This window comes from Aythya marila, assembly GCF_965140915.1.
Source record: "Aythya marila genome assembly, chromosome: 1".
In the NCBI taxonomy this organism is placed as follows: Eukaryota; Metazoa; Chordata; class Aves; order Anseriformes; family Anatidae; genus Aythya; species Aythya marila.
Genome location: NC_139042.1, coordinates 91,497,917 through 91,642,095, shown reverse-complemented (window position 1 = coordinate 91,642,095; position 144,179 = coordinate 91,497,917). Strand labels below are relative to the sequence as shown.

Below are 144,179 nucleotides of genomic sequence, written 5' to 3'. Positions count from 1 at the left end.
CTTTCTCCAGACACCAATATCACCTCCAGAGCTATTTTATGGCTAGCCACAGCTGCAGCATGCAGGGAACTCTGAGGGTGTTGAGGCACTGGCACAGGCTGCTCAGAGAAGCTGTGGGTGCCCCATCCCTGGAGGTGCTCAAGGCCAGGCTGGATGGGGCTTTGGGCAGCCTGGGCTGGTGGGAGGTGTCCCTGCCCATGGCAGGGGGGTTGGAGCCAGGTGGTCCTTAAGGTCCCTTCCAACCCAAACCATTTTGTGGTACTGTGACTCTGTGAACCCAGCAGGACCAAGCCGAGCACATGTTGTCTGCCTGCTGTGGGACAGAGGCTCCAGGCCGGTCCTTGCTGTTTGGATTTGGCACTGGGGTGGCTGTGCAGAGGTACCACAAGTGTTCAAATCTACCTCACCTGAACAGCAAACTGAAGGAAGATGGGCTGGCATGGGGCTGAGGCTAGGCTGGACCAACCTGCTGGCAATGATTTCTCTGTGCTGCTGTGCCCAGCTGGTTGTCATTAATATGAGCGGTGTGTGTGTTTTAACCACCTCTTGCTCTCCTTTAACAACTCTGCGGCCTCCAATTTTCCATGGAATGAGTATATTTTGTCTCTCATAGCTGTACAAATGATTCTGGGATGCTCATGTACCTCAGTGATGTGTGTGTATAGGTACGCATTTGTCTCCTCATGGAATCAACGTGCAGCAAATCTCCCTAAGGCTCCAGAGGCCCCCGTACCTCAGAAGAAAAAGGGTTTGGCTATGGACCAAGCTGAGTGATTTTATTGCAGTTTGGTTACTGCTTAACTTTCGTTAATCTGTGGTGAATGCACATTTTAAGTGAACAAGCACAAGTGATAATCTAAATGCTTTAAAAATTAGCGTGACTGGGCCCAGGGTTTACTCTCGAGTTATCATTAGAGCAGCATAGTCACGTTGAGCTGATACTGATAAACCCTTCTCATCCTTTGGTCTTCTGTCAGCCCTGGAGAGCAGGAGAAAAACAAACTGAAAGGGCTCTAGCTACCTGACTGCCCAAGACTACACAAAATTCATCTAAAAATAGCAAGTTGTTATAATAGACATTCAGAAAAACTGGACAGATTATGATAAAGTAAAAGGCTCCCCCTTCTGTCCTTTGCAAAAAATTCACTTGAGTGAGCTCTCTATAAAATAAAACCTTGACAAGTAGAGCATGTGTTTAATTGTTGGAAGATCCCACATGGGAAACCCCAAAACTCATGTGGTGCCTGCCGTGGCAGTCCAGGAACACAGGTCTCGAGGGTGCTGTGCAGTCAAGAAATTCAGATTGTAGTTCAGCAGTTCATGAACCTTGTCCTGAAGTGCTGACCTTCAGGGCACCGTGTGGCCCCACATGCTGTGCTCAATGCTGGAGCTGAAGTGTAGCATGGAAGGAAGAAGGATCTTGGCTTTTGGAGGGTCTTTTTACCCTTTTTTCATCTTAGAGTGTGGTTTTAATTATCTGACACTCCGTGTGGGCTTGCTAAGAGCCAAGGCAAGGCTGAAAGAGAGGAACTGTATGGTGGTTTCCATTTCAAAATGAAGTGACTCATAATCCAAGGCATTAACCCATGACCTTCATGATTATAAATTGATTTTGGTCTTAATTCACTTTTAAAGGACTGGGGTTTTCTTTGCCTTTTTCTTGAAGGCTCTTATTCCACCTCAGGACTATGGAATCAGCCTGGGGAAATCTTTTATAAGGCCTGGAGAGGGGGGATAGAGCAGGCAGGAGCTGCAGGGCTGCAATGCCTGTACATGCATGTGCAGAGTACCTCCAGCACTGCCCCTTGAAAGTGTTGCAGCTATAGCCAGCAATTCTGCTAAGGTGTTTTCCAAGTGATGCCCAGTGGGTAGAAATCTCTGTTATTCCATCCCCCGAGGGCTATCAGGTCTGGAAAGCTCTTCACCCCCTCCAGACTAACCTACTGACACGGTGCCCTGTTTAAGTAAACTTTCAGAGACATGGAAGTGGTTCAGGAGCAGTTTTGTGCTGACCTTGGGACTGGAGCAAAACCTTGCTGAACTCTTGTGGTGTGCGTTGAGGTGAAGGGTGCTTTTTGTCCTGTGCTTGGTCCAGGAGCCAGGGACAAGCTAAACAATAACTTGGGAATTGAAGCCCAGCGGTTTTAAAGAAATGCAAAGCAGAGTTGTTCATGGTGCAGGTTGTTTTTTGTAGCTTAGGGTCAAATTCCTCCTTCCAAAAACCACCTGGCACTGGCCACATAGGGTCACTGAAAAGACAGAGAAGGAATATGGAGTATTCCTCTGCAAGGTTATTTAGCAATACCACTTGAAGGTATTAGTGCTCTGCAGCCTTGCCCCCTCACACTCACGCAACAGACACTTCTATTGATGTCACACTGATGAACCTCCCTGGTTCTCCAAGATGCTTTCATAGTAATAACTCTGTCCCCACCAGCTCTCTTCCTTGTTGCTCAGTCTTAACATTTGCTTTTCTAAACAAAAAAAAAGGTGATGTTTTGTATGTAGTTCATGTCATGAGTTTAACATATTTTTTAATTATTTTATTTTATTGAAAGAGAGGTGAACATTGACCAAGGGGGGCTGAGGTCTATCTATTTTCACCTCAGCCTGCTCCCCCAGTGTTTGGCACTGGTTTCTGTCTCTCTTGGAAAAGTCATAAGTTAAACTGGCCTCCACAAGAGCCTCCTCCCCTCATGATTTGACCCACCCTCTCACTGTTTGAGGCCCCACCAAACTGCCAGACATTCCTGTCAACCTGTTCCTGGCTCTGGCCATCTCACACCCCAGCCACCCACAGCAGAAAATATGATGAGGAGCCCCAAGACCTGTGTTTACCTCCTTTTGCCAGGCTGAAATCACATCCTTTATGGGAAACTCGATGGGGAACCTTTGCCTCTGCTGCTCAGCCCAGCACTGCCCAGGTCTCCCACCCTCTGGGCTCCTTGCCCTGTGCCACCAAGCTTTGTCTTTGGAGGATGTATTTCTTTCCATCCGCTGGTAATTCCCATTAGGAGCAGTCAGATCTTGCTCTCCATGAGTCACCACCACCCTACCTACTGTAATTTTGTAATACTTTGATAAGTTTCCTGCAGTGTCTTATTTGATCTGTTCCACATACCTTCATCTGTGTCTAGTCACCCCTCATTCTGCTTCAAATCTTGCAATGCTTGCTTGTCGTCTCTCCTCGCTTCCCTGCTTTGCATTCATGCTGAAAACTGAGACGTGCAAAGGTGTTGTGATCTGCTTTCATTATTTTTTTCCCCTCTTGTGACTTTGAGTTAAAGAACAGAGAAAAGCAATGGGAAATTCTAATTTAGTAACAGTTTATTAAAGAAATAAATTGGTTACTGGTGCTCTTCAATATTAAACTTGTTATCTGTTCAATAACTGTTAGCTGGACTTCTCGAAAACCTCATTAACCAAGCATCTGGTTTTATAGATGCGTTTCTTAAGGTCTTAGATGCTTCCTGCAACTATCTAGCCATGGCAGGGAACTTATAAACATATCCAGATAATTAGTGCAAGGCAAGTAAATCCCTGCTGTTCTGTAAGATTGGAAGGACCGATGGGTTACCTGGGCAAGGAACTGCAGGATAAGGGTGGATCCTTTGAGGCAAGAGGACAGACACGTTACTGCTTTCTCATTCCTCAACACAATGCTCTGCTAAGCATTCAGGCAGGCTCCCAGACCCACTGTAACCCAGGGCTATCTCACGATATACAGCTACCCACCTCCTTCAGATCTGTCAAAATCTATGCATTTTAATCACACTGCCCTCAGACCTCAAACATACATGGTGCACGAGGAGCTTTTCTGGAGTCCAGACCAACTCAGAGCACCAGACCAGCATGGCAAAGGTGGGACTGTGTTGGCCATCCTGAGGAAGGAAGGGTCAGTTTCAGCCCCTGTTTTTCTGCTTTCTCTCCCTTGCATGCCTATGGAGCTCATTAGAATCAGTCAAAGAATCGCATTTATGTTGGAAAAGACCTCTAAGATCTTTAGGTCCGGACATTAAACACCTCCTTTACCTGGCTCTCTTGCAGGCAGAAGGTTCCCTCACTCACGCCAGTGCTGCGGGCAGTGTTGGGGACAGTCTGTGGGGTGAGCTACAACTCCACCATGAAGGGCTCATCCTGGGCAGCCAGGGGCAGGTGGTGCTCCTCTCCTGCAGCTCTCCACCATTTCCTTGGTGGTTTCCAGCTCACTGGAGATACCTCCCACGCCGACTGCTTTCTAAAGCTTTGAATTTGTTTTGCACGACTCCCCGCTACTGCTGTCCATGCTCCTTAGATCTACGCTGTGCCTACAGATACAAGGTGTGCAGCTCGTTATTGCTTTATGTCTCTTGTTTCATACTGCTCTTACCACTGCAAGGGGCTGGTAAGTGGTCCAAGCCCCATCCAGCCCCTGGGAGGTGTTTGGCACTCTGAATGTTACTCATGCGCTTTGAACCTCAGAGCCTGTGGTGGCCTGAGCAGAGGCAGCCCATCTGTCACTGCCTGTACACCTCCTGCCCTCATGTGAACGTGCATGATGCTCTCCGCTGCCTCTTCAGATTTGGGGCAGCTAATTACCTCCTGCCGTTTGCTATCTGATCAGTCCTGATGCCGCTCTTGCCCTTTTCTTGGATGCATAATTTGGGGGAGATAGTGACAGATCACTTCCACATCCCAGGGACTATTTGACCCTAAATTAATTAAAAGCACTTTCAACTCTACCCCTATTATAGCAGCTTTCAAACAGACTCTAATGACTTACACACTCTAATGATCATTTCACTAACAACCTAATTTACTACAGGATCTTCCTTAAGAGTACTGCTATGGACAGAAACAAACAGCTTTTAATCAGGGATGCTCATTAGCAGCAGCAATCAGTTTGGCAGGTAGCACAGGCCACCACTCTGCCTCTTGATGCATGTGCTCATTAACAGAGAAGGACGGAGGAGAGCTGAGACCTTTCGTCTTCAAAGCATTGCTACAGATTGAACACCTTCCTGACTCAATTCAAATGCTGCTCTTCAGAGCTTACTGTGCAAAACTGGTTTTGGTCAGCATTATGGGCTTACCAAAGACAAATGCTCAGGAATCCAGTGCTTTGGATATTTTTTTTATTTTTTTAAAGCTGAATATTACTTGGGGCATTGGATGTGTAAGCATGCTCACATGAGTATGTGAAAGAGTTTGATGGAGGCTGGCTAGAAGGGATTTAGCTTGGGATTTCTCTGGGAGAGCAGGGCTTTGTGTGGTCTTGTTAACGAATAAGCTGACAGCAAATTCCTGGGATGCTGTTCTGTTTCTTCTCACAACTGGAGTAACTTGAGTGCCTCAGTCAAAACACATAATGATATAAAAAAAAAGACTAGGAAGACAGATCAATCCAAAAGCCTAGTAGTGCTCTGCTTTACTCGGTGATGAAAAACCAAGCCTTTTCTCTTAGGTCCATTAAATAAATGATTTAGAGACAATGATGTATCCCTCTTACGGGGAAAAGAGGGTCTTGAAGCTTTCAGTAGGGGCTCTTCAGCTGAGGATGGGGGCTGCCATTAACTGGTTGTGGGTTCAACTGGAGCAAAGGCTAACATTTAAAATATATATCAATCAAAGGCTGCCCCCTCCCTCACAGTTTTGCAGGTTGTGTTTCAACCTGCTCTGAACTTTTATTGTGAGAACATAGACTGAGCTTGGTGTGTGCGACTGCAGGAAGAAAAAGGGAGCCCAGACATTACTGGAAATTTTCTCACATTATAAGGAATTAACCGGACCTAAATACCCAGTGGAGCTGCCATAAAATTGGTTTAAACTGAAGCTTTACTTGGGTGAGACTGTTTTTTACCCCAGGCGCTTTGAAACAAGAGGATTAAAGTAAAAGCTTTTGTTGCAGAGCTGTATATAAAATGAAAAGTACTCCCATAGCATGTTTCACATCACATCACCTACTTCAGAAGACTCACACAGGCTTTCTGCTTTTCTGGTAGTAGCCCTCAGTTACCTTCTTCTGGATCCATGGAGGCAGCAGAGCAATGAATGAGGGACCTCAACCAGCTTCTGCCTGCGTCCCTCCTGCACTGTGCAGTGACGAGCTGCGTGCCCACTAGTGTGGCCCCGTCTCTCTGGTTGATCTGAAAACAGTGTTCTTTTTATATCCTCTACTTCCACAGTCTTGAGAGAGGCCTGCCAACCACAAGGGTTTTGTTCACCTGCCAGAAACCACAAGTTACTGCCAAGCTGCTCACAATGAGCTCCGCAGACGCCGCTCTCCAGCGGTATCTCGGTCACAGTTTCAGAGGCAGCGCTACAAAACCCGAAACCTTTTGCAACAGGACAGTCTGCTTAGCTTTGAAACTGCTTTTCCTGTGACCTCTGGTGATATTTTAATAACACGTCTTCTGTTCAGCATGCTCAAACTTTTTTTTTCTTTTTTTAAAAGCCCAGCACATGCATTGGCAAACCATAATGATGCAGAAAACCACAGATGACTGCTAACTAGGAAATGAGCCTCATCCAGGCTGCTTCTGTCTCTGCCCCTTTTCTCCCCTCTGCCAGATACACCCCTCTCCCTTTCTCTTCCCCAGCAGCCATTGAAATTGCCAAAGCCGTGGTGCTGAGTGCCATGCCTAGACCTGCTTTGCTTAACTCCTGAGGAAGGGTATTTCCAAAAAACCTCCCTAGACTTCCCATTGACAGCTCACCTCGGGCTGCCCAGGCTTCCTGAGGTGGATCTCACCACTCATGCTGAGACCCTGGTCTCCTACGGGACCCCTCTGCAGACCCCCGTGTGCTGTCAGTCCAGCCAGGCAGGGTGAGCAAGCATCATTTGCTCTGCTTCGAGCCTGGCTGTGCACGCAGCCTGGAGCTTGCAGGCTGTGCTCATCGCTTTGCCACACAGCATAAACCTGATTCACTGCTGCTCTTCTTTCTAAGGACTCTTTTTATCTTCTAGGTCCCCATGAATGCCAGAGACAAAGCAGGGGTGCTTTATAGCTTGCTGAAGGCTGAATGGATTTCGTTTTCCATCTGTAAATGAAATATTGGTCCTGTTATGATCTGGCTCGGAAATCTGCCATTGCATTTAACAAGGCCAGCCTGATGATTTATATTTTAATACTGTTGAAGTATTTCAAAGTACAAAATGATTTCTTCTTAGGAGGAAAGCTAACTAAACAAAATAAAACAATATCCACCATACAAAGCAAAGTTCCCTACCACCAAAAATACCTTCTGACATATACTGATCACTTACAGCATCCTTGCTCTTTTAGGCTGGCTAAGGAGATGTGCAAAAGCTGTATTCCAGATGAACTTCTGTAAGTTTTAAAGTCACTTTTGTAGCTGCCTCTCATACTCCCTAAAAAACTACAACAGTGCCCATGTGCAGGTCTCTAGATGTTTCCTGATTCTTGCTGTAATAACATTAACAGTAGTATAATTTTAATGCATTTATCTTCCTTATGTGACAGTTCTATGAAATGAAACTTGTAACTCTACATATTTGACAGAAAACATTATTATTTTCATAAAGAAAATTGTTCTGTGGAAAAAGCAAATATTCTCACTACAAAGTAGAGAATGGGTCAGTATGTTTACTGGAAAATACTATCTAAATATTATATATTTAGATACTATATATATATAATTTAAATATTGAACAAGATGCCTTTTGTCAAGTCAGGCATGACAAACCAAGTGCTGTGAAAATAATACAAAGCACATGAATGTTCTATGCAATGTGCAAAATAATTAAGAAATATATACCCTAACTTCCACATGTGCTGTAAAACATGAACTGATCAAATCAGGTGAGTGTATGTTGCCCATTTGTACAGCTGATCTTTCAAATACCCTGTAAGCTGATATCAAATGTAGTATTCTCATCAGCTGGAATTCAGCCCTGGTAAGTGATAACCAATACAGAAGGTAACTGTACTTCTCTGATTAAAAAAAAAAAATGTATCAGGAGAGAGGACTTTCCTTTAAGGATGGAAAAAATGGAAAATCAAATTACCCTTTCAAAAGTATTTCCTAACTTCTGAGTCAACAGCAGCACGTTCTTGTTTTCTAGAGGAGAGAATTCCTCCAAGGACTTGATCACAAACCTCTGCATAAGTGTCAACAGCCACAGCTGCAGGCAAAGGCAGAGCTGTGGAGGTGTTCCCATATAACTGGCTGGGTCCAGTGGGCGCTGGTCAAAACTGATCAATACTAAATGACCAGGTACTGGGATGTTTATACACATAACTGGGAAAACTCTACGAAGTATGAGAACGGGTTATTTTCTGATACCCTTTCCCATCACTAGAATGTACAGCAAGGTGAAATGGAAGCCATATACATCTCAAATGGCTCCCAGAAATTTCCCACACTGTCATCTGAAATATAAAAATTAGAAAATTGGACTTCCCTGATAGCAAAAAGCAAACCAAGGGCCTGCTTTACTGGAACTGAAGCTCCAGGAGCTGAGCTTCTTGCATTTTGCTGTCAGCAAATAAGGCAGCATGAAAACCACATTTATCAGAGTTGCTGTGCAATCCTTTTTAATCTCAGGAAAGAAGTCAAGAAGTGTGTGAGCAGAGGGAGTGAGCCACCTTCATTAGCTCTGCTGGCTCTCATCTGTCTTTGGGGAAGCTCATTGATCTTGCTCTGCAAGGAAGACTGCACAGGTACTGCTCACCAGACATATCAAAGAGGTCATCCTCTAGAGTTGTTCCAACACCTCTTCCCAGTATTAAAATCCATGGAGTAGCTGCAGATGAAGATGCTTGGAGAGATTTAAAAGGCAGGAATAAGCACGAGGGTTACATTATCATTTTAGTGTTGCCACTTTTTGACATGAAACACTGAGCTCAAGGAAACAATTATTTGGTCTCAGAGGTTCCCCTGCTGTGCCCCATGGTGGGCAGAAGGCAGCAGGCATAAGGTCATTCTCATCAGCGTGCTGCTCATCAACTGGGGAACCAACCATTAAGTTTAAAATAGCCACAAGTTATTTTCTACACATCCTTTCCCCAGTCTTGGACCCCGCAATGGCTTTCTATAAATGAATGAATTATTCTTTCTGTTCTGAGCCAGCACGCCACGGTTGAGTGCAGGGAGCTGGATAATGCACCCCTTTTATTCACCATATCTCTGACTGCCGGCTTTTGGCTGGCTTCCTGAATATGCTTCCTTGGTCAATAACGTCTTGTTATAATAAGCGTATGCCACCTATATGTTTCCAGAGATTCCATAACTCTTGCTTACCATGACTCTTGTGGCCAGTAAGTCAGAAACAACTGAAGGTGTCCTTGCCTCTTATTGCCCAGGGGCAGTGCATTTGGAAAGCACTGCTGTCTAACGGCCTTATGGCATAACACACGCTCCTTTTTAAATTATAGGCTACTGAATTTGACATTTAAAAATAGAGAGGAAAGCTACAGCTTTTTGTGACTTTTTTTTTTTTTTTTTTTTTTTTTTTTTTTTTTTTTTGTCCTCACAATGGCTAGTAATTGCTGCCCTTGTAGTGTCTTCCTTCCAGTGCCCCTACATCTACTCCACTTCTGTAGGCATTTAGAGTCACAGAATCACAGAACCACAAAATGGTTTGGGTTGGAAAGGACCTTAAAGACCACCTGGTTCCACCCCCCTGCCGTGGGCAGGGACACCTCCCACCAGCCCAGGCTGCCCAAAGCCCCATCCAGCCTGGCCTTGAGCACCTCCAGGGATGGGGCACCCACAGCTTCTCTGGGCAGCCTGTGCCAGCACCTCACTGCCCTCTGAGTAAAGGGTTTCTTCCTTATATCTATTCTAAACCTACTCTCTTTTAGTTTAAAACTGTTCCCTCTTGTCCTATGATTATCTGCCCAAGTAAAAAGTCACTCTTCATCTTTTTTATAAGCTCCCTTTAAGTACTGAAAGGCTGCAATGAGCTCTCCCCAGAGCCTTCTCTGTTTCCGTTTGAGAAGACCATGCTCATCCTGCAGTGTGCTTAAGAAATACTCTTCTGAAGAGCCAGACACTTTTCTGTATTTCCCTGTGCTCCCTCAGGTGATGATCATTGATAACTTCTGATTTTCTGCCTTTTCTTTCTTTCCTTTCTGTCCTTACTTCTACCCCTGGTGCACCTCCAGCATGGCAGATAGGGCCCAGTGATATGCAATAGCTTTTCTTTGCTGTTCATTCTGTGGTTTTGTGGCAATGTGTTCATGACAGACCAGACATGGGGAAAGAAAAGGAAGCCAGCCTGTTGGGGAGAACCAGGGAACAAAGAAAAGAACAAAAGCAAAGGCTGGGGTCTTGGCTATCCTTGGTTCGTGGGGGCAACTAGGAACCTCCTTCCAGAGCAAGCATATTTCTGAAGGGAGAAACTGCACAGAGGTGTGGGAGTACCTACCTGCAAGAGGGTGTTACAGCATTCATTTCACTTTAAGAACCTTTTATTTTTAGTGTTTTGGGGGGTCTGGAATGTAGGAGGAGAAGGTTGCTGGTGGCAATCACAGAGCCCCTGCAGAGCGTATTGTGTAAGCTGATAGGATTGTTTTCAGTATCTACGCAGTATGATTTTAATAGCTAAGGACAGCATTATGATCATATCATGCAAGCCAGATGGTCCAAACCCAGCCTGCAGTCAGATCTGGTCAACCACTACAAGGGGCAAATAATTGATCACCACTGAAGTAACATCTGGGAGGCTTCTGGGGCTCAGTTTGATGCCTGTGGCCAGCCTGTGGGACTCCTCCTCAGGGAGATGGAGAAACAGATGACATTCAAGGCATGGAGAAGAGACCGAGACACTGGAAGGGCACTGCACGGGCACTGACTGGGCAGTCAGGCTGCTCGGATGAAAGATTGGCCATGGAAGATGCCCAGTGTAGATGATGGGCATTGCTTGTGTTCATTAGAAGGTCAAACAAGCATGGCATGTTGCAGTCCCTTAGTGAGGACACTCAAAAGTAGAGCTCCTGAACAGCTGTAACACCACTAAAAATCTCACATGTTCAAATAAAAGGTGTTTTCTTGGCTCCTTGTTCTTCTGGGACATCCTTTCCCTCTTCCCCACTTACTTGCTTTTATTTTTTTCTAGATGTGTTGATTTGTCATGGCTTCTCTCTGTAACAAAAGGTGAAAGCAAAAGCTGTTATTTTCAGAGTCAGCTAACTGGAGAAAAAAAATAAAAATTGTCCCTAATAACTCTTTAGGAAATTTGAAGACAATATTCACCTCAGTGAACTGAGCGAGAAGGTCATTATGTGAAGTATGTTGAGGTGATGGGAAAATGTTTTCTCACTTTTTTGTGTGTTTTTTTTTTTTTTTTTTTTAATTTTAAAATGTGCATGAAATACAGGCATTCAAAAGGAATGTCTGAGGAAATGGGCTTGGGAAATCTGAGGCGGGTAAAGGTATATTCAATAATATGTATGTGTGAGATATTTTGTCACTCTAAAAATGTGGTCAGGAGACAGTTGCCAGAAGGAAATTTATAGAAATAAGGTGTGTGTGTGTATGGGAGTGGAGGGATGGGGTGAGGGGAATAGCTGAAGAAAATACTATTTCTCTGATCCATAAACTGCTGGACTAGCTGCTAAGCTGTGATAATTTAGGCTTTTTTCACTGAGTCCATTAGAGATATGTACCTTTGCAAGAGATGAGAAGCTGGATCCTAATGCAAAAGGAGGAAGTTAAAGCCATTGTCACTGCAGTGAAAATGAATCTCCAGAAATGTGTCTGTGGAAATAGCTGGAATACAGAAAGCACTGGTGATTTGTTGAACCAAATTAATGTAGATGCATTAGAAAGCATCGGCTTTCACATTTTTATAGTTGAATACATTACTTCATTTCATATGCTTTGTATCCCCTGAGTCGCTCTTATTTTTCAAACACACTGTGAAATTAAAAACCCTCCAAATCTATGCAAAGCCAGCTTCAGTTTGGAGGAGAGGTAGGAGAGAAGAGGAACGAGAAAGGGAGAAAAAAGTCCTGGGATAACATCCAGAAGTATTCGACTACAGGATTCTCCATCTGCCAAGAACAGAAAAGTGTCATTCTAAAATGAATAGCACACAAAATGCTGAATGAAGTGAGCATAAGAAGCTCTATCAAATCAACAGTTATTTGGTGAAAGAAAGATGTGATTTTCTGGGCTGAAAGTGAGCTGAAATGTAGTGGGGAAAAAAAAAAAGTCTGTTGCGAAATATTATATCTGAGGAACTGCTTCTGCATACTTCATGGTTACCTCCTCAGGTTCCCATCCTACTAGGCATTCCCTGGGAGAGCTCTCTCCTGATGGAGGTGCTCACAGTCAGGTTTTGGGGGTGCTCTGGTCACTGTAAGTAGGAGAGAGACAGTGCTTGTCCTCATAGTCAAGATACTGCTCTTACAATCTTATTTATCCTCCAATGCATGGCACGATAAGCAACTTTTCACAAGCTGTGTTCATGTGCATGTTTTCCACCCTTTAGAATACACCTAAAAAAAAAAAAAAAGAGTGAATGTACCCTAAATTAAATGGTCCTACAGCAAAACTCATTGCCTTTTGTGGTACATTAGCCTCAGTTAGTAGTCAAAACCCCCTGCTAGCAAACCTTCACCACCTATACCCAACACACTTGAAAGTCACTCTTCTAAACATGCAGTAGTTAGGAAAAGCAAAAAGTATGTTTCTTATTGGAAACTGTTACTGCCCCTCACCAGTTTCTGCTGCTTTTTCTCAGAGGAATAGGAATCAGAAAGAAATTTCCACCTTTCTCAGAGCTCCCTTCAGTTTTATCTGAATGACAGAGCTTCTACAGCCAGTGTGCAGTGGCTGGCCATTGCTCTGAGCCCCAGCCTCTATAAAAGTGGGGAATATGCAAGGAACTGAAAAAAGAAACAGGGAGGCAAGATTTCTAGAGCAGCTGCTTTGGCATTGCTTACTGTCGGCTGTGCTTGGCAGCCTTCAAGTAGGCTTAGCTATGGGCAGCAAGAATTGGAGGATGGGGACTGAGCCAAAATGAAGTGGACAGGTTTTCTTCCCTTTTGCATTGCACATCTTGGACCAAACATCCTTTATCTCTGAAAAGTACCGATATGAAATACACTCATCACTAATAAGGCTGAACAGAGCAAAAGATGCAGGATTTGTCATGCTCCCTTTTGGCCAGCTTCTCTTCTCCAGGACTTCACTGGAATATGAAGGCTGTGGCAGAACTGCTGTAATTGGTGCACTCTTGAAAATATGATGATATAAATAACCAAAATGAGCCTGAAGTGGAGGGGACGTCAGAGATTTTTTGGTCTGCTCCTTGAGGTGAGCAGAATACTAATTAGGCTGGGAAAAACAACATTATTTGGTCAAATAGTTTAATTATTGCAGCATGCTTACTTATTTATTTGCCTCCCTCTAAAAGTGTCTTCTGCTTTTTCTTTCCTGATTCTGGCTTTGTCAGTAAGTCTATTTTAATTGCCCAAATTTATTTCTTTTGTCCCAAATGGGATGTCCCCTTGCTTTTCCCTTTGTGTTCTGCATGGAGCAAGAGCTATGTGGAGTTTGGGGTTCTTTCAACAACAACAAAATAAACTAAAATTGTGAATTAGTTTACAGATTAACTCTGTGTTCTGTGCAAGGGCTGTATGGGAAAGGACTTCCCTAAGTATCAGGAGGTGGGTATATTGGTGTTTCAGAGATAAAGAAACAACCCAGTAGCCCTCCTCTCCCCAGGCAAAAGGTGAATGTGAAGTTACTTTGTTCCTTGGTATCAGCAGTGTTGCCTCACACAACTGTTGAGAAACTTTTTATTTGCCCGCCCTCCACAACAGGTATAATATGAAACTCGGAGATTTAACAAAATCTTCTCTCCCACCCATCACTGATGGAGCCTCAGAAGTAACTGTTAATAGCTGGAACAGTGCCTCAGCCAGCCCCTTTGGTGGCTCCAGATGGCTTTCCCTTGGTCTAGCCTGCCTTCTCTTATCTCTGCCAGCATGGTAATTGCATTAGCCACTTGATCGCAGTTAATCTTTTTACTATTGTATGAGAATAATATAACAAAATGGCAAAGAAAAATCAATAAGTCTTCACAACCCATCAGTGCATCAGATGAGACCCAGCAAGGCAGTAAGTAAAGCCATTTAAGAGGCTGTAAGCTGATTCTCCCAAATTAAAAACTAATGAGAAATAGTAACTGGAAGACTCCAAATAAGGTGTACTCACCACTGGCCAAGATATCCTGCCAATAATAAGGGAGATGCAAAGAAGCCTCCCAAGACAGCCAGCACAAGGCACCTGGGAGGATGATGGTTAGGGAAGTGAAGATAAATACTTCCCTAACATTAATCCCCCCAGCTCTGGACCTCAGGAAGTCCCTCTCTGGTGTTGGTGTTTCACCACTGAAGAGAGGACAGCCCAAAAGCCTGGAGAAAGTGCTGCTTCTCCTGATCCACCAGGGGTCCCTGAGCATATTCCTTCTGTACTGACGGAAGGGTCCATCCCTTCCCTCCCTACCTAAAGCCATGACTCTGCTGGGGGCAAAACATCTCCAGAAGAGCTCTGTGAGGAGACCCTACTGGGGAGGGTTTCTGGCGTGATTGGAGTAGAAGAAGAACTCATCTCAATTACTTTGTTTTAAAACATCTTCCTCCTCAGCCTGATTTTACTCTTAAAAGTAATTTTACAAGCTGTGGAGCTCACACATGTCTGAACCTGAAGGAGGAATTGCTTCATCACTGGAGTTGAAGGAAAAGGCATCAAGGTGCAAGGTCAGCAATTTACTCTCTGTAGCAATCTGTACTGTTGGTACATTTTGAATTTTTGAGTGGATATTTTGAGTCATAACATTTTACTTGCCAGTAAGCTTTATCTGATCTTGGCTGTTTATAACGTCATGCCCTTTCATGCATTTTTCCCCTTACCTCTCCTCAAAATTGTTCCCACCAAATATATGCAAATCCATTTCACGTTTTGTAAAGTCTCTTTTGTCAAAAATGAACTTGACCACAAGTATACCATTGGTCTGCCAGAACAAAAGTCAAATGTGTTTTCTGAGCATTTCTCAACTTTTCTCACGTTCCTCCTGTATGTCCGTCGAGTGTGCCTTACCTGGAGAGCAAGCTTGCACTTTGTCATGTTAGAGGGGATTTACCAGAGTCTGATGTTTGCCTGTTTCAGAGTCCTGCCAAGGACTTTCACTGAGAAAGTTTCACAAAGGTGAACTTATTTCATAAGGCAACAGACATAACAGATTTGGAATTGCCATTGATAAATACACTTATTGTGATAGCACTAATATAGGATAACAGTGCTAGCAAAATGCTGTCCTGGGGATTCCTCACCAAAGGGTGAAGCTGCAGAGCTTACCAGGAAGGCGTCCTTGCCTTGATGGAGGAGAAAGAGCACAGTCCATCCACTGCCTCCTTGAGGTTTCCAATTTCTTCTTCTCCCCACCCCCAGCTCTTCTTTTTCCCTCATTCAGACTTTTTTTTTTTTTTTTTGTAACACTAACTTTTTTTTTCTTTTTTTTTTTTCTTTCTCTCTCTTCTATCTCCTACCACTCTTTTATATCCTAACCTTATCTGTTCCCTCCCTGGGGTGATGTTTAGCATGATTTGGGTGAAGAGTTGATTACTGTAGTCATATATGCTTAACATGTACCTCATTAAGCTCAGTATCATATTCAGGGGTGTCACCTTTAATATTCATTTACACATTTTGAAGCAAAAGGCTTCACTTGGGCACTGTGGCCCTCTAGACTCTGTTCTGCTGTCAAAACAGGGCAGTTCCACCAACACAAGACTCCCTCCTTTGGCAACCTCTCATACCAAACCTGCAGCCCTTCACCCACAGAGTTTGCATAAGAGAGAAGCAAGAATAAGATGCTCAGCTCCCCTGTGCCCCAGGCTGGTGCCTATCAGTGATGGTAAGGAGTCTGACTGTTCTCCCCACACGTCAGCTGGATGCAATGCAACCACACCTAGGCTAGCTGTCAACGAGCTGTCTTTGCTTCTCCAGCACTGAAAAACCACAGCGGTGCCCACGTGGTCCAACCACTCTGAGCATTTGCTGAGTTTCTCAGGGCTCTTTGCATCCCACACTGCATTTGGTGGAGGCTAGCTAGCGAGCTAGGTAATTTAGAGCAGGTTATATATGTGTGGCTGACCCATAAAAAGGTTTGCTTTCTCCATGGTATGCGAAATCTGTGGGGCTGGCATTATAATTCTGTACAATGCCCCATCAGCGTGGGTTTCTGGCCAGGGGGAGGCTGCTTGCTGCTGCTGTTACACAAGAGGTGAGTAATGGCCATGCTTTCACCACGGCTTGCAGCAGGCTGAGACACGACAGATGGTGCTCAACACTATTTCCTGCTGCTGTAGTGAAAATAATCTGTTAAAATCTGTAGGTTTGGTCCGGTAATGGGAAATAATCGTTTTTTTTTTGTTTGTTTGTTTGTTTGTTTTTCCCTGGGGTAATGGGATCTGACAGCATAGCAAGTGTGCTGTGATGACGTCTCTGGTGTCAAACACGGTGTCTTGGAAGTTTGTTCTTTTTGTTTTCCAGTGACACAGCTGCAGGGGGATTTTCTAGTGGAGCAGGCCCTGTGACCCCTGCTCAGGACAAGCAGGACCCCTGCCCACGTCCACATTGCAGTCATGGGTTTTCTCGGGCCCTGCAGCTGGGAGCACAGGCACCTTGGCATGTGTCTGTGCTTTGTTAGTTGGTTTCCATTACAGGTGCCCTCTGAGGATTCAGCATGAACATTTTAGAAACTATCCTGTTTAGTTTGCTTCTTGACAGGACTGATTTTGCCCAACTCTGTTCTGTTAATTAGTAAACAGCACAACAGAGTAACAGATCTGCTCTCTAGCATTTTTTTTTTTTTTAAGACGTCACTGAACAAATATCCTGTAGCTCTCTTAATTTACATGAAGATCTTTCCTGACCATGTACAGTACTCAATCACATCCATATTGGGGAATAAATAATAACAACATGAAAAAGATAGGACTGAAGCTGATTAATTTCCTCAATTAATTCATTTAATGAGGCAGACAACAAGGAGCAGTCATGAATAAAACCCCCAAACCTTTACCATCAAAGTGAGGAACAGATATGTGATGGCTTTTCTAAGATGGAAGTCCAAAAATGAAATGGGTAGGGGCTAAAAATTAAAACGGGAGGACTTTTAAATGATGGTACTGTTGTAATGAACATAGCAGCAGCGTGGAAAATAAGCTGAGCCAGGGGACAGAGCAGCTCTAGGCTGCAGCTGATGAGGCAACTGCAGGTGACGTTGTGCTGCGTCGTGTTGAAAAAGAGCTTGGAGTCAAACCGGGTGAATCAGTCGTCTGTGGCACACAGGTAACAGAGAGCCCCTGTGGCCTGAAACACCGTGCCTGAAGGAAGAATATTGAACAGCATGACCAGGCTGGTGACCTTGGTTGAGAAGTGGGGAGAAACTAAATGGAGTTAGAGAGCATGAAAGGGCTGAGAACAAAGGGAATCGGAGGTCTCGGTGATATCCCGCAGCCTGGTAAATGTTATGAGGAAGTATGAGGCAGAGATTATATTTGTAGATGCCACAAATAACTGCTTGTTACAGCAGAGAGGCAGAGAGCACGGCTGAGAAAAAGCAGCTCCTGGTGTCACCCTGAGCTGTGAGCAGAGGTTCGCTGCGGACACAAATATCACCAGTGTGTTTAAGCATAGAGACCACAATGCACCCAAATTCAGCAAGTCCACGGGAAATAAATTACCCAAAGATCTCTTTGTAGAGCTTCAAAAAGGACAAAAATGTACAAATGAGAAAAATGTTTAGAAATAAACCTTAAGTATCTTTTTTTTTTTTTTTTTTTAAAATAAAATTAGTTTTCTTTAGCTAAAAGGCACATGGACACATTAAAAAATATATTGAAAATTCAGAGTCGGAATACACTATGTGTTGAAAAAAAGACTCCAAGTTGTCACAGATAAAGAGCAAAGTAAATTAAAGCAGAATTAAAAAAGATCTTTCAGAATAGAGGCGAATGAGAAAATTAGAAGAGAATACATGTTCTGTAAAAGGAAATGTAAAAAAATGTAAAAAAAAAAAAAGAAAAGAAGGCAATAAGAAAGTTCTTGGTAGCAGCACACTAAAGGCATGGAGCTAATAATAAGAAAATTTTCCATCGTGTCAGAAACAGAAGGTCTCTGGCAGAAACTCACTATAGCTGATGAATGACCAGAGTAAAAGGGACTCGGAGTGGTGGCAGGAAAGCTAAATGGATCCTCATGTTGGTGTTTGCCCCAATTCCACAGTCCAGTGGCATCGCCATCCCAAAAACTTCACTTGGGCAAGTCTGAGGTAAGGTCTCATACTGAACTGACATGAAAAGCCTTTTTAAAACAAACCAATCAAATGGACAACAGCAGATCAACAGGACCAGATGGCACTCGCACAGGAGCTCCAGAGCAGCTCTGATACGAAACTGCCAAACTATTAACTGTGGTGAAGAACTTATTGCTTCAATTGGCTTTTCTTAAATTAAGCTCAAGGTTAGAAGGAGTGGGACACGTGATGCCCACTTCAAGGCAGGCTCCTGTGAGGACCCAAGGAACTGCATACTCATAAATCTGATTTTGATTTGAGGGGTATTTTTGAGAGGCATTATAAAAAAGAGAATTAGTAGACATATGGACAAATTTAAAATAATGGGGATGAGCTGGCACAGCTTGGAAACTATGCCTCATAAGTCTGTTGTTAGTTGTTTTTTTTTTCTGAGAATAGAATCAGTGTGCATGCAGATAAAGTTAATCCAGTAGACACGGTGTACTTTGATTTCTCAAAGCTCCTGATGAGGTCTCTTCCTTAAAGAAACTGAGTTGTCCCAAGGGTGTTTCATAGATTAACAATTAGTTTAAAGACAAAAACGTAGGGACAATATACTTGTGGCTATTGAATCAGTGGGACGCAGTGTCCTGCAGCCAGTCCTTCAGGTGTGACCTCGTTAGTTGGCCCTTTGCTCCAAACATGGGGGCATCCCAAACACATCCCTGCCAAATGGACCTTGCCCCCTTGCTCCTAATATGATCACAAAGAAAACGAGGCTGCTTTCTACCCTTCTTGTAGCTCAGTGGTGCTTTAGCTGGGATTGTCGAGCTGTGCAGAGCACTGTGGCTGCCATGAATTCATGATGCACAGGGTCAACGATGCTGTGGCTTCCAGCTGCCACTGCTGCTTCTGCCCAAGTGTTTTCACTGCAGTTGCTGCACAGTAGGGAGAGAACACATTTTTGAAGGAAGGAGCTATAAATTGCAAGAGTATTTCTAAGTAAACATTTGTTGATTATTGTCCCCAGAATTAGAGATCGTCTTGATTTCTTCTGTTAAAGTTCAGTGGCTCATGACTCTTATTAAGCAAGAATACTAACCTGTGATCATACGTGAAGTACAGCATCTGATGGCATGTGTGGTCATTAGATGTTATTTTCTGTATTGATTAACTTTATGCTCTTTTTTTTTTTTTTTTTTCTTCTCTTTTCTTTTCTGGGAAAGGTTTTTAAACTGAAAGAGAGAAGATTTATATTAAATGTCAGGAAGAAATTCTCTACTCAAAGGGCAGTGAGGCGCTGGCACAGGCTGCCCAGAGAAGCTGTGGATGCCCCATCCCTGGAGGTGCTCAAGGCCAGGCTGGATGGGGCTTTGGGCAGCCCGGGCTGGTGGGAGGTGTCCCTGCCCATGGCAGTAGGGTGGAAACAGACAGTCTTTAAGGCCCCTTCCAACCCAAACAAGTCTGTGGTTCTGTGATCCTATCCCATCAGAGAGCCAAACCCCACCACCTGGGCAGTTGTGCAGGTGAGGCAGGTACCACCCTGTGGTACTGATGAGTCACTAGGGGTTCTCCCTGGGTGGCTGGCAAGTTTATAATCTGCAGTGGGTTTTACAACAGAAACAACCAAATATGCTGTGTTTTGTTGTTGTTGTTTTATTTTTTTTTTTCTGGAAAAAAAGTCTAGCGGGAAAAAAATGTGATTTTTTTTTTGGTTTGTATTCAACAAGCATACTAGCTCGAGGTTTGTTTATTGCAGCAAATCTTGTGTTTCCACTCAGAAGGGAGGAATTCTTGCCTGCAGGGAGAGGGATGTAATCAAGGTATGTGGGTTACCATTTTACTGCATGCACAATAGTGATAGGGGGCTATCTCCAGTATTGAGGCATCAACCCCACCCTGAGTGGTCAAACAGTGCTCTGTGTGTGTGTGTGTGTTGGGGGCAGTGGCATCCATCCCTTATCCCTTCCCTGTTCTCATTTCTTTTATTGTAAGAAGTGCCTCACTCGTCCCCGTCCTCATCTCAGCACGGCTCAGTGAGGAATAAGACACTATTCAGCATGTGGAAAGGCAGGTTTGAGGCTCCAGAAGGTCCGTACCAGAAGCCATTCCTGTGGCATATCCAAATCCAAACATAATTTTTCAGGCTTTGACTGGAACTCATGCCTTCTAATGAGGCTAATATTAGCCACGTAACACTGCTGCATGATTAAGGGAGTAAAGAGAAGTCAGAAACAGCTGTATTCCCAAGCCACACTGCAGGCTATCATTTAAATTAAGTTTGGCTCTAATTCTTGAATGTCAGTTCTGGTCTGCCTCTTAAGAAGAACCCTGTGACTCCAGTTGTACCCAGGGTGAAAACTGTGGGATGCCCAGAAACAGAAGTAACTCTGAAAAGGAGGCTTTCCTCCCATAACTCTGGGACTGCCTGCAGCCCAGCGATTTTATTTTACATTTCCAGAGCAGTTATGGAACTGACGTAGTTGTTTTAACATGGTAAGAAGTCAGCAAAGCTTGTATGCAAGGGAGACTAGAGGAACCTAAACGTAACATACAAAGCCATAATGAACTCTTGATGAAAAATAGTTGTAAAGTGAAGAGGAAAATTAATTGTTTTCAGATGAAGTTTAGAGTGATTATTCAGAGCTGTTTTACTTATTTTATTATTATCCTGAAACATCTTCACAATTGTAACAGTATAGAAAGTTTCTTTATTATGCTTATGGGCAACAAGAATCTTTCCAGGTCAGCCTTGCAAAATTCACAGAGAGTGAACCACTTCTATTCCCTCTACAAAAGGGAAAAATTATGAAAGGATTAGAGATCAAAAGTGGAATTGTTTCTGCTCCTTCCATCCTAAAGGAACCTTTCTATCCCTCTGTTACACCTTCAGAAGTTGACAAAAAATGAATCCTAGTCTTGAGCAAGCAGGTCTGTTTCCAGTTTCTTCAACCCTCAGAGGATGCCCTCATAGGCTTGGCAAGAGTCTGACCTGGATTTTAAAAAATCTCCCTATGTGAGACAGGAATTAGGGATGCTTGGAAAAAGAACTATTGGGATGATGCTCTCAGTGTAGGTGTTGCCACTTTCTGAGGTGAGCACAAGAAAAAAAATTGCATTCTGCAACTGGTCAGAAAGTACAGAAACAAGAAATGGTGCTACGCATGAAGCCAAGTCACCCTAGGGAAACAGGAATGCATCCAAATAACTTTTGAAGCTTCACTAGAGAAGACTCAAGGGACTGTTATCCTCAGGTTTAGTCCTGGATGCAGCTAATGGGTTTCCTAACACTGTCTGGATCAATCCTTCTGAGAACTGTGGCTACCCTTCCAGGTTAAAGCACATGCTGGTTGCTAGAGTAGGATTCAGGTTTTCTGGGAAATGAACACCCACCTCTTCTTTTCCACATGGCTTCTGAACAAGTTAGATGTGCTGATCTATCGAAGCTTTGAATTGGTAAAAAAAAAAAAATAAGAATATTATAAAGTACTTGTTTTAGAAATCAACTTTGGCTCAAGTGATTTCTTCAAATTGAAGGAATAGATAATGTTAAGGGACATGTAAACAATACTTTTGATTTTAAAGGGTCAACCTTTGCAAAGCTGGCTGTTTGGCATGCATAAAAGCTGAATTGCAGAGTAGGCCTTGCATCTTTGATTTAATGACAATGTGGAGTTTAGAACGGAGTGCACAGATAAAAATATTAAAGAAAAGGTTAAGGTCATACGAGGGGAATAAGAGCTGCAGGACAGGTATTAAGAGTAAACATCCAGCCTCTGGCAAGACTGATGTCCTGAGGTTAACAGAGTGCAACAAGAAAGTAAAAATTACCAAGAATTGAGCCGAGATGGCAATGATTTTGAAAATGATATTAGTAGAAATAGTAATAGAGCAAAAAAAAAAAAAAAACACAGCAGAAACAATACAAAAACAAAAACAAAACAAAAAAAAAACACACAAAACTTTCAGCCACTGGGAAAATGAAGAAGCATCAGGAAAATGAAGAAGTGGGGCTGTCATTTAGTGAGGGTAGGATGGAAATAAATACAGCCAGTTTGTCACCAAAGTGAAACGAATATTTTGCTTTTGTTCCCAGCAGAAGCAGTGATGAATGCAAAAAGGGAAAAAGCAGGGTGACTAGCAGAAATGAGAGTAGAAAACTATTGTTTCTCAGATGAAAGTAAATTAGAAGTTGCTCAGCATGCTTATTGCCAGGAAGCGTTGGGGAAATGTCAGGTAGAAAACTGCGACCTTGGAGCTGCACAGGAACTGCCAGGGCAACCAGCGACCAGCTGGGAGGAGTTAATGGGCAAGGCTGAGGGGAAACTAGAACATTTTCCTAATTCCTAATAAATTTTACAGGTCCATCTTAAGAATATTGAATGCCTGCTCTCACTGTGACACCAGCACGGAAAGAAAGGAGAGAAGTGCCATGCCCTGCAGGTGAGGAAAAGCAAGGTGGGACTGAAGAAGGCAGGTCCTACAGTCACAGGTGACCCCACATTTAGGCACCTAAGCCTCACAAGTATCTCAAAACCAGAGTTTTGTTCTTGGGCACAAGCTGTGGGTTGGCACAATTTCAATCAAAGGATATTTTCAAACTGTCTGTCTTTTTTTTTCTTCCCCCTCTCCCATAGAAGTGACTTTAAAAGACTAGAAGGATTTCTTCTGAGAGCCGCAGGTTTTGAGGGCATCATGCTTCAGGAACCCTTTATGGAAGAGTCTTAAAACTTTGCAGAGAAGTAGCATCATCGTTCCAATTCACTTCTTTTCATCAGTTTTGAAACAACTCTGGAGAGTAAACAGCTGTCAGAACAGCTATATGCCATAGGGGCCATCATCAATCTGCATGACCACTGCAAGTGCAGAGTTATATGGTTTGCGTTCACATGTTGGCAAATGTGATCACACAGATTTTTTTTTTTTTTTTTCCCTTTTCCAGAAGCAGGGGAAATAGTCATTTATTTCCTCCCACCTGACTCACAGGACAGCAGAGCAGCTGATCCTGCTGGGTTTGAAGGTTCCTGCCTGGTGTCTCTGGTGCTTGGCACTCAGCAGGATTTTGAGGCTTGCAGAAAATGACTTTGGTTTTGTTTTTGTAATAGGCAGCAATGCCACATATGTTTTGCCTCTGCTGTGTCTTCTGCTTTTGCTTTTTGTTTATTTGTTTAGGTTTTTGATCTATATGAAAAAACTAGCCCCTCCCATGCTTATTTTATAGGTTTAGTGAATTTTTGATGCGTTTAAAAGTAGATAAAATTCTCTTTAATGGAGAAAACACTCTGAGATAATATATTGTCTCTCTCTTAATTTTTCTTACCTGGAAACACACTTATCTTCTCTACAGAGAATGTAATTATACAAAGAGTAATGATTTTTCTGTGTTAAAACAAGACCCAGATGCCAGTTCAATTGATCACAGATGAAATCCAGATGGTTTAAGTGAAAGTTTCCTGCGATGCTGATGATAGCTGGGGCAGCCAAGTATTTGTTATCTTCAGAAAAGTGCAAGAAGGTTGCAGAGATTCTTTCCAAACAGCATTCTAATAGTCTTAATGCTCGAACTGTAAAACAGATGAATTGTATAAATCAGTGGTTTGAGACCTCTGGTGCACAAGCCACTGGTTGGTACTGAAATGTGTCAAGGTGATACAAAAAAAAAAAAAGATGACTGAAAGGGTTGGGTTTATTTTAAGTAAGATAAAATGTGCACATAGCTATGTGTTCAAGTAACTGGAGTATTGGAGGAAGGGGAAACATGCATTGTAGCTTAGCTGGCAACGGAAGTCCTCATGGCAATCCTCCCCAGGTGTTTGGGGTATTTTTTTCTTCGCAAAGAGTAAAGAAGCCTTTAATTAAAAAATATTGATAAAAGCCAGTGCAAGTGTCCAATGAGTGTCCAAAAATCTCATTTGGGTTGCAAAGTTACATGCGATAGCTCGTTGCTCTTTGTAGCACATGAAGAGAAATGAGGCAGAGCATGTACGTGTTCTGGCTGCTCTAAGTCACAGACTTCTGCTGTGTAGATTTTCTGTAGATGAACTGTGTTTTCTGTAATAGTGGTGCTATCAACTCAGCTGCAGATATGCTCTTTCCAGACCTCTCCACGTAGCATCCAAATGTTACTTGGCATCTAAAACAAGCAAACAAACAAAAACAGCCCTCACACGTAGAAGACAGGCCTCATTATATTAGCAAACCTATGTCAACTCTCTGATATTTTGGATAAGCAACTTCCTTTTGTGTGGGTTTGCTAACACATGGTGTAAAACAGTTGTAAGAAGTATATCCATCTTATTATTCCAGAAATGTGAGCGTCAGTTCTGTCTCTTGTGGCTCAGAGGAGTTCTAATCTTCTGAAAACTACTGAAGTACAAATTGTTGTTTTTTTTCCTTCCATACAGCATGGATTACAGGGGAGGGAAAAAGATCTTTGTTTAGTTGGAAGTACTGTAGTTACCACAGATGGCTAATGATCTGCAGGGTTAATATGTATTATGAGAACTCAGCAACACTATCATACAGATGAACTATTCCATAATTTATACAGGTTCAGATAAGAGTAGGCAGAACCACCTTCAGCTTGTGGAGGTGTTCGCTTTAATGTCTTGGCCAAGCTGAGCCCTGGCTGTACCCTTGTTTAATAATATGTATCAACACTTTCCACTGAAATGATGTGCTATCGTAGATACATAAATATTTAAGATGAAATGTGAAAGTTGCCATTCTTTCTGGAAGGCCTATCATTGTTGTGATAGAAATACTCCACTATGGTGAGCAGATACAGCAATTTTTAAAGCCAGAATTTGTCTCTCTAAAGCAACTGGCAAGCAATGCCATAAAACAATTCTTCTTGGTTAGTAGTGTGAGCCATACGTTTGCATCTAGACAGCCTTTTTGTTAACGAGAGTGCTCCCATTTCTGTAAGCTTATGCTGGTTGCAACCAAAATATCACCCATTATTTGTCCCTTCTACCAGTACAGGGGAGCATTGATGGCTCCAGTTACGTGCAGTCACAAAAAGGTGGGGTAAAATAAGCAGTTTTTCTTTTCCTGCTCCTCCAATTTATATTTACAAGAAGTTGCAGCATAGATATAAAGCTTAACCCTCCCCCAAACTGGGCCTACAAATAAGAATTCACATAGGGAATTTTCTGCCTGGATGTCAACTCAGATCCTCACTATCATACTCCACTGGGCAGCAAGGAAAAAACTTAGCTTAGGTGTACAGATAAGTGTTTCTCAAAAAAGGACCACAGACTGTGCATGGTACAAAGCCCTTCAAGTGGAAGGGGAGGAATGGAGAGACAGCTCAATTCTCCCAAAAAGAGGAAAAAGGTGCTTAGTTTTGGATGACCCTAAGGCATGAGTGGAAAGGGGAAGAGCAGCGAAGACCTCAGGGAGCTGTGGGTCACTCTTGTGAGCAGCTGGGCAGAGTGCAGTGGGTCCTAGGAGGGGAGATCTCCAACTTCTGAACCAGCCTGACCCCTGCTAAAGCCGTCATCCCCTCCACCTGTGCCATGTCTCTGCTTTACCTTACCCACTTTGCAGTAAAAGCCTTTTCACACCTGGCATTATCAGATTGTAAGATGCTCAATGAGATGGTAGCTGTTCTCTAATGACCCCTACAAAGCATCTCAAATTCCTGAAAAATAAGGAAGAGACATTGAATTTAGGATTACTCTGTACCTGTTAAATGGAGAAAAATGACCCATAATCCAAGAAATGGGGTTAGCTTTGTGTATATAACTGTCATGGGATATTGGAGATTTCATTAAGCATTAGGCAGACTCAGGGCAAAAAGGAGCACTGAACATAAGAAGGGACTCTGTAGGAAGCACTTATTTTGAAGAGCAATTAAAAGAAGGTTTCAGAGGGATTTGACAGGTCACAGCCTGATGCTTCAGTCATCTTGATGGAAATCTGGTTTCTTGCAGATCCATTTTTTGCTGTTGTCACTAGATGAAGGCAGAAATTGGAAATGCTTACAAGAAAAGGATCATTTACCTCGTTGCTCTGACATTTCCCAGATAATGGTCTATAGTGGAAGTTAGGGAGGAGAATTACGAATGGGGGATACGGTCCTCTCCTTCCAGTAAAGCAGCAGAAGGAAGTGGAAGAAGAGACCTGGCAGATAAAGGAGATGAACTTGGAAAGATGCTGATTTTTAAAAATTTTCTACCTGTTCAAATACCTCCAAATATAGACAAACATAAGTGCTAACACTAAAAATTAGCTGGTACGTGTAATTATTTAGGAGAACATAGCACTCCAAGTGAGGGGGTTGCCTGGTCAATAGATTGTGTTTCCATTTGGTGTCAGAATTAGGAACTCCCTTAATTTGTTTGCCTTTGTGCTTTCAGATGCAGGAAATCAATGCAGCAGCGCTCCAAGTGAGATTTCAGTGAAATGTAAAGGTTTTTACACTAAACACAACTGATTTCACCCACTGACACTCACACTATGTTCCAGCCATGCTCAGTGAGATGCTTGAGCTCAAGTGTTCTGGCCAAGGGGTGGTCATGTGTTATGTAGAGAAAAAGAGACAAAGGCCAGCAGCTCCTTCACATTGGTGATGACAAATTGTTTTTGGGATGATTAGAGGCCAACAGTTATCGTACGGCCCTTTGGCCTCATAGAATGGATCACGTAGGCTGGAAAAGACACATTTTTGCTTACTTCATCCTCCATAAAGTTTTCTAAAATCTGCTGTGCTTTGTTTGTGTTTTCACATTCGGGGTATCTCAGAGGTGCCACCGAGAGGAATGGCACAGGCAGGGCACTGTAATGTCACTTTCCTCCAGTGGGATCTTCTGTTGACGAATCGTCAGAGCTGTGGGTTTATCCGAGCGCAGGCCTTCTGGTCTTGGCATAAACAACATCTTCATTAGCATATCATTGCTGTCAGTGGGTCCTTGGGTACTGGCAGAGGCTGCTTCATTAACCCTGGTGATGCTGTTTTTTTTTTCCGGCGCTTTGCGCACGCATTTCCCAAATTTTTCCTGTTATAAACCTCCACAAAAGAGTAACTTTTGCTTGGTGATAGACATACTGTGTTCATTTGGTTTCCTCACCGCTTCCCAGAAGATGTTTTCTCAAATCCCTGGGCTTTTTGTGTCTTGTTTCTTTAGTTACTTCACTGGTTGAATTTTTTCACCTGGTTGAGGACAATCGCTGCTGTTTTCAGCAGTGGCAGCAGCTGCTCTGTGAATCCAGCTCTCAAGTGAGTGTGTCCACACAGGCTTTTTGCAGACTGGAGTGAGCTGAGTTTGCTCATGCTCTGAGCAGCAGCAATGCTCCTGAAGTCATAAGTCTCCCAGACAAGCTTATAAGCCCTCAGAGCCAGGGGACTTGAAGCAGGACAGGGATGCTTCCAGCTTCAGCATCCCTCATTTTTATCTGGGGCAAATGACCAACGTTGGTATTAGCCCAGCTTTTACCTCAATGAGCTCTGAAAACTGGGCCCCTACATTCAACTTTAAAGTAGGCAGGCAGAGAGATTGGCTGGATAACACCATGCAGGTGTTGGGCCTAGTCTGGGCCTTGCCATCACCCAGTTGCATGTCCAGAAACTGCCTTTGGCTTAGGTGGTCCTTGGGCACAGGGGAGGAGGTCGGATGTAGGATCTACACATCCATGGGTGGCAGAGATCAGCAGATGTGAGGGGGGCTGGAGAAATGAGGCTGAAAGCATGAACCACAGGTGATGTATGGAAGGAAGGAGGAGATCTTCTGTGAAGAGGAGAGAGTAGGGCTGTAGCATGCAAGCCCATAGAAAATTGGGCTTTCTCAGCTCTGCTTCTGGCAGAGCAGTGTTTATTTTCCTTAATGTCAGCTCAGGGAGCTGTAGCTACACAGCTTGTACCTCATTAAGGATTATGACTCAGAGGCCCAGCAAAATTGAGGTGTTTGGTCTCTAATGTTGCAGATTTTTGTCTGTGCGTGCGGAGGCACCGTTCTAGCTCTTGCAGAGTAGCGCTTGCTTGCAGCAGGAGAGCAGGCCTGGAGCTGGATACACATTACTGCATTTTCATCTTTCTTAGGACATTTGGTATATTAGAAAAAAAAAAAAAGAGACTGACTTTCAGGGGCTTTTACATGACAGTGTGGCTATAAATCTACCACTTACGCCTAACACACAAAAAGAGGTGAATAGAAGCTGGCTTTTTTTTTTTTTTTTTTTTTTGAAAAAGCACAAATAATACCCTTTTTTCTTGCTCTTTTCTCCATAGCCTTCCTAGCTATTCAGCTCACATAGCCGTTTTCAACTGACGAGTGGACAAAGCGTATATGCTGTGATTTTTTTCCCTCAGTGTGAGAGGATAGCTTTCACTCATTTTGGCTCATCACAGGAGATGTGACTACACACTGCCCATGCCCTGGTGCCTGTGGACAGGGCACTCCTTGGCTCTTTTCTCAGGAACACCCCTCTTCTCTGCTGCTCTTCTTGCCGGGACCAAGAAGAGCAGAGTTGCCTCCTCTGTGCTGAAGGTACTTCTGCCTTCACCAAGGGCTGTTGGAAGCCAAAATTTCCGTTTGCATACATTAATTAATTTAAGCGACATGCTCTGGGGAGAAACACTCCTCTGTCTCAGTGGTTGAAGGGAAGGACAAGATAAGTGGAGAAGCTGTGTTCCTTGATGTGGAATAGGAATATGACATGCACAGACCCTCTGGATCACTGTTCCTGACCTCTCACCTGCCTTGAGTCTCATCAAGGTCCTCAACACCCTGCTTATTGACTTCAGCCTCATTTGTTTTTCTCATTACTGGTTTTGGTTGACCATAAGCTCCTGGCCCCCTTCCTGGTTGGGAAGACCTGATGAAAGACAACTTTCTAATAGCAGTTAACTCTGTCAAACACGTGTACTTGGGGGGGAGTGAGGGCTAGTCCACGTGAGAGTTTGTAAACAGGGTGGGAAGGGAGCAAGTGGTATGCAAACTGGAAGCAGAGGGGAATGATTTGTGTATGCTTGGTGTTTATGTCCAAGCACACATACCTGAGTCAGACCAAAGGTCTGTCTAGCTAAATATCCTGTCTCCAGCTCTGGGTAACAACAGATACTTAAGGAAAGAGCATAAGAAATGAGGCATTCACATATTTTTAACGTGTTAAACAGGCAGTTTCTTTGCATAGACTGTGAGTCTTGCTGTGGGTTGCTACCTGACCTCCACCAAAACATATATCTATTGTTAATAACTATTTTTTTCAATTAGTTATTTACTTTTAGCATTATAAATTAACTCTGCAGTTCTGAGAGGGAGCGACCTGCTGAGTTAGAGTCAAGTTTTCTGTAGTCTCACGTTTTCTGCAGCCAAATTGAGTCATATGTAGAGAAATATTACAGATGTATAGAACGCAATACAGTGCTTGCACACACTAGCTGGTGTCCAGCTATCAATAAATACTTTCATTTATTATTGCCACTGTTGTGTTTTTATGACACCTTGTTCAATCTTTACAACCTTTCAGCAATCACTGTCACAGCTTTTGAGTCGAGGCTAATAAAGGACAACTTGGGGTGGCCTCCATAATTCACTGCCAAATTAAGCTAGACACTTATGGAGTTGTCCATTCATTGCTGTAAATAAGTAGAATTGGAATGTGCATATAATTTACCTAGCTGTTTGAAGTAACTTGTTAGAAAAAGAAAAAAAAAAGTAATTAACCTACTGCCACAGAAACGGCTCTAATGGAAAATGACTTTAATGTGAAACAGGCGAAGTGTGGAAATTGAATCTTACTAATTATTGCTGCAGCCCTTGCAGTTCATTGTGAATTTCTTGTTTGTTACTCAGATTTGGGAATACCTGCATCACCGTGATAGGCAACACAGAAAGTCATCATAATATGCAAACAAAAGGTCAAAAGCTGAATGTACACTATCCTGACATCCATCAGTTTTACAGTATGACAGTTTAGGTGTCTTCTGTAGTCCTCTGATTAGCCCTCCAGTATTTCTTGGTATGAGGATGACCTATGCTAGCTTCTTTATTTTATTTTATTTTTTTTCAGGCACAATATCGGATCAGTTTTTTAATTTACAAAGTCATGTATGGTTTTCACTCTCTTGGTATTTTACAAAATCTGCTTCTTCACATAGCAATATGACAACAGTGGGGAAGCTCATTTCCTAGATATCTGAGACAAGACGCCCGATGAGCTTGTGGGAAGAGTCCACAGCTTTTAGAAGCAGGTCAAGCTAAGGTTTGCTTAGGTTTTTGCTCAGTGTGGATTCTGTAGAAATAGCATCTCTGGAAAAGAGGATACACTGACAATATCACACCGTCAGCTTGCTTTTGCTCCATTCTTCCACACACCACTGTTTTACATCTTTATTAACTAGCTGAGAAATCACCAAAGAAACCCCAAACCCAATCTCCACGGGAATAGACAGAGCACAGGACCTGGCACCAAGACTTCCATCCCACAGTGCAGCAACAGATGCAGACTGCCAAGCTGACGCTGTCCATAAGGCCCTGAAAGCACAATCTCTCTCCAAAGTCAGTGGAGCATTATTACTGACTGCTGTGAGGTCAGGGTCTCACCTGAAAGATTCATCCAGATCATGAGCTCTCTACAGTAGCTAGTAATACTTAATGTGAACGCACACTTTGTGCCCTTTTCCATCTGTGTATCTTAAAACTGCTTTACAAAGGAGGAAAATACAGTGCGTCTACAGTGAAATGAAAGAAAAAAACACTCCTACAAGTGATGACAGTGAAATTTTTCAGTCACAGTTTTCCTTCCCTTGCGTCCATATTTAAAAAGCGAAATTTCTGAAGAGCCTTGAATAATGTCCAATTTCAGTGCAGAATCCTCCACGTAGTTCCGTTGGGCTGCAGACAGCGCAAACCATATTATCCTTGCAGGAAATGGCCATAGTGACCCCTCCATAGCCACCTAGCCCTCCCAATTAAACCTGCTGCAATACTGTGCATGAGCAACTTGACTCCAAGAGTACTAACAGTAATGTGTGACTCTGCAATCTAACAACACGCTTACATTAATATTATGAAATTACTGTTTGCACTGCAGTAATTCCCAGATACTCCAGTCAAGAGCAGAGCCCCTATAGTGCTGCTCTATTGTAGATTAAAGCTCAATTTATGCCCCAGGGAGCAAGCTTTCTAAAGAGAAAAAGAGAGTCCCTGCTGGTATACAGAAGGAAGTTTAATTGATTCTTGCCTGGGTGTGCTGCATTACCCCAGCTGAGGATACAGCCCAAAGGAGCTGTGACAGAGGGGGATAAGGGCCAAGTGCTTGTGCTGATGGTATGCACAAGCCAAAAGTAGGGTGGGTGTTTCCCACCCTACTTTTATGTCATGGCTACAGCAACTCACCTCATCTGCCCATTCCTCTTTGCTTACCTTTAACCTCATTCTTTCCAGCCACCACACACATGTCCATTGATTAACCTTTCTTTTTCCTCATACGTATGGATGTTTAATTCCCAAAGCCACACTTCCCTACCTAGACCTCCAAACAAGTCTCAGTCCCTTGTCTCCCCTGAGGACACCCTCCAGCTGATCCCCTCCACACCAGAGCTCCTTCCAGCCTGCCAGTGAGTGGTTTGTGGGTGTTCCCATATCCCCGGGGAAGCACTGCTCTGACCCCAACACCATTACACTGAGGGCTCAGGACCCAGAGACAGGGTTGGTGCCTGGGCTAAGATTTTGGGCAAGGGGCAGGGAGGAACACTTCAGCTCCCCCACCCGTGTGTATTGCTGCAAATCATCTATTAATTGTGCTGAATGAAAGGCAACTGCCACCATGGTATTTCTCATCAGCATCTCACCCTGGGAATTGCAGCCTCTCTAATTGAGACAGAATAAGGGCATTTGACTTCACATTTTTGTTGTCCCAAATCACGGAGAGCTCAGACATGACTGCTTACACAAGCAGTAACCCCACTGTTTAAATGACGAGTTAAAGCTCCAGGGTTCAGCAGCCATGGCTGCTTAAAAGTAACCACAGTGCTTGATTTTGATTAATAAGAGTTTTGCAAATGGAGCTGGTAGAAATGTCTTATTCCCTGATCTCCTCTTGGATGCTGATCTGTAACGCTCTAAGCAGGCTGGTTTATTATATTCCTAGGAGAGGTGAAAAGAGATTGGTAAGGAAATATCCCCAAATATATCAAACTGTACTAGGGTAGAAAATGAGCATCAGTTTGATACAATGGGGAAAGATTTTCCCTCTCAAAATTGGACTGGTATCATTTTTTTTTTTTTGAAAGTACATAATTTTATCTTCCTAGGTGATACAAAATCACCTTCATTACGATCCCAGCAACCTGGCAAAATCCTAGCTATGTTTTTAGTGTTGCTGCTTATCTACTGTGACTCACACAAGAGCTGTTCCACTAGTATTATTCTTCACAATCAAAGCTAAAAATAATTGATGTCCCTGTAAAGGGACAAAGACTCCATCAGATAGGAAGAGTTTTTATTAAGCAATGGGAGTTTGTTTTGTTTTGTTTTGATTTTTAATTTTAAGAGACTTGCTTGCAGAAGCAGCTTCTTCTGTTGTACAAGATTTTCTTAGGAGCAAATCAATGCATTTAATTTGATTTTGAACCTTGCTGCACAATCAATAATGCCTCAAGTCTGGAAGCAAACCTCATGGAAAGTGACTTCAATCTGAGATTGCCAATTAGTATCCCTAAAATTCAGATATAAAATCCCTTTCCCAAAAACAAGGAGTGGTTTGCTTTTCACTGAATACATATTAAGAAGAGAGCTATACATGCTAGTTATAAGAAGAGGCCAAACTCTGGTACTGTTCTGAAAAGGGGCAAAAATAAGGTGTAGAAATACCCAAAAGACTGCACTCAATGTCTTTATAGCCTACAGGGTAGTCTGTTCTCATATGTGGATAAGTATATTTGCTACTTCATATGCCAGTGGTGGCCATGCACACTTGCCCAAACCTTCGGGCTCTTGCCTCTGCAGTGACGTGCTCATGCATGCATTGGATGGGAAGACAGAATAAGGGCAGGCAGCATCTCCTCTTTTTTGGCTCTCTGCCTTGATTTTTTGCAAACTAAGACACATCCCAGGCACGTTCACACTTTGCATGACTGGGCAGTCCATCTTACGGTGCAACTACATCATCCACATTACTCACTGCAGGAGGCTGGAGAGGTAAGCATTTAACTGGGGCTGGATTAAGCAATTGGCCAATCTTTGCCAAAACTTTTCTCCTTTTTATGAAACATCAGCTATCTAGCTTTTAGGCCTTCCCTTCACCCTTTACCCAATTTCATCTGTTCTCTTGATACTCACATTATGGTCTGTTTAGCCCAGCCCCCATTAGTCATATCAGAGAAAAACATGCATTTCCAGAGGAAAAATAATTGAGCTCTTTATTGCTTTATGGCACATGCTTGTATAAAGAAGCCTGACTGCAAACTATGAGCATTCTGGGGAGGAGACAAGAGACAATGTAAGAATGACCTTTATCTTTTTGTGACAGATGGGAATTTGGAAGCAATTCTTGATTAGTGTAAGCTGTCCTCAGATTTATGTCCATAGATTCGATGGATGTGACAGTTAATTTTGACTGCAGACCTTCTTTTTCTTTTGAATTATTTCATTTTTTTCCCAGTTTATATGTACTTACAAAAATTCTCTGCAGAGCATTGAAATTTAACCAGTGATGATCTACATAGCTCTGACTCTTTCTCACACGTATTCGTGATTTCAAAGGGAGCTTTATTTAACAGGGATGCCACAGTGAAGGGCTGCCAATATTTTGACAAGCAGTTCCCACAGAAATTTGCCCCCTTTAGCCTGTGGCCTGTGACAGACCCTACTAAGCACCTTGAATGGATGAGTTCACACAGAAGAGGGATTTGCAGATTATAAACCACATGGAGTTGTGATTATATAGGGCGAGCATTTCTACAATACAAGCCACCTTCCCAAAAATTGTATTAGAGCCTTTTCTTCTGGGGGAAAACTCCCTCAAAAAAAATAATTTTTTTTTTCAACTTTAAAGTTGCCAGAAGTAGGAAATCCACCATAACCATTGATACAGCTTTCTAATGAATAGCCAGAAATGGGAAATCTAATGTTAGTACAGCTTGGTAGTGGTTACCTGGCCTCCCATTCTGGATTTTGCACGATATTTTTAGTTTGGGTTTATAGCTTCAGTGAGTCAATTGGAGTTTTTGTTTGGTAGATGGAAGAGCCCTCACTTACCAGATTTCTGTTCTCATGTAGGTATTTACACCATATGATCTAATTATCATTCTCTTCTTATTAAGCTAAATGGTCTGAACTACCTGAGAAATCCCAAATCTAATTTATTACCCAGTCATCAAGAGCTGATGTGTAGGGAATTAAGGACATTCTTCTTGTCATGACTTTGTTGTCTTGAATAAGTTTGTCTTCAGGCATGATTTTGGGCTAGACCAATGCTTATTAATTTCTTCTTCTTTTCCATTTGTTGCTAACATGTTGCCCTCCTGAATGACTCCATCAGGACTATTTCCTTCAAAGACAGGTCCTCCTGAAGCTGTGGTGAGGCCACACTGATTGCCCAGCTTTCTATCTACATACAAGTTGGAGCATCAAAATTGAATCCCTTGGTCCACATCACACTTCCTAGGTACACCTCACTTCCAGAGCCATTGGCTGTCCGTGTGTGCTCCCTTTCCTAATTCAGAAATTCGTTTCTCTCAGTAGCCCCCTGATTCCTCAAATGGACTACCATTTATTGTGTGTCACATGAGGCTGTGATGCTGATGCTGGAGTGCTCCCTTACAAATGAATGGCCTGTGAATCACTTTGGTAGGCCATATGATATGGGTTACACTGGGAGGCTCAGCCCCAGGAGAGGCTGAGTAATGGTCTCCAGGCTTGTCATGAGCAGGATGTTGGTCTCTTTGTTTTAGAGTGAACTTCCCAACACATATCACCTGTATTTCTTGGGCAGCTGGCTTTGCATGTTGGGAGCACACTTGGCTATTTCATAGTTTCTGTTGAGCAATCATCCACAGTGTTATCCCATACAGCTCTCCTCTGCAATCAGGCATCTCATCAGTTATTATTTGTTTCCTAATAACAACTTCTGGCTGTGCAGGATTCCACAGATCCTCTCCCCACAGCTTGTGGAGCTCTGCGCACCCCTTGCTACACAAAATCCCACTTGTCTCCCCAGCTGCCAAGAACTCCTCCCTGCCCTCCTCCCTCTGTGATTAATTCCTTTCTGCCTTGAGTTTGGGAGGAACGTGGCATTCAGAAAGCATTTTCCCCTTCCATTTGTTATGGACTTTATCTTAATGTTAATTAATGAATGAATTCAGGCGAATAACAAACAGAACTGCCATATACTATTTACTACTAATCTTTGTACATATTTTCTGGTGCACTATAGAATACAATGCTTCCATGTAAAATGTTCATTATGTAAAAATCAGAGAAAAAAAAAGAAAGGGGCAAGTTGACAAAATGGAAAATGAAGATATTTTCTTTGGAGAACGGGAGGAAAAAGAATGAACTGATTTTGGCTCCTCAACGGGTGCATGAAAAATATAGTCATATTATAGTCACGATCAAGAGCTTTTAAAAAGAAAAAAAAAATCATTGTAAGGACTGTAAAGGTCCTAGTTTCTGGTAGGTAGATTTCAGAACAGTAGCTTTGATTTTAAGACAAAATCTTTAGGGAAATCCTATCAAACTTCCCTTCTGTTTCTTGCTAGAGTTGTAATGAAGGGCTCCCTGGAACCGCTGCCAGCGCTCACTGTGCCATGCCATGACTGGAGACTATAGCTTCACTGTTTGGCCCAGCCATAAAATTACTGCCAAATCAGAGCTGTGATTGCATCAGATCCGCTTAATTCCATTTCTTGATTTAGGGGAAGAGAAAACAATGTGAACATGACATTCTCTTCCTCTTTCAGACAAGGCAATTATGCTGAATGAATCTTTCTTAAGACTTATCTTAATTGTCTCTGGTTTTCTGCAGTACATTTTCTGTGTTGCTGGGAGGTTGTGTGTGCGTGTGTTATTTTTATTTATTTATTTTTGTTCTCTGACAGAAGCTGCCCTTAAACTCCTAACTTAATAATTTCAGACTACTTTGCACGGCAGGTAAAACAACCGCTATAAAATTTAATTCTGCTAAAGGAATTGTTGTCTATAACTATGTATTAGAACCATAAATGTGTATGATCTGCAGGCAGTGAGCCTAGAAAATCTTTAATTCAAGATTGCAGATACTTCCTCTTATCTCGGTGACATTGCAAAGCATAATTTAATCAAAACTCCTCTCTTCTGTGTCATCCCTTGCTGATGGCAAGAAGCTCCCTACACAGGTTCATCAGTCGATAGTAAGACATTGCTAGTGAAGCTCTGAAAATTGTTAGCAAACCCAAACGGCCCAAGCCGGCTTCGCCTCCTGATTACAGTTGATGCAAAAGGTCCTATTGCTTTAATAGGTGTTGAATCAGGCTCACAAGGAGCAAGACTGGGTAAAAAACACCTCCACGCAGCAAGTCCCTGGGCAGTCATGAAAGGCTAGTGATGGGGCCAAGGCTGTGGAGCACTACTCAGTGAGACAAGCCTGATGCCAGCATTTAGGAACACAGCAGGGAAGAGAGTTTACTTCGGGAGAGTTTGCTTAAAGTCAGTGAGCTGGCACAGGAGGCATCTTTCAGGTACAGGTCCCACTTTACAGTCAAATTATTAATGCCCACTAAAAACTAGGACCATCCCCAAGTTTAGAGGTAGGTAGATAAATGTTGAGATGTTGGTGTGCTTCATCCACTGTTGTAATGACCGCTATTACAGGAGAAGCCACGAGTCCTTGGCAATTAAACCCATGGAAAAAAATATAAAAAGCAAAGAGCAGACTTCTTCTTAAAGTCTCCAAAGAGTTAACTTATAGCATCCTCTTTGTTAAATATGTCTTAAATTTCAAGCAAGGCAAATATTCCATACCAGTACCACACTACCTTGGGATCTTTTTCCTTTCTTTTTTCTCCCTCTTGGCAGAATTTGAGCTGATTTCATGCCTTTTAATGAGCTGCCTCCCAGCTGGAAATTACAACTTCTACTGCTTCCCAAACATCCCTGTTCAGACTGTTTTATCAAACACACTAATAATCAGAATCTGTTCTGTATGCTCTTGGTGGACTATGTTGTAAGGAAGCAATGTCTTGTTGATTTGAAGAAAGAAAATCAGGCTATTAACTTTTACTCTCTACCTTCTCAGTACTCCCAGCAGTTACTACTAAGGCTGGAAAGCTGGTCTGCACACATGGGGAATGAAAGCAGGTTAATATACCAATTTAGGACAATGAATTTTGTTTCAGGATCCAAATGAGAAGAAATTGTTTCTCACTTGTGCTTTATGACCAGTTTATTTCAATCTGGGAAAAGCTGAAGGCGTCACAGCAATGGACCTCTCACCTGTCCTTTCCACATGGCAGGAGAGACAGCACTTAGCTCAGTCCTCAGCCATTATCTGGAATTTCTCAGCCAGGCTGAAGGCACAACAGGTTGTGATGGATAGCTCATTTGGACTAGTTTCTCTCCTGCTTCATCACGCCTCTTTTCCCTAGATGTGAGATGCAAACACAGCCAGAGCGTGTTTGAGACCGTGGCTCCCTGCAGCCCATTCATCTTCATTACCTGCCTCAGCTGCCAGCAGCGACAGCAAAATAGCTCTCCAGACCAGCGCCACTGGTGGTTTCCCCTGTGGGGGGTGTTCCTGGGAGAACAATTTGGTTTCTCCTCAGCCCCACCTAATGCCCAGGTGGCATCAGCCTGCCTGCCTCTGTGGGCTTCTGAGATAGAAGTGATCTCCTGGCCTGCCTTCCTCGATCACCTGCACAGCAGTAACATGGGCTGTCGTGCTACCCACGTCTCTGCACCCACACTGCTGCGCCCCAGCGGGCTTCCTGGGCTGTATTTAGTCAAGATGCTGGGCTGCAGTTTGCTCATTCCCCCTCTACAGGGCTGCTTTGTCCACAAAAGCAACTGGGGAGCTGCAGCCACGCCAAATGTACCTGCATCTATTCGTGCGTGCTGTATCCCACCTGCAGTACTTCAACACCTAGTGCTCTAACAGTTCTGTTGCAACAAATATTCCAATGTCAAATTCTGTATGAGCACAAAAAAAAAAACCTTTTTTATATGCAAAGGTTTTTCATGGATCGGAAATTATTGCACCCAATAGTTCTATTTTGAATCCATAGTAATTTCAGTCATGATTTGAGGCATAGATGATGTTCGCTCATTTATAGAATCGGTCTTAGGCTTCCTTGTCCTTCATTTTTTAGCTCTTTTCATTTAGAAAATCTGATTATTATTGCATTAAAACCATTAAAATAGGTCATTTAAAAATTATATATGGTTTTACACTACCTCATACTTCTTTTTCCCAAACAGAACCTGTATATGTTCTTACTAAAATAATTACCTAATTTAACATACATTTATTCCAATGCTTAATTTTTGCATTCTTAATGTACTGAGTAATATAATGTCAGTAAAAAAAAAAAAAAAAAGAAAATTAATTGGATGCTAATTTGTGCCAAGCACTACTAATGAAGAATGGAACTCATTTAAAAATGTGGGGAGTCAGTATTTCACATTTGAGATTTATTTGCAATAGAAGATTCACTGGCTACCCATCGGCATTTAAATCTTTAAACAAAGGAAAGACTACCTGCTCCTATTGTCGAACTTAAACGTATCTCTCAGATGTTCTAATTGCTCAAGTGGTTGGGCTTCTTCACATTTTATGAATTTAACAAGACTTGGAGAGAAAATCTTTCAACAATGCTTCTTTCCAGCAATGAACAGCTGCTGATTTTAATATCTTGCCACGTATTCCTTTTTTTTTTTTTTAATATATTTTATTTTTTTTCTGTTTCATGCTTTGTGGATAGTGTAGATTTTAAAAAGGGCAAAAATGTCCTTTTATTAAATTCTTTGAAGATGATAATACAACAGCAAAACCAGAGCATACTGCTTCTTTTAGTCTTTAAGGGTCATACGATCAAAGAGGCTAATGTGGAAACTTCAGCTCTTGGTACCACTAAAGGTAGAAAATTGTAAAGATGCTTTTTAGGGAAACATCTATGTTTTTAGGCTTGGTTTAGATATGATAATAATCTCTTGGTAGTAGTTTATCAATAATTAATCAGTAATCAATAGTTGCTGGATGGCCATGAGAGACTGGTGTTAATTCCTGTCTCCTGGCTCTCTTCACACCCACACGTGGCACAGGGGAGTGTGTGGCATGTGAATCCCACAGTTTCTGTTGGGAGCCCCTGTGATTATCCGAGTCAGCAAAAAGCCTGTAAACTGGGGGGCTCCAAGCTCTGTGTTGCCTGCAGAAACACTAATAAGCTCTGTCTCATCCCAAAAGGCAGTCCTCAGGGAATACGCATTATTATTGTCAGTGAATCTTGCCCCAGGACAGTTTCTGGAAAACAAAACCAGTGAGAACAAACAAATAAACAACAGCTACAAACAGAAAGAAGCAGCAGCTTTCTGATACTTCAACATAGCACAGCACTGCAGAATTCAAGGCATGTTATGAAGCTTCTGCGCCTTTAGTGATGACTGATATGGTCCCACCATCCAGCAGAATACTAAGTCTGTGTGTATCACCCTGTGATGATTTAGGAAGCTCTGTTTCCCCATTGTGGTCTTCAGTTAGACCAAAGCAGAATTCGTGTTTGGGACAAAGAACTTTGTAATGCAGCATCATGTGATAATTTGATGATTCCGCGTTTATAGATAGGGCTATACAAAACAAAAACAAACAAAAACAAACAAACAAAACAAAACCAAAACAAAACAAAACAAAAAAAAACAAACAAACAAAAAAAAAAAACCCTCACATCTTAGACTGTGCCAATGCCAATAGACTTTTGCAGCCCCAATCTCACAACTGAAACTCATGAAGCACCTGTTGTCCATTTTCTTTGCAGCCATTTTTCTTACTTGGGGGCTTGAAGTGCATTACACTTATCCAGCACTTCAGGAATCCCTGTGGTTTTTTTTCAAAGATTTTTTTTTTTGTTCATGACAGCAGAGACAGTCTGCTTCTTATGACGATCTACTTTGATCTGCCTCAGAGGCTTCCTATCAGTAATTGCTGCTTTTTTCTTCTGACACAAATGGATCCAAACATTTCTTCCCAACTGCAGATATGCTAAAGCACTTTTGAATCTGCTGTACCTTACTCTCACTTCCATTTCTGGCAAATCCAGGCTGTAACATGACTGCAGAACTGGCATTTCTCACCCGTGTTTCCTGAATTTGAAGCAATTCAACGTCAGCCATGGGATTTCTAAAGCTGTCTGAATTATCAGTGACTTCCATGCTCACTTGTGGGGTGACAGTGTTCACCAGCTCTTTTCTCTTCTCTACAAAGCTCCAGAAATGTCACAGATACATTGAAATCTGCTGTAAAAATAGTATGTGCAATAAACTGCAAACAATTCACCAGCATTTTGTAAACCAGAGCATCAGTAACAGATGTACAGACCAAACAGATACTATGATAGTCAATTTTCATTTTGGTGATGTCTTGGGAAAATTACTCATGTGGAAAGATTAACGTATACAGAAAGACTACAAAACCATGCAGACAAGTCTGTCTGAATGAAACGTTGCCACAACCTTGCATACTAGTCCCCACCTGGATCTGGGGGCTAATCTAATCTAATACCCTTAGCCTACTGCATTTATTGATGGCACAAACAGGGTCTGGGTTTTGTCTTGCATGTATTGTTGTAGCACCAGTCTGACTCTGCTAGTGTCACCAAAGCCACACCTGAGGAACCTAGAAAGGAGCCAGGTCCATGGATCGGGGGTTGTATATGATGTCAACAGGTAATGTTGGACAATCCTCTTGGGCTTCATTCACACCTTAGGCAACCAAAAGTGATTTATTTTGTGATGCATACAGCAATATCTCTAAATCTTTGTCATTTTAAAATAATGTTTACTGAGTTTCAGGCTGGCAATGCCACAGATTGCTAACGAAAAGCATTTTGAAGTATATCAAAACTGTAGTAGGAAAGCAAATTCCCTTCCACATAGCAGCACTTTGCTGCGCTACACAAACCATCCTTCCCAAACCCAAAGAGAACAACTCCTTCCACACAGCCGTAGGAAATCAGTTGTCATCTATATCAGGGATCTGGCACACTGCAGTCTTTTATCTTGTCATGTTTTACATGTTTATACATAACGGGGCAGCCTGCCAGCAGCCCAGGCCAATAACAGCAGCAATGGCTGAGCTACGAGTGGGCAGGTTTTTGCTGGAGCAGCACACGAAATAGGTATGGTGGTTTGTCAACATTCAGTTCTGAGTACTGGGGCACTTCCCACAGTGCTGATTGCCATTAAAAACACGACAAAACGGAAACGTATACTAGTGCTGTTTGAGCTAGGATGCAAGGTGCTGCAGCCGACAGAAAAGCTCTCCTTATGCAGGACAGAAGCTGAGGAATCTGATTTGCATTCGCATTTTGGCCCCCATCCACCATTCTTGATGGGCAAAGGAGAATCAATTCAATAAGCTCCCAAAATTCCTTTAAAGACTCAGAAAACAAAAACACATTTTCTATGTCTATGGCAAGTATCAGAAAATTCAGAATTAAGAAACACCAGTAATTCCAGCTCTTTCTCCTTGATCCTGTGTGTTAAGCAGGGTTTTCGTTTTTGTTAGGTCATCCTACTTTGTATAGATGTTTCCTATGGATGGCCTGGACCAGTTTTTCTCACAGTGGTCTGGGAACCAGGCATGATTCATAACTTGTTGGCACATGGCCGATGGAAGAGGCTACCAAAACTCATTGTCAAACATACCAGGGTCCTTTCCAGAGCCAGACTTCTGCAGCCCCACAGCACACCATGTGTTGGATTTGTTCCACCCAACGCAGGTGTTTACACTCATCTGGGCTCCCCCTTTTGTCACGGGGAGCCAGGCCTTGCTGGGAGAGTGAGCCTTGCTTGGCATATACTGCTGAGAGGAGTCAAACCAAGGTAGCTTTTACCCACCATTTCCTCAGATCTGATTACATATATGACTGTGATCCTGCTTTCCATGTACAGAAAAACTCCCACTAATGTTAATGGGTATTTTTTCCCTGAGATGTACCAGATATGGCCCTTAGATTACATGGAAAAATATATAATTTCGATATAAGTCAACAGCGTTTGCTTCAGCTCAGAACGCCTTGTAAGAAGAACAGGACTAAAACTCACCTCAGGGCATCCAACAATAAAGAATGCAATTTGAGGAAAAAGTATAGGGAGCTGTAGTTACAGGAAAAATGTGTATTGTGTATTTGTATTGTGCAAGGTTTTGTTATTTGCCTAGCAGCATGACCTATTTCTCAGCGTCATGTGATTTTTATATTGGAAGACTTCTGTAAAGAAGTAGAATTAATTTTCCAGTGGGAAAGATACAAACATAGTTTTCCTTAATTCTGCCTGATAAAATATTACAATGTATTTTTTTCTTTTTTGTATTTAAAGTTCACAAGCCTTTTGAAAGCTACATATGTGTAAAGCATATGCACCTATGTATCAGTTGTTGGCAGCATGGAGCTTCATTAAGTTTTTATTCATCAAATGTACAACACGGAGAGAAAATCCAAATTAAATTACACTTGGATTTAATATGATTTAAAGACCATCTCCCACCACAATAGTGGTTAAGCACTTATCTAAAATGCATGCAGGGAATCTAAGCCACCTTCCATGCCTCCTGACTAATGCTGGTGCCTAAGTTTTCTGCTTAAATTTTGCTTACCTGCCTGAATTTTTTTCAATTATGCACACAGACATGAAAATCTGTGTATGTCACCACTGGCTAAAATGAGTTGGCATTCCTAAAACACTAGCACTGAGAGAAGAGAGAAAAAAAATCACAACATAACTGAGACATTGAGAAAGGAGCTAGCTATACAAACTCAACAGTTTTTGAAAAGCAGGTCCCTTGAAGTATGTGCAGTTTGACACTCAAAGTCGGCAGTCCCTTCTGAGATGGTCGATATATCTATTTTAAGCTTGTGACTTCTTTGTTTTTAGTTATATTTCTTCTAACACTCTGGAAGCATTGTAATTCCAGTGGTAGGGATTTTTAAAGTCTTGCATAACTCAAAAGTGACCAAATGAAAGCTGACTACACTTTCCCAATGGAAAAAAAAATGCTCTGTGAGTTGAGAAATTTCATCTCTAACAGTAATTATTTTTCAGGCAATTGCTAGAAAGTATGCATTTGTCAAAATCATCAGTGTCACAATACTGAGAACACAACAAAGTAGAAAAAAAAAACTCGAAATGATTATAAAGGCAATGTTGAACATTTGGTAAGCTAAGAGGATATTCGGTTAGGTTGGATTTAAAATATTAACCTCTTAGATGAATTCTGTCTTTATATCATTCGTATTGCAAGCATATCAGTGTGTTGTATCTGCATGGCTTTATTCTATTTATTTATTTATTTTTCGATTAAGACCTCCAATTAATTAGGAAATTGGGCTTAAATTTAAGATAGGAAGATAGGATATAGTAGCACGAGCAAAGAGCAGTGTTGCTGCTAGGTCGTGCTTCTACTTGCATGACCAATGCTGTGTATTGGCATTTGCTGGAGTGCCCCAGGATTTTCCAGACCCCATCCAGCAACCAATTCAAGCCTCCTTGACCTTTCGGCAGCTGATGCATCACGGCTCAGGCAGTGAGCATGTGGAGAACTACAAATGGTTGCCTGGCTTCTGCTCACTCCCGAAGTTAATCAGCACTTCGTGGCAGTTGACGGGAAGTAATGAGGAGCTGTCTTTGGAACGAGGTGTTGAACATGACTCAGATACAGCTCAGTATTGAAAACGAACATGGAAACATCCTCCAGTGATTTCTAACTGTCTGAGAAACCAGAGTGAGATTTTTGGGGGCTATACTGGGTGTGATGGGTACAAAAGGGATACGTTTCAAAAACAAAGAGAACTAACCCCCAGTAATGTTGAAGAGAAAGTCTCTTCAGATGGAGAATAAATCCGTATCTCATAATCATATTCATATTATCAGAAAAAAAATGACAAGACAATTGAAGATCAATGTAAGGCACTTCCCTTCCAGCAGACCCTGTAGACCAGTTTGGGTGACATGAAACAGCTGCTTTCCCGATACTCTTAGATAGGTTTCAGCCACTTTGATGTTTTAAGTGGCTTTTGCTCAATAGAAAAGACCAGTACTGCTTTATTTGAAATCTTGCTTCATGCACACAGTGAGCATTGCTTCTGTGGAATAGCTCATTTTAAGCCTGGGGATGATAATGGATGAACATCAGGACATTTGCTCTCGGTTTCACTCCATGGTAATGGTCAGCAATTTACAGAGCTGTCAGTAACTCAGAAAGAGAAGATGCTGCTTGCCAGTAAGATGTCAGAGTGCAGTTGAGTAGGAAGGTGGAAATAAATTTCTTGGCAAACTTTATAGATGCAACTTTATTTATTTATTATTATTTTTTTTAATGCTGTTTCTTTATTCACCATTTCTATTCTCAAACTTTAAATATATTTTATTTTCTTTCTCTTCCTTTTCTGTATCTCTCAGGCTAAAATATCCCCTCCATTCAGATCTCAGTTCTGATAATTTGATTGTTACATACATGATACTCATATAGACTTCAAAGGACTTTACAAGCACATAGGGACTGCAAAGTGGGATTGCCAAAGTATGATAAAAGTAGGGTGTTTTCACTTTTCTGTAGTTAAAATTCGGGTGGAGCAGAAACAAGGTCAGGCAAGCTTAACTGTCTTCCTGTTAGTGATACCATCTGAAAAGTCTTCTGACTGAAGAAATTAGGTTTTTACAATTAAACTGTCACAAGCTACTTCTCTTAGATCATTTCCTTGAAGGAGCTTTTGTTATCTGGAAACAAACTCGCGAGGTACACTAAAAGTTCACGCAAGGAAAAAACGGAAGCTGTGCAACACCCCCATTTTCTCCATCCTCGTGCAAAACCAGATGTAGCACAATGCCAAGCTGCAGTCACCTGTGTAGTACTACCATGGAAAATGAAGGCAAACAGGAGGCTTGGCGCTGTAACCCTCAGAGGAATGGTAGATTACCTCTGTCCTGAGCTACACAGGAGACTGCAATCATCTGCGATGCTCTTCAGGAGTCACGGAGGCTGCTTTAATTGATGGCAGCCTACTGTAAAAATACAGCAGGACAGGAGAGCAGCCAAAGATTTTGTGATTGGACAAGCCGGCATGGGCTGAGCAGCACTAGATAAGGCTGGTCAGAGCTGCCAGCAAGAGGCTGAGCTGGGGGAGGAGATATCAAAAGAAGAGGGAGAGGAGAGCAAGCTACGTACGCACCTGACCTAGGGCAGAATCTCTGCCTCGTACTAGAAGCCACGCTCAACTGGAAACCGGTAGCAAGTCCTGCAGTGGTAAAAGCACAGCCATTAAAGGGTTTAATGGCACCTCGAGTAAACACAGGACATGAATATTTAGATATCACTTGCGTGTACTTTTCTAAAGCAGATCCTGCTATTATGTTCTGAATGTCACAGACCGCAAGTGAAAGAGGGGAACATTCAGGACCTAAGTAAACAATAAAAATGCTTCTTTCTTTTTTATTTTTTTTCTTCCCCAAGATCTCCTATGACTGCTGAGGGCAGCATGTTTTATTCCGATGATCCAGAGCGTGCTATGACCACTGTTTTTCAGCGTTACTGCCTCACGCCAGCCTCCTCCAAATCCCTGTTCTGGAACCAAATGAACTGATTTCAGGGGTAACGAACGTTCCCAATTTCAATTAAAAGGCTCTCAGAGTTGCAAGCCATCGTTACCTTGAAAACTAAAACCAGTTTAATAGAGGCATTGGGAAGGCTTTGGCAGGATGCCCTCAGGCACGGGTATTTCAAGCCGGCGTCCCAGCTGCAGAGGTTTTAGGGCAGGTTCGTGACTTCCACTGCACTGGGAGGAGGAGGAGGAGGAAGGGAGGAGGAAGAGCTCGGGGTTGCTTGTGGGGGGCCTCATGGACCTCTATATTTTGGCCCATGGAGCTGTCGTGGCCCTGTACCGCTGCATCCTGAGAGTGGGCGAGGGTCTGAACAACAACAACAAAAAAGCTCCTTTGTGCGATTTTATTTGTTTTTCTTCTGAAAAGCGGTCCCCACCTGTCTTCCTCTTAGTACACCTTGTGGTGTACACCTTGTGGTGTACTAAGTGGCGGGCCCGGGACACACAGACATTACCGCTCTACAGCGTTCCCCCTCCTCAATTTCTGTGTGATTTCGGTGTGCGGAGACCACCCCCAATTCCTCCCTTTTTCCCCTCAATTCGCAGCCGGGGCCGTTAGCGGGCCCCGCGCTCCTCTCCCCTCCCCTCAGGGCTGCCGGCGCGGGGGGCGCTCCCCCTGGCGGCCGCCCCCGCTGCCTGCCCCGACCTTCCTCCACCTCCTCCTCCTCCTCCTCCTCCTCCTCCTCCTCCTCCTCCTCCTCCTCCTCCTGCTGCCCCCAGCGGCCCGGGAGGAACTGAACGGGCGCCGCACAGGAAGTAGCGGCTGCGGGGAGCGGTGGTGGTGGCGGTGGAGGAGGAGGAGGAGGAGGCAGCAGCAGCAGCAGCAGCATCAGCATCAGGGGCTGCGGCGCTCCATGAGCCCAGGCTCCCGCAGCCGCCCGGCTCCGCTCGTCCCCGGCACTCAGCGCCCAAGCCCGGGGGCTGGAGCTTCCCGAGGAGCAGGAGCAGGAGGAGGAGGAGGAGGAGGAGGAGGAGGGAGGCAGGTTGGTGTTGGTGCTGTGCTGGGCTGGGGAAGGGGGTGCGGAGCCGGGCTGAGCCGTCCCAGCGCCCCCACCCCGCTGCCCGTGCTGCCGGCTCCCCCCCCCGCCAGGCCCCGCCGCCGCTGCTGCTGCTGCGGTGGAGACAGCGGGAGCCGGGCCCGGCTCAGTGCGGGGGGGTGGGGGGAAAAAAGGAGGCACCCTTGGGTGAAACGGGGCACCCTCGGGTGTAGAAGGGGCACCCTTGGGTGTGTGGGGGCACCCTGAGGTGGAGGGGGGCAGGTTTTGTGCGGGGGTGGCCGCTTTGCGGTGTGCCCCCCCCCCCCCCCCCCCCACCTCCCCTCCTCTGGGTGTGCGGAGTGAGGGAGCGGCCGTGGAGATGTTGTTGGGTTGGGAATTGGGAAGGAAAGGGGGAGACCGGCTGGCGAGGGTGAGATGGGGAAGAGCAGACCCTGTATGGCAGGGAAGGGGAGCCCGGCGGGGTGTTGCTGTGCCTGGGTGCTGCCCTGGTGATGCTGATGGGTTTAGCCAGCCACTGATCTAAGGTGCAGGCATCGGGATCGATAAATGCGTTGGTTATCCCCTTGTGGCTTTGAATGCCCTGTGTTTTAAGGCAACTTCAGTGTTGAGGTAGAGCACTACCTGCTTGACACCTCGCCTGTGTGTTCACCGCTGGTGTGCCCTCCTCATTCAGGTGGAGAGCAACACGCGCGGGGCAGCTTTTGTGGTGATCTTGGGGCTCTTTCTTCCAGGCAATAATGACCTCGTTAGCTCAGCCCCTGCCTCATGTCATCAAACTCACCGATTCCAAGTCCAGTATAAACTTAACGGCCTTTCCCCTCCGCTTCTGCGCTGAGGGGAAGAGGCAAGGGTCCAAGATCAGGAGTTTGCCATGGTGTTGCTGATACCGTGAGCTGTATGATAGGCACTTTCAGAATTGCTGATAGGTGCTGAGCGTGGTTGGAGGTGAAGTGGCAAGCTCTCCGCTCGTCCTGGCGGTGTTTCTGGTGCTGGACTCGCTGCTACCTCCCCCCCTCTGCACTTGAGGCTCTTTGTTTGAACTACAGGTCAGTGGGTGAAGTTCAATGTAATCACAGATAGGTATGTGTGTTTTAGGTTTTCTTAAGTTTGGTTCTATCAGCAGTAACGCCCGTACAGTCATTTGTTTGAAGACTGCGGTTGGATACGAGGTGATGGAGTATAACGGAGCTGTAGGCTGCAGTGAACTTGCTTTGCTGCTGAGTGCTGGGCTGCTACAAAGCTCCTTGCAGGGTGAACAATTCCAGGCCCTTGGCTTTTAAACGTGAACGTCCTGGTCTTTCCTGTCACTTCCACAAGAGCCTTGGCTTTTGGTTCCCTTCTTTGTGCTCTAGTCTCCTTCCCCTTCTTGTCTGTAGTTACTGAACCTTCAGTACTAAAGTTAGGTGCATTAAATTCAGTACCTTTATTCAACCTTTTTTTAAGACAACCTTAGGTACTATAAGGAACTTTTATTATCCCTTTCAGTCTTGCACTTCCACCTTCACCTCTCCACCCTTAATTGGAGGAAGCAGGGCAGAGAGCAGTGGGTCTCCAAACGTAGCTTGAATTCAACAAGCACCGGGAGAACGCCTGACCAGGCTGCCTGCGCACGGCTGAAGCAGCAGCACCACTCACCAGAACTTTGCTCTGTGGTTTAACAGCACCTTGCACATAGCTCAGGCACGGCCTTGCTATGTTGTACCTGGCAAGTGCTGAAAGCAGACCTGGCTGTAGTGGAGGTGGTGCTGAGCAGAAGTAAGGATGCTATTTACTCTTCCCAGTTTAATTTCTTTAACCTCCAAAGAGATGTGTTAACAAACAGCACAAATTTCTGTTTACAGTTACGTGGAGCTCTGCTAGTGCCAAGTGTGCATCCTTTTTCCAGCAGGAACGCTTTCTGCCCCATATTAATCTTCTTATGAAATGAAACTATTGCATAGTCCCGTGCTAGCTTAAGTGTTTTATTTTTTTCTTTCTTTCTGCTTCTGTTTGTAGAAAGATGCATTGTTTTCAAATCCTAAATGGTGTTTTGCATACTTGAGAAACTATTCCGGAATGATTGGATTTGAGGCTTACTTTTTATGGGGAATTTGTGTGAATAAAGTATTGCTGTTAACTGGAATGAGTTCACCTATACTAAATCTATGATAGCTATAAATTACTGTGGGCTGCTTCTGTGCTTTATAGAAATACAAAAACCCCAACAGAGGTTGCATTCAGTCTCGCTCCTTTGGCTTATGAGAACATAAATCTTGTTAGCAATGGCCAAGGTGCTGACAAATGTAATTGGCATCTGCGATGGCTAATAATGCCTTGTTCTTTCAGGGCCTTTTGGGTGTTAATGCTGATTATTGGTGGCTGCGTGATAGTCTGCTTATAGTCGGTGCTTGAACAAAGAAGAGGTAATTGGTGCCTTGAATATTACTAGAAATGGCAAAAAGTGAGTGGAACCAAAAATCTCCTTGCATCCTGGACTGTTCCCCTACCTTCTAGCGCCGAGCTCCTGGTGTAGGGGTTCTCTGTCTACACTTGCATTTCAGGCTAGTGTCAGGATACTTTTGCTTGTGGTTAGTCCTTAATAAGCAATCAATACCACCTTTTGAGGTAAAACTAAAAGGGAGGGAACGTGGAGGCATTAGAAAGTGTTATTCAATTTTCTTGCTTAACTATGAGCAGAAGAAACACAAATTCCCAGGTCTCTGCAGTGTACATGATGAAGACATTCTTAAAAGCGTTGCATTAAAATCAGTTTGCCATCCGATAGGTGCTCTGTGGGGATTCTGGATGTGTCAGCACCCGAGCTGGGGACCGATTGGAGCTGGGGCACAGGTGAGATCCAGATGATCTCTGAGGTGCTTTGGTTCATTTGCTGGTGCCCCAATCTCTGCTTCCTGTTTTGGTGTGTTAATTGCAGAAGTCCAAATTGGCTCAAAAGGAAGCAAGCCCTTGGTTTACATAGTTCTGATGCTCCTGAAATCAGCATATACCTACGATTTACTAGTAAAATGTTCTTGTGCCTTTGATCTGGATGTGTTCAGGAGCGTGCAAGACGTGACAGTGGTGAGAAGCTGGGCGGTCACAGCTGCTACGTGCAAGTCATAGCAAAAATGAAAGAAATGCGTGTCTCGTTTGTAAAGACCAATCTGTGAGCATTGCTTTGGGACCCAGTCCTTCACCACAGCACCTTCTGCTGTGTCTTTACGTGTTGCTATCTCAGCCTGCAGGAGGTGGACAGCACGACCGCGTGGGTTAGGAGGTAGGAGGCAGGAGGTTTGGGTTCGTATGTGCCCAGGTGAGGTTTCTGTGTTGTAAAAAGGAACCGAGAGCCAGGGTGACTCTTTTTCCACTCCAGCCAGGTCTGTCAAGCTGAACTTTTTCAATAACAGCCAGGCTGGGATAGTTATGGTACCTTCTGGAGAAGAGGGAAGGAAGGCCATATCGGTGCCATGTAAAGCTCAAGCCATGTGAGAATACAGGCTGCTGGACAGAAGAGCATTGTTCTCACTCTTCTGTTTCATGCCTCTGTTTTATGAAGGAGTTGACGCAGTTCTGGCACCCTGACCTTTCCCTGAAGTTGTTGACCTCTACCTGAAATAAACCTGGGGGGAAAGCTTGGACCTGTTACATCTCCTTGCTGCGTGCTACTGGTGCTTGTGTTGCTTTTTGTCTCTTACTTCCTCTCTGCAGTTCTCAGGCATGCAACTTCTAACGTGTATTTTATAGGAAGAGAGCATAATTTTGGGTTACTGATTGCCCTGGGACCCGGGCTTGGTGAGACTTAGTGCAATTCTGCCTTTTTTTGTGCATCTGTAGGTGCCAATTCCTTGATAGGGAGCTAAGATGAAATGGGAATAAACCTGCTGCTGTGTCTTGGATGGGGAATGAAAGCCAGTGTACTGACTAGTCCTAGTACTATTATTTGCCTTGCAGTAGCATCAATAATGCCTTGTTTGCTTTCCAAACAAAAGACGTGGTCTGTGTCCCACCGATCCTTTGAAACTTTTTGTGTTGGAAGCGGTAGTTCTCATGGGCAGCCTTGGTGCAATCTCGTTGTCTAATTGTGGCTACTGCTGTTGTTTGAGACTACTTGAAAAAAAATGCTTGTCCTTGAAGGAGGTGTTGAGCTCCCAGTGCTTCACGAGAATGGACACACAGATTCCCTCTACATTTGGAGTGCAATGGTAAAAAATAAAAAAAAAAAAAAAAAAAAAATGTATCCGAGGAAGGATTGCTGAAAACCTTCAAAATGTGTTCTGCCTTGGTGTTTGGAGCTCTGCAGCGGTCAGGTTTCGGTAGTAACACCCCTGGCCCCTCTCCATGTGTAGCGCCTCTTCTCTCTGCTGACAGGCTCTCTAGCTTGCTGTAAAGGAAATGGGATTTCAGCACAATTTTTAGTATTTTGTTTTTTTTCTTTCTGCTATTGTTCGTGTGTGTTAGCGTTACTTAGGTAATTATAGTGTGTTTGGTAGGAGTCCTGACAGCCTAAACTGAGTTCTTTGTCAAAAATGTAATGTTTCCCTTTTAATTAAGAAAGACTAGAACCAGCACCTGAATCTATTAATTAACTAGTCAGAGTTGATACCTATTTAGGATACATTAGCGAGCAAAACAAAATGCATTTCTCACGAAAACATTGCTCAGAGTAAATGAGCTTCTGTGGGGCTTTGCTGGGGTGGAAAAAAAAAAAATAATAAAAATCTGTTGGTACTGCATCTGCCACAGATGCGTGGTCGTGCAAAATTCATGTGAAATCTTTCCAGATTCTATGGGACTCCAAACAATAGGCACTATTTCTTCCTCAGAGCTCTTCAGAAATGTTAACTAATCCTTGTGACAGCCCTGTGAAGTGGGCATTGTGGTAATTTTTTTTAATGGACGGCACCGCAATTAATCGGCATTGTCTCCATCTGTACGGTGGCAGGGGGATTTTTCACAGCGCCCGAGGCCCGGCCTGCTGCTGAAAGTCACAGCCCTGTTAGCGAGGGGAGGCTCAGTGCCTCTTGCTGCTTTTCCCCCTGCTGTGGCAGTGCTGGTGAGGACTTCGTGCAGGTTTCGGGTCGTGCCAGCATCTCAGCCTTTCTTTGCAGCCTGGCTTTGGTTGCTGAGATGTCTCTCTCTCTCTTCTCCTCCACCACTGCTGCACCATGTAACCCTTCCAGGAGTTGGAAATGCCACAGCAGATGGCTTGGGGAGGCAGTATCTGTAATTACTGTTGCAAGATTTGCCTAAGCTTGACTCTGTACAAAGAATGCTTTATTTATTTATTTATTTATTTATTTTTTCCTCCTAGAGAGTCAAAGTGGTCGGTGCTGCAACTGCAAATTTGGGCTTTTCAGGGGAACACGATAGTCGAAATGTACGTGGTATGTGCTGATGCCAAAATGTTCCGCCTTCCCTCGTAACGTAACTCGTATGATGGTTTAGGGTTAGCAGTTTGCAGTCTTCCCCTCCTGGCTCGGGTTTCAGGCTCCTGGTGCTGGTGTAGGCTGGACTGCTTATGGACCCAAATTGTGATGACGGCTGGCACACCGTTAAATAACACAGCCAGAAGCAGTTTATGAGATCAAGGTGGGTTGCAGTGGTAATGTTGTTCCTTCTCCCTGCTGACCAGAGACACGTGGCTGTACGGTTGACCCGTGCATCTTTAATGCCTAATGCGAGTCTTTTTGTCTCCCAGTTGCAGCTGTGATTGATTGATCCCATGCCTTGCATGCACGGGGGGCTCCCTTGCTCCAGGCACCTTCCTGCAGTCCTGGGCTCCCTACCAGGGTGTCTGAGCGCAGCTACTCTTCTCTCACCAGTCCGATGCCCAGGGGGTTTTTTAAATTTTCAGAGGTTTTTAAGATTCACCTTGCCTGTAAAATACTTCTGGCTAAAATTTTAAGCAGCAGTTAGAATTTGGACCAGATTCCAGATCCTTGCTGATTTTATCATTTTCCTTATCACTGGAATCATGGAGCCAAGGTGTTTTCAGGTATTCTGTTTTTATTATTATTATTATTTCTTTAGCTTTTCTGGCAAGCTTTCCTTGAAGGAACAGAGTCCCATGTTTTCAGTAGTCTTTGTTCATACCCAACCCTTTTGAAACTTGTAAATGTTTTTCTCGTTGAATTTGTGTGGCGTCCCTCTGTGGAGAGGGCAGCTCTTTGAAAATAGATGTGTTTCTGTAGTGGGTTTACGTGGCAAGGTTTTGGTAGCAGGGAGCCATAGGGGTGGCTTCTGTGAGAAAGATCTAGAAGCTGCCCCATGTTTGGGAAGGGCCCCATTGTTTTCCAGATCCGAGCCAATAAGCGATGTTGTTTTGCGCCTCTGTGAGAGCATATTTAAGACAGGGAAAAAACGCTGCGCCACACAGCAGCCGGGAGAGTCAAGGGAGTGGGAGAACAGCCTTGCACCAAGGTCAGTGTAGAAGGAGGGGGAGAGGTGCTCCAGGCGCCGGAGCAGAAGTCCCCTGCGGCCTGTGGTGAGGACCATGGTGCAGCAGGATGTCCCCCTGCAGCCCATGGAGTACCACGGTGGAGCAGGGTTCCACGCTGCAGCCCGTGGAGGAGACCACGGTGGAGCAGGTGGCCCTGCACCGACGGAGGCTGCCGCCTGTGGAAGGCCCCTGCCGGAGCAGATTCCGGGCCGGACCTGTAGCCCGTGGAGAGGAGACCACGCAGGAGCAGGTGACCTGGCAGGAGCTGCTGCCCGTAGGGGAGCCAGGTTGGAGCAGTTTTCTCCTGAGGGATGGACCCCATGGTACGGACCCATATCTGGAGCAGTTCTGGAAGAGCTGCTGCCTGTGGGAAGCCCACGCCGGATCAGTTCATCAAGGACTGCATCCCGTGGGTGGGACCCCACAGCACAGGGGACGAGAGTGACCGAGAAGGAGCGGCAGAGAAGAAGTGCTGTAGACTGACCATAACCCCCATTCCCCGTTCCCCTGCGCCGCTCGGGGGGAGGAGGTGGAAGAGGGTGGATGGGGGGGGAAGGTGCTTTTGGTTTTTTTTTCCTTTGTTTTCTCACTTCTCTCGCTTGTTAGTTGTAGGCAATAAATCTTACTATCTCCTTATGCCGAGTCTGTTTTGCCCGTTACAATAATTATTGCATGATTTTCTCGTCCTTATCTCAATCCTTGAGCCCTTTTCACATATTTTCTCCCCATTCCTCTTTGAGGAGGGGGAGTGAGAGAGCGGCTGTGGTGGAGCTCGGCTGCCCACTCGAGCGGAACCACGACAGCTAACACTGTGACGAGAAGGTTTTTTATGAGCTTTCTTAAGAATTGAGATCGCTTAAGCTGCAACGTAATGTACCTTAAGTAATGTAGTTTGATTTTTGTCTCCTCAGGTTCAGTTGTTTTTGACGGTGGAAACTGAGCTGGCTAGCTTAACTTTCCACTTGCATTTTCCCCCAAAGTCTGTGATGATGTTTCAAGACCTATCACCACCAAATGCTGCTGGATCCCTTCCAAGCCTTCCTACCCAAACACTCGACCAGAAAACAATCGATGAGCTCCCTGCTTCTGCACACCCAGAAAGTACTGAGTTTGCGTTTATTTCCTTGAAGCCAGGCAGCAGTCTGTCTTGAGCTGAGCTCCAAAGGCAGGAGCACTCCTTCTGCCCTACACATCTCCTGGATGCTGGAAGTTGTGCGGCTGCAGGGTCACAGGATAGGATCACACAACATCCTGGGTTGGAAGGGACCCATAAGGATCATTGGGTCCAGCTCCTGGCTCGATGTGGTACCAGCCACGAATCAAATTGTGTGCTTGCCATGTTCCTCTGCTCTTTCCTGGCTTTTATTTGCTGTCCTCTGCAAGGGATGTATTCAGTCTGGGTGGATCTTGGCTGTGACCTGGTGTAGCTATGCCTGTTTTCTACCTGGATCGTGCTCAGCCCAAGCAAGCACATTCAGCCTTGCATTTGAAATTAACATTTTGATCAAAATGGCATTTCTTCAACTTGCTTCTTGCAGCTGAGGCGATGGCTGTGAGCTGAGCACTGTAACTTTATTCATGAGAGAGGTTTTGGAGCGTGGTCTTAGAATGAAGATGTCAGCTAAACGTGTGCATGCTTATGCTATTAGAAGGGTACAGTTAACAAGCAAGCTTTCCTGTGCATGTAGAGAAGCCCTCTTGATAGTAGTTTTCTTTTTCTTTAATCTATAAACTTTTGCTGGCAACTACCTACCTGAAAGGAAGGTGTGGGGAGCTGGGGGTCAGCCTCTTCTCCCAGGTAACTAGGGATAGGACTAGAGGGAACGGCCTCAGGTTGTGCCAGGGGTGGTTCAGGTTAGAAATGAGGAGACATTTCTTCTCAGAAAGAGCAGTCAGGCACTGGGATGGGTTGCCCATGGAGGTGGTGGAGTCCCCGTCCCTGGGGGTGTTGAAGGAAAGGTTGGACGTGGCACTTAGGGACAGGATTTAGAGGGTGACATTGGTGGCAGGGGGATGGTTGGACCAGGTGATCTTGTAGGTCTCTTCCAACCCTAATGGTTCTGTGATTCTAAGGAATTAAGCTGAAGAGTTTCACTTTAGTCTGTGTATTATAGTTTTTTTTGGATTATCAGTAGCAATATTATGCTGGCCAACGAGGTGGTGCTGATATTAAATGGAATTTCTTGTAGCAGCTTGGAAAGTAGGCTTTGTAGCTTTCCAAGATTCAAAGGTATTAATAGCTGTACTGGGGAAAAAAAAAAAAGGCAGGTTTCCTTGGTTTGCTGTACAGGGGCGCTCACAGCATCATCTTTGTTATATTTCACAGTAAAAGCCAGGTAGACGGTGTTCATCATCACCGAAATAATAGGACCTGCTGTATGAAACCTGTTTTGAGCTTTAACTCTTTAAAATAACGTGCCTGTATTTTTCTCAAAGCCATGTAATCTCTTCCTTTTTTCTCTTGTACCATTTTTAAAATATGCTAAACCTTAAACGTTTTCCACAAATGCAGGGATCTCGGTTTCTTCAGGCTCCCTGGCTCTCAGTAAGCACCCATCTGGTGGGTCGATGTTTGAAGGTTGAACCTTTTGCTTTTCTTTGAAGGCACCGCGAGTGGGCAGGCAGCGCTTCACATTTGTCTGCGCTACTTCTTCTTCAGACACCGATTTAAAGGCTGCCTTGATGGATCCCCAAGGAAGACATGAACCTCCAGGAAGAGTTACCCGTGGATAGCTTGGCTTGCTGTGCCTGAGAAAGGAAGAGGAGGAGTTTTTGTTTCAGGGAAACAGTCAAAAGCTTTACAGCTCTTGGCATTGCATTGGAAACTAATGCTGGTTGCTCTTCACACCCACTACTGCTGCAAACGAGGGAACATCCGTTGAGGACGTGGTGGGGTTTATAGCATCGGAGTGAAGGAACATCCACAGAGAACGTGGGTTTAGGATTGGCCTCACACGTGTTTCCTTCGTTGATTTTATTTTGAATTAAAATCTTTGCGTAGATGGCTTTTTTAGCTGAATATGTAAGCAAGTTGAAAGCAGACGTTTTACTGTCTCTGATTTGTGCTTGTGCTTGGTTTAGCATTTTTTTCCTTTTTTTTTTTTTTTGAAAAGATGGTGCTCTCATCCTCCTTCAAGAAAACGTGGCTTTAAGTTGTTTGGAAAGAAACGCCTACTATATTGTAGCTCTGACAAGGAGGCATGGGGGTTAGGCAAAGGCATTGCTGGCTTCTAAAGGGATGAGTTCAGGCCAAAAGGCTTTGAGAAGGGCCTAAATCCTGCTGTGCACTTTGTAAGCTCCCTTTATGACCCTCACACATTCTGTTCTACATGTGAGCCGAGCGGTGTTATGCAGATGCTTTCGCTGGCTGACCTGAAATAACCAACTGAAGATTTCCTTTTGTTTTTTGTCTTTCCCCCTCCTGCAGCAGGCCTGTCCTGCTTGAGTTGGTCGGTGTTCCCTTTCCTGAGCTCTGGCTGCACAAAGAGGGCACAGAGCCGTGTTCCCCTGTGTTCAGGTTTCTGCCTGACCCGGCAGCACGATGTGGGGCCGAGGAGGAGCAGGGGAGAGCTCCTGGGTGGGAGCATTTTGTCGCAGGGCAGATGGGGCTGGCTGGGTACCACACGTGTGCTTGGCTCCGTGCTCCTCCCCAGCGCATGGGGACGTCAGCACTGAGGAAAAGTTGGCAGCGTCTTTTCCAGTGGGATTGCAATTCAGTCTGGAAGGGGAGGAGCCCATTTGCTGGCACTCGTAATCCCGCTGCCTGAACAAGATCGGCCACAGCAGCCTCACTTTTTGGTGATATCACTGCCAGTGTTCGTTTGTGCCTCGATGCCTCTTCTTTAATTCTGTTCATTAACGCTGCTAGGTTGGCAGAACGTCTAAACATAAAGAGAGCCCTAGGCTTGCCTGTGTGTGTACCAAATACCCCAAATACCTGTTTTGATAATAACCCGCACCCTAGTGCTTCCACTTAGCAGTTCACAAACCTGAACATGAGTCGGTCTTACCAAAAACCCAACCAAGCAACCCACAAAGGCTCCTGAAAAGAAAGGAGGAGGAAACAGATGCGGTAGGTTGGGATGCATGCATGCTGCTGTGGTGTGGGTCTGCACAGCGTGTTTTAGGCATCACCTTGTTAGGATCCCCTCTTCCCAAGGTCAGATCTGTGAGAAGAAATGGAAAAAAAGTCACTGGGAAGTCTGGAGAAGGTTACCAAAGGGAAGGCTTGCAGAAGGATGGAAGTTCTGGCAGCCCTCCCATGTCCTTTAAGCTGCTGTGCAGAAATGAGCGGGTGGAGGATGAGAAGTTGGTGTTCGTGATGAAGCGAAAGGTGATGGAGAAGCTTGGCTGTGAAAGGTTGAGGACAGCAGGGTGAGGTGACCTGCCGAAATCCCCTCCAGCTGTGCATGCTGTGCTTTTGTTTAGACAGAAGCTCGTGCTCTGAGCTTGCTCTCTAGGAGCCTGGCGTGCTGTAAATCCCAGCACAGGGCAGCGCAGACCAGTCTGTGCATCAGGCCGAGCGACCCTGGAAGGGTTTTGGGATTTTTTGCTCTTCTGGCAAGGGGTCCTTTCAGACAGCGGCTGCCTCACCTCTGATTTTCCAAGCATGTGGGAACAATCCAGTTGTGGCCCGCGTGTGCTCCGTGCAGAAGGTGGAGCGAGGGAGGCTGTGCCGACCTTACAGATCAGCCTGAATCCGGGTACCGCAAGGGCCGTGCTGTCTGCTTCCTTTGTTTTTGCTGTTTTTCAGCCACTGAGCTCTCGGTGAATTTCTGTGGCACTGAATTAATTCCTGACGACCAGCCAAAGTACCTCAGAGTTGCTCCGGCCAGAAGCTGCAGCTACCAGCGATGTGTGGAGGGCACTAAGCAGCAGCTGAAAGGCTGGGTTAACCTCACGGAGAAGTAGCCAGCATGTGCCCTCGGAATTTCAATGCAAGCTCTGGTTTGCTTTACAGGAGAGCACTGCTTGCCTTTTTGTCATTACAGCCACTGCGAAGAGCTGGTGGGTGCTGGGGTAGTGTTGCAAGAATGACAAGTGATGAATTAAAATCTTGAGTCAAGTTTCTGGCTCCCTGTACCGGCGAATGAGTATTAGGAGATGAAGGAGCAGAAAATGATGGGCTGCGATGGTCTGTCACTCCGAACCAACAGCAGAGAAATACCATCCAGCTTCCTGAAATGCCTCCTTTTATGCGTGGTATGCCTAAAATTGTTTGGCAGGACATATGGTCTTTGCATGTTGGTAAAACACAGGCGATCTAGGATGCTCCACACAAGGAACTTCTTGTTCTTTGTGTTCTCTCCTCGGCGGTGGCCAATGCCTAACCTTGGCAGTGCTGCACCGCCGTCAGCTGCATCTGAGAAACTCATTGAAAGTGTGGGTATCTCTCATGGAAATGAGACCCAGCTTGCCTTCTTATGCCTGCGAGGAGCCTCGGTCTTCCTGCCGCTGACTGTGGAGCATGTGCATAGGTAGGAGAGACAGAAGAGATAAATTAAGCCTCTATTGAATGACTCAATAGCTTTTGTGTGAGTTCGTAACACGCTGCTTTTTAAAATGCCATATGCTCATATGAGAGGGGAGCCCTGCTGCGTTTCTGCCTTAATTCCAGAGTGCCCTTAAAAAGTGATCCGATGAGATGGAAGCGTTGCGGATGCTAGCATCTAGTACACAGATCCCATATCTTGGAAAACCCTGATTTATTTATTATTTTTTTTATTTTTTTACAAATACCGCAATATCTAGGGTTCACAGATCTGATGTAATCCAGTGGAATTACACCTGTGAGAGGATAGCAGCAGCAGAAAGCTAATGCCCGTGCTTCGCCCTGCTTGCTCTGACAGACCAGCGAGTCCTCATTAGCTGTGTGCTTCTCGACTGGAGAATAATTGTTGTACAAATTAAAAGCCTGCTGCACTCACGCAGATCCTCCCTGCAGCTGCAACTGTCCTACGGCAGCGGTGTCTAACAAGTCCTAACAGCATCACCTGCACGCCGGTGATGGTGAAGGGATTTTTTTTTTTCTGCCCCCCAGCTGAATTGCTGCAGGAAACTTTAGCGAAGAAAGAGGGTGGGTCTTCCCAGGCAGGTGAATTTATGCATATCCGCCTCATCCTGAAATCTCGGTGTAATTTTCCCTTGTTCACCTCTCCCTCCTCTTCCTCATTTGGTCCCACTTACTGTGGGTTTTGTCAGGGCTCTTTTTAAGCATTTAATTCAGTTGCCAAATTGCAGTAATGAGCAGATAAGCCTTACGCTGTGCTGCATGATAGATGAAGTGATTGTGCTAGCGCTGCTTAATCTTATTCTCTGCATTTGATTTCTGTATTTCCAGCGTAATTGGATCAGCTTTTCTTTATTTTACCTCTAACCATTTCTTTTCCATACTGGCCGTGCGAGGAGGAGGGAGAGGAAGGAGGAGCACGGAGGGAATGAAAAGGACTTCTCGCTACTCCTGTGTTTTCCTGGATTTGGGTTTGTGTGTGCATGCCCACTGATGGAGAGCGGTGCTGGCAAGAGGACCACGGACCAGGCCTGAGGCGTGAGGTCTCCAGGGCAGGTGGGACCTGGGCTGCTGAGGGGTGAGGACCCTCTCTGCTCCGTCTGGGGCTGGGTGACCTCGGCCTGGGGCTGCGGTGCTTCTCCCTGAGGCTACAGCCTGTGTAGGTAGTGCCAGTATTTCGGCTATAAATGAAGCCAGAGGGGTTTGGGGAAGGGTCTTTGCTGAAACAGAGGAGGGTGTGGGGGGACACACTGAAGGGAGAGGCTGTGCAGAGTCATCCGCTCTGCCTGTCGCATCCTTGCACTCCTTTGCACTGAATTCCTGGAGCAGATACCTCCCAGCCTCTCCTTACGTCTTCTCCCACCTCCCTTTCTCCACCCCCTCACCCACAGCTCTCTCCCTTTTGCCGGGTGGAAGTGAGTTCAGATCTTGAATCTGCTCGTCGCCAGGCTCCTTTCTTTCCTCCAGCACGTCCCCGTCGCGTTGCTTCCTCTTCTGGTAGAGGACGGGAGGGCAGAGCTGTCCTCCAGAGCACTCGTCTGAGAGGCGCTTCCCATTTTGAGGGTGGCAGCGTCTCTGCTTTTTCCAGGGAGTCCTAGTTTGCTGCTTTGGGTCTGGATGCAATCCTAATTTATGTAGAGATCCTATCTTAAGACTCGTTCAGATGTTAGCTGTGCACAGACAGCTTTGCAGATCCTGTGATGGAAGTGCTAGTTTCTGCATGCCGAGGGAGTTGTGTAAGCTTGCTGAAGACCCTGGTTATATTGGCCAGTTCTCTGCGGCAGCTTTTTTAGTTATTTGATGAGGAGATATTTTGGGAAGGAGCATGGAATCGGGTCAAAAATCAAACTTCAGCAAAGGCTGACTTCTTGTGTACGGGTATGTTTCGGTTGCTGGGTATTACGATGGAAGAATTAAGGTGCTCTAACTCATTTTTGCTGGTGGTCTTTCCTCTGGATGATGTGTGGCTTTCCTGACATGATTTCATTATGGACTACCACGCACTGATTTCTGCTCTGTGTTAAATGTGCACTGACTGTGTATCGGAAATGTTTCGCTGAAAATAATAAAGCCCAAAGGGGAGCAAAGCCATTTCCTTTTGCCTTAGTGTTTTTTGGTACATCAGCTGTGCTTATGCTTTGTCATGACCTATAACATTCCTAATATGAGTTTGAAATTTGGAGTCCTGTCAGTAAACAAAGCAAAGCTGTTGTAAGATGAGGTGGAGTACCTCATCTTACATAGGAAGGATGGACTTTCATTTTAGGGACTTCAGGATGTTTCTTCTGGCCTGGAACCACTACTCTCAAAGAGCATTGGTTTCCCAGGGGTCTGGTGTCACATCAGTTGGCCCCTCATGGATGTCATAGATATACATTGGACATATAGGTCTTTGGACATCGAGGTGCTTGAGCAGGTCCAGAGAAGGGCGACGAAGCTGGTGAGGGGCCTGGAGAACAAGTCCTACGAGGAGCGGCTGAGGGAGCTGGGCTTGTTCAGCCTGGAGAAGAGGAGGCTCAGGGGCGACCTTATCGCTCTCTATAGGTACCTCAAGGGAGGCTGTGGCGAGGTGGGGGTTGGCCTGTTCTCCCACGTGCCTGGTGACAGGACGAGGGGGAATGGGCTAAAGTTGCGCCAGGGGAGGTTTAGGTTGGATGTTAGGAAGAACTTCTTTACCGAAAGGGTTGAGGCATTGGAACAGGCTGCCCAGGGAAGTGGTGGAGTCACCATCCCTGGAAGTCTTTAAAAGACGTTTAGATGTAGAGCTTAGGGAAATGGTTTAGTGGGGACTGCTAGCGTTAGGTCAGAGGTTGGACTCGATGATCTTGAGGTCTCTTCCACCCTAGAAATTCTGTGATATATGAAATGGCATTTGGTGCCTGTGTTTAAAAGCAGAGAGCTCCTCCATAAGCATTGGTAAGAACTTCAAAGGAACAGCTTTTTTTTTCTCACTGGTAGCCCAGAAATGCTCCTAATGAATAGGCATTTCCTCAGACCTCAGTTGCCTTCACCTCCCTGCCTCAGTATTTGTCTGCATTTAAAGCCAAAGCTCAAAGTGCCAATAAGCAAATACACCTGTGGGTCAGCGCGTGAGCTCTGTTTAAAGTTCCTTGACTCTCACAAAGATGTAATTTAATTGCTATGTAACTTGTTTAAGTCTCAATGAAATGAAAATCTGAGTAATCTGTAATAAAAGAGCGTTGCATGGATTCAACACTGCAAATATGAAAGCGTGTAGGCATATGAAGTGTGGCTTCAAAGATGTAGGCTTTGGTTTATGGGACTGGAAGTGCTGTAAGCCCTAATATTCTCACTGTTGGCAGGATCAAAGTTTTTACTATGCGTTAAATAGTTTCTAGGCAGCTGAGTAACACAGTGTCTGATTGTTTGCTTTCTTCCCTATTCCTGGCTGACGGTGTCACGGCTGTTTTAATGAAATAATCTTCATCATACCAGAGGCATGCTGTCAGACGAAATGAGCAAGGTAGTGAAGGGATTGCTGCAGTGAGATTTTGCTTCTAGTTTCCCACCGTCCCTCAGCACTGTACTTCCAAACTAATAAATAAATAGGAATACTAAGTGATAGCTTTGTAATACATCTGATGTTTTAAAGAAACAGAGGAAAACATCTCCAGTGGTTTCTGGCTTTGGAAGAATATTTGTCATGTGAAGAGCAAAGGCATTCCCTAAAAAATTACAATTAAAAATTGTAGTTGTTATAATCATCATCAAAATCTGAAATACTGCTTATGGATAAAAGAAGCGTAGATACAAAAACACCTTAGAATAGAAAGTGTGATATCCGTTTTGAGCTGTGGAAGGAACGATTAGTGTGGACGTGAAGACAAAGCCTCTGAAAAGTGGCCACATCAGTGATGCCAACTCAGGTAAGACTCCTGGAGTCTCTCAGCGTTGTTGGTCTTGGTATCTGAATGCCTACCAGAAATTTAATTGATGCAAGCTATTTGGTCATTAAGCATTTTGAATTTAAAAGCAAGACAGAACCACAAAAGCAGCAACAACAACAAGAACAACAACAACAACAACAAAAAAACAAACACGGAACCAAACAACCTCCCTATATGCAGATGCATGTAAAGAAATCTAAGTAGATTCAGTTGTTTAGGGTTTTCAGTAAGCATTTCATGTTTCAAATACCTTTCCAGGAGGGAAGATGTACAGTGGAAGGAAAGAAGTGTTATTGTTATTTAAGTATTTATTTCTTTTCTAATTTTTTTCATGTCCAGGGAAAAGGTGGAGTATAGTTGGCGGAGTATAGATGGTGTATAGATTTAAGAACCAAGCAATAGGCAGAACTTTTAAGCATAGAAATGAATAATTAGAAACCTTCCCCCAGTTCAGCAACATACGCACATCTCTTTAGTAACCAGCACTTCTTCAAAGGATGTTTAATCCAGGTGGTTGTACTGCTGAAAAGCAAACATCCTTTCCTTTAGAGCACATCAAATGCTGCTTACAGTTACAGTTAATGTTTGATTGCAGAAGAAAGTGTTAACTGCGTGTTTATTTTTACTATTCCTTTATCTAAAATCAGCCAGGACTTTGCGTATGGGTCAAAATATATTCTGTTCAGGAGCGTGTACATTGTAAAGCAAACAGTCTTGATTACAACTGTGTTATAACATTATAATGAAGCGGATAAAGAATACTGTAATTTGTGATTTCGAAGTAGTTCAAAGTGCGTTTGGGGATTGTAATCAACTGCTGCTTTGTGGTGTGGCGAGTGGCTGGCCGTGGGGCTGAGCAGGTCTCCGTGGGGCGAGCAGAGCTCGGGCAGGAGGCGGCGCTGGAGCCTGGAGCACTTGGGTAGGTAGTGGCCGGGCAGGGTGGCAGCTTCCAAAACCAAGCGTGTGTCCTGGAGAAAAGCAGTGCTGAGAGCTCTGCTGTTGCTTGTGTCCACGTTACTGCATGAAGTGTGCTTGGAGAGAAACCTGCTCACGTTGACTTTTGCCCAGCGGTAAAACTTGTTGAAGGTTACGACAGTATTTCTCAGATCGATCCTTCTTTCTATCAGCAGCGCCAGGGTCGACCCAGGAGATAAAAGAGGGCAGTTGTGTGTTTGCTTTACCTGTGCACTTTACCCTGGTTATGCGGCTTTTCCAACTGGTATTTATATTTTAAGCAATGTGAGATTGCGGCTGCATCTCTGAAGGATGTCCTGTATCGAATTCCGCAGAGAGTGGTGTTATGTAAATAGTGTTGGTAAATAATTGCTGTTCCTCCCTGGACGTGGTTGGGACCAACACGGGCTGGGTCCAGCCAGTTTAGCAATGCCTTCCTAATCGCTTGGCACGGCAGCGGCACGTGCAGTTGGACACGTCTGGCAGTAGCAGGGTGTGCAAGCATCTCACCAGCTGGTGAGACCCTGGGGAGCACAGCATCATCTGGGTCTTCCAGAGATGAAGAACAACATGTAAACTTGGAGCCAGCAGTCCCTCTGGCTGCTAGGCTGGGTCACTGGTGTTCCCTCAGGTTCAAGCGTAGGTAAAGATGGGAGGATGATCCTGGAGGAGGCTGTGAGCTGGTCTTTAAGGCGAGTGCTTCCTCGAGTCACTGTTGCAAGTGGTGCAACCTTATTTCTGTTTGTTCAAAGGGGATGGTGATTGGAGATTTCCATGTGATTATTAGGCTTGGGGGTAAGGAGAAGCTGGGAACTTGCAGGAAAGCTGTAGTTCACCAGCTTAATGCTTCTAAATATCTTCTACAAGTCCACTTGTACAACCGTCAGAGAGCTTAATCCATTTACTGCTGAATGCACCACGCTTACGAGGATGCTTTATCAACGTGGAATTTTATTTTCCATGTGCCAGCAGTTGTTTTACCCTTTGTGTACATTGGTTTGTCATTTTATGGATTCCATACTCCTGGAACAGCAAACATATCTTTTAATCTTTCCAACACTTAGGAAATGTTGTCTTCATGTATAAATTTGTTTCCAGTGATGATAATAAGGAGACAGATTTCTCCTTCCATAGTTTATAGAAATAAATAGGTGCTGTGGGTGTAGAGAGGCATCTCACATCAGTAGGATACTGATTTTCATTAGTAGGATACAAGTGGCTCTGTTGTTCCATTTTAGCCACTCTTGGTATCTGGGAAATGAGGCTGAAAGGAAACCTGGCCCTGTGCTGAGAATGACAGCTAGGTGTGTGTGAAAACAGTTTGCTGACATTTTTATACCATGACTGTTTTGCATCGAGCATGAGGGGAGGCTGCCTTACTGTGGTCCCCCCATCAGTCAAGTTCAAAAAAAAAAAAGTGTCTGGTTCCTCAAGGTTACGCTGTTCATTTTTCTCATTTCCCTTTATCCTTTGTGCTTTTGTATGGAGAAAGATTATTTTTTTTAATGGCTTATTTGGACAGTGTTAGTTCTGTACAGTCAAATGTTGTTGTCTTTTTTTTTCTTTGATTTTAAAATTAAAAAACAAAAAAAGGCATGCTGTGAAATTAATCTGAAAAACAGTAGGTAGATTAAAAAAAAAAAAAAAAGGACTACTCTTTTTAACCTGAATAATAGAGCTCCAAAGAGCAGGATGATTGGAAGCAGAGGAAAGCGCACACATGAGAAAAAAAAAACCCACAGTTTATATTTTTTTATGAATATGCTGTTTAACAGATAAAAGCCTTTCTGCATGGGGCATGAGTAAACTACGTTAGTGTTTACTTTCATTGAGTCATTCTGGAGTCATTTGACTGTATCTGTACGTTAAGGCCATTTTTGTCTCTCCTGATATCTCTGGAGTGAGCACTGCTTGGGGTGTCTTGGTGCTGGTCCCTGAACTGATCCGGGGCAGTATTGCAGCAGCTGTAGAGAGATTATGGGGGCCTGAAGGAGGAAAGGTTGAGGGGGGATAAACTTGCCTTCAAATGTGTGGTGGTTTTGTTGTTGTTGCTTCAGAGTGGAAGGAACTGTACGGATAAAACAGGAATGTAGGTGAAAAGCAAAAGGAGGTTTACAAAACAAAAACAAAACACGTTTTTTACTTTCCTAAGACTTCCAGAAATCTGATTTTCCCTCAAACTTTGGGCTTTTGCCCATGACTTCTTGTTTACATGTATGATGCTGTGTGTGCATTCTACCTCTTTTTCCCCTAATGACAGTGCTCAGTTACAGTGTAAGCTTTCTTGTAGTGTTTACCCACTTAATTTTTTTTTTCTGGATGTGATTTTTAGAGCAAAGGTAGGAGTACACTGAGATCTGATGAGAGAAGTGATCTCTTAGGCCTCCCCCAGCGCGTTACCTACCGCGCAGCGCCTGGCAAAGGTGAGAGGAGCTCCGTCTGCTGCAGTAAATCACCTTTCTTCCCGTGTTCAGAGGCTGATTGCTTTCACTGATTGAGCTGGAAGCAAGACAAAACAACTTGCCTTAAAGCTTCCACGGCTAATGAATCGGTCAGTACGTTTTGATTTGCTTTATACGCTTTGCCTGCTTAGCTGCCCCTGCCTCTGAGGTTCAGGTCTTTATGCCATGACGCCGCAAGCCTGTTTAATGTGGTTATTGTCACTTGACCCCATGGCTCTCGCTGGGAGAAGCCAAGAGAGAGCCTTCAGGTGGGTAGTCCCGTGCTTCCTCTGCTTTTGTACACCGATCCCTCGTGTGCTGGTGTCCCCTTTCCTTGTGCATAGATCACGCCGCCTGCACGCATCCGATCCCCCCCCGGAGCCGATGCCCAGGTAGGGTTTCGCTGCTGTGCCTCGTCACGGAGCTCAGAAGAGCAGAGGAAATAAACAAGGGCTGTATTGATCAAGGCAGCGTGCGGAGGAACATAGGGGCTTTCAAAGGGCACCTGCTCGCACGTTTCCTTTGGCCAGGGGATCGCTGGTTAGAAGGGTTTGTCATCTGCAGGAATAGGCTGTGAGTGAGTGTGACTGGGGGTATTTTAGGCTGGGCATTTTCCTGGCTCGCTGTCAGCTGGCAGCGTGCGCCACCTGGGTCGTGTCAGGGCAGTCGGTGTGCCACATGGGTGCCACCCAGCTGGACCTGGATTCCTTGCTGCTGGGGGCTGCACGCTTGAAAAAAAAATTCGCCCTTGGAAGAATGATCTGAAACAAACGTCACCTTGACTCCTCCTTGCTCTGTCTGCAGCCCAGTCTCCTGCCCAGAGCTGGTTTCTCTTGTCCAGTTCTTCCTTTCTCCCATGCCTGTTCAACTAAAAGAAATAAGATGATTACGTATGTCCTCTTGATTTCTCCTTTTATTCTGGTCTTCCTCATTCTAGTTCATTATCAATATGCTTTCTTTGTTTCCCCCTGTATCTTCTGTGCTTTCTCCTTTTCCTATCCCACCTCCTTCACTCACCTGGAGTCACAAGCCAAAGGCAGAGGCTCTAAGAACCATCCCAAGGTTATCCCCATGTTTCATAAATCTGTCCTTCAGCTACGACTCGCCTCCATGAGAAGCATCCAGACTTGATTTCAAAATGGTGAGTCGTGAAGACTGTCCCGGCCATTCTGGGTTGTTCCAGCAGCTGGTGATCTCTGGTGCACGTGGCGTGTAACCCAAATTTTTTACTTTCATCCAGAAACTGCTGGCTCTCATCTACCAAGCTTTAGGCACGGCAGCTGTATTTTATCTGCCATAAAACTTGTTTCTCTGTGGGGACTCAAACTGTGATCAAGTTTGCTTCGTTTTTCCTTTTTTCCCTCCCCCCCCCTCCTTGAAACAGCTGTTATTGTTGGGCCTTCTGCTGAAGGCTTGTTTTCTGATGGCTGCTGTTGTTTGTGAAGCTCTGTTTGCACCTTTCAGCCTGTGAACGTTATCCTTGAACTCCTGAAGGCAGAACTGAGCGTGGCAATGCAGCTGCATGATAGTCCCCTCTCCAGTTTATATCAGCCCCTTTTTTACACCCAGGCCCCGTTTCTTTTCCTCATTCCTCCCCATGCTTCCTGACCATCCTCCTGCATCTTCTCCATCTTTTGTTGCTCCCATTTCTTTTTCTGCCTCTTACAGAATTCCCTTACCTGCTTTGCTTCCCTTTGCTCAAGGACTGTCCCAGCTTCTGATGATGTGGATATTATCCTCTTCACCATTTCCCCTGGACCTAATTTTTATACTTTCTGGGTGAAGGGACCGACCAGTTCGAAAGCCACTGAGCAAGTACTGAGAGGCTATAAAGATGGTCCTGCTCTTAAGACTAGCTTTGGAGGAAATAATGATCCCAAATCACAAGGTTTTTCCAGCCTAGGGAATTTAACACAGACGTAGTACCCTCCCTTTGTTTTCATCCCCTTGGTATTCAGAAATAAAAAACCTGCCTTTTTGCTCGTCCAGGTGGCTGTCGAAACAAAGCATTTGTGGGGAAAGTAATCCTTTCAGTCACCTGGGAGAAAAACAGTGGGGAAAAAAATCACCAGCATTGATTCATGAAGCCTGGTGTTATTAAAATCCTTGATGGGCAGGCTGAGTGCATGAGGTTTATTCAGACTCCAACAGTAAGGACCCACTTGCTTGAAGTCTTTTATAACTTGCAGGGCGTGAAATAAGTCGTGAAAGCTGTTGATTTTTCAATTCACAAAGGAATGCTGGAAGATGCTTGAGGAGAGCGAGGCGAGCGCTTTCTTCCTGCCTTCACTTTAACAGTCTGCCTGTTGTGGGGGAAAAATGCCACTTCTCTTTGAGAGGTCATTCCCATATTCAAATAACCGTATGCAGAAACAGAAAACTCTCTCAGAGCAGGTGTCCAGAGATGCAATAAAAGATATCTGCTTGTATCTCATTATACCTGTCATTACAGAAACCTAGGGAGCAAGTCTCTGGTTGCCAGTAGGAGAAAGCAGTGCCGGCCCAATAAATACAATATCTGTAACAATATCAGATAAATACTGTTACGGATACAATGATATCGTTACAGCTACAGTGATAGAGCTGAACAATAAAGAAGAGGCCCACTGGGAGCACCTAAAGCATCATCTTTCTCGCAAACTGAAAGCCTCTTTTCTGCCGTGTGGAGAAAAAGAACAAATAACTAGAACTTTAGGATGGGACGCATGTGAAGCATTCGGGAAAATTAAAAGGTCAGGTTATGTACCGTTCGCATTGAGGTTAAAGCCTCGTGTCTCAGCTGACAGAAATGAGGTCAGTTGTGTTGTTTTATGTTTTCTTTCCTTTTTCAAGGAAAGGAAAGGATCTGCCAGTCTGGCATAGGAATAAAAACCCACTCTTGTTCCTTGAAGCCTCGAATTGTTTGGAACAGACTGTATTTTGTGACAAGCTCCCGGAGCATATGTACGTTCACGATTTATAATTTTTCCTTATCTAGTTTTTTGCTTTGATGCTTGAAGAATACATCAATCCTAGAGGTGGGATGTTATTGCCATTGAAAATGTCACAGGTGAGGAGAGGAGTGGCAAACTCGTGTTTGGCTGAACAAAGGTGTGCAATGTCTTTTTGCCCCACAACACTTCTCTGTCCTATTAAAGGGGCTTGGGAATACAGTTCATCAAAGCTAGAGCTGGCCTGTACCTTTCATTATGGGTTGAATTTAACTGATCTGTGACTTAGCTGGAGGGGCAGGAGGATGCTGGTCAGATCTTTGTAACCAATAAAAACCAATTAGAGAACAGGGCATATTTATCAGACGTTTTACAGGCAAGAATACCTGGAAGCTTTATCTTGCGTGATGAATAAAGAATTCAGCTTCTGCAGGTTTCTTTTAGTAGTGGTGGCAAATTTTCATGTGAAGTACTGATAATGTATTTTAGATAAGGGCTTGTGCTGTGTAAATACTTCTGTGCCGGCAAGTATTTGCATAAAATTTTTCGTTAGAGTGAAATAATCCAGAACGCATCCACCTGATGGCTTTAGCCTTGAATCAACGCACTTGCGAGGCAGCTTGTTCTTGCAAGATCAGCGAGCTATAGGCTCATCATTTACCTGCTATTTGGTCTATCAGTGCTCTGGGATTCACTTCCAAGGAAGCTTTTCCAAGGACAGCAGGTTATGGCAGCTGTGAGCCCAAATCCTGGTTCCTGTGATTTTTCTCTCCTTTGCATTTCCCATTTTGGGGTTGCTGTCAGGCAGCAAAGCGGAGCCATTGCTTGGTGGCACCATCCAGCCCTGAAGTTATTGAAGCTGCAGCACGCATCTGCGTGATCACACAGCTTGCTTGCTCTGCATGTTCGGTGCTGTGGCTTCTCAGCTGATCTGGGTGGAGGAAGAAATGCCAACTGCTGCTTTTGGATGCCCTTATCTGCAGCAGCCTCTCCGGGAGAGGTATTTGGGTATGGAAATGAGCGTGGCCTGATAGCAAGAGATAGCCAGGCAGGGCAAGGGCGGCTGCTGGTGGGAGCAGAGCCGCCGTGTGCTGGAGGTCATCTTGGCAGAGCTGCTGCTGGGCTAGGGCAGCTCAGCACGGGGGCACGTGGGTGTGAGACTTCCCCTCTGCTTGGCTGGGAAATCGCTGTCTCCTGCTGCTCCTATGTCCTTATGCCTGTGTCTTGCTAATATTGTGCCTGCTCTTGGCACGAAGAGCCATGTGGCAGCATGCTGAAAGGCAGCAGTGGCTCCCAGAGGGTCTTAGGGTCACTGATGAAGCCTTCAGTTTGGAGCCATCCATCTCCCAAATGGGCCTCTCCGTGTCTCAACAGAGAGATGGCACTTCACGTGTCTTGGAAATCAGCTCACGGGCAGAGACTGGTGATGCAGGATCCTTTAAACTCATCCCAGCATCTTTGTCAACGAGAAAAGAACTTGTTTTGTAGAAGGGTGTTTCTCCTGCAGTTGCTGTGGGGGGTGACTTGCTTGCCATCCCCTTGACTTCAGTGTTTCACGAGCAGTGTTGTTTTTGTTTATAAAGTGAATGGCAGCCTGGAGGGCTGCAGGGAGAGCACCTCATGGCAAGGCTTGATGCTGCAGTCTTGAATGCTGCTTTTCAGGTGCTTGAGATTGTCTGAGGGAGGGGGAGGAAAGGAGGAGGTGAAAACCTTGCATAGCAGGAGAGGTGCAATAACCTCTGCAACGATTGAAGAGGCAGGAATTGGACCGTGTAGGGTTCCTATGGGGAGCTCTGCTCTGCTGTTTTGGTCCAAGGGCTTTTTTAAGGTTTTATAAAAACAACTTAATAGAAAACACTAAGTTTTGTTGTTGTGGTGTTTTTTGTTTGTTGTTGTGTGTTTTCTTTTTGCCTGTAACTGTATGAAAGTAACAGAGTGAAGCCAACACTGCAGCCTTTAGGCCAGTGGACTATAAGCTGCTGCAAAAAATATCCCCAAACTAGTGCAGGTTTCATGAAATACAGCTGTAAATATGTCACAAGCTCGTTGCTTTTGGATGCACCACTGATACTATCCCTGAAAGAATTTTGATGGGTTTTCCTTTGTCTTTGCTCTGTTTTCTGTCTTGGTGCTCTGTGCATATACAGTATCAAAAGCGTTGGGTTTTGCTGTTCCAGCACTTCGGAGTTGGAAGGGAAGTGCCCGTGGCTGGATTTCTAAGGGAATGCATTTGTTCCTTACGAGCTGTAGGATGTGCTTGGTTGGGGATGACAACGACAGCCAAGAGAACTGCACCAAAATGCTTTTAATTCGATGGTCTGCTCCTGCATCAGATTCAGCAGCTGTTTCGTAATATTGGTATCTTCTGCAGCGCTGTCCTCTGCCAACTCTCTCTTCTTTCCTGAAAGAGAGCGTGCACTGGTGAGATGATTCATCAGCCCAGTGATTGGAGCTGTGTTCAAATCAGTTCCTTCCCCAGGCCTCAGAGCGTTGTCCAAACATAAACAGGAGTACACGGTACAAAGGCTTTAGTCTATAGCTCTGGTCAGGATTTTCTCTCAGCATTTATGAGGGTCCTGTTGTTCCATCTCCAACGAGGATATTTCTGTCCCCTCTTTCAGGCAACTTGCCAGATCTGCCTAGCCCATTCCCTGAATTGACATTTTGATTCCCTTCTCTCCCTTTTTTTTCTTCCCTCTTTGGGGAGCCAACACCAAGGTCCACCAGAGGATTTACCTCTAAGTGGGGGTAAGTTGAGTGTGAGAGAGAGACCTGGTATCTCAGGTTGTAGTGGCTGACAAATGGTTTTAGTTGGGATTGTCAGGGTGAGCATCTAGTGCAGGAACTGGGAAAGCACAAAAATAGAACAAGTAATTACTGAAAAATTCTACCAGTCTCTAGAAATAATGTTAAAGCTCGGTGTAATTCCTTTTTTAATATTTTTTTTGGTGAATATGGAGCAGGCAGCTTTGCTTGGTCTTCTGGCCTGTCTCTTAGCAGCGTGGGTCTGGCAGCAGAGAATTGCCTCAAGTACCAGTGGCTGCATTGCTTGGCAGGGCGCATGCAAAAGTAAAGTCGTACCCTTGCATTAAACTCTCTGTATAACTTGCAAATCAGCACAAAGTCCAGCAAAGAACAAATAAATAGGGTGAAAAGGGGGAAAAATAGGCTTCTACAGCAGTTTACCCTGAGCCCTTGAGATCAGAGAGGGCTTCAGATCCTGAGAGGCTGATTAATGCTAGCTCAGTGTTCGATAACCTCTGGCTTCTTGAATGTCATGTTTGGAGGATGAAGTGGAAAATATACCCCTGTGAAAATGTTCAAATTCAGGATATTGCTCAAACTGGAAGTCCAAAGGACCGTGTAGTTTGCTTTTCTGCCTTTATCAGTTGTTCAAATATATGCCCCAGTCTCTGACTTTTCTAGTAGTTGTAGTGACTGTAACTATAAAAACAAACGTCCACCTTGTGGGGAAAGGAGGATTGAAAAAGGCACCTTCCCAGCAGACACCTCAAACGAGAGTTTATTAAGACAACCAAGCCCAAAACAACAGAACTGTGCTGCACTATAGCACATAGTACTCACAATGCCTTTTTAACAGAAAAAAAAAAAATCTTCCCAACAGTGTGGTGCTGGGCTTTGGCCTGGGTTTTCGAGCTGTGGATTCTTCTGCACAGGGAGACAATCTCTTTGCCAGAGGAGTTGTGGCTGACTGTATCTGCATTGGTGAAGCGTGCAGTGCAGCAGGAGCAGGCCAGTAGATCAGGCTTCAGTTTTATGGGGTTTGTCTCCTTACTTTTCTTTGCATTCAGGTTAGTCTGCTCCCCAGACCCACGGCCCTCCCTGTGCATGTGCTGCAGAAGGTCTCTGAAGAAAAACTGCCCCACTGACCTCTGCTCCTTGGGCTGTTCCTCCAGGAAGTGTCAAATTGTCACCTGTCCCCTTTCACAGGAAAGGTGCTAGCACATCATTTCCTTACCACTAATGCCTGTGTAAGCCTCTTGTGGGATCAAAGTTAATTTCTGTTCCTGCTCACTTGAGTGACCCATTCAACCTGCTGCCTTAATCTCTTCTTCACTCTGAGATTGGTGTTTTTGTTTTTTTTTTTTACCACCAGCTGCCCAAGGAGCACGACCAAATGACCAAACTCTCACCCTCCAGGACATTCTGTAGTTTGAGGAACAAGACAGAAGTCGCAGCTTTCTCAGACGTTTTGTAGCTGTTTTATCTCTGTCCCTGGTGGGCAGGTCTGGTCTAGCAGGATGCTCTTGCCCTCGAGACATGAGATGACCAGCAGTGGGCACAGAGCCTTTGAGTATGAAAGGTCAAGGCCTTCTGCCATCAGATGGCACCGCTGTCTCTGCTGTCACCAAATGAAACATGAGCAGCCCAGACCTTGCGCAAAGGAGGGGCTGTCACCTGTAAAATCGCACGACCTTCAGTTCCTACTACCAGTGGTGAGCTGATGTGGGGTGAGCGGGTCCAGTCTGGGTGTAGTCCAAGGCTGTCTTCCAAACCTTTTAGCTTAGCATGTGGATGGTGTCAACAAGATAACCCGGGCCTTTGCTCTCGGTGGATCCCCAGACAATGTGCGTGTTGAGTCCAACCTGCTGCCTGGCCCAGAGCCACCATTAGGTAAGCAGTAGGGGCAGCCATTTGGCAGTCCTGCAGGCCTCAGGCCATGGAATGGGGTTTCTGGGCCACGGCCTCGTATCTTGCCTTGTTGAGGTGGAACGTGTTTCCTGGTCCTACCCCCGCAAAAAGTGAGTATTTCCAATTTCTTCTGAATCACAGGTGGCTACTGAACCCTCATGGGACTGAGAAAGTGGGTGAGTCTTTTCTCAGGCTCTTCGTGCAACTCCTCAGGCTCTTCTTGCAACTCCTTCCATGCTGAGCCTTCAGGGACTCTGCAAGACATCTATAGGAGGAGGATCACCACTAGGGAAGCATCAGGAATTGGCCTGGAGCACTGCTGCTCACCCTCAATGACCAAATGTAGTGAATGGCTTTCAAGTTTTCACACCTCTCGAAATATGAAAGAGGGAGCAGAGTGAAGGGAAGTGTGTTACTGTGCTTGACTGCTGCAAGAGCTATTCCTATTCCAAAGAAATGGAAACATCCCACATTATGGTCACGGTCAACCATAGATGAAATTGAAAACACTGATGTGTGTAGTGCCTCCACCTCATTATCAGCGCATACCCTGCTCTGCTGGGAAAGTAGGTGGCCAAATGTGAGGGTCTTTGTGGGAAGCCCTGGAAGAGCTATGTTAGCAGAACATGCTGTGTGCTTGGTGACCAGGACCGAGAAAGGCTTTTGTGCAGGGCAAGGAGTGGAGTGATACTTTCTGGTGTAACTACCTGCTATGCCACCAGCAACAGCAATCTTTTGCCCTTGTGGAATTGCTTTTAAAGGCACGTCAGCTTTCCCAGTCAGACTGCTGATGTTTGTTTTGACTCTTAGCAGATGCAAGATCAGTGCACTGCAATTCTGTTTCAACACACACCCTTCTTCCCTAGCGATGGGTATAGAAAAGCAATGCATTTACCTGCATTGGAATCAGAGAAGTTAATGCACATCCCTTTGTTTGAAGGTAGGGTTGATGATGTGCCCAAAGATCTGTGCCACTGATTACCAGTCCCCTTCTATTCACAAGTCATCAGTCTTGCTCCTTGGTTAGTCGGCCACCTCTTGGCACTGGAGATGCCTTGGCCCCCTGTCAGCATAGCATGATGAGCAGTTCTGCTTCAGTGTGACTTGAGGTGTCACCATGCTGGGCCTTCTGTGAGGCTGAAGGGGTTGATTTTGCTGTAGAAAAGGATATTTGGAAAGAGCACATACAAAATAAAACTAAAAAGTGGCAGCATTCAGCAGTGAAGAAGGCTACAGAAGAGGGAGGGCAGATGTTGAGGAAAGAGAAATGGTACTGAGGCAAGAGAGGCCGCAGTGGAAGATGAAGCGGTTTATGAAGAACTGGGAGATGGCGGTTCAAGTTGAACACGAAAGCACACTACTTAGGGCTACGGTGTGCCCTTGGCACTTTTCTCTGTTTAGCAGAGGGTATTCCAGGCATTGCATAAGGCTGCCGGAGTCTCCTGACTGCTTGGGATACACTGGAGGACTTTGGGGAGGCGCGGCCTGCCCGTTGCGTTGGATGCCGGTGTCACCAGTGGGTTCTGGGGTGACAGTGGATCTGCAGGTTTGGTTTCATCCTAAGGGAGTCTGGTATGTGCACACCAAAATCATCCTGTGACCGAAGTCAGCGGCCATAAGCAGAAGTTACAAGGTATTCCCTCCAAAAGCAGAGCAGTGCTGTGGCTTTATGTACAGTTTTAGGTCACCTGAGTCGGTGGCTTCCTCAGCGCCTTTGCTGGCGATGGCTAGGTCTCAGTGATGGTCTTGCTGGGCTTTCCTTGCTGCTTTTTCCAGCTTGTCGTACTAGGGGCAGGTGCTGGAGGTCTTGTTGCAGCCTTAAGATCTCTGAAAGAAGCTATTTTTGTAGCCCATGTGTTGGAGACGATTCTCTGGACTGCAGCACTGCTGTCCTGGGAGTGACCCCCACCCAAGTTGCTTGTTTGGATGTGTCCTTGTGAGTCTGTGTGCCTGGCTCTCGTTAAGGAATCAGCTCGTATCTTTAGGATGTCTGCAGGGCTCTGCTCGGAGATGCACGTTGGAGGGCTCTAGTACTGAGACGGGTATGTGAGAGACTCTGTGTCTGTAATTCCAAATGGGTTATACCTAGCTGCATGTTACTGCCTTTCAGTGGTTATACAGGTGGTTTCACAGGGTGTATGTGGTCAGTTTGACACCAGAGTACTAACAAAAGCCACAGAACAGCTTAATTTGGACATTAAATGATACAGCAGAAGGGAAGAGAGCCAAAGGTGAGAGAGAAGAGGAAAAAAAAAAACTTATTCAAAATGCATGTTTCTGGACAAACTTTTCTTGCCATGCTTATTCTGGAATTTAATCCGTTTTGAAAAGGAGATTACTCAGTTCACAAAAGGTAGACAAAGGTGAGCTCAGTGGATTCTAATCCAGGAAATAAGAATAAATTTGTTATCCCTTCTTCCACAGCTGTACTCCTGAGCAAACTTTGTGTTGATTATGGGACATGGGTTTGGGTTGGTTGTGTGTTGCGTTTTTTTTTTTCTTTCTTTCTACAACTTTGGATGTTTCTGTTGCCTTGCTTTGGGGTACTTTACAATGATAAAGTGTTCTTTGGTAGTAAACGAGGAATTGGCAACAGTGAGAAAGTTTCCTTTTTTTTTTTTTTTTTTTTTGATGAATTTTATGTAGTTGAGAGGATTCTTGAATTAGAGCTAGCTATTTCTTTTTTTGTTTTCTCAGAAAGACTATAAATTAAACTACAGCTGAATGGGAAACATTTTAACCAGTGGAGGAGGGGGGGGGAAAAAAAGAAAGCAGTTAAAACTGGGTAGTACAGTTAGGTGAGTTTGCTGAGTTGAAAACCTTCAGAGCAGCTTGTTTTAAAATTGTGTAAATATAAACTGAAGTCTTGTTGGCTTCCATAGTGCAATAGTGATGCAGTGCAAGGTCTTCAAAGGCAAATATTCAAGGGTCAGTCTGTGGTTGATGTAATGAGACACATATACTTTTACCTTGTAAAAGCCTATAGTGTAGAAGTAGGGATTTTCCAAACCTTGTGGCAAGTTGCAAACTGAAGTAATCTGCACTGCATCAATTCGGTAATAACCTGACTCTGACTGAACTTATTCACTTGATATCAGTGTGTGCAGTGAGACGTTTCTGGTTCAGTTTCACGCTGTGGAGTCCCTTTCTTGTCTTTTGTTTATTCTGAGATTAGAGAGCTGTCGATGCATAGGTAATGCCAGTTGGAAAAAAACTTCGAGAGTATGGCTGAGCGATGAGATACGCCTCTTGTGGATAGGGGTTATCTGGAAAGAAGATTGTGTCCTTCAAGGTCAGAGGAGAGAAGCTTGAAGTTTATATACAGGGGTAAGTATTTTATCAGCGTCTTTCCCCTAATACCCCAAGTTTTCCTGTTATGCTATATTAAGAAATCTAGCACAACTCAGACTTCTAAAATAACTGTGACTGGGTAACAGGTACCTTTCTAGAGCAGGAAATTGAAATACTATTAGCCTCAAAATATATTAGCTGATTTTTTGATGATATAAGACCCTGTCTTAATTTATTTTCTTTCTTTTTTTAATGAAAGCTTACTACAACTAGGAATAGCTTCCTTGACACAGTCTGCTTTTCCTGTCTATCAGAAGTATCTCTTTCCCACACAAATAACCCACACCTTTGATAATCTGTATCCTGCCCTTGAAAACAAATTCTTAGCTAATTTGCATAAGATCAGAGGCATGATGATATTGAGGTAGAATAAACACTTTGGAGGTAATGGGACCTGAGTCTTGTGGGCAAGAAAGTGACAACTCTAAGGAAACAGAATAAGGAAGAGAGAAGTAATCTTTTATTGCTTGAATATTGCCCAAGATGCTGCTGACTTGAGATTTAGATGAAGTATCTTGTGTCCCAGAGCTGGAGGTGGTGCTTTCATTTTGCTTTTAATAGCTATCCCAGAAGGTTTGTTGAATTATTTTTTTTGGGGGGGGGGGCGGAGGTAGGAGGGAGGAGTCTTGTGGTGGCTTCAAAATACTTCAAGTTAGTAGTTCTTAAGTGCAAGTCTAAGGTGTTGCATCAAAATAAAATGACAGAAGGGTTAGGCTCAGGAGTTTGCTTTGTTTGGTTTTTTTTTTTTTTTTTTTTTGTTTTTTTTTTTAACTGAGAAAATGTTATTCTGTGTGTACTCATAACCCTGAGGCAAGTATGGTTGAATGGGTGGTGTGACATGCATGTTGCAGTGCTCATCAAGCTAAGATTCATAAAGCAGGCTTTCCAGTAGAATATGTTTCCTGGTAATGCTTCATCAGGGATCGTGGTTTTTATTTTTTTCTCTCCAGTGAGAGACAAAGGAATAAATATAGAACAACTCAGGTGCTAAAAATATCCACATGCATTGACGTCTACTTCTTTTTTTTTTTTTTTTTTTTTTTTTTGTTAAAAGAGACCTTTTGGCTATTTAACAAGATGCTTCATATCTGCTCAGAATCATTCTGGCTGCAGTGATTTTTGAGGGAGAGACAAGTCAACTGATCTTAGAGAATAGTTTATTTTGGTTTGATTTAAGATTGCAATGTGGGAATAGACCAGATGCTAAAGAAGAGACTTGGTGTGGGTAATGGCATGAGAAGTTAGTTTAATTACTGTAGCTGTAGAATATGGGCATTTACAATCTCAGAGATTAGAAGACTGCTCAGCTCTTGTGTTTATGGAAAAAAGATACTAAATATCTCAGTCAAACACTGAGATACATCATAGATTTCAATGAAAAGATGGTCCCTTGATAGGAAAGCTGCTTGTACTGAATGGTTTCAGATACAGTCTAAATTCTGGCCTCCTTTTAAGTGTGAGATGAGGAGATGAATAATCTTCCAAAAGATCTCTAATCTTAGAAGCTGAGATTTTTCAGAGCAGGAGAACGATATACGTGAAATGGATTTTGAAGTCATTCTCAGTTTGCAGATGATCTGCTGCAGACACGATTCCTTGCACAGTTTGCCACTGAGTACATTTCAAATAGCCTTTAGAGATCTGCGTTCTGAGAACAAACTGCTGAATCAATTAATGTATTTAAATTAGTTGAAGATTAGACTATTGCTTCAGTGTCCTGCCAGGCAGGACTTCAGAATTTATTAATTCAGCCTCACGTTCCTTTATTTACAAGCGGTGCCTACGTTTCAGTGTCCAGAAGCACTGAGATCAGCCAGAGCAGGTGCATGCTGCTCCTCCTGCTGCTGCCAAAGGGGAAGATGCTCAGGGAGGAAGGGTCGAGGCTTTTTGGCATCTTGCAGGTGTGCAGCAGCTGCTAGCTTACAGCACAGGGAGTCAGAGGGGGCCCAGGAGGTGTCAGCCCTCCTTCCTGACAGATGTTAGCCTGGCCTGCTTCTAAAGGCTTCTGGCAACTGCCTCCCCATACGTGATGTGATTTTGCGTCACCATCTTTCCTCCATGAAAATAAGTTTCTTTAAAGCCAGCCTGGCATGGCTGTGGGGGAGCAAGTCGTTCCTGCAGCCCCCTGGGTGTTTCAAACCATGACCACGTCCTGGCCATCACCATCCCTTCACCGCTGTGCCGCTGCCTCCCCATTGCCGCCGCTGCGGCCGCTTCTCCCTTTTCCAACTTAACAGCAGCTCAGATGGAAATCACGGTTTAGGCGTTAAAAATAGCTGGCACCTGCTCCAGCCACGCTCAGCCGGGGTGAGCTGGGGCCCTGCTGCTGCCTGTGCCAGCCATGGGGCTGGCGGGAGGGCTGAGGTGAGGCCTGCTCCACCCGCCGCCAGTGGGGCAGCCCCGGCCCCTCAGAGGGCCCTGCGTCACCCACTGGCGGGCTCATCAGCTGCACTCGTGGATGATTAATAAAATACTCTTTTTCTGTCTCTGCAGCTGTGTTCTCTTCTATTTGAGTTATTTTCCTCTGCTTTTAACTTAAAAAAAAAAAAAAAAGTTTACTCTTGCTCAGTTTGGCCAAGTCCAAAGTCCAAGCTAAGACAATGTAAAGATAATGCATCCTGTTAGGAATTACCTTATTATTTCAGATTATAATTAGCTCAAGCTCCATCAGCCTTCTGGAAATCTTATTTATGTATTTCTGATTAATTAGAAATACTATAAAGATAGTAATAAAAAAAATTCCCATGTGTAAACAAGGTGGGGGGGGGGACACTAGTTCAAAGGCCAAGGGTACATATTCTTCTGGAGCGGATAACACTAGGCTGTGGCATGTAGCTCTGTTAAAGATGTGCATTTGGAAAAGAAAAAGAAAAAAATCTTCTTGGCCACTTCTTCTTGGTAAGGAATACGTGGAATATGTCTGACTTCTTGAGATCCTGAAGACCTGAAGCATGTAAAATTATCATCTCCTTCACTGCAATAACTTCACCCGTAACAGAGGAGCACTTTTTTCTCAGAATACAGCTGTATTTAACTGTACTTCCCTTGTCTGTGCTATTGAGTGAGACATGACAGCTAACGCAGCTAGTTTCACCGTTGCCCATTCAGATCTTACGTGCAGAAGCTCAGAAATTTAAAGCTCTCTTTAAAAGGCTTTTACTTTCTTAATGCAGAATGCGAAGGCTTTTGGGCAGGGAATAAATGTCAATTTAGGTCTGCAAGTGCTTTAGAATACATTTTATTTCTAAAAGTTGCTCTTCATGTTCATTAAAGTTCTTAAGTAGGTTACTGTTCTATATCCTTTTAATTTCACTTGTCTTTGAGTTACGAATAAACAGAAATACATGTAATTAGTTTAGTCAGGAGGAGCAAAAGAGCTACAGAGGAGTAGGAGGATCCTTCAGCTACAAATAGCTGCCATGCAGGTTCGTGCCCAGTGCTGGGATGTGGTTCTCTTGCCAGCAGGTTGCTGGTGCTAGCGCTGACAGCAGTGGTTGCTTTGCAGAAGCTTGAAAGCTTGAAGTGTCTCCAGAGTCGAGGCAGAGCATCAGGTGGACAACAGCGAGGCAGGTGAGGAGCAGTATTTGAGAATATTTTTATCCAAGCCTGCTTGACTCACGACCCTGGTGACAGTCCCTTGTTAAAAGGTATTTAGTGTGGAGAGGGGAGAGGAGTCTGTAGGTGAGCTCAAGGAGATGTTGTTTGTCTGCATAAGGGTCTTGGGAGGCTACAGTCTTGCGATCCACTACGTGGTTGGTCTGAGTCACTTGGCCTTGCTGTGCCTGGTTTTTGTCCTTCACAGATGGGGAAAAGAGACTTCCCTGCACCACAGAAGGGTGGCAGAGCTCTCTGTCAGCACTGGGGAGAGGAATACAACAGGGGATGTGAGCTGCTGGGGGTCCCCTGTGGCACAAGCATGGGTGGGACCAGCTGGCACCCCATGCAGGCTGCCTGCCTCTCCATAGGCCACTGCTAGAAACTTGGAGCCTGTAAAGCTATTTCTGTCAAATGCTAACTGGAAATCTCAAATCCCAAGAGGTAACTCCTTCAGATTAAAACTATCAGTGAATTTGTAAGAAAATGGTTAATTTGGAGTACCTGGAAAGTCTGCTCTGGAAAGAGCAGAAGAATTAGCAATCAATTTCTTCTCATTAGTGACTAATTATGAAGACTTTTTTTTTTTTTCTCACCCAGACTGAAGGCCATTAAAAGACCTACAGCTCTAAAAGCTATCTATAAATCTACTATATACCAAAGAAAACTTCAGAGTACTGGGAGAAAAGCTTGTGTAGCCTCAGCAGCGCCCTGGAAGGTTCACTCTGAATATAGTGCTGGGACTCTTGGTCCCTGTGTTTGGGACGGGGCATGAAATGAAGGCAGAAATCTACCTATTTAGGCCTTTAATCAGGGTAAACTCCAACATAATTTTCCAGCTGCTATATATTGGTTTTTAAATAAACAAATAAGAGTCATGACAGGAACACACACTCATTAGGGGTTTAAACTAAGCAATTTAGTTGTGAACTGGGGCAGCTAAGGTTCAGGTGCATGTTCCAGTTACGAAGCAGTAATCCCCAGCAGAAGGCTGGGACATACAAAAGAGGGCAGTAACGTTTTAGCTGTCACTGCTGAATCTGCTGGAGGATGCTTATCTATCGGAGCCCTGCCTCCACAGAAAGCTACGGACAGGATTAGATGGAACTTGTCTTCTGCTGGTACTCAAGCTCGCTTCTCTTCAGAGAAGTTTGCAGAAGTAAGAGGCCGTGGATGCATTCATCTGCTTCGTTTTGCTTATCTCTTCTCTGTCTTACAGAGAAGCTCAAAACTGAAGAGTTTGGTTGCAGGTTGCACTGGAAAATTAAATACTTTGTTTGCTGCACAAGTCTAATTTCCATCTTGAAAAGGGAGAGCATCTGTTGTTGGTTCGTGTAGGTCAGTAGTCAGTCTTATAAAGGATGCCTTGTAGAAGGATTTACAGCCAACACAATGATGGGTATTTTCTGTCATCTCCTAGTTTCTGTTTCTTTAGTGAGTCTCTTCTCAGTCTGCTTAAGCCACCTGTAGCGGCCGTGGCAAGAAGATTTACAGTTCAGTTCTGTGTTGGATGGGCAGAACAACAACACTTCACATGAAGTGTTTTAAACCCCTTGTACCTTTATTGATATTGCCCTAGTTCTTCTACTCTGACTGAAGACCTCTTTCTGAAAGCACTTTCAGGGTCTATCGTTTCCAATTACTGTTAGGGAAGCAGTTAGTTTTTAGGTGCTTTCTTTCTAAGATAGGACAGTCACAGTAGAAGGAAGGTGGCAAGAAGTAATTTGCTGAAGCCCTTCAGTGGATACCTGTAAGGTTATGAAGTGCTGCCCTATTGAGATGATGCTGAAGATGAAGTTGGATATATTCAGTCCTGTACATCCTGAATGCTGGAATGCTAAAAATATTTTCAAAGCAGAGTTATCAGAGTAGCTAATGGAGATATGTTTTTTGGGGTTGTTATATTGAATTCAGCACAAGGTGCTATGCAAAAGAAACTGCATCAGCATTTAAGCGCGCACGTGTATATTGAAGAGTTTTTTTTTGAAATGGAAAAATGTGTGTGCTTGAATGTGACTTTTCTTTGCTCAATGCATTGCTTAGATGTGTGTGTTCAGTCTAGGCAGACATCAGAACAGAGGTTTGATATATTTCCAGTTTCTTGTCCATGGTTAAACTTTAAAAAAATATTAATAATAAAGAAGATAAGGAATTGAAAGACTGAATTGAAAGACTTACATTAGGGCTCAAATACTTGTGCAGGCACTGATACAGTAGAAAGTGTCAGACCAAACTTGCTTTCAAATCTTGTTTTCTTGCATAACCCTGTCTTGCCTCAATACTGAAACAGAAATTATTCTACCAGTTGCAGTCTTTCATTATGGGAACTTTGACCTCAGCATTATCAGTTTTAGTGAAATGTCTGCATGAGAGAAACCATACAAATGCAGTGAAAAGGCAGAGATCCCTTTGAAATGCATGAAGACAGTGTTCAAGAATCACTTCAAAAGCAGGAAAAGTACTTCTTCCAAGGAGCAGCTTGGCTTGAGCAGTGCAGTTTGTTGAACTGTAGCATGCTTTGTTGCATCAGTTCTGCAGGTTGCTGTAGCATGGGATATTGGGAAGTAGGACTTGAATGTTTTTATACTGAGCTTTTATAACGAGCACTTTATATTACTGTACACGCGTTTGAGAGTTGTAATGTAAATACGATTTCTAAAATTGTTATTTCAAATTAGAGGATTATTTTTTGCCTTTCAGATGTGTAGGGAACGTTACTTGAACTCTGTAGCCTCCCCTCTAAGTCAGCCTTTTTATTCCTGTAACCCACGTGCTTGTACCAACCTCCCCCCCCCACCAGCACTAAGAACCAGCTGCTTTTGGTGATCGTTTTATAGACCTTTCACCAAGTTTTTAGACAGGACAGCCACAAAAATAGTTGGAGCTGTAAAGAGCAGCAGGTGTTGTATCATAAATATGATAAATAAACTCCTCATTAATATCACATGGGCCTCCTTAAGCACGTAAGTTCATGGTCATGAAAGCTTCTCCCACAGTTTTGCTGTTCTGGTTAGGTTGCAGCCTAAACCACCTCCAGGCCAGCTGATGGCTGTTTGTTCTGGTGTCAGCAGCCTTTCTGGCTTATTCCCCTCCCTGAGGTTTATCCTTATTGCTAACGAGGGCAAGTGCACCTGCTGTAAATCACTTCGTGATACTAACTGGATACATCCCAGGGTTGCATGTGCATTTTTCACAACTGCATCTCAGTGGCGATTGAGGTATTTTGTGTTAGGATGATCCAGGCCCTTCTGCTCCAGGACTGGTCATCTTTCAGCACCTGGCTGGGGCTTGCTTGTTTTACATATGGGGCTGTGCTTTGTTTCCATCCCACTTGTATGGTTCCAGCCTTTGAGGTCGTGATGCCTGTTGTATGACAGCTCAATTCATGTTTGTGTTGAAATTGCTTCCCAACTTTGTCATCAGCTTCTGTCATTTTTTATTTTTATTTTTGTATGCAAGCCATCGTTTGGTTAAAATGAACCAGAAGACTGATTTTTTTGGCTTGTGTTTAATGTGTTCATTAGTAACTTTGAGAATTTCTGCAACTTTTTCTTTCCACACTGTCTGTCACCATCTCTCTTGGGCCTGGTGTCATTGTTCCTCTACTGGTCTCCAACTTTGCTTACTTAATGTACCACCACATGGAAAAGTATGATTCAGTGTTTTCTGGAGATCCAGCTAGCCAAGAATTACTTGCACTTATTTTTAGTAATTTCCCTTCAGCAAACCTGTTATGTCCTGGTCTCTCTGTAACTTCATGTTTTTCTCCATCAGTCTTTGCTGAAATCCTGTGCGCCATTGGTGCCACATGAGTTCTGTAGTCATTTCTATGCACAAAGTCAAACTGCATCATAAAAGCACTAATATTAAAGTCTTGAAATGAATCTACAGTTTCCACGTTTGGAGGGAATGAAAACAGAAATAGGGTTTGAAAATAGATGAATTTAATTGTGTTGAGCTTTGGTTTCTTGGGCAACTTGCGTGAGAAAGAGTTGCAAAAAGTGGCGTATCTCTGTCAATTGCTTGCCTGGTCATCTCTTTTCCTTGTTTCTAATGGCAGTGGCAAAAGATGGTGCTACCCTGTGCTCAAAAAAAAACAGCAAATGCATTTTGACAGAAAACCGGCCTTGGGAACGGTGCCAGCCCAGATGGTCTGGCTGGCAGCGAGTCACGAGCTGCCCACAGACCTAAATCCGAGGTAGCCCGTTAGTAGCTTGCTGAAAGGCTAACTAGCGTTTGCTAGTGTCAGCGTGATGGTTGCCCAGATTTGTCAGAACTAGGTCAGAATTAAGCAGTTTTTGAACGGCTTGGTGGCCAGGGTAAATATACGCAATGTGATCCTACGTGCCCGGTCTTTATTTCTGCTCCTCCTATACAGCACCCCCCAATAAACTCAGGTTTTACAGACTGTGATTCGTAGATTGCTGCGCCAACCTTGCCGAGCTTTTAAGGCCTGTGAAATTACATAACAGCCTTTAAACAAGCCACCTCTGGGTGAAGTACATCTCTAATTACTGAGACTAAATTATCTGGAAAGTGAGCTCGTGTCTGAAGTAAATCTTCAGTTCGGTAAATCTAAAATTAAATAATGATTAACTTAATTGCTTCAGCATCATAAAAAAACCTGCTCTTAATAAAATATAGGGATTAAGTGTGTGTTTTGAGAGTGGATAATTGCTTCTGCTTCATTTTCAAATAACTTCTATCAAGACAGGGTTTTGTAGGTAAAAGAAATACCTTTTGTTATGCTTATTAGTAAAGCTAGGAAAAGTAGGCTAGTCCTTAAGTATGCAAGCCCCTTCTCCATTCTGAATAGAAGCTGCAATTTCACTGCTAGATATAAAATGAGAACATTTGCTTTTAATTTCATGGATATGTGCCAGTCAGACCTTCTGAAAGCAATAGTAGTTGTTACCTGCAGAGCAGAGTGTAATACTAGTATATAGGAAGAGGTTTCTCTTTTCTTTGGGGAAAAAATAAGAAAGGAAAAAAAAAAAGAGAAAGATGGGTAATCTTCGTAGAGAGCGGTTGCGTTAAAGAATTTGTGAGCAGGGTAAGCAGCTCTGTGTTGTTTGCATTGTGTTTTGCTTTTAAACAAAGTATTTTCACCTTCGTTCATTGAAGAATGTCTTTTTTGCTTATAGGCAAATGAGAAAGCAAATCTCTTGAAACATAAGCAGTGGTACTTCCCTGGAGGGAGGAGATGGGAATTCTCCTGTTACTCTGAGAGTTGCCAGGTGCCAGAAGTGGTCCACAGTGGTGGTGGTAAGAAAGAAATCTTCCCCCACGTTTCTGTATTTGCATTTTGTCTGTAGCAATAAGATGCTTTTAGAAGAAAAAAAAAAAAAAGTGCAAATCCTGTTCTTTTCATAGATCTGCATGAATTGCTAGGAGAGGCATCAAACGTCTCCCACTCTTGGTATTTAATTTAGGGATGAAACCTGCGCATCAGCCCGGTGCTTGCTGTAGTGTTCGCTCACGCGCTTTCTTGAATGCTGTATCTGTTGGTAGTAATTGCAGCAAAGACTTAACCACAAATAAACCTCTAGAGGACTCCGTAAATGCTAAATTGTCTCCTCCCCCCCCCCTCACCCCCTCCAAGTGTAAAATAGGAACTGTGGCCTTATAGTGCTTTGAAGTGCTTCTTACAAAGTTCTTAGAAATCTTTTGAATGCTGATTGTAGAGTCATCTTAGACTGGGCTGCCTTTAATCCAAACATTCTTAAATTTTAGCTGGTAACAACATATAACAATGTTAAGTTACAGCAGCAGAATTCTTATTATTGACCTTTTTTGCAGTCTCTCATGCATAAAAGGTGACAGCAAAAGTGGAAGGCTGATGAGACCCCACTGACACAGCAAGAGGACAGTTTTTCAGGGTAAGATTTTAAAACCCCGGAGCGTCTAGTGTCAGATGTTGACATTTTAATGATGATCTCCGTGATACCCTGCCCTCTTTGTGGGCTATTAATAGCTTTTTTATAGGAAAGTAATTTACTCCTGGTGATTTTGCACACACATGCAGCGTTGCTTTAGTATTTTAAAATGTTTCAAGGTCTATTATAGGATGAGTCTTTTGCCACAAAACTTTAATCTTTGTGAGATTTTCTTCAAAGCTCAGATTTGCAGAGCAATACCTACTGGATCATCCACAGACTGTTCAGGGCCTGTTTTCTGACTCTGTGCAAAGGTATACTCCATTTGAAGTTGTAGTTTTTCCTGCTATGAAAAAATGCTAAAGCATTCGTCATAGGTTATATTGGGTGGGCAAATAACCACTTCTGTGAGTCCCAGGTATTCTTGGACCAAATTTTACACACACATTAGTTGTTACACCTGAATCTGGTTAATATTGATCGTCTGCAGCTTTGGTGGGTGAAGGGATGCAGATGAACAAAGCCTTGTTACAGTGTGGTGGTGACCAGCTACTTTCAGAGCCAGTTCTACAGAATGCTTTTACTCGGGCTCATTGCCATCAGTGTAAAAGCAATACCCAAGCGATGTGTGAAAACCTATTTTTTGTGGATTTGCCGTTTCATAGCTTATTTTTTCCTGTTTATACAGCCCCAATTTTTGCCTTTCTTCTTTTTGTGCAAGGCCTGAAAAAGCCATTGATGCAAGTGTTACTGAGAAGCAAAGATATGCTGGTGGGGGACGGGATTGTATGAATTGTGCACGGCTGCTGAATTTTCAAGTTCTGCTTCTGTTTGGACTTGAGCTTCTGGTAGCCAGCCCTGCAGGCTGCAAAGCCTGGTGCCTGTGCCCCTGGTGTAGCGCGTGCCTGGGTCTTTTATCTCTGGTCGATAGAGCCTGCGAGGAGGAATCGTCTGGAAACGAAATGTCCTGAATGAGGTGGATGGCCATGCTGGAAGCTGCATGGGTTGAATAATCCCATGAATAATTCCTTCACCACCTTGATTGTTTAGATAAATCTGGAGCGGGTCGATAGATATTAATATGGATTAGAGAAATTTTACTGAGAGCTTTTCAGTGTCCCAGTGGACGCTTCTTATGCAGAGCAAATCTCCATTTCATGAACCAAAGCACAAATGGTACCAGCAGGCACGCACTCAAAGAGGTGAGGGACTGACTGATGGGGAGGCTGAATTATGATAGCATTTCTCGTAATGGCTGGCCCTTCTTGTTGAGGCTCGTGCATAAGCAGAGGCCCTATGGGTACCATCTGCTGTTTTTGTCCTTCCTACACGTCTTCGTGGGGAGATTTCTTTTTCTCAGGCTTGCCAGCATGACAATTTTGTAACGATTATTGGAAGAGTCATTTTTAATATAAATTTAGTTGGGGGTCACAGGAAAAAAAATAAATTGCAAAGACAAAGAATCCAGCAGGCTACAACAAGAAGCAGCTCACAAAAGCAGTAATGACAATCGCAATTTCAAGAGTTTCTGTTAGTTCAAGCAAGGAGAAACGTAGAGTACATTTTGTGAGATTTTCTTCAAAGCTCAGATTCACAGAGCAATACCTACTGGATCATCCACAGACTGCTGAGGGCATGTTTTCTGACTCCACGCAAAGGCATACTCCATTTGAAGTTGTAGTTTTCCCTGGAACAGAGGTTGGCTCTCCTTATGATTTTCATCTGGAAGGAGTCAGTGTACTGGCTGTGTTTTGTGAAGCACGCAGTCGCCATGACTTTTGAAGAGAGCGGGACTACACCACTCCCAAGTTTTGATCCCCAGGAGGCTGAGGGAAAGGGCAGCACTGTCAGAAGATGCTGGCTGCGCTTGGGAGCAGGACCCAGCACTGTTCAGTCCTGCCAGGGTGGTCAAGGACCAGTCTGAGCATGGGAGATCCAGTGGAAATCAAAGGCCCATAAGCTGAATCTCCAGACCCCGGGCAAGAGAATTTGATAACTACTGCCTCCAAGAGCAGGTGCCTAATTGCAACTTAAGTTCTAATTTAGGCTCTTAAAATTTTATGAGTGTGCTCTGTAGACTGCCTTGCTTAAGGCTTAGCTTTAAACAAGTTTGCTGTTAGAGCCCGTTCCATTTAAAACAGATGCACTGTGGAGCTGGATTGCGCAGGGACCAGCTCTCTTTCTTCAGCCAACTACTGATTGCCTAGTAGGAATGTTTATTTTGAGAGAGAAAAATAACCCAAACTAAAAACACTGTGGAAGAAGCTATAAAGGCTTGTGCTATTATGTATTTATAATTGCTCTGAAAATGTAAATGTCGCAATGGGAGCAGTTGTTCTCACTTGTTTTTTAAGTTGTGAAGGCCATGTGTTCAGGACCTTTTTGCAGTATTTTCCGATGCAGCAGGGCGTACAGATGGGGGAATATGAATGCTGTTGCAACCAGTATTAATATTATGCCACGTAAGCAGGGCCAGTTCTATCACAAGGCTCTGTGCCTTGGTCATCTCCTTAAGGGCGTCTCTGTTTCTGCCTTGGTTTTGGTGTTCAGGTTTATTTGGACCAGTAGCCTGGTGCACAAGAATGGTTTGGCTTGAGGCTGCGGAGTTGGAGATTACACAAACATAAGCATTTGTGGTTGAAAAAGGCTGACAGATAAAAGATAACCCTCTCGGAGGAGAACATCCTTTGTTACTGCCACAGCGTGACAACAGAAAGGAGGAAACTGAGGGCAGCGAGAGGAGATAATGTGGCTGCTGCGACAACTGTGTTGCTCCACCATGGAGGAGAAGGGCTGTGCAGGTAGGGCAGCAGCTCAGGCCGCTCAGCGGCACTGCCAGGGGTTGGACAGGGGTTTTGCAAGTCCCCTCTGGATGGCTGTCAAGGAAGACGCTCCTCTACTCTTCTAGAAGTTTCTGCCATACTCAGTAAGGAATTGGGTAGAGATTTTGGATATGTATCAACGTGGGAGCAAAAGGGCTAACGTACAGAAGCATCCTCTCTTGCGATTCCTTTTCTTCTGTTGCAGGTATAGGGATGCTGCTTACTGTTGTGATGTGTACCTCAGAAGGGAAACGTCTTCGCTGTTAATGACTGCGGGCTAATGTAGAGCTAGGATATTTGGTAACACAAACTTACAGCTCAGTTGCATGTGCTGCTGTGTTCAGGCTGCTCATCCCTCATGCCTGCCAGTACCGATTTATTACATTTAGTTAGGTTAACTGCTCCCCAAGTCAGCCTCCTGAAATGATCCGTTTTTTTATAAAATAAAAATTCCAACATTCTGAACAAAAAAAAAATTAAAAAATATGGTTTAGCTTAAGATACAACTTGGTGCTGTTAATTTTTTTTTACAGACTTGGGATCAGTAAGTACTCTAAAAGCAGTCGCACAAGCAAACCTCAGGGCATGCCAACCCTAAGGAAGAGTTAAGAGTGAGCCTCTTGCAGTGCCTGGAGTAGGACTTGTGAGCAGTCAGTCAAATCAGCTGTCTAAATAAGCTCCTAGTTGCCCAGAAGTAATGAAATCAGTCACAGAAAAATACTTACTAATGCAGCAAAATTTGAATTATTACAGGTATTTCCAAAATCTGGCTGCTTACAATAAAGGTAAGAGGAATTTAAACAGAGTGATTCAATGGAAGTAATAATTCCTGTTTAGTGGGCTTAAAAGTGAACAGAACTGACTTCAGACTTAAGAAGCAATTATACATTGCTGAGTAAATAGCATGAAGGTTCTTGTTGTATATCTTTATTGGAGAAATATTGATTCTTTTAAATCAGTTTTGGTAATTAGAGCAGTCTGTTTATTTAAAACCAAGCTAGCCTGGTTTGCTAGACTCACTGTCTGTAAATGTGTTCTATATTAACACGTCACATTGAACTGCAGGCAGTTTTTAATATGCTTGAATATCTGATTTTTTGGCATATAATTGCAGATGAGCTAAGGGTTATTCTGGCAGATAAAAATGAATCATAAGAGCATAAATGCTGCTTCTCAAACCATTACTCTTCCTGACTGAGGAGGTTTTGAAGAGCGGTGCCAAGCTAGCAGCGATGGCATTCAGAAATCAAGCATGGCACATAGGCCCTTTTGAATGTGAGGCTTTGCTACAATAAACACCTCTGTTTACTAATTAGTTTGTAATTTTTCAAATGACAGGGAGCAATTTTCGATTTGGTACTCCAACTACTCTGAAACGATGCAAGCTCCAAGAGAAACGGGTGCCTGCTTTCATACTACTAATTTCAGCTGATGCTGCTTCTGGTGCTTTATAAACGTGCCAGGTAACAGAAAACAACCTCTGCTCCAGTGCTATTGTGCATCTCTGACAGAAGTGGAAGTGATAGTGTGGAAGGTATTGAGATGTAGAAACTTCCACGCACACAGCTGTCCGCCTTGCTCGGGGTTAGGTCATTGAGAAATCTCCCACAGTTGGATTAGTGTCAGTACTGTGACACCTGTAGGACTGAGAAGGTACTCACAGCATCAAGATTACTTTTAATGTCCTTTTGTCTAGATGCAGTCTGAGCTAGTTTATGTGACACGATGACAAAAAGAGCAGAGAGCATCTGTCAAAACTTGGGTGCTTTTGCTGTTGTTTGGGGAGCCGCCCTCATGCAGACTAGCTCTGAATTCCACTAGTGCAACAAAAGTATGCGTTTTTAGTGGGCTAGTCATTTCAAGTATCCCTGCAGCCTTCAGTGAAAAGATATTTAGGTCACGTCCCTCTCAAACACTGCATTAAAAGGCTACTGTTTGGAGGAAGCAAAACAACGAAACTGAATCATGAAAACGCTAACCGGTCCTCAATTTCTGATCATTGTTGGAGTTCAAAGTCTGCATGTGTTACCACAGAAGGGACCCCTGATCTGAAGAATTCATAATGATTTAACTATATCCTACAAGAGATGTGTTTATCAATAGGATGCCAAGCTACCAAGAGATGAAAGATCTTAAGGAATGAGGAGAGCTATAAATGTTTCTTTTCAGATCTTTCTCTCATATGGGTTTTTAAATAGGATGGGCTGTTGGCAGAACAATTTCTGTTCAGTTTCCCAGCTGAATGGCCAACAACGGTCCAAATTTTAACAGCCTACAGACTTTCTATTTCAAAATTATTTTTTTGAATGAGTTGGGATAATGTGTTTATGAAGGGGGCTGCTTCTAATTTAGAAAGATTGTGCCTCGTGTAAAAGCCTGCTGCGTTCATGTGCCTGAAGCTCAACCTTACATTCAGAATGTGATGCCCTAATGGTTTGTTCTTTGGTCTTGTTGGCATGTTTGGGGGTTTTTGCTTTGTTTTTATTTTATTTTTATTTTATTTTATTTACACTGAAAAGATTGACAGCAGCCACACAGCACACAGTCTTGGTATTCAGGTCAGAAGGGGCTGGTGTGATCTTGTCTGAGAACACAGAACAAAAAACTTTGCCCAGCACGTATTTGCTTTCGCTATCAGTCTGCTCGACAGTCTGCCCTATCTTTTTAGAAAGATACCCTGTCTTATGTATATGCAAAACGAGACCTGGCCACAGGGATGATTATGAATTCAGGCTGATAACAGCATTGTGAAATATTTGTCAGTCAAATCACCTGAAAGGAGCATAGCTGTTGTTTTCTGGCTGGAACACGCTGCTGATGACAGTTGAGGTGATAGGGAAGAGAATAAAAGATCCTATACAAGGAGGAAGGGGGTGATGTGGCTTGCTGGCCTTCTCTATTGCTCTTCCTTGCGTTCTCACCGTTTGGGTTGTAAAAGACAGACTGGACAAAGTAGCATGGCACTGAGCATCCTCCTCCACAGCATCAAGCTCCCAAACACAATTTCTTGTGCCAATTCAGCTCGCGTGAGCCATCTGAGAAGCTGTTTGGGTTCTGTGCCTCTTGTTATTCCAAGCCACATTTTTCACCTATTATTCTTTCTTGACTGTAAATAACAGGGTTTTATCTGAAGCTGCCTAAGCGACAGTTAGTCGCCCAGTAAAACACTACTGCTTCTGGTTTTAGTATTTTTTTTTTTTTTTCCCCATGTCTCTCTTGTTACTGAGATCTTCCAAAGCCAAATACTTCAGAAGAACAGCTTTCATCTTCCATCCCTCTCCTGCATGGTCTGCACCTCCCTCCCAGACTGAACCCTTGCAAATTTTCTGGTGGAAGCTTATACTTCCTTAACATGGGGAGAGAGACTCCCCAGCTCTCTGGGCACCCCATTTGCAGGGTGAAATTCTGCAAATGCTCTTCTGTGGAATTTCTTCGTTTAATACAGCAGTGCATGAGCAGGGAAAAAAATTCCTTTTTTTTTTTTTTTTTTTTTTTTTAAAGCTGTTATTTGTACAGCATGCAGATAGCTCTGTTGTCATGTGGGGCCTTCTCTTTATTGCATTTTTGAGTTACTTGGTGGTTTATTTAAGCTTCTGCATCCTGGCAGGTGAGTAGCAGTAGCAAGCATTGAAGAAGCGTGAAGCATAAGAGAAACCAGTGTGCTTCGTGTTGTGTGTCCTGGTCCCCTCTCAGGAGTGGGTAAGATGGAGGTGGTCGGGTTGCCTCCAGGAACCTGAGAGCCATCCTGCTCCCCCGTGGTTCACCTGTAGCACCGGTCAGGTAGCCACAAGGCTGTTGCAGAAGAGTGTTACTGTGGCTGCAGTCATAAGATAAATCACATTGCTCCTGTTTTGCAGATAGTAGTGTTTCATACCTAAAATTTAAAGCAGCTCAGTGTTTCTTGAAAGACAGACTTCCAGTTTCTTCCCTATTAGTATGCACTGCATCAAAGAAAAGCTTTGAACTCGAGTAGGGGCTCACAGGCACGCATGCAGCGTTTTCTGAGACTTCATTTAGCAGCAGCCAGAAGCTTCTCCTTGTTCAGCCACAGCATATTTGCATGTTGACAGGTGTCTCCTGGTTGGCTTTGTTTTTTTTCTTCAAGGGTTGATTTTCGCATAATTTTCAATCCAGAAAGAGAAGTGTATCATCCCCCTTTTAACACTTAAATCTTGGATGATCGTGGATTGGATTTTTTGTTGTTGTTGTTTATCCCTTATTTTGCATCCCTGGTTTAAGAGGGAAGGAAACTGCCAGAAAACATTTTCCAGATTCACCCTATCCATGTAGAAGATGACTCAAATTTATAGACACCTGCCTCTATCCCAATATTCCTCTTCCTTTTTTTAATTATTAATTTATTTCAAGCCACCAGCCATTCTCTGTGGCTGAAAGTGGGCTTTTGGATGGGTCCCTGGGTTTTACAGCTCCTTGCGTAGATGCATGTACGCTCATGAAATTTCTATTGTAGTTTATTTTTATCTGAATACAAAGGATGAATTCCCACCTGCCTTGAAAATTTAACTACTCCGAGCAGAGGGGAGCGTTTTGTGTAGTCTTAAAAATGAGTAGACACCACTGAGGTTTTTCTTAATCATCGGAGACTAAGATTGGCAACATAGTTTAATTATATAACATTGATTATTTCACACAATACAAGAGGCCTATTACTCAGAAATCATTCCGTACTAATAGCACTTCTGTTAGATAACTCCTTTCTGTTTGTTATGTAAGGGCTGGCATTATAGAATCACTGTTTGAATACCAGCACTATAATTTTAGAATTGCTTTTATAAACGAAATACCAAGTAAAACTTGTTCCAGATATAGACAATTATTGTGACTTCCTAATTAATTTTTTAAAATGAGGCCTCTTGATAATTGCTACTCTTGTTTTGGTTTTTATTTACAAAATCATAAGGCTGTCCTGCGCCCAGCCATGTTCCATTATATGCAATTTTTAAAATGAATATTGTGCTCTGGAAAAGTACTGATCAGCAGTCCTGCAAACTGGTGATTCAGCTTCACCTACAGAAATGTTGCAAGGACCAGTTTGCAGATTGTACATGTCTGAAAACCTATCATCTCTGAACTACGCCTGTTTGTCCCTTGGGTTCTTGTTCTAATATATAACTTTTGTATTTATAACTGAGAACAGAAATAGTGTGTCCAGTCTCAGGCTGGGAAAGATAATCCATAGAAACTTCTTTGGAGCCCACAAATACTATTCCCAAGCAAGAAATTTGGTTGCAAGCTGCTTCCTCAGCTGACAGGGATGTGAATATCGGTGACACTTCTGCCTGTGTAATCACTTCACAAATGTGGCTGAGCTACAGGTGAGGTTGGAAAAGTGTTTGAAATATGCCTGGACGCTGCTCTCAGGACACAGCAGGGTATGAGGGCTTGTTGAATTTGTGCAGAGAAAGCAACTGATGTTTTCCTTAAAGACATAAATGCTGGGTTGTTTCTGTCCCAGTTGAGAAAGGTTCATGTGACCTTTCTCACCACACTTTCTAGCACATGGCATGCTTATCTTATGCTTACTTTTAAACTCAGAGGCAGCGTCTTATGCTCCTTTTTTTCCACCCAGCTCTGCTGAGCGTCATGCCAGATAAAATCTCCTATTGGGCTGTGATTTTTAAATTCACAGCCTCTAGTTTCCTTTTTGGCTGTGTTTCTAAATAGTTGCAAGCATTGTGTGTTTCTCTGATTGTCAGACTTCCTGTTTATTTTCTCTGGCACGGTTTTGCACCAATTCTTCCCACTTCACTAAAACCTCCGTGGCTGCACGTGCTGGGCAGCCAGGGGTTTTGGGGGAGCCAGAAGCACCCCACAGCTCGCTGTATGCACCCCACAGCTCCTGCCCAGGCTTGGTCAGCAAATGGAAATGTTGTGTCTGCAATGGCTGCTTCAATTTTTCTGTGGTATTTCAGCTAGACTGTGCTTGGAGTTGGTTTCGTCTTGCTCTTTTTGGAGGCCTGGCCCTTCTCACACGAGGATCAGCTATGCCAGCTGAAGGGCCTGTCCTCACGCTGAGGGCTGTGGTGAATTGGGCGAGCAGCAGCCACGCTCTTCCACCATCCACCTTTTTTGTCTCAGTGCAGCCATGGCCTCAAGTCCCTGTTGGGATCATGGTGTGGAATGGCCCAGCAGGCCCAGGGCCTCCAGTAGGCTCCTTGCTGCTTCCTTTCCCTGGATCCCCTGTCACCACCTTGTTAACCAGCCCACAGGAGCAGGCCTGCCATGGTTCAGGCCTTGCCAGAGCCCTGAATCTGGAGTAGAAGAGAGAAAATACCATCGCTTGTAATGTGGTAGAGTTCACCTCCAAGACCTGCAGGCAGTGCAGTCACAGTTTCCCCTCCACAAAAAAGCACCCCACAGCCTGTTCCCCATCTGCCTGCAAGGCCCCTTTCTTTATTCACATTGTTAAAAGACATCTTGTCTTCACACTGCTGAGGCACATAGTCCTCCAGCCTTGGGAGGACTGTACTCTGGAGGCAGACCAAACCCTTTCTTTGCAGCCATGCTCCCAAAAATCTCATGCTGGCTCCTCACAGAAGAGAGGTAGGCTTCTCTTTCTTACCACATAGGGTTGTCCTTTCTCAGCTCTTAAGAAAAACAAACACAAAAAAACAAACACAAAACAACATCCAGAAAACGTGTCAAGCAGCAGCACTGGGCATACATACCTCACCACGCGAGTGAATCCAGTTGATTGTAGCCTGGTAATTTGCTGTAAGAAGATTATTGGATTAGGGCACAAGCCTGGTTTGTCAGCACCACCACCTGACAGTAACATTTATTGAGAAGTATTACCTATTTTAAATGTTAGTCCACTTCTGCCCCCATCACGCCTTCATTCTTTGAGGCGAGAGGGGCTTTTTTTAGTGCAGTGTTTCACGAAGCCACGTAAAGAAGAAGACACCTGGCTTTTTTTTCCTCCTGTTGCTGAGCTGGCGGTTTTAGTAGCCGCAGCGCTTCCAGATTTACCTCGATGTGCTTTTGTCATCATAATCCCTCCTCCATGTCAAGACTGATTTGCTTTCCCAGCAAGGACTCACGTCGCCCATTTTTGCCCCTCCATTTTTCCTCCTCCTTTTTAGGTTTTATCAATCAATAACGGCCTGGGAAGATGTTGGTAGGCCAGTCGGGTGCATGCTTGCTAGCTGGAATCTGTGCTACGCTCATTGCGCTGGCTTTAGCCTATTACTTGTACTGGTAAGTTGGATTTTGTGCTGTGTCTATGGCAATGCCTTCTTTGAAATGCTTTCCTGGGTGGGATGAAGGGTGCTGGTCCTTTTGCAATGCTCTCGGAGGCTTGATGCACTTACAAAGGTGCTGGTAGCTGTTGATAGCATCCCTTGTTCATCCCCTACCCATGCAAGTGCTCTCTGAGGTGTCATGGGACTCAGTTTTGCTGCTGTTGTTTGAGGTTTCTGTATTTTTATTCAGCTGAGAGTATGAGGGCTCTACATGGTATAGCAGGCATTGGAGAAGACTGCAATTGTCTTTCGTGTTCATCGTGAGAGCCTTTCTAAATTATCTCATTTTCCTGCTCTTGGTTACTATTTGCGTGGTTGTCTCTCTTGGCACAGAACTCGGAAATCAGGCTGTGACAGGCTCACAGTTGGGGTGCATGTCCCTGTCACGTTGTTTGTGTGACACCTGTGTCTTCAGCACTTCACCAGAAATCTCAGGCAGGTGCGAACAGAGGACTGCCATCGTTTTTTCCCCCACCAGGAGCTCAGGAGGTTGCTTTGCCCTGGGGGCCAGAGCAGGTGGGGGGGGGCATGGAGATGCTGGGACGGAGATTGTGTGTTCCTGGCTTTTCCTGCATGTTGGAGGAGCCCTCAGCAAGGTGTCTGCGTGGGCTCTGCGAGAGGTAAGGGCAGCACGGGGCTGCCCCACATTTCTGGGCTGGCATCATTTCTCCATGTGCCCGAGATGTGCAGCCAAAAGAAATCTCAGAACTTCGCGGAGCTGTGTCTGGAGTAAATAGCAACTTCTTGAAACCTGTGTGCAATCTGTTGACAAGTTTTAGTGGAAAAATTACATGTCGCTTTGGCTGTAAAAGAAAAAGCCTGCTGGAGCCGTAATTAATACAGCTATGATTGGAGAGCTTTCCGAGGGATGTGATTTTAGAGAGGACAAGTCCCCAGAGTAATGTGTGGGTTCTTTTGTTTGTTTGTTTTATAAAGCAATGAAGAAACAAATAAATTAAAATCTGTGGGGTGATCTTCTCGCCTTTTGTTTTTGCCAAGTATTTCCTCCAGGCAATTATGCTTGTGCTGTTTACAAGCCTACAGTCCTCTGTGTGTGTATGCACGCACTTCTAATATTGATGAGTTTATTTATGTTTCAGCTTTACAGTGAATTTCTGCAGATATGTAAGCTTTCAGCTGTACAGTGTAGGAGCACAAATTAAAAGGTGCATCGTTACTACCCTCTTAAGTCTTCAAAATGTTCAAGAAAACAGGACCTATATAAGCAATGTAATATTCTTAATGTTAAAAAACAGGAAATGCAGAGCTTAAGCATGTTAACAGCTGTACTGCTAAATGTTTTGTTTTGTAGTTTTTTAACCAAAGAAGGTACATGTGGTAGGTGTATATGTGACCAAAGTGTAGTCTAATTCTGCAAGTTTTGACTCACTGTTGGACTGTGTATATGATAAGTTATGCTTTTGTATGGATACAAATGTAAACTTGTGTGCATGGTGTACATGGGTAAAGAATGTACATCTGTCCTATAAATTTTTTTCCCTGTTTTGTCCACTCAAATTCTTGACTTGAATCCAGGTCAGATCTGGTTTGCAGGACAGATTACAATTCTGCACGCAGCGGGAATTAACTGGCATTAGATCAGATCTTCTTCTTCAGCAGCTTCAAGGTTCAAGAGAAAATTAATGACATCATCTATTTATTTGTGAAAAAGAAGCTCATTCAAACCCTTCTGATTAGACGTGGATGAAGCCTAACAAGAATACCTCAGTGCTTTGTTGGTTTTATTATTTTTAACTCTTTGTTTTGCTGCTGCTTTGTTGCTTGCCAACACTGCCTTTGGTAAATATTTTAAATAATTAATTTTTTAACATGTCTGCTCTGTAGGAAGTAAACAGAAAGACTTAGTAACTAGGAAGACTTTTTTTTTTTTTAATATGTTTAAGTTACTTGTTACTTGGTCTGCTGCAGTTCTTCTACAGTATCCTCAGATAGAGCTGGGGTGATTAAGATCAGAGATCACCAGTTCAGCAGGGAATCAACTTTGCATATTGAGAGATTAACCCGGTTTTTCTGTAATTCCATCTGTGGTCTTTTGCTTCTCCAGGGTTAGAGCAGCCTTATTAGCTTGCTGGATAGGAGGCATTTTGGTCACCTTCTGGGCTAAATGTAGTTCAAACTCTCAAAGATTTCATCTGAGGAAACAAAGGGTCTTTGGTACTCTGGGATTTCGCTGGCACCATGCATGCACCTGGGGCTGGCTCCCTTGCTGTGAATCTGATGCAAGAACACTGCCAACCTCAGCAACATCCCAGGAAATCCAGCCAGCGTGCTCTTCCAGAAGAACAGAAAAATAATAGTAATAATAATGGAAAAAAAGGCATCGTTCAGATACGCAAAGGCTCAGGTAGCTGTGATAGATGTGCAAGGGACTGTAGCGGTTACGGCCGCCTGTGATTTGAGGAGACTGTATGTAAAATAGTCCAGAGACCTCACAAGCATCTTCACACTTACACTTCCACACACAGGCTTGTTCTGGTACTGCTATGAACACCCCACAAAATATACTGCAGCAATCCATTGTATATACAGGTTGTAGTACAAAACTCAAGTCCACAGAAATTATAAGAACATGAGACTGCAGATTTTCTTTTGCTAGGCATTACTGCCACAGGGAGTTGTTTGGGTAAAGTCACCCCCACAACGTGAGACCCTAGAAGAATTTTCTTTCCTTACCAATCGACAGATTGCTTAGTGCATAAATAATGGATTTATCATTCTATATGTGCTTGTAATCACTTAATACATCGGATAAACTTATAATCCTCTGCTGTATTTTTTTTATTTTATTGAGCCATTCCAAGATAACTTTTGGCCAGCAAAGGAACATGAAATACTAATATGTTTTTAGATAAATTGCTTGGTATACTTCTCATCAGAACTTCAGGTATTTTAACTTGATGATTTGACTGTGTTCCTGGCCCTGCCTTGTAACTTCAGTCCTGTGTTGAAATGCCTGGACATGCCATGAACATAGCTGCTGAATGGTTTGATTTGATGAATCTATTTTTCAGAGTTAGGAGCAGAATAATCCAGATCACAAAGTTTTGGTTACTGTTGCCTTGTGTATTGCAATACTTCAGCTTTTTTGAGAAAGGGGGAGGCCTATGCTATAATTGCATGTATATTCAAGGAGTTTTAATGAGATGCCTAATTTCATTGGCCATTTGTTTTATTTGCTTTATTGATCAGAATTGTGGCTTGCTCTCCTGATTTCAGGTATTTGAAACAATAGTTTGGCCTGTGATCTCTCATGTCATCTATCTTCAGCTTCACTTCGATTTTATTAGTATTTGCCATCATTGTGTGCTTGCAGTGAATATTTGCGTTGCATACTGAACATTTTAGTTGCCATCTGTCTGACATTTTAGGTGGAATAACCTGGAGATTTCTACTTTGTAAGAGTTAGAGGAATGATTTACACACCATGGGGCCAGGCGGTTCCTGTGGCTGTCCAGAGCCTGGTGGAGCTGGACCTCAGGATGGCGGAGGACTCGGGGAATTACTGCATTGTAAATGCAATGCTAATCAAATACGAACTTCAAGTTCTCCTCCTGTCAGTTTGGTATTTGATTTGTGTTTTTTTGGAAGAGAATAGCACAGGGGAAGTCTGTATAGTGGCTGCCTATTAAAATACTGTTTTAAAGAAAGATTCACTTCTGGGGAAAATAAATAAGCAAAAAGGCATAGCCAGGTCTATGTTACTGTTTCCTTACCAGCTCCCCAGCTCTTATGGGAGCAGCACAGCTGAAGGAAGAGCCCTGCTCCCTGATGAACCCCCGTCTTTTCTGCATGGTTGAAAGGGAGAGAGTGCCCTTTTCAGAGAGGTGGGCCTTCGGGGGGAGACTTAAAAAATATATACCTCATCCATACTAAGCACATTCACGTGTCTACACACCAGTCTGCCTCACCAGCTCTTAAAAGGACTTCGAAATGCAAAGAGGGTTGGTGCCATGCAAGTCAAGGGCTTCTTGAGGCACTTGGGCCTGCTCTGCCCTCCCAGCGGGACAGTGGGTGAAGCACGCGGCGTCCCCAGGCCCCTGTCCTTGCTCCGCGCCTGGTGGCAAAGCAGAGGGCTTAAGCTCTAAGCAGGCACAGCTTACGGTGCTTGTGAAGCCGATGACGTTTCTGGGGTTGAGAAGGTGGTGTTTTTCTCAAAACAAAAGGATGGGGGAGAGAAGAAGCATGCTTTGCTTGGCAAGTTCACTGCAGAGTACAGTGGTGAGGTGGGATAGTTCAGCTGGAAGGGACCTACAAAGGTCATCGAGTCCAACTGCCTGACCACTTCAGGGATACCCGAAAGTTAAAGCACGCGTCACTGAGGGCATTGTCCAAATGTTTCTTGAATACTGACAGGCACAGGGCATCAACCACCTCTCTAGGAAGCCTGTTCCAGTGTTTGGCCACCCTCTCAGTAAAGATACATTCCCTAATATCTGCTTGGACCTCCCCCGGCCCAGCTTTGTGCTATGTCTTCCCTTGCTGTTCCCTTTCCCTTCCCTTTCCTTTGCTGTTTTTGTGCTGTTTACCCTTGTATCTTGTCATCAGTGACCAGGGAGCAGAGGCTGGCACCTCCCTCTCTGTTTTCCCTCCTCAGGAGGTTGCAGAGAGCAACCAGGTCACCTCTTGGCCTCTTCTTCCCCAGGCTGGACAACCCAAGTGTCCTCAGCCTCTCCTCACAGGATGTGCCTTTCTTTTACTACTTTGTTGCCCTCCTCTGGATGCTTTCAAGGACCTTAACAGCCTTTTTATATTGTGGAGCCCACAACTGCATGCAATATTCAAGGTGAGGCTGCACCAATGCTAAATGGAGAGGGAGAATCGCCTCCGCTGGCTGGCTGTGCTGTGGTAAATGCACCCCCAAATGTTGTTTGCCCTCCTGGGCAAACGGTCTGCACCATCATTAAGGGAGGCAGAGGAAGAACAGATCTGAGCATGGTACAGAAGCTCATTTTTTGGGTGCATCTGTAGAGATTGTTGCACTTTGTGTGTGGTGATACAACATCTACTATTGGTGGGCAATGCGTCCCTTAACTAGGGGCTGCTGCACTTTAAATATCACCACACCAGTATTAAACCCCTATAAGTTCTGCTGCTATATTTAGGCAGCTTAAACTAATAAACTAAAGTACTGAGTAGATAGGTGTCCTCCATTGACTCAGTAACTGTCTATGAGATGAGTGCCTGCAGATTAGACTGCCAGCGTCTTCCTAACACATGCGCAGCACCAAACTGTGCTCTTTTTAAGAGTGCAGAGTATTCAAATTGTGAGTTATGGGGAAATTGAAGCTTTGAGTTTTCAGTTTTCTGAATGTGGATTTCAGGAGTTATTTCTGAAATAACTGTTCATGGATCTGCAAACGTGGAAATCTTAGATATCTAAAAACTCATTACCCAAAAGAGTTTGTGACTACGCCCATGTGCACAGACCATGAGTTCATCCAGGCTGACAGCATTGCTCTGTATTTAAATCTGGTGATTTGAAGGGGTTGAGCTTGGCAGGCTTTCAGCCTGCTTCACTATGGCAATAAAACTTACGCTGCTGGGCTGTTCTAAAACATTTCTCGAAGTCCATCCCCTCAATCCTATATTCTGAACTCATCGAGAGCTTTTCAACCACGCTTGGCTGGCAGGTGGAGGTGGGATAGAGGGTCTCCAAAATATTTGGATTCCCACGAGCTTCGTGGAGGTAGCCAAAGAAAGGAGAAAGGTGCAGTTCAGATCCTTGCCTTAGGGAAATGTAGAGACATAAATTTGGGTGTTCTTTGATATCATGCATCTACAGAGATGTGAGCTTGTAAAAGTGTCAGTCAGCACAAAACTATGAATTTGTAGACAAATCTGTAGGTAACCAGTCTTGTGGAACCACTTATTAAATTTCTTTCTTCGGCAGGCTGCTTTGTAATGATTAATGGCTAGCTCCTCCAGCTCTTCTTTGCAACCAGAGCAGTTGTCATGCATGAACAGAACAGCGATCCCAATGCATGTGTTGGCGTTGGAGCTAAGGGAAAAGATGAGAAATTAAAGTCTGGAGAAAAGACTGGAAGAGCGGCTGTCAACACTGCACAGCCTGTTTTTACTCCTGAACACAAAACAAGCTGACCTGAGGGACTTTGCTGATCGTGCCTGTTGCAGTGGCTGCTCCACCACGGACCACGAGCAGGGAGAGGCAGGCACTGTTCCCATTCCTCACGGGGTATGCAGCAGTGCAGCTCCTCAGGCACTTGGTCCCCAGTGGTTGATTTTGATGCCCTTTGCAAACAAATTATGTCAGATAGTGATACAGAAAATAAGAGACTTAACTGTGAAGTTTGGAAGATGCGATGAGAGAGACCAGCTTCTTAATGCTGTAGAAGAAGTTAATGAAAGAAACGCTCTAGGTAATATTTAACTTGCATCTATCTTGAGAAGGAAAATGGGTGAAGTTGCTTTAAATCAAAATTCAGGTTTGCAGAGCTGGTAGAGGGGGAAAAAAAAATCTGTGGCTGAGTTACCTGATAGGGTATGTGTATGCTGCAACTGGGAAGTGATTAGTTTTAAAGGAGGGGTGAACTGCTTGTAAGAGTAGCCATGGCAACATAAAGCTCACTGCAGGCTGCAAAAACCACCTGGGAAGTGGAGTGAAAACTTGGGCAGCTTGGATTTAATTATTATTGCTCAAAGTGCATTGCCTGCCTTCCTGATGAATGCCTTTGATGACATTTCAGGGAGGGAAGAAGGGGTCTCAGAGTGGTCTCCCATGGTCAAATATGAGGTCTCAACATCCTTTTTCCTAGTGGGATGTCATCGAAGGCCCAGAATTTGACAAGCATTCATTAAAAAAAATAGTAATAATGAAAAAGTAGAAGGACATATAGAAGGAACATATAGGTGAGACCTCCAGTGTGCCTTTTGAGTTTGAGGAGGCTTTCAGCAAGGCTTATTTCGCAGGTAGGTTGGGTTGCTCAGGACTCTGTCCAGCTGGGTTTTGAAAACGTCCAAGGATGGGATTTCCTCAGCATCCCTGGGCATCTTGTTCCGTGCTATACCACAGTATGTTGTTAATACCACAGCATATTGTTAACACCACAGTACGATGTTAATGCAGTTAGCAGTAGTACAAATTGGTGTCGTCTTTTGCCATCTGCAAACAGAGAAGGGAGGCAAGGAGCAGACTTTGCTGCTTGTTCCGTCCAGAAGAAGTTCTGGGCAGGTGAAGTGGTGGGGAGTCTGAACCCGACCACTGCATTTGGGCTGTTTTATGTCTGGAAAGGATAGAACCGTATCTCGTGCCCGCATCCAGTTCGGCCTTGTCTATATTGAGACCTGCCTCACCCTGCAGTAGGAATCTGCCAGGAAAAAAGATGTGGTCTACAGCTGGGATCTCTCTCCTTCTCTCACTTGTCCCGTGGTCTGGAAAATGTGTTCATCAGTAGCTCTTCGGAGGTAATTTACGCAGTGTCAGTGTCATGCATGTATTCTGTTCACTTCTTTGCAATCTGGTTTATGTATAAAGCTAGAAGCTGAAAGCCAATTTTTGGGATGTGTAGCAAAGATCATAAAGTGCTCACAGGAGCTGTCACACGGAGAAAGATGGAGGAGACAAACGAGCCGTATATATGGGAGTGGGTAAGAAGACAAAAATGCCATCAGAGTAGAGGTATCAAGAGTGCATTAACAATGAGGAGGGGAAGAAGCTATGAGAGAGAACTAAATAGAAATGATAGCTTGAAAAGAAGCATCAAAAAAAATGTTGTTCTTAAAATACAATAGCTCTTGCTCAAAACTTTTTTCGCAGAAAACACAACTGAGGGAAGGGGCTTGTAGTGACAGAAGATTGATGGGGAACTTGAGTTCTTGGGAGATTATTTTAAAAATAAAACTCACAAACCATTAGGATACTATTTTGTGTCTTGCGTTCAGGAACAGCGTCAAATGCACTTCACTAAATAGACTTTCTGCTTAGTGCATATTGCTATGGCAAGGGGAGAATTAAAACCAAAACCTTTGTTGTTCTCAAGAGATCAATAACAGAGGCTGCACTGCTGAAAATAGAAGCTTACGTGGTGAGGAGACGAGCTAAGTCAGGGATATTTTAGGTTTACTATCCTCTTGATGTGTCTGAGAAATTTTTGGATTGACCAGTGATTGCTTTGCTAGCCCACTGGGAGCAAGGCTAAGTTGGAGGAAGCCGATGCATGGGCAGAGCGAAGGAGCTGCAGCAACGTGAAGTGTGCAGGCGGCTGGATGCGGCTTCCTTCCTGTTGGGAAATGAGTAGCCAAATTTAGTTGTCTTTTTTCTTTTTTCATTTTTTTTTTCTTGGCAATTATTAAGCATCTCCTGCCTGACTAAATCAAAGCGTGGTGCTGGTGGTGACATTAATGATGCCTCTGTGACATGGCAGTAGCTATCAGAGGGATGTCAGCACACCAGATTGTCATTTTACTCCACCGATTCAGCAACTGGGGGAGGGGGAAAGCAGTGATGAGGATTTCTTCTGACATATTAAGAAACCACTGTAGCTGCATATAGCGAGGGGAGGGAAATAGTGTGCTAAATATATTGGCTTGGAGGTGGAGAGTGACGAGCAGAAGACCTCTTCTTGTTGCAAATTCAAATGTACAAATCACAGAGGGGAGCATGGTCTGAGAGCGGCATCTGCTCCTTCGTGCTGCTTTGTGCCTGGACTCCACCTTTTGCCTTCCCTGCTCTCAGCTCTTGAGCTCTCTGCATATCAAGGCTGCCGTCTTCATCCTGCTCTTACCTACCTGAGCTGCACTTGAGGCAGAAGTCTTGAGAATGAAGTCTGGGCATCCTCCCTGCCCCTGGCTCCAAAAGGATCCGGGGAAGCTGCGGTTTTTGAAGGTTTGTGCTCTCTCTTTGCAGTTCTTGGACTGAATTTACTGCTGACCTCAGCAGTAACATATACCAGATTTTCTGTTTTACAGTTGTATGGCTTGCTTTAGGAAATGTCCCTCCAGGTCAGAACTAATTCCAAGGGACACCTGGGAGCTGTGCACTTGTCATGGAGGAAACAATACGCTGACCTGAAAGCAGGCAATATTTTCCAAATGATGCATTTTTATCCAATTTTTCACTTGTAGCTCCCTAGACCCTTTGCTGTACTGTGAGGAGTGCTGAATTACTGATGTTGTGAGACTTGTTCTGACTATCTAGAAAAAATCTAAAGTTTTAATGAAATCACTTGATGCGGCTAATTACTCTGTTATTTACCACTTCTACAAACTACTCAATGGCTAGTGCTCTGGCAACTTGCAGGCAGTGACTTTCCATATTCAAATAGGCTCTGAATGTTTTAGCAGCTTATGAGCTGTACAAATAGGAGCAGGTGGTGCTCCAGCAAATCTTTGTCAGATTGTAAATCCCTGCTCAGAAATGGAGAATACCTGAAGTTTCTCAATGAAATTGTTTGTTTGTTTGTTTGTTTTAAATTATTTTTTTAACATCCTTTAAAAACTAACAAAAATTAAAAAAAATAATAAAAATCAGACGAAGTATCTTTAACCTGCTCAAACTTCAGTATTTGGGACCTAAGGAGAGACTTGGTACGAAAGTGAAGTTGAGATTAAGGTAAGTTAGAAAGTATGGTAGGAGTCAAGGTAGTGACAAAAGGATTTGTTACTCTAAGTATTTGTTAGCATTTTCCCCGTCACGTTCACTTAATGATTAAAAAGGATTCTTATCAACATCTAGGCATCAATAAGACCAAATCATGTTTTATTATACCAGTCATAATTAATATAGTTTCAAATTTTTGTACTCATATGAATACATTTTCCACCTGTAAAGGCAAACTTGTCTGCTTTTATAACTTCAGAAAAAATGAAAGGCTTTGGAAGCCTGAAAATCTCTAAGCAGAATTATTTTCACTTAAAAAAAAAAAAAAAAAAAAAAAAAAAAAGAGTAACCATGACCAGAACATGCTCACTTTCAGAACAGAGCACTACTGTGAGGGGAAAAACAAGACTTAAGTACCCCGGAAAGTCTCGCCCCATTTAAAATTGAGACCTTATTTTCTCCCACCTGTTCTTTGTACCAAGATTGCGAGAGACTCTTTCCTTCTTCAGCTCCCAGTCGGGTTTTCAACTTTGAATGAACTAGGCGAAATGAAGAAAATAGTCTCCCTCCACCTGCTAGCTCTATCGAAACCAGAAGTAATTAAGGCAAGAAGTCTTTCTTCACAGCAGGAATTGAAAGTGCTTGCATTTGAGGGGAAAATGTAAGCATAAGCATTTGCTCCATAGGACAGGCTGCAAATAATAGAGCTGCTAAATGCAGAATGTGATTTCCTGGTGCTTTAAATCTTGACTTGACCCCCAGTCAGGTGGGGCAAAAGTCCTGAGCTCTTCAAAATAATAAAAGCACTGTTTTCCAGCTCTATTGAGAAGAGCTCACCAAGGCAACTTATAGCACAAGTTATTTCTGTGGTCAGTTGCGTGTTTGTGATAGAATATATAGTAAGTTTTGATCTCAGTCCTCTTTCATTATTTTCATCAACTGGAATGTGTTTAGTTGTAATTTTTTTTTTTATTTTTTTTTTTTTAGAAATCAAACTAAAAGCCTGAGTTTTATTGTTTTATTTCTGTACGTGTGTGTGGTGCTGAATCGGAGCCCCTCTGGCACTGTTGGTATCACCTTTGCTGGTCAGTGGAACCATTCCCCCAGTATTCAAGGTATTTATGACGCAGTAACAGGGAGCTGCAGAGAACAAGAGTCAGAGAAAATGAAAATCCATCACAGGTATAATGTCTTCAGTGTTTGTGAAGTTAAATGTCAAGCAAGGATTGGATCCACGCCATTTATGAGTTGGGAAGAATTGCTACTTCTCATCTGTCCTTTTGGAAGAGAGTACAGATCAGATAAATTCTGACTTTCCTATTACTGTGTGTTTGATAATCTGTCCCTTGGCCGAACAGGAGAAATTCAAATGACATCAGTTACTTCTGTGGGAAGGGAAGAGATTTGATATTCTTGCCATGTTGCCTGAAAAAAGGATTCATGCTTCTGTCAAAATGCAAATTTTATCACGTATTTATGGGATCGCAGATACTCTGTAGCATTCACATAGGCACGTAAACAGCAGTGTGATGGAATAAATGATGTGCTGACTTGATAAGAACACTTCTTATGGCCAGCCCAGCCTTGTGACATTGTGTGTAAATTGTGGAGTCCGTGCTCTCCTAACTTGCAGTTCTTACCCTGTCCCTGATTACGATGGTCATTACGTACAGACCATTTCCTTCCATATGCCAGCAGAGCTCCTGGGTTAAAATAAAAGTCTGTGAGGCCTACAGCTGCTCTCCTGGAGATGGCTGATAAATCCTCAGCATGTTATATGTATGTGTGTTGTAGCAAAGTATGTATAAAGTGTATGTGTGTTGGAGCAAGTCAGAAGCGTGCAGATACTGTGGTTGTTAGAGGTTTGCTGGCTTGTTTTCCATGGCAAGCACTCAGAACTGCTTGCATGATGCTGCTGGCGGTTTTGTTTATCACAAGTGCAGGACTAAACATTGTGTGAGCTGACTTTAAACACCTAAAATGTTAATTTTAATATCCCAGCGTTGCCTGTTGTCTGTTGCAGTTGCAATTGGGCAGAGCACCTTGTCGTTGCACTCAGAACGAGATTGCAGAGAGCTGTTAGGAGGACAAATTACTTGGCTAATTACAGTCGGATGCCTGAAGTGGAACTGTTGGACCTGCAGGAGCGTGCTAAGTTGTCCAAGAGCTTTCCCCAGCTGCTTTTACTCCCGAGGCCTGTGCGAGCTGGAAACCTGACAGCATTTTTCAGAATTTGGGGTTGACGTACTGACTGAATACCCGATGGGAGGGCAGTGCCGGTGGTGCTGGGCACAGTGGCTGGATGGCACAACAGCACCGCGGCACGCAGTGGGATGCCTTACAGAGCCAGCAAGCTGTCGGGATGTGCAACAAAAAGGAGGGTGGGATGTGAGGGAAGGGAGAGAAGAAACCAGGGAGCTAGCAAGGATTTGCACCCACAGGTCTCCCATCGTGGGGACAGGAACTTCTGGGCTTTGGCTGCAGTGGCAAAGGGGGGGAGCAATAGCCCCTCACAAACAAAAAGGGTTAGGGGGAAGCTTACAAGTTCCTAAGAGGAGCAAGACTGGCAGAAGTTTTCGACAGCCATTTCTGACAGAGTCATATTTAACTGCCTGTCCAGAGCCATGAGGAACTTGGAAAGCTGTTTGTAGTTCCTATTTATGTCTTAAAATACACAGAATACAGACAGTGTTCAAGCTCATGCATTGCATCATCACATATCTTGCTGTGTGCTGTTTCTTTTTGCCCTGTTTTTTTTTTTTTTGCCCCCCCTTTTTTCTCTTGTGAATCGCAGCCTTGTTTTTCCCCCTCTCCCTGCACGAGAGCTGGAGGCATCCCTTCCTGCTGTGCCCTGCCGTGCCAAAGCAGTAAGGCTTACTAAAGAGCAATTTCTCTCTGGTTCTGTCATCCAGGGTTGAACACCTTGTATTTTTTGCCCTTAACTCTTGACTTGGCCCCTTCCATTAAAGATGAAACCAGGAGTAACATCTGTCTGTCTGGGTTTCAAAATGAGTCGAGTTGTAAGCCACACAGAACAAAATTATAAGTGGTGGCTGTTGTTATTTTTCTTCTTGACAGCAAGCAGGTCACACAACTCAAATTTGAACTCAAATGTTTGCAGTCTGGTGGATCTCTGTAATTAATAACGTTCAAATTTAGGGTATGGGTTGTTAAGGCTGAGGTCTACAAGGGCTCTTCCAAGTATCTCTAAGTGGGTACGTACCCATAAGCCCATGTGTGCCTGTGAGAAATGAGACAAGTTTGCAGGGTTTTCAAATTATCTAGTCTAAAGTTTACATGCAATTAAGTTTTGTTTTTTTTTTTTTTTTGTAATAATATAGTTTTAGGAAAAAATAATTGACAGAACCACCACCACCAAAAAAAATAAATAAATCGGTATTGCTTGTAGTAAAGCGAAAGTGCCAGACTGCAGGCTGAAAGATGACAAGTGGTGTTGCGTGTGTATGGGGAGAACCGGCACACCAACACCTACAAGCAATTGTGAATGATGTGTTGTAATTGAAGCTGTCCTAAGTTTGCTAAACCTTCAGCCTCTTTGTCCTCCTGAAATAAACACAAGGTACATCCATGCACAGCCAGGCCTTGTCACCAGACAGCAAAAACGAGAATCCTGTAGTGTCTTGCAGTCGCAGCGAAGCCGTGCTATGGAAAAAATGATGTCACCCGAGTTCACTGTTGGGGCTGAGCATCACTGAAGTTATCTGGGCTGGTTTCACCCAGTGAACTTGCAACACCATGGCTCCAGTTTTCACATCGTGAGCAAATACTTGCGAAAATACCCCTGCTTTCTTCATAGATCGATGCCTGCGATGAGAGAGATTTCCCAAGCAGTTCTTCCTTGTGGCAGCTGCCTTGCGGTCGACACACTTCTAAGCAAGTCAGGATTCATTTCGGTTATCTGATCCATTTGTTTAAATAGAGGCTGAGCTAACTGGGGATGTATGTTGAGCAGAAATTGAATTTGTGCGGACTTGCTCTTTTTTTTTTTTCTCTGCATGTGCTGAGTACAATAAAAGGAAATGGTTGAAATCAAATTTGGAGAATAGCCATTTTAATACTGTTTGTGTTTGCAGCTGTAATGCTGTAGCAACAAGTTAGGAAAATACAATTTCACCTCTAGCAGAGGCATTAACAGTGTTTTCTGCAGCTGGCGAGGAGGCTTAATCATACTGATAAGATTTCATTCAGGGCAGGAAAGGAAAGGAAGGCTGCCCCTCCAGTGCAGTGGTAAGTAGTATCAGGAGCTGCTTTATCCCCTTCTGGTTCCATCAAGTCTTTTGAATGTTTTTCTATGGTCACTCCCTAGTGGTGCTCGCTGGTACTTGGCAATTATTCACTGCCACGTTTTATTTCGTAGCCTACTCTCTCCTGAAGCATAGTCAGTAAACTCATAGTCTTGTAATAATATAAGAGCTGCAAAGAGTAGAGGAGGCAAGAGCAGGGACTGGTGTTTCTGCTGAGGGTGTGAGTCCCTCACGTGGCTTGCTTTCCGATCTTGTAAGAGTTTCTTATGTTTACAAAAAGCTTTATTGCTCTGACTGCTGCTCTCCAGAGTGACCATCACATCGTGCCTAGAGTTGTCTGCTACGCTTTATTTCATGTTCTTCCGCTACGGGTAATTTCTCCAGGTAATTTCTTCAGTCTGCACGCCTATTAAATGATGATGAATGTCAGAGCAATGTACACAGCTTTTTTTTTTTTTTTTTTTTTTTTTAACCTTGATGTACTAGCATCTCATTAGGATGATGAGTCAAGCAAAGGTATTCCTATTTGCTGTAAATAGACTAATCTCATCAATAAATTCATCAAAAATCTCTAAAGATACTGAGCCAAACCTATTGACAATACTGGAAGTTTCTGTGGTTTAGTGGTTTGTAGATCTAGACAGATAAATTGAACGTATTTGAGACAGATAGTGGAGATAATCTTTCACTCTTAACCTTTTCTACAAACTATCATGCTGTTTCAAAGCCAAGAATGACAACATTTCAAGGAATAAATTCTCACAATGGTAATTCAGCAACTTTTTTTTTTTTTTTTTTTCCTATTTAAGATCATATTCGTAATTCTCCCAGCTTGGAAACAAACTTGCATTTTTGTGACCTGAGTTTGGCTTAATGTTCTTTTCCATACACCTTGGTTTGGAAAATTCATGACAAGCAGGATTTTTTAATGAACTCTGAACTAGCCTTTCATCTCATTGAGGGATGCGCAGAGAAATTAAATCTATATTGTATCAGAAACTAAGATGATCTTTCTGCCGTGCTTACGTTTTAAATGCTAGGTCTATGGCAGACAGTCTGTCATGCCGTCTGGGATGTGGTTGAGTAGTTGTCTATTATTTTATGGTATATCTGGAGAATCCTGAGTATAGGCTGTTCAAATGGATACCAAAACTATTTTTACCCGTTATTTCCTTTCACTTTCCAGTTTTACTGACTAACTGCTGTTATCTAAGCTGTGTTTTCTAGCTACTTACACAGCTCTTGTTGCCAGTGGTTCTTACAAAACTGCACTTCTAAAATAAATCAGGCCTGAGGGGAGACTGCTTTTAGTGGTGACATGGCAGAGTGGGCAGGAGCCTCAGATTGCTGTGTTGAAGTCTGGTGCAAAACCCTGGGTAATTACTGTCCTTTGGTTCTGTAATTCTTCTGCATCGTGTGGGTCAGGCTCCCAAATTCCTTATCTTGGAAGGAAATGTGGTACAGTGGGTGAAGAGGAAGACTATTGATTACTTACTTTCTTCCTGAGCATTTTCTTACAGGAGGAGTGTTTGCTGTGATTGTATCATTACACCTTCAAAAGCTGGATAGCCAGTGCTCTTTTGGCTTTTAGCTAGAAGAGCATTGTATAAGATGCAAGGGAAAAGTTTTTCGTAGAGGTAACTGAGGAAGTAACTTGTAAGCATTCAACACAACTCATTAAATAACTGGCATGTTCTTGCATGGTGTGTCCCAGAAATGTCCAGGACAATAATTCACTGCCCCTATGGCAATGTAGTGCCTCTGAGAGATGTGAGGTTGATGAGACTGGGACCTTTACTTCAATTTATCCACCAAACAGGGCCAGGCAGTGGCGTTATATGCTTTCCGTCACATCTCTGCCTTGACTGTTAGCTGATTACTACCCATGGATTTTCTCGTCTTGTAAAGGGAGGTAAGGGAAAGGATGCTTTATGGTACTAATTTTCATAGCTGGCTGTAAAAGCAAAGTGAGTCACTAGAGGAAACTGGAAAGCAGAAAGTGTACTGAAAGAAGTTTTCATCAACCCCTGGCTGCTGCTATTCATACCTGTCCCGCTTATCCACACAAAGCAGCTCATGGAACAAATCATCCTCACTTTGAACAAAAAATAGCTTTTTAATTCTCCTTGGGTGTTTTCAATAACCAGAATTTGTGGAATTCTGAAAAAAATGGTGGGGATGCTGTCGATGAGATATGGCCAACAAAGTGCCTTTTGTACCGCTTTTCACTCGCAAAGTTATAAGCTTTTCTTCATAGAGAGCTTTTGCCAAGTTGATACAAACATCAAGGAGGCTTACAAAACTCAGCGTGAGAAATACAAGAGCAAATGGCAGAATTCAGTATCACGGGGTTTTGTGTGATTTCTCAACTAGCAAAAATGGGAGGTAGGTAAAATACTAGAATTCAGGGTGGGAGCAACATATTCAGAGCAAAGGATGTCAGTAATTAGTTTCATAAGTGGAGATAAATATGGTACAGTAGAGCAGAAGCAGCTGAAGAATAGAAACAGAGCTTGCTCAGAAAACTGAAGACAAATGGCCAAAGATGTGAGGACTGGCTGCAGCAGCTTCTGGTGTCAGGCATGGGAATTCTCACTGGGCTGGAGTATTAGAACTGGTGGGCCAGTTCCTAATTTCACGCTCATATTCATGTATACCTTATGAATTTCAGAGGGTTGTACAACATGGCAGCAATAAATGAATTAAAGCCTGGAGTTAAAACTGGAAATACTGTACATATAGAATGATTAATGGCTTAATTTTCACTTCTGAGTTCACAGAGAAACTCATATTTCTTGAAATGGCTGTAACGTGATTAGTGAGTATACTGCATCTGTCTTTTAAGCTGACTTCTTAATGAAATTGGGCTGATGCACTCTTGCTGTCTCTGCCATTCTCCTTTCTCATGGCTTTTGAACTAGGTGGCCAACTTCAACCACGTTTAACAGAGAGGTGGAGGTCTCAGAGCAGGTTAATCATTACGATATTCATGAACGTAGAAGGCTGGGTAAAGGAGAAAGATGATATTTTTTTCTGAGAGGCACTTTGCATCTTATAGATGCCAGCAAATTCATGTGAATGAGGAGCCTCAAGACTCAGCTCTTTAGCAGAGAATGGTATAAATGCTCCTTGTTCCAGCAAATGGTGCTTTCCCCATCCTCTTCCCTGCCTGTCTCTGGGATTCAGTAAAACAGCTTCTGACCTGACTGTCCTTTGCCTGTTGGTCTGCCCTGAACCGCCTCTCTGTCTTACGTGGTCAGGAACGCAGAAAAATAAAGAAATCCTGGGTTAAGATTAACTTCATAGATATCTTAGAAAATCGAGTGCTGTTAAATGAGTGACTCGCCAGAGGGACACCAGCTCTTTTGGGGCTGCAGCACCGCTGAGGCCTGCAGTCCCCACGTGCCCAGGGGTGTGGGCTGAGGCAGCCAGGCCGTGTCCCCAGGCAGAGCCACACAGCTCTGGAGTCCTGCCAGAGTGAGGCAATGCCCAGAGCACAAGGGTGATGTAAATCCTACTTCCATACGCAGAAAGCTAGAGAAGCAACACGAGATGGTGTCTCCAGCTTCCCCTTGGGTAAAACGTGTTGTGTCTTTTTGGATCTAACGCAGCCACATCCTCAGTTTAAAGTACAACCACCAGCATGCTCCAGACTCCTCAAAGCAAAGAGTCTGTGGAAGTACAGCCAAATGATTTTATTTGAGGATAATTCTTGAAATTTTCTTGTTCTCCCCGCTGTTTGCATGCACTTTGGCCCTTACCTGAAAGGGGCCAAGCTGTGCCTTGAAAGGTGGTAAGAACTGTGACGCCCGTGACAGGCACAGGCACCAGCAAAGAAATAGCTGTGTGGGGGGAACTGTTCTCTTCAGGCTTGGTTGGACTGGGGGTTGGGGTGTTTTAGATTGGATGTAGAAGGAATTTCCTCACAGAGATGGTGGCCAAGCACTGGAGTGGGCTGTCCAGGGGAACGGTGGAGTCACCATTCCTGGGGGTATTTAAGAGATGTGGCCCTAAAAGATGTGGTTTAGTGATGGGACTCAGTAGGTCACGTTGGTCATTGGACATGACCTTGAAGGCCTTTTCCTGCCTAGCTGATTCTCATGGAAGAAATGTTCCTTCCATTCTTATAGGAAAACACTGGGAGAATTTAGATTATTCATCCTAAGCTTCAGTATCAGCTTATTCAACTTGCTTTGCTTTCTGTGGTAGGCACAATAGTTGCTATATTGAAACAGATTTTCCTCCTCTGTAATGTACTTCTGAAGTGGCTAGATTACAAATGATGCAAACAGACTTTAATTGTGAAAAAACTAGACACTGCATGAAAGGCACTAACTGAGGTGTAGAAGAGACAGTAAGAAAACAAGCTAAGTAAAATTGCTGTTGAGTTTTATAAATAGCACCATCATGTAAGCAGGTGGCATCTGGCTCCTGACAGCTGGCAGGTACTTTATTTTCAGGCTCTGGGAACTTCTGTATCACTTTTGGATGCTTAACTTGTCAAGTGTGCTTATTACCATCTACTGGTGGTTCTGGTCATTTGCAGCACTCAGGGAGACATAACATGAATACTTTCAGCAAACTTTGGCTGAAGTAGAAAATGAGGGTCATGCCTTCACTTTTTGGGTGAGACATAAAGGATGTGGTTTGACAGCCTGGCTGGCCTCATTAAAGGGCTTCTAGTACCCAACAGTGCCAGATAGCTTGGTTTCGGAATAAACTCAGTCAGGTGGCTTGTTTAAAACATTTTGTTGGGTTACATTTGTGCTGGTGGGATTTGCGTTGGATCATACTTGTCTAAGATACCTTGACTTTGTGCTGGTTCACATGTCACCCAGCTTTCTGCATCAGGTGTAGGTATGAGGTCTGTGCCTGAGTTAATGCTCTGGCTAATTCAAGGGAGGTAATTTTCTGTGCCAAAGCTCTTCCAAGATTGAGTTTATATTGCTACTTAGCCTAAGGATTTTTTATTATTTTACTTTTTTTTTTTCCCCTGTACTGACTGGTATATCTGATTGTGGAACTGTGGCTTGACAAAATGAGAAGTTACTAAACTTGCTCTGGCATGGTTTGCGAATGTGGTAATACAGAACTTCTTTTTCCATCATGTAGCTTGCCAGGTGGCTGCTCTAATGACCAGCCCTGCTCTTTTCATCATGAAACATGCTGCGGGGTGGAGAACCTGCTCTGCAGATGGGCTTCACTGCTGTTCTAATCAAAGCATGTGCAAAACAAAGCTGCTGAAGCCCAGCAGCCCTCACTCCATGCTTGTTCATAAGAAGTGTGCACAGAGTGCTGGTGTTGGAGGCAGGCCAGGAGGGCATCAGTTCATCTACAGGGCCCTGGAGACTCAGCATACCAATAAACCCATGTTTATTGGGTGCAGGGGGGATGAGGCTCCTGTTGCAGTTCAAGGAGGGCACAGTGATTGCAGTCCAGCTTGCTGGCTGGTGGTGGCTCATCTGGTTCACTGTGAGCATGGATCTTTGTGTTTCTCCCAGCGTTAAGTCCAGTTTTATGATCTTTGTCCGAAAAGAGGTGTGAGATTCGTCTTCAGCTAACAATAATCTTGTTAGTGGGCTGTAAATTGGAAATAAAGATTTACTTTAACATTTGCTGATGGTGCAAATCACTTCCAATTTGTTGTGTGAAGACCTGAATGAGGCAGGCTCGGAGGGGAGGTTTATAGGGCTGGGTTTCTGTTGCTGGAGTTGCACAGACTGTTTGTTACAGTGCTCCCATTTTCCCCTTCCTCAGGGTTTGTAAATCCAGGCTCAATTAGATGCTTTCTTTTCTCTTTCAGGACAATTATTCTGAGTGACGGCCCTTGCACACGCTTCTGAGTGGTTATCATGGGCTTCATTGCCTTTCTGAAGACCCAGTTCATCGTTCACCTCCTCATTGGGTTCGTCTTTGTTGTGAGTGGACTGATCATTAACTTCATTCAACTATGCACGCTAGTCCTCTGGCCCATAAACAAGCAGTTTTATCGACGAGTAAACTGTCGCCTTGCCTATTCGCTTTGGAGCCGTGAGTATGCTTGAAGGAGACCTGAGGTCTGGGGGTGGGAAGGGGGGTGTCTTTGATTGCTCTTCATTAATTTAAGGAAGAAACACATGCATGTATATGCACACACAACAGAGAGAACTGTTAAGTTGTAAGTAGACTCTTTCAGAGCAACTCAGAGCAGACATGTTTTTTAAGTTTTGAGAAAACATACGGGAGTCAAATGACTGAGGCATACTGTCACTCTGTCCTATAAAAGGAGTGGAAAGGTAAGCTCCTTGCTACCCTGACCCTACCTTGCTTGGTGGGAAACTGCCGATCAATACCATCATTGTCCTGCATCAGAGACTCTGCTGAGCGATGGGAGAAAGGGGAATTCGGAGACTGCTTCAGGTATTTGGTGTAGGTGCTTTGTTGACCACTTGCTTAGGGGCACAAGTTGACTGTGTGATCTGCAAGGACAGATATCTGTCTTAAATATCTAGTGTAAATGCCTTTGTAGCTGGGCTGTATGACAACTGCAGAGTCCTCTTATGCCCTGCAGTATTCATCTATGACACCTATGTCTCTTCTTGTAAACAGTTTTCATCTTCTGCCTCTGGGAGAGCTCTGCAGTGAGTTCAGCTGCTTTGCTTTCCCATTTTAAGACTTTTGCAAAACTTCGTCCCTGTGGATGGTTTTCTTTTTCCTCGTACAGCTTAACAGGACAGTAGATTTCTGAAATGAACATTTAGAAGGCTCCTTAGTCCAAATGTCACTCCCTATTTCAGGAGTGAATCATCCAATGCATTTATACATTTCCATTCTCCATCTTCTTCCAGTATGCATGGCCACTTACATTAGTGCTCAGCATCCAACTCCCACTTTGGATAAATGAGTCACCTGAACGAGTACTTAAATTACAATTGAGCAGTCCACTGACAGGCACCCACATTTAAGTCATCAATGTGAAGTATTACCAATAAAAATGCTCCAAAGTATCTAGTTTGGTTGCTTTTTAAGTTTTTTGTCTTTGTCCTTCCTGTGCTTTTTGTTCCACCTATTTAGACTGCTGTCTAAGCAGCACAGGAGAAGTGAAATTAAGTAGAGCGTCAGGCAAACTGTCAGGAGAAAAAGGTATTGTAATGGAAAAAAATACAGACAGAAGCTTCAAAATTAGCTTGGGGCATGAGATGGGGGTGTATGGGATTTTGTTTTGCTTGTAAGAATTTCTTTGTGCTTTTTAATAACTTAGAACCTGATCTCATCTTGCAAACTATTGCTGCACAAGTCGTCTGTTTTTTTTTCAGAGGATGTGAGCTGCTTGTGCCTGTAAGGCTTATAGATTCACACCCTTGATTTCTGCAAGTTAGCATTGTGTGTGGAAAAAGCAAGTTTTAAATACTGTTATCTATACTTTGTATACACTGAAAATACCCTACACTTGTTCAAAAAGGTTTGGAGAAGTTGAGTAGATAATTGGATTGCACCTAGGATAACCCCTCGTGTGCAGCCTATTAAAAATTAAACAAGTGAGAAATTAAACTATGAAAATTAATGTAAATGTTACATGGGATTGCAGAGGGCTGATGGCCTGTAGCGGAAGAGCTGGCAGAACGTGCACTTCAATTGTGATTTATAATGAAATAAGTGGTGTAAGTGTAGCAGTTCAAATGTTGCCATCGTAATGAAATGTGTTCTGTTACAGGGAAGGCTTTTGGCAGTGAACCTACAGCTTGGTGTTCTATTCTAGATGCTACGGTTTGGTCACTCACTCCAAACTGTTTGGGTTGAGGCTGAGAGTTTTCATGTAGGAGCTCTCCTTATGGTAGCTGTCTTCCACAGAAATTGCTCTGCCAGTCTGGCAAAGGAATGGTGTGCAAGAGTAGATACATAGGTGGTTGTGTGTGTGTGTGTGTCCACTGAAAACAAGGCTCTATTACTGTATTTCTTCTTAACTGCTAAAATGTGGCTTCAAAAGGGGAAGGAGATAGACTCTACCCAGTGTCCATGGCAGACATTTGGGGAGAGATAGCAAGAGAGAGATGTGTTGGACTTGAAAGCTTTCTAAGAAATAGTGAAGCACTGAAATAAGTCATCTGGAGGGGCTGTGATTGAGATATTTAAGGACAAGTCAGACTAGTGAGCTCAAACTTCAGTCTGTTAGCAAGGTGGCATCCCCTCCTCCCTGTCCTTCCTGCCAGGGCCTTCCTGGAGTAAATTGGTGCCGGGGATTTTTGTCAGACTCTGGGCTAAAAGTAAATGCTTCATTGCATATTTAATTCATGAAGGGTAGTCTGTATTCCAAGTTTTCTTTTGTCAACTCTTTTCAGATGACTCATGCCTTTGGATAGCAGTGTGTTTAGTCCAGTTCCAAAAACAGTCTCTCAAATTTTAGTACTTGAAGCCAAGAGATGCATTGTGCCTCTTGTTTATTTTCTTTCTGGATGGCTTGTGAAGTCATAAAACCACTTGCTTTGGTGTGTTGGAATCCAGATGGCAAGAAGGGATTTTGCTGTAGTAAAGTTCTCAGTGGCAGCTACATGGAGCATCCCAAATGTTGCATGTCTTACCTTCTCTTGGCTTAGAAATAGAGGCTTGCTGTATTAGTGACAGGATCAGTACACATGAAATATCTGTTACACTTCCCCCACACCTCCCTCCCCGCACACACACACCAAAAAAAAAAAAAAAAAAAAGGGAAATGAACCCACTCCTTGTTATAATAACTACATCATTTATGAGTACACTTGCAAAGGACAATCTGTTTCCTTATATTTAATTCACTGGCTCATCAACCCGCCTATTTCAGTGTGAACTCTGAGATCTCTAAGCAAAGCTTTCTCTACTATTTTGGAATGCATAGTGCAAGGAATACCTTGCAGAAAATCGACACCTGCCTCTGCAGAATTTTCACCTCATCTTGAGGAAAAAAAACAGACCCATTTTACTTTATTTTTTATAAGAAAATGAATTGTCTGTAGCACATACTGTAGGTGTTTAGAAGGGGAAAGTGCTTGGAGTATTATACTGTTTGGTGCCACTACTCAATTCTCCTGAACACCTACCTGGAAGAGCACAGCTCTAAACTGATGGCATTCTTGCTGTCCTCTTTCCCCTTGCACTAAGCCAGCATAATCAGAGCAAGAAAGGTAAGCCATCACATCATTCCCCAAGGAGACAAAGCTGTAAAAATAATAATAATAATAACTTCTAGTTGGTATAAATTTTTCTTTTCTCTGCTGTAATTCCAGTCAACCAGGGTTATACTCTCAATCAGCAAATCGTATAAATTTGCCATGCGTCCAAGTGAGCAAGTCTTGAAAATGTTACAGGAGAATACCCTGGCAGATAAGCGGTCACACAAGGAATACAATCTGAATAACTAATTCTAAAGAAGCTACGTAGCTTTGGCAAGTTAGGATCATTTTCCCTACTACTCACCTAGATAGTGTGTTTGCCTTCTTATTGATGTGGTGCAAATTTGGACTGACCCACTCTTACTTGGCAGCTGAGGTAGAATACTGTGAATTGTGTGCTCACTGATCAGAAGCCCTTATGCAGGAAGGCACCACTCCATTTTACAAAACCAGGCTGGAGTGTACAGGGTGGCAGAACTGTGTAGATGTAGAGAACTGAGAGGTCTCCTTCCAGTTTTGTGTATCTAGGCCCCGCATATTTATCGTAATAATATCAGAAAAGCTGGAATTTTTAACTGCTGTCGTTGTGCTACCAAATTTTGATTACATCCATAACTAACTGAAATGAGAACATACCAATGACTACAGTTTGCATGGAAGCAAATCTTCCTACTGGGAGAATGAACTATTCTCATACTTTTTATAGATGTCCCATGATACCAGCAATACTTTCCATCTGCCTCGTTGCACTGAAATGAGACAAATAGGCTAACCATAGCAACTACACTGAATGTGTGATGAATTTAAATGGAGGGTCCTTTTAAGATGAAACAGATGGAGGTGGAAAATGAAAAAATGTGGATAATGAAGGAAATGTACAGTGGAGTAAGAGAGACACTGGAATATTGAAAAGTTGGAGAAGACAGGGAAAAGGGCTCATTCTTCACTGTGCAAGAAAGAAACAATTTACTATTCCTGGCTTTGCATGGGTATTTTGATAAAATAGCTTGATTCTCTGGTGCTTCTGACTCTGACGACCATAACATAGAATGATAAAAGTCCTAATATTAAAAAGTCTTGCGGAAGGTCTGTGACACCGTATGCACTTAAGAGCCCGTTATTGGTCTGTTTACCTCCATAAAGCTTGTTTCATGTTGAGTAAAAGCATTAGGCAGCATAATTTGTATTCCACCTGGGGGAAAGTGCACTCATTTAGTGGAGCAATCAACAGCTCAACTGTCTTGTGTTCAGGTATAAAGTTTGGGGTATTTTTTCTGTTTATCATGAAATTCCACATTCATACTACAGTGCCCAAACTTGGCACCATAAAAACTTGTTAAAGTATTCCTAAAGCATATATCTAGTTCCCTAAATGCTGCTTAAGGATAGCGTTGTGATTTGGTCTATACCTGTACAAGCTGTCATTTAATCCCTACTGGACTGGGTTGAGATGACGACAGTGTCGTCAGGAGCCAGAAGAGTCCAGGTACTGAATGGGGCCAGAGACTAAATGCTGAACATTTTGTGTAAGCATCACCTCTAACTCATCTGTCTTCACCATGTTTGTCAGAGTTGGTAATGCTGCTGGAATGGTGGTCAGGCACAGAGTGCACCTTGTTCTCCGACGAGGCTACTGTGAATACCTTTGGGAAAGAGCACGTCATCATCATCTTGAATCACAACTTTGAAATTGACTTCTTGTGTGGCTGGACTATGACAGAACGCTTTGGAGTACTAGGGGTACGTGGTGCCATGAGCTTTCCCTTCATCTGAAGGACTGTGGGTCTATTTTAAACCCACACACACAGAGTTTTCCAGATAAAACTCCATCAGCTTTCCATCACCTTAACCCTAATGCTTTTGTTCGATACACATCAGCAAATGACAATTTGGGATTGTTGTTTTTGTTTCTCTCCAAGAGTTCCAAAGTTCTCGCTAAGAGAGAGCTACTGTATGTGCCCCTAATTGGCTGGACGTGGTACTTCCTTGAGATTGTTTTCTGCAAAAGGAAATGGGAAGAAGACAGAGATACGGTTATTGAAGGATTAAAACGTTTGGCTGATTATCCTGAATATATGTGGGTAAGTGTTGGGTTCCTCTGCTGGTATCGACTGCTGGAAATGCAATGGTGAAGGTGGCACTCTTGTGGTGCAGTAGCCTTGTGTATCAGGAGAAGATCTGCTCCCTTCTGTTCCTCATGTGCTGTCATGGAAAACGTGCTCTGTTTCAGGAGGTCTTTTGGGATATGCCCATAAAGTGTTGCTTTGTTTTCCTGTTGGTAATTAAAGGCATTTGGAAAGCAGTTCAGAAGCTTGCACGGATGATTTAGAAGCTTATAATGTATAAGTCAAGCTTGTGTAATACTTAAAAACAAGTTCAGATAAAATGTATGGCTTTTTATTCTTTTTAAAATAATAATTAGCAGCTCATATTTGACTACTAAATCTATATAACCTTAAGTTACATCTTCTGAGGTAGGCTAAAAATGTAGGCAACAAAAAATTTTTCTGAGGTAGGCAAAAAATTTTCCTGGAAGAGCAAGTGCATCTGGGTGGGGTAGATGCACAGACCATGAATTTTAGTAGTAAGTTCTTCTGTTAGCGTGTTCTTTGATCTGTAAAATGATATGTTTCCTGAAAAGTCTCTATGAGAACATATGGTAAGATTACAACTGCTTTTGCAGTTATGCTTCTCCTTTTTATTTTGACATTATTTGAAGCCAAGGGTAGAACATGTATGTTTCATTACGTACAATGTTATTAGATTTTACTGCAGAAATACAGTAGTATAATCAACCTATTAACCTTCTTTTAGCTTTGAATGCAAATGTTTTGATAAGTTTACTGTTTAGCTTTTATAGCAGTGTGTTTAATGTGGAGATATTTGGCTCATAAAACATTTTAAGATGCTTTTTGCACAGTTCAAGTGAATTTCACTACTCAAGAAAGCTTGTTAAAATGAATAGTGAAATAGTAGGTCTTAACTTGTACATAGTAAATGGATCATTTGTTTTTTTATCATTACAAAAAAAATACAAATAAAATATCTGGACAATGTGTTTTAAACTACTTAATTGCTTGAATACATGGGTATGAACTAAATATATCCTCCTCATTCGTGTTTAAACAAATACACACACACACACACACATATATATATACATACACCAATTAAAATATGGCAAGACTTCATTTTAGTTGCAAGTCTGTATGTTGTAATGATTCTATCGTTGATAACCAAGAACTAATCTCTAGGGAAAACAACAACAACAAAAAAAGCAAATGCAAAACGTAGTTATTTAAATCAAGGCTTCCTGCTTGGTAATTTAAATTATGATTAAAATTGACTTGAATAAATCAATTCCCTACTTTTTTGTGCATTCTAAATGTTGCAATTAGCACCGTCTGTGCAACCTTCCTTCGTTAGTTTTTTTTCACTCAGGCCTTACAGTGCAGTCTGTACCTTGCTCACTATACTTGGCTCGGAAGGGTTGCTGCACCACTGAGTACAAGAAGGGGAGAATTTGGTGCAGCAGAAAGAGAACTTGAATTTAAGACCAGAGGCTGAGTGTGCAACATTGGCCTCTGTACCTTCAGCTGTCCTCACCAACTGCCTGTGGTGGTTGGTCAGGTTTTGGTAATGGGATTCACAGAATCATCTAGGTTGGAAGAGACCTCCAAGATCACTGAGTCCAACCTCTGACCTAACGCTAACCAGTCCTCCACTAAACCATATCCCTAAGCTCTACATCTAAACGTCTTTTAAAGACCTCCAGGGATGGTGACTCCACCACTTCCCTGGGCAACCCGTTCCAATGCCTAAGGGCCAAATGAAGATTGCAGGGCCAGCTTCCATGCTGTCACACGCTCAGGCAGTTCCAACTACCACGTGTGTGGCTTTGCAGTCTTAACATTTGTTTGATTTACCTTTTATGATGCACGTTGTGTATACACTACAGAAGGAACAAGTCAAGCAGCCACAGCACTGACAAACAGCAGGTATATGGTGACTCACTCAACAAGGGTTTCTTTTGAACTGCAATGTTACAGCATTGTACGATGCTGCTGTGAGAAAGAGCAGTAGCAACCTTATATTCCCGCCGTGCCCGTTGCCTACTTTTGATGCAGAGATTTGTGTGTTTGAAAGCTGCACGGTTCCTAAGGAAAAATGGATGTCCACCTTTCAGAAAGACCAGGGATAAACAGAAGTTCACCCCAGGGTGCTCAGATGGGCTTTGTTTGTCTGCTCTTGGCTTTTGGCTTCGGTGTCTCTCACAAGTAGAGCAGATGTAATACAGATGCTAGAGAAGGGCAGATCAATAGCTTTGTGCTGCATGAAGTCAGGGTGGGAGGATTTCAGTCTTTAATTGTTGCTCAGGATACTACACTCAGATTGATGCCTTACATGATGAACAAGATAAAGGCTTTAGAGAAAGGTACCATTTTTTATGAACACAACTGGTACAAGTTAAAATAAATAAATAAATAAATAAAAACAGAAAATCTTTCAGACAAACACGTCTGTCCTCAGATGAGTAGCTCTGGTTGTACAGTTCAAATTTTAAACAAGCAAGCTAGTGATTAATGTTTTTTATTCTAAAGTAGTCATGTACTGATAATTGGGTTACTTTTCCTGATATGTCGATTAGTCCATAACCAGCCAGCTAAATCTTTAATGGATTTTTTTTCTTTATAAATAAATATTTCAGGTATAACTACTTAGAGTTTTGTTACCTTAAATTTGCTTCCAATGTAGTTAAATATAATCTATGCTGAATGAGTAGCGAGGTGGTACTTGTGCCTCCTACTTGATGATCAAATTAGGTAACTGAAGCGTGTGTGTGCACGGATTCATGTTTACATTATAAAAAAAAAAAAAAAGTATTCTGCTTGTTTTCTTGTGATCACAAAATATCCTTGTTTTTGCCTTTTATTTTACTAGTTTCTCCTGTATTGTGAAGGAACTCGTTTTACAGAGACCAAGCATCGTATCAGTATGGAGGTAGCTGAATCCAAGGGGTTGCCTAAGCTGAAATACCACCTATTGCCCAGAACCAAAGGCTTCACCACTGCTGTCCAGTGTCTCAGGGGAACAGGTACTGGCAAGCTGCTATTCATTCTTCACATTAATTGTAACGTATAGCACATAGTAGTATATATACTCTGTTGTTCATTTTCTCCATTACAATTAACAAGTTGGCAGTAATAATCATTCACCTGTAATTCATGCCACATAACTTTTACTACTCCTAAAAAATAAACTTCTTAAGTGTGTAATTGTTGCTTAGTTCATCAAGTCATCTTGTGTTTTGGTAACGCATGTGCAACGTAGATGGGAACGTCAGGTGGCTGAGAGAGAAAAATAAATAAAACATGGTAACACAAAATAGTGAAGGGCTCTGCTGCCTGCATCACTAATGCAAGGCTTGTGCTAGGCCCTGATGCTGTTTAATGCAAGGGTGCTGCTGGCAACGTGGTTGCTAGAATTGCTGACATAACATTCATTTTTCTTTCTTTTTTTGCAACAGTTGCAGCAGTGTATGATGTAACACTAAATTTCAGAGGAAACAAGAATCCGTCCCTATTAGGAATTCTTTATGGAAAGAAATATGAAGCAGATATGTGTGTAAGGTGAGCATATAATGATGGTGAGCCCTAAGATGCATGCTTTGGCGTGTTGAAGTGTATTCAGATTTCCCAGGGAAGCATCCTCTGCTGTAGTCCTCTTTGCTTTGTCGTTCAAGTTTCTCTGCAGACCACAGAGACCTCCTTGCCATGCCCACACCCCAGCTTCAGTTTACTTTCACGTTTCAGATCCCCTGATTTTGCCCAGCAAGTCAGAGAGCATTGGACGGACTTTTTAAGCCTGAGTATAACTGTACTGTCTGGGGTTTCCCCAAACTTTGTGCGGTGAGGGCACTCATATGCCTTTCTTTTCTCTAATGGGAACAGAAAGCAACTGCTCTGTGCCCTACCCAGTCCCTTGTGAGCATATGTATAGTATAAATAGCCTGCCCAGCATCAGTAGCCTCCTGTAGAAAGTGGAGTAAAGCTCCTTATTGTGCCAGTTAGTCTCCATCTCTCACATGGCTTGATTAGCAGATTAGAAGGTAAATAATGCTGAAACTCAAATATATGAATGAGGTGGTACATTCCTCACATTCTTCTTCTTTTTGCCTGAAAGAGTGACTGTTAACCCCTACCTCCATGCAGCACGTATGTGCATGCATGCACATGTACGTGTGCTTTCTCTTTCTTGCTTTCTCCTTGTTGCTGCCTTCTTCAGAAGCTTTGTGTGATAATAAAAGCTACCAATGTTTTCCTGTTGAATTTCCTCCTTTCCCTTTTATGTCTGGACTTGACAAATGACCTGCTTGTTCTTTCCACAGTTTTGACAGCTCACTTCTGGTACTTGAAGTAGCAGGACTACTTGCTACTTCCCCTACTCCGTTCACCTCTGGCCCTGGGTGTGTGCACTGCAGGTGCATAGCACTGGCTCTGTACATTGTCCTAATGAGAGCCAGTGTGCCATGCCAGAGCTTCCACAGGCAAAAGACTTTATAGGGACTCACACTCAAGGTACCACAGCACCATTTTTTTGGAAGAAATGCTGTCCCAGGGGAGGCAGGGTGCTGCAGCCCTAATGGGGAAGGGAAGGACACATCCCTGATGAGGGAAGTGAGCAGACGACTTACCAGTTAGTGAAACAACACATAAAGTAGTTGCCACCTCTAATTCCATACTGGTGCTACGTGTGCGTTGCATATTTACCTAGATCCAGGGTGCACGTGCATAGATGTACATCTGGATTGTTATACACCGAGCAGCTGCATTCAGTTAAATTATTCAGTTAAATATCCTATGGCTTGGATATTATAACTGAGATGCAAGTTGCTCTCCTCTATTGGTGAGGAGAGAAGAGAAATGTTTTCATTAGTCTTTAGAAGAGATTTGGTTTCATAAAATTCTGTCAGATAGTGTTGCCAGGTGAAATTGCTAATTACCCTGTTGAAGAAGGTAATAACTATGTTGTTCGGTAATGTTGATTTATAACATGTTTGTGGACTGAATCGACATTCGCAAGATGCTTTTCTATACCTGAAGCTTCCGCACTGTATCATGGAGGAAACCATTATAAAAACAACTATTTTTACAGTCTTCTTGCTGAAAATTAAACGTGTCCTTGATGTGCCAGCGGACTTGGCTTAGGTAGAGAAAGGAAGCATGTAAGCTCTTGTTCTTCATATATGCGTATGAAGCTACCTGTGTAGAGGTAAGAAGCTTAGCTCCCTGGGGATGATCCAGTCTTTCTCCTGACAGGCTCCAGAGAAACTGATTAGCTAAATTAGTAAATGTTGTTGCTGTGAGTACCCTCTAGTGGTGATGTAAGTACAGTAACTATTTTAGCAGAGAGCTTTCAGCAAATGAGCTTTTTTTTTTACTGAGCTTTTGTTGAGCATTGTTTATGTTAATTGAGCATCTCCTCCTGTTAGAGTTATTAGAAGGAAATCTGTAAAACCTAGTTTTCAATTTGTTTATAGGATGCAGAAACTATTAGAAGTGCATTAGAATATCTTCCCTCTGCTGCTGCAGACTCAAAGGCTTTAACTTGTACTGTGGAAACATATTCCCTGGTTGAACAACACCAGATAAGTTGTCTGTGGGATCACTGTGTCTGTAGCTCTCCTAAAAGCCATAGTTCTGTTTTTACTGCCTGCCGTGCTGGAAGAGGGGCCTGATACCAATGTATGAATGTTAACAAAATGTTTGAGCTTGAGGGTAGGAGGTGTGTGTGCCTGCCCTATACAAACCAAGCAACTTCTTTCTGAGTTGATCCAGGATGCGGAGTTGTGTGCCACTGAGAAAGGAGACAACACAGGCATGCCATTAACATGCTCACATATCAGAACGTGAAAGAATGCAGGACAATAAGTTGACTCTTCACAACTAGAAAGAGAATCTTAAAAGGTGCCTGTTCTCAGTGAGGTCAGGTCAGTACCCAGAGCTGGGCATAATTTTCCTGTGCATTCAGAACTCTATGTCTCTACCTGTATGGCCAGAGAGGCAGAGAGAGAGAAGAAATGCAGCCTCTGTAGAAGGTGTTTTCCTTAGAGTTGGTACACAGTGAATTTTTAACCACCCACCTCTCATTCCTTCATTTTTTTCCCCTCACTAGCAGAATGTAACAAACAGTTATCCTGGGTCTTGTCACTTTTGCTCGACTTTTTCCAGCTCTGGGTGCTTCATTCTGAGCTCATTGGAAATCAAACAGTGGTGGTTCTAGTGAGAGGGCAATAGCATTTTAATAGGAAATGCTTACTTAACTAATGTGCTCTAAAATTGATGGATGCTGATACAGTTTGACTTAGGAATCTGTGTTTTTGGCAGAGGATCAGGGGTTATTAAAGTCCCAGTTCTTCTGCACTTCAGAGCTCTGCCATTGGTGACAGTATTACTTCTAGTTTGTGCCCTTTATTAAATGGGAGGTCTTCCCTCATAGAGGTCTAAAGTCAAGCATCTAGATTTTGGCTTAATTCTTTTTCTTTTTTTTTTTTCATCTCTCTACTAAACTAGGAGATTTCCTCTGGAAGATATCCCTCAAGATGAAAAGGAAGCTGCAAACTGGCTTCATAAGCTTTACCAAGAAAAGGTAAATGGCTTTGCTTTCTTTTCTCCCTTTCAGGACTTCTAGGGAAGTGTGTTAAGGAACTGAGAAATGCCCACCATTCCTCTGAGGGGAGAGAAGAGATGAAAATACTGTAAATAATTTGGCAGCCGTCCTTCAGACTGCTGGAAGGAACATTGCAGATGAGCTGTAAGGGAGCCCCTTGGCCACAGAGGGATGGCTAGTGAGTAGGCCTCAAATTGCTGGGAAGCACAATGGGATTCAGAGCTGAGGCTGAGTTGTGAAGACTAATAGCAATCTACCATCTCCTTATGTTCTTCATCTTCCAGATCTCTGTCATACACTTCTAAAAGCTCCATATTCCCTGTGACGTTTTTATGTACTCAAGAACTGTATGTTGGGGCAGCCAGTCGAGGCTCTTTGATGTAATTGTCCTTTGCTTTCATGTTTCTTTCCTCCTGCCTTCATGTGATACCAGTGCAGTGGTCTGTGACACAGTACAGATAGTCCCAGAGATCTGCTGCCAGGGACTGATGTACCACAAGGCCAGCGGGCCTTTGGAGGGCTTAAAGGTTTCTCTCATTTTTCCTTTATTCTGTTAGATGGTTACTTTCTTGACTGCAGACTGAACAGTCCTGTGGGGAGAAAGAGAGAACTGTAATTTGCTTTGCCCAGCTCTAATTGGTAGATTGTTGAGCTTCAAATGTGTATCTTGATATGTGTTACTCTTCTGTGAGGGAAAATGTAGGCAGCAAGTTATAAGGGTCTGGAAGTTTCATTTTGTTCTTTTTAACCTGATTTGTTTGAATACCTAAACTCTATGCAATTCAAGTGGAGAGAAGTTACCTTACAAAGAGCAGTAGCGACCATCATCCATATGCCCCCCTAGCCCCACACCTCCCATTGGCAGGGCTATCAAACTGGCTTGTGAGTCAGTGTAATACGGAATTAGAGAGCTTAAAAAAAAAAAAAAAAAGACACTTGAATCCTGTCTCCAGCTATCGTGTATGTGCCTTTATCTAATTCCCTCGTGAAGAGACTCGTAGAGGTGAGAATTCCTTCTGAAATTGTGTGGTTTGAGGAGCAGACATCAAGATGTGTTGTTGAGGGCCCTTCTTTCTCAGTTTCTTTGTTAAGCAGTAAATGCAGGGCTAAGCAGGTGCAGCCCAGAGCACCCACTCTGCTTGGCTCTGTTCCTTGGGCACAGTGCTCTGCTGTGCTTGCAAATGGAGGTCTCGGTGTTCCTTGCTGATGTTTGCTGTACTCCATTCAACTTCGGCGAGAGGTGTTGTCAGGGGAGGTATTATTTATATATATGGGTATTGTATATATTGATCTTATGGTGGGAGCAATATGTTGTAACTGGAATCCTTGAAATCGATGCAGTGTACAGTGCTCCTGTACAATAGGTACGTCCTCAAAAGGCTGTGTTATTGGCAAGAAATGCCTTGAGCTTCTCAGCCCCATCATAAGGGAAGTTAAAAGAAAACAGCTTAAGTAGAGGAAAAAAAAAAAAAAAAAAAAGAAATAGCCTAACCTGAACTTGGTAATGGCTTGGAAATCTCACAGAGCAGTCATACAAACTGGAGGGGGAATATGGGCATGCCACTCCTTCCTGTTAGTTGTTTTGTGATTGCATCTGTCTGCAGGCTCAGTTGAGAATGCAACTGCTCTGTTGAAGTTTTGTGGTTATGTACAGTGCTGTCTAAGCTGGTCAGCTTGTGCTTTGCCTTCTTTTAGTTGTATATGTAGCACTTTTCTGCTGTGACTTCCAGAAAAGTTGACATGATTTAGTAAGTAAAAACAGGAAGAAAACCATCCAGCAAATAGGCAAGTATTGTCTGAATTGACCCCTGGCCTGACACTGCCCTAAATTCCTAAGAAATTAAGAGAACAGATGAAGATATTTGGTAGTGGAAAGGATAATATTGTTTCAGTTTTTATTGTGACCAACATGGCCTTCAAAGGACTAGTACAGTAGCCTTGGCAGCCAACAGAAATGCCCAAACAGCAAAAATGTAAAAACAGCAGATGGAAATGGATGCCATGTAGTCTTGACAGACATTTACCACAGATGACATCCTTGATGTTGTTCTGGAGTTGACTAGTCTTGGATTGCTTAATGCAAACATCATGAACGTTTTTTCATCTGTCTTCTTTCTCTCAGGATGCTTTGCAAGAGATGTATAATCAGGAAGGCGTATTTCCTGGCCAGCAGTTTAAACCTCCTAGGAGACCATGGACTCTCCTAAACTTTCTTTTCTGGGCCACAGTTCTCCTCTCGCCTCTCTTCACATTTGGCTTTGGAGTTTTTGCAAGTGGATCACCTCTTCTTATCCTTGCATTCCTGGGATTTGTTGGAGCAGGTAATAAAAGCAGAGATGTTAAGTACAGTAATGTGTAACAGGATCCGTTAGCTTTAAGTTCTGCGTATTAATAAATATCAATGGGACATGCAGAAGAGTACTTGGGGCTCATTATGTAGTCTTTTTATCTTGTATAGCATTCTTATCACTTGAAAAGCATTAATCCAGGCAGATTTGCCTTCATATTTTAGGCAGTATCTGTAGCAATCAATAGCAAGTGGGTCTTGTAGCCCATTGCTTTGGTGCCTGAAGGAGAAAATACTGACTGTGCACCTTGTTTGTGATACTTAAAAAATTAAAAATAAAATTAAAGTTCATATGCAGCTTCATGCAGTGCACAGTTGAAAAGCAGCATTTTGTAATCGCTACTGACTTCAGGCTTTCAATAACTTATAACTCTTCTTGTGTGTTTACATGTAACTTCCTAAATCCTTGAACTGGTTTTAATATGTCTCCCTTTTCTCTGTTGTGTTTTAAAGCTTCCTTTGGAGTTCGTAGACTGATAGGAGTAACTGAAATAGAAAAAGGCTCCAGCTACGGCAACCAAGAATTCAAGAAAAAGGAATAACTGACAGCTGCAGTTCAGCACATATAACCAGACTATGGTACCTGATTAACTTCAGTTAAAAAAACAAACACTTAGAAACTATCTTTTTCTTAATAACTGATGACTAATATTAATGAATAAAACTTGAGCCAAGAATGAAGAATTTGGAGGCATCAACTGAAAAGAACGCATCAACTTTCTGCCTGTTTAAGGATTACTGTAGTCAAACTATGGGAGAAAATCTGGGGTGGGGGGGAGGAGGAAATTAATTTTTCTTGCTTTGTTGGGGGTCCAGGGGTGGGGGGAGAAGAGAGGTCATTGGGCATGGCCATGTGCATCGTCAGATGACTGAATACACTGGTTTCTGTCAAGAGCACTACACTCACTTTTACAACAGGAGCCATTGAATGTTTCCTCTTGCTAAAGCCAACATAGCGTTTGTTGATTTTCGACTTTTTTATTAATGATCCAGGAAAAAACAACCATTCTTTAATTAATTATAGATGTTCACTGGATTAGTCTCTTTGGAAAGGTTGTGTTTTCATGGCTACAGATTAAATCCTATTTGTATGTTACACTGATACGTTTTATTTTCAGGCAACATCTTAAAACTTCTATAATGCAAGAGAACACAATGGAGTTTGGAAGCAGGGCGTTACTGATCAGCACGTGACATAGAACAGATCCACTAGTATTAAAAGAGTATAAAATTATCATCATATCTCCTGCCAACTGCTCAAGGCTGTTTAATTTCTAAGTATTACCTCAGTCTTGAGTGTTGTTAGCCCCGTTTCACATTGTGTATGTATGTAATTTTGAATCTGTTTGCGTTTGTTTTGTTTCCTGAATTAATTTTGACCGTGGGATTTGGAGTTGTGCAAAGAAGGAAATTTATTCAATTGTCCTGATGTTTTTTTTTTCCTTTTATTTCTGTTCACGTCTGTCATCACCAAAGTCCAGTTCAACCAAGATCCCTCAGTAAACTGGGGGATAACAGAAAAAACTAGCACAATAGTTTTCAAAATGTTGTATATTACAAACATTCTGAAAGGAGAGGTCTGTAGCAATCAGATTCCAAACACCGGTATCTCTTGAACTTCTGGTGGGAGTTTTGACATTGATTCCAGTGGGGGCCAGGATCTTACCCTGTGTGCTGTAATGGTAGGGTGTGCTGCACTTTCTACTTGGTCGTGTTATAGATATTAATGTGAAGAATATTGCAAGGTGAGTTGTGCTGTTAAGCATTAGAATGACTGTGGGGTCTCTTCAGGGATTTAAATATCTTTAGTTTTGCTTGTTGTCCTTTGGATTTTTTCACTAAAATAGAGATCAGAATCATGGCTGTACCTCTTATTTTTTCATAAACGCACATTCTAAGATTTTTGCAGATTGCTGCTGTATGCGCTGCTGCGGAATTATTCTCGAGTAGATGGGAGCTACCTATATGTTTGTCTGAAGGCCAAAATCTGCATTTGGCTATACTCAGATGTTGGTGAAATGGGTTGCAGATCCTACAGCTGCGGGCAGAAGCCAACCCTTGAGGTCTGCCATTTTAGCTGCCACTTAGAATATTTATCTCACTTCTGCAAACAGCAGATCTTATCAGAGCACCAATTGTTATTTTTCATCTTTGCTCTAGCAATCACAATAAGGGTAATCATCTACCTTCTTTTCATATTTACTGTTAGAATGTAACCTCTTCTCCCACAGGTTTTTCTGTCTAGAAGAGCAATTTTGTAACTTGGAAAAATATTTTACTGTGGATCATTAGTCACTGTTCTGTCATGCACTTGATTTTTATTAGTGGTCTTTCCAACAGAATGATTTGAAGGATGACCCGTGTTGTCTGTCTCCTGAGACTCATCCTCACTGAATCATTGTACCTGTATCTCCAGCATTAGTGTGTCATCTTTCTACCCTACAAAAAGCCTTCCCTAAGACAGGGGATACAAAACTGTTGTTCATGGTGGTGGAAATTGGAATAAGATTTGGGAATTGAGGAGAACAGATCCTAGCCATGACTCTGTGTTCCTTACTGAGTGTTTTTGTACTCTGTCTTTAAATATGGTTAGAATTCTAAATGCTGATAAATATAACTCTGATTTTTTCCCTGTTTTTTAACCAGAGGGCTAAAACCAGTGAGCTTTTCTTTATTTTCTTTCCCCCTCCCTTTTTTTTTTTTTTCCCCCCGTAAGTAATTCAGTAATGGATATAATTCGTGTTTGTTAGAAAGATGTTACAAATGCTGTATACTTGCTTCCTGAAGATGGTATTGAGTATATATAAACTGTGCCAGCTTAGCAAAGCGAGGCTTGCAAAGCAGGCTGACCACTGGCTGTTTTATACTTACACTTTGGGTGGTATATTAATAGGGCATGACAAGAATTCAACAAAATAAATCCCTTCTTATTGCTGAGAAGAGGGGGAGTGCTTACAGGAGAAGGGAATTAATAGCCTTTCTCTTTGTGGGATTCTTTTCTCCTCTTAGTGCATGTAACTCCTTATTAAGAATCATGGGATTAGTGCATGTACATCAAGGGGAGAATAATCAATGTTTCATATTTTCCTATAACTTATTGGTCATGCTTTCTTTTCAAAATATAATACATGCATCATCATTTACTTAATTTGCTCTTCTAAACGGACATATCAGTAACCATTTGGAAAACCGAAATATACAGTAATGTACAAAACAGTGAAAAACAACACAAATCTCTTCATTTTGAATTTTATCTCCTCAAATAGGAGTTTTTATACACGCACGAGTGCACACATACACAGAGTATGTATAAATTAAAATAACTGGAAATAGCTGAAGTTAATGTCACTAATGAAGATTAGCAGGTGGCTTGGTTTGGAAAAGTGAGCGTAGATTTTATATCTTACACTATTTTCTTCTGGTTTAATAGATTATAGCTTGTATATTTGACTACCAAGCCCTTTAAGAGCAATAATAAACAAAAATATATCATGTTTTTTTTTGTCTTTTGCTTTTCAACCATGCTAAGTTTAATAAACTTCAAGCTGTAGGATCACTTTCTCTCGCCAGCTTTCGAAACACTCATTTATTGCTTGATCGTTTAGATTAAATGCCATGTCCTCCAGTGTGGACCTGCAAGCTGACTGTCATGGATCTCAGCATTGACTCTGAAGGTGGCTAACATGGGCCATGGCAGCACCCATCATTGTCACGAAGAACAACAATATTGCTCTCAAAGTGGGATTTGCAATTCCAAGATAGCATCACGTTGACCTACATCTTAAGCAGCCGGTGGGAGAGCTCTGAGACTGCTGGTGTTGTGATGTCTCGCAGTTAGGAAGGCACAAAAAGCTGATGCTGAAGGAGGATGGGTTGTGATCTGTCTGGATAGCGGATATCCAGAGGTCTTGGCTCAATAGGGATTACAGTTCTCTGTTGCTCACTGTGGGCTGAATGTGCTCTTGCAATTGACTTAGTGTTACTGAGCAAAATATTTGTCTCTGGCACAAAAAGCATGGGCAACGTTCCTTTGTTCTGCTTTAACTTATCTTGAAGGGCTCTATACTTAATTGCTGACCAATGAATATGACTACTACCTTTTGTCCTAACTGCCTAGTGTTCACAGAGAAAAAGTGAATGTGTCTGCTCACTTCCACATGGTACCACTTGTCACATCTACTGATGTCTGTATTTCCTGCAGATGGTTCGGTGACAACCTCCTGGCTGGAACTGGGAGATTTCCAGTTCAACTCATACTGGAGAAGTCATCTCACATAGCTGGGTTTTTGTCTTCCTGCGTTTTGGGCTCTGGTTGACATGCTCAGTAGGTCTGAAGTGACATAACTGTGTTTAAGTCTACTGATGATGCAACTTTGCTGCTTCAGAGCAAAACTTTGTTAGGGAGGATACGTCCTTCCCAGGCCTGCCTCACATAGGCCCTCATTACCTGGTAACAGGTCTCTCTCTGGCATCAATGAAACCAATAAATGGGATTTCACTAAAGCTGGAGCAACTAACGAGGAGGGGTCAATGTACATCTGGTAACTACTAAAGGTACCGTTTCTGTCTGGGACTACCCCAAAACCTGTATTTGCTTCATGTACATTTTGATTTGAGAAACGTGGGGGTGGAGGCTTTTACTAATGCTGAATTCACACTGTGCAACATTTCAGATTGAAGACAATGTTCACTTATCTTGGCATCTTGGAGAAGTACGTACTCAGTAAGTCTAAGGCTAGTGTTGGACAGACTTAGCCCAACTGTGCTTCATACAGATGCTGAAGGCCAATGCAAATACAAGTGAAAAATCCATTCCTAGGTTCCCTTTTGGAAATTGGACACACTGGAGTATCTCACAGCATCTCCTGGATGCCCACGTGCTTGTGTCACTTGGTGTGAAGTTTCTCACTCGCCGTAGTCCCAGTTGCACGATCCTGGCTTATGCCTGGGAAGAGAAGCCCATCCTCTTCATGGTAATGCTGAATTAGTACTTTGAAGCATGTCGTCACACCTTCTTGTTTCCATATTTCTGGACTTTTGGATCCATAACGGGCTGCTCTGGAGCTGCCAGCACTGGGTGAAGCTGGGATTTGAAGCAGGTACAGTCGTGCTGAGAGCTGCACCTTGCACAGCTGAGTGGAGGAGGAACGCGAACAGATATGGCCAAATTCTTTCCCCCAGGAGATGGAAGGATTGCCAGGAGCATTGTACACCAGAGATGAGCATGTATGTGGGCAGGCAAATTCTGATCTGTAAGATGAATGTGAAACCATGCGGTGACAACTTACAAGGTAACCCTAGCTATTTTCATGCAGCTGGGGTCAGAATTGGTCTTGAAGGGCCTATCTCCTCGTTACAGAGGGCAGCTTTTACTTTGCCACAAAGTAAGTATCTTGAAGAATAGTTTATCTGATTGTCTCAGTGCTCTCTGCGCCAAGATCCCTGCAGATTTAAATAAATAAATAAATATTTTTGAGGGAAGACTTTCTGGAAGCCAGCGTAACGGGGTGTGCGTCCCATTTGCTAGCCACCAGAAAATGTCATGGAAATACTTCACCATTTGGAGTTGGGAAGACAGTGGATTGGCATCCATAAGCCAAACGTGTCATGTTTCTCTTATCCTTGACCTCTCTAGATTTATAGATGATTGCCCAGATTTCTTAAAACGTTACACCCATACAGACTAGCACAAAAGCTGCTCTGCAGTTTTCGAAACTCGGAGGAAGTTTAATTTTCACTTTTCAGAGTACTTGAGTGTAGTTGATTGTCTATTTCCAAAAAGCTTTACAAACTCCATTAGCAAGAGAAGCAATTTATCTTTTATCTTTTTAAAGAAGAAATGTATTTTAAAAATAGACACTTTATCAGAAACTGGAATATAATAGTAATTTTTAAACCGAACTTGGAAGTATTTGAAGTATTCTTTAGTATAGGGGTTAACTACCACTAATTTTCAGTCTCATATGAGTTGTGTTTTTTTTTCTTTTTTTTTTTTCCAAGGTATATTTTCAAGGAAAACATAACAATTTACTAGTTAGATCACAATCTAATTTGAGAAGAGCAGAAGAGTAGGTGGCACAGGCTAATCAGGAATGCAGATTCTTCCTAAGGCATCAGATAGACCTTGCTTATTTGCACTTGTGCACAGAGACAAGCTGCATCACCTGCATTGTTTTGCTTCAGCTTTGTCAGAGATGTACGCTGTGACAATTGAATGCTACTTGCCTGAAAGCCAGGACACTCCTGTAAACTGGCATGTTACTCACTCATAAAGATCACCAGCAAGTACTGTAGCTTTAATGAAACCTCGTTAATGAGAAAACTAACCCTCCTTAACCTTATTGATTGTTACAAAGTCATGCTTTGGAGGGAAGTGTCATCGTTATTAGCCAAATCTAGCGAGTAATAAACTGTATACAGGGTACACATTTACTGTGCATGTGTATATATTTTTGTACATTTTTACAGTTATTTCCTACACTTGATTCTTTTGATGTTCAGAAGAGATGCGTCTGAATCTGGTTAAAAAATAAAAACAAAACGAAGCCTAACGCTGTCACTTACTGTAGTTTCTAAAAAGAACTGTGCCCAAACAAATACACAGATTTACAGTGCTATGCAAATTTCACTTTGTAAGTTGTCTCTTAAATTTTGTTTAAGTAGTTCATGCTGTTTTTACTGAGCTTTCAGAAAAAAAAATGCAAAAGACTCATCTTGTAAAATAAAATAGTTTTGGCTGTGTGAAAGTACTGTATATTAGAATCTTGTTCATGTGTTCAGTTGCTTATCTGAACTGTTGGTATGTGATTTTGTACATAATATGCTGGCATAGATTTTTTTTTTTAATTGTGCTTAAAAGGATGACTGCCCAACATCTGTTTTTCTGCAGTGTTACTGAATAAGTAGCTGATATGGAAAGGGAAGATCTGCATTCTTTTCATATTTGGCGCACAGATTTTTGTAACTAAACATGCGCTAAGGGCTATTTTGTTTTTTGTTTTGTTTGATTTTATTTCCATTTATGCTTTTTTTTTTTTTTGTCTCTGTCCTGCAAACTGATCCATGCAAGGGCTGCATATCTGCGGCAATAATCTGGGTGGATCATTGTTTTGGGGGTTTGGGACCCTGGGCATAAGTAAGAAGCTAAACAGGACTTCCATCACTGTCATTAAGAACTGGGGAGGGACTGTGCACTACTGCAGCATTCACAGAATTGTTGCACAAAGTTTTTCGTGGTTCTTTCACGTAACCAGGATGCAGAAGGAAAGGATGTTTCTCCCCAAGTAAGCACAAAGCTGTATGATCTAAGAAGCTGCGAGTCCAGCAGGCTAAGCTGGCTGTTCGAGATAGATGCTGTAGATTAAATCATTTTTTCCAATCTCACATCTTCAATGTTTCTGTTTTTCTCTCTGAAGCCCACCCATGTTCCTCAGCTGCATGCCACAGCATACCCTTCCTCCTGGAGGCAAATGGAGACCCACTGGAAGACCATTTAGCACTTTTGTTCCTCTTTCCTTATTTCTGATTTTTTTGTTTGTTTGTTTTGCTGTTTTTGTTTTTTTGTTTTGTTTGTTTGTTTGTTACTTCAGTGGTTTTTACAAAACCAGCTTTTCATGTTTCCATACCTATACTGAATCTTCTCAGATCCGTAATTCATTTATAAAGGCTGATTATTTTAATGTGGCATCTTGAATGCTCTTTTCAAGTACTGTTTTTTTCAGCTTTAAGGTGAGAAACATGGGTTGAGATTCTTATGAGTACAGCATAATAAAGAATTAATTTGATTAAAGTGGTATGATCCTTAATACACGCATGCAAAAGCCAAGCCATGAAAAACAAAGCCTCAGCTGATGGCAGAGATCTGTTCCTCTGTGTGTGCTGCCTCGCTATGGGCTACAGAAGAGGGCTGTTGCTAATTTTTGGCCTCAGAGGATCACGTCTTCTCTCACTGCCTATTAAGTTCCCCTTCTGTGATTCCTCTTTACTGAGCTGCTTGCTTTCTGTTCAGCCAGGCACTGTCAGAGGCACAACGACAAGGACTGGAGAAGCAGAAACAATGGTGTGTGTGAACAAGGGTAGGTGGACACCACAGTGCTTGATGGGCCATATTGTACAGGGCAGCTGTGGAAATGGAAGAAAATGTTTGCTGTGTGGATTGGCTGAAGATACAGTGTATGTTAGGTGGTTTCTTTCTGTATTGAGCAGTCTAACTACATCGGTGACCTTTATGCGTGTCCTCTCATAAACCCCTAAAGAGTTATGAAGATGGCTGTGGTGGTGGTTTGTTTTGGGTTTGGCTGTTCTGGGTTAACATGATTCTCACTTATTCTACCCTTTTTCTTCCAGTATGAAGTTAATGTATTTGGTAAAACAGCCTGGAATTCCTTAAAACAAATGCAGTATCCTCAATACCAGATACAGTCAGTTGCTGCATTGGGAGTGAGTTCATGTTTCAGATGTGCCAGGATCATGACAGCAGTTAAATTGGGCAGAGTGCTTTTTGGGGGTAGGAGGGGCAAGGGGGGAAAGGTGAATACACTTTCTGTATAATTCTGAAACTGGAATCTGTTTCTGAGAGGCTGACTGAGTGCATCCATCAGTCAAAACTTCATGCACGTAGAGCAGACGTATGTAGGTAGATACAAGCTCGGTAAATGTGGTGTAGGTTAACGAGATGCTCCTGGATTTTGACACCTTGTGGATTCACACCCATGAACTTGCAATATTATATATATATATTTATATATATTATCTCCTATAATGCTGTTATCTTTATGCTCCTGCTGAGACAAAGGTGTATGCCAAAGGGACAGGGTTGCGGTGGGCTGTGTGGTGAACCTGCTGGGGCTAGAACTACTGCTGCTGTCCTGCTGCTGTTTGGGATAGGTTGGGAGTTTTCCAGCTAGTGATTAATCCCTCTCACCTGACAGGCAACAGGGAAGGAGGTTATGGATGCTGTCTGTCCAGACTCATGGCCTAGGTGTTTAAACTCTGACACCCGACGCGTGCCTAGGCCTTGACAGAGTGGCTGGTGGCAGCGTGGCCTTGGCCAAGGTGTGACAGGAGCGTGTGCTTCCCCACGTCAGTGCAGGACCCGGCTCAGTGATGTGACCCCCTGGCAGCTCTGCCGGAGGACAGTGATTGCCCAGACAGGCAGAACAGCAGGGAAGGGAGTTACCTACTGAACAGGCGGAGCGAGCCCTGTAAGAGCAGCAAGTGTTTTATTTATCTACTTATTTATCCTGACAATCTTAACGTTGCTTTGCTGGAATCCTTTCAGCCAGCCAGTGTAATGCCACTCAGGTACACAAGGTTGTGGGATGCTGTGTTAAGGTGAGATTTACCAGATTATTCCAAGCTGTAGATCGCATTTTAATGGTGCAGTCCCAATATCACAGAATCACAGAATTTCTAGGTTGGAAAAGACCTCAAGATCATCGAGTCCAACCTCTGACCTAACGCTAGCAGTCCCCACTAAACCATATCCCTCAGCTCCACATCTAAACGTCTTTTGAAGACTTCCAGGGATGGTGACTCCACCACTTCCCTGGGCAGCCTGTTCCAATGCCTCACAACCCTTTCAGTGAAGAAGTTCTTCCTAACATCTAACCTAAAACTCCCCTGGCTATATGTAGTGATGTAAATCGCTGCACCTTCATGAAAAGCAGTAGTACAGCTGAGTACATACAATATGTCTGTATATTTACTTTCTCATTGCTATTTGACAGAAAAGATAGTATTTCACTTGTTAGTCAGCAACAAGTGCAGCTGACTTCCTCTGATATGATAAACCAGGCTTAAATGTTCCTTAATCCCAACATCTCTAAACAGAGAGGAAATCAGCTGTGTCCGGAAGCAATTCACAGGCAGTGGCTGGTGAAGGTCCATGCATGTTGCACGTATCAGAGCACGTAGCTCTGGTTCCTAGTGCCTGAGGATACATGAGGGTCTCCCATGCCTCCTACTCCACCCCAAATAACCTAAATGGCCACTGCAGGAGGGTCAGGGATGCAAGAGCTGGCATGGAGGATGAACTGTGAGCTGGCCAGAGGGCTTATTATTTTGTAATCCCAGAAGGAGCAGCCCAGCATGAGTAAATCTGTGAGAAGCATCTCCACCTTGGCCTCCCCTAGAAGCCAGCTAAGCCATATTAACCCTTCTGGGAAGTAACAGCGCCCACCTTGCTGAGTGCTTTGCGTGGAGAATGGTCTTACAACCCAGGCTGTCTGACTGGCACCTTGAAAGACAGATCAGATGGCTACAAAGGAGACAAAATGTTGGACCATTGCCGCTTTTTCTTCCAGTATCCTGCATTGGATCTAGTCTGAGTACAGTTTGCCCTTGCTCGCCTTTTACATGCAGATAGCTCCGTGTCTGGGCGTGAGGCGGCGAGGCTGCTGGAGCTTCAGGCACTCCGGCTCAGCGCTGGAAAGGCAAAGCACGTGTTTTCCCAAGGCATTTGCTAGAAAGCAGACCATCAAAAGCACACCTCTGCTTTTGATCCTCTCTGTCTCTGTTAAATGCCTCTGCACAGACACAGGCCCATAAGGGATAGGATGTAATGAGCAGGCTTCCAGGGGACTGATGGTGAAGAAAGCAGTAGAGCACGGTTCATTCTGAAGAGTGGTTGCTTTGCTTTTCCTCACTGTGGCTTGTGATGTGAACTGCCTTTGGTTTTCATCTTGCTGAGGGAGGGCAACATTTGCAAAAGCTGAATTTGGTGGTGGCCTAGTTGTCTTGTGACATCCTTTTTATTTACCTGTCCAATGGAGTTACAAGCAGCTATGTGTTAGTGGCTGCTCCATTTGTAAGGAAAGTCAGTAGGAGAAAGAATCCAGGCAGGATTTAAGAACATGTATAAATCTCCCCCTCAACATTGGCTGCGATAAAGTACAAACTCTACAAATATTTTAAGGAAAATGCTGTTACTTGTGTGCTTCCCATCAGTTCAGAGCTCCTTGTTCAAGGCAGGAAAGCATCCCCACACGGCTGACAGGGCTGCGGTTACCTCTCTTCGTGGGCAAGAGAGGGCCACAGACTGAGAACTGCAGACCTACCAGCCACCCAGGCTGCAGCTTGCAGAAGTGGGGTCCACTGGGACCTGTGGGCTGCAGCCCTCCAGGAGCTTCCCAGGGGAAAATCCTTCCCATTGGGGAAGGATTTCTTCACACAACATCCTCAGCTTGTAATATTGGAGCAAGGAACACAAAGTAATTTTACGCACAAGTGGGTAAGGCTGCGAGGCGTTACTGTAAGTGATTCCACAAAAATGAGACATGAAGAAAATGCAGTCGATGCTGAGCGGGTGGGCTGAGCTCTTTCTCTTTGTTATATCCCTTTCCCTATTATTCTGCTTTGTTCTTTTCACGCTGTACCCAACATCTAATCATGTAATTCCCATTGTTTACAAAGATTTATTCTGAATGTCCAGTATTGTACAGGTGTATATAATTCCTCCCTTCCTTCCCTATTTCTCTCTTTCAAGACACTGAAAGTTTCCAGTACTTTTACTGGGGTCATAATGACATAATCTGTTTATTATGCAGTGCAGAAGGATGGGGAAGCATTGCTTGCCATCTCTGCTAGCAGGGAAGAGACACCTGGCCACAATAAACAGGTTTTCCTGGCAAACCCCATATCTGTTATCAGATGAACTTAGTGGCTCACTAAAGGACAGGAAAGACTTTCTCAGACCGCTAAGAGGTGCTTACATGAAAGGGCTTTTGAACATCCCGAAGCTGTGGGGTGTGGACAGGAAACCATTTACACACTGAGGAGCGTAACCCTGTGATTTTGATGAGAGAAACGTGCTCAGACCAGGGCAGACCCTTGTCAGACTGGGGCAACCAAACCATCCCCAGCCCCGGACTGCAGCAAGATGCGAGACCTGCAGGCTCGCTGCTTCCTGAGGCCACGCACTCTCCTCCTGGCAGCCGTACAAGAAGGCAGTTGGCCTATCTAAATTAAGCACGGCACATAATGGGACATAAATTATTCCTGTTAACTTCAGTGCGATAACATGGTTAGGGAGAACAAATTGCACTGAAGCAATATTTTTTTTTCCTCTCTCTCTCTTTTTTTTTTTTTTTTTCTTTTCTTTTTCCTCAGTCTCTGAGGGATCTCTCAGCGAAGCAACCTCTGGAGCTAATATTAGGCCTGGGAATTTCACGGGCACTAATAGGATTAGGCACGTGACTTCCTTTGCATTCTGATGGGAGTCAAGTGTTTAATTCCCTTGGGCTTCTTTGAGATTTCGGCTCAGATTCGGAAGCAGCACCCACATGGCTGTACGCCCAAATTTGCCTCTCTGGGGCGAGGCTCACGGTGCCTTTCCATCTGAAATTTGTTGTTCAGCACAGCTGAGAAATACTCTGCAGCACAGGATGGTAAAAATAGTGGACGCTTTGCAGTGCTGCTGGAGGACTCCACGTGCAAGCAGCATCAGACCTTGGAAATATTTACAGCCTTATTACTGGGGGGTTGTGGAGTTCAAAGCAAGAAGCAGTGACGGACATCGTTGTTTCTCACCCATCGATGTTATCCTTTGCTTTACAGCCGTCTTAGTAGCTTTATTACTGAGAGCATCAATGATTAATGGGATCAGACCCTGAAACAAAAGCCTGTGGCAGAAAAAAGCCAGTGTTGCCTGTACATAGCTGTGATCTTAAACTTTATGGTAGTGTTGTGTGCGTGGTTGCTTGGTCCACCTTCTTTTCTGCACAGTCACAAAGGCACCTGAAATTAAAGGTGGCAGCTCTCAATGTAACCCTCCAAGGGGTGCTGTTATCATGGCATTTACAGCATCAGGCCTTGTCTTCAAAAGTGAAGGTTAGTGATAACAGAGCAATTGCCATTTGATGGTGTTGTAAGGAAAAATTCTCCTCCTGATGGGACTGGCTCCTGTGAGTGCTTCAGATGCTAAAACCCATACAGCCTCTGGGCTGTACTGCAAAACTAACTTCACTTCATTCTTCCTATCCAGCTAGAGGTTAAACCAAACATCACTTTTTAGGGACAGAGAATGAGCCAGTGTTCGTGTCCTCTCTCCTTTGGGAAGTTACTACCCCATCAACAGGGGTCAAGGCAGAAGCACAGGCCTGAGTGGCATTGCCACCTCCAGGAGGGAGAGGAGCAAAGCACCGCTGTTCCTACACAGCCCTCTTGTGGGACACGGGCAAGGTATGAGACTGGCACCGAATTCTGCATAATGTAGCTAGAACATGGCTGTCTTGTGCCTGTTCTCAGGGCACTGCAGGTCTCTACAAGCTGAGGGATATATGGGGTCGGGGAGGGGAGGACACATTTGAAAGCACAGGATTTAAAAATGAAAAGGCAAGAGCACTTGTCATGAAATCAGAACAATGATCTCATTTGAACTATTTTCACAAAGTAAATCCAAGAATGTGACCAGTTTCTGTGCTCAGTTTCTGTAT

At 43.4% G+C, this 144,179-nt stretch overlaps 1 protein-coding gene across 7 annotated transcripts; it reads left to right on the top strand.

The window, feature by feature from the left end:
- Positions 1 to 46,869: 46,869 nt before the first annotated feature.
- On the top strand, positions 46,870 to 131,508 carry AGPAT3 (1-acylglycerol-3-phosphate O-acyltransferase 3). Of its 7 annotated transcripts, XM_082766363.1 has the most exons (11): positions 76,797 to 77,184; positions 85,947 to 86,067; positions 86,602 to 86,681; positions 116,408 to 116,634; positions 121,300 to 121,469; positions 121,649 to 121,810; positions 124,671 to 124,824; positions 125,257 to 125,359; positions 128,303 to 128,378; positions 130,522 to 130,720; positions 131,200 to 131,508. In XM_082766363.1, exons 4-11 carry the CDS (start codon positions 116,457 to 116,459, stop codon positions 131,286 to 131,288), a joined length of 1,131 nt encoding a protein of 376 aa, XP_082622489.1. In that variant the 5' UTR covers positions 76,797 to 77,184; positions 85,947 to 86,067; positions 86,602 to 86,681; positions 116,408 to 116,456; the 3' UTR covers positions 131,289 to 131,508. The 7 variants fall into 7 exon arrangements, with proteins under 7 accessions (XP_082622491.1, XP_082622490.1, XP_082622489.1 ...); XM_082766364.1 differs by lacking the exons at positions 76,797 to 77,184; positions 86,602 to 86,681 and adding an exon at positions 46,879 to 47,029; XM_082766362.1 differs by lacking the exon at positions 86,602 to 86,681.
- Positions 131,509 to 144,179: the final 12,671 nt, after the last annotated feature.

Excerpts from the sequence above, each read along its gene's own strand:
- AGPAT3 (XM_082766365.1), top strand. The coding sequence starts at position 116,457 with ATGGGCTTCATTGCCTTTCTGAAGACCCAGTTCATCGTTCACCTCCTC. Across the intron at positions 121,811-124,670 it reads ATTATCCTGAATATATGTGG|TTTCTCCTGTATTGTGAAGG; the intron begins GTAAGTGTTGGG and ends TTATTTTACTAG. Across the intron at positions 125,360-128,302 it reads GAAGCAGATATGTGTGTAAG|GAGATTTCCTCTGGAAGATA; the intron begins GTGAGCATATAA and ends CTACTAAACTAG.